Source organism: Ptychodera flava, chromosome 22, assembly GCF_041260155.1.
Source record: "Ptychodera flava strain L36383 chromosome 22, AS_Pfla_20210202, whole genome shotgun sequence".
Classification (NCBI taxonomy): Eukaryota; Metazoa; Hemichordata; class Enteropneusta; family Ptychoderidae; genus Ptychodera; species Ptychodera flava.
In genome coordinates, this window is record NC_091949.1 from 5,074,328 (window position 1) to 5,218,506 (window position 144,179).

Consider the following 144,179-nt stretch of genomic DNA (forward strand, 5'->3'; position numbering starts at 1 on the left):
CGTGAGCTAAAAAAGGCAACGTTAGATTAAAGCGTTTCTACTGAAAAAATATAATACAATGATGTGCCTATATAAACTACATTGCTTACGATTTGAATTCAAGAATCGTCACGGTGCTACAGTTTGACATGTCAGAAACCAGATATGAACTGAATATGCTCACGTGTTTTACAACAGGTTCATTAATAGTAGTGCGCTTCTCAGAACAAATGAGATATATGTTATCACTATATGTAGCAGGTTTTTTTAAAACTTCGCACAGTACTCTCAGAGTTTAATCACTAATTACAAAACTTTATTTAATATGCAAATGAGCTGTCAATTAACTTGACACTGCTCAATGCTTTATGAGACAATTAGATATCCATCAGATCAACATTTGTTGCACGTTTTATCTAATTTAATGCTGTAATTTTAGAGTAATGTCACTTATTACAAAGTTCATTAAATATGCAAATAAACCCTACATTAACTTGACACTGTTCAATGATTCATAGCACAATTAAATATTTATCAAATCAATATCTGTAGCACGTTTCACAAAATTTTAGTGCCGAAATTTCAGAGTTATATAACTAATTACAAAGTTTATTAAATATGCAAATGAACCCTTAATTAACTTTATATTACTAAATGCTTTACAACACAGTTAGATATCTGTCGTATCAGTATGTGCAGCAGTTTTCATCACATTTGATGCAGTTATTTCGGAGTTATATGACTAATTATAAGACTTCATGGAATATGCAAATGAGCTAATTATTAACTTGACACTGCTCAATGCTTCTCAGTACAATTGGATATTTATCAGATCAACATCTGTAGCAAGTTTCATCAAATTTAATGCTTTAATTTTGGAGTAATATCACTAATTACAAAGTTCATTAAATATGCAAATGAACCCTTAATTAACTTCACACAACTAAATGCTCTACACCACAATTAGATATCTGTCGGATCAGTATCTTCAGCAGATTTCATCATATTTGGTGCAGTTATTTTGGAGTTATATCACTAATTACAAAACTTCATAAAATATGCAAATGACCTATTTGTTAACTTGACACTGCCAAATGCTTCTCAGTACAATTAGATATTTATCAAAACAATATCTGTACCCAATTTCACTGACTTGGGTGCCGTAATTTCAGAGTTATGTACCTAATTACAAAGTTCATTAAATATGCAAATGAACCCTTAATTAATTTCACACTACTAAATGCTTTACACTACAGTTAGATATCAGTCGGATCAGTATCTGCAGCAGATTTCATCACATTTGGTGAAGTTATATCGGAGTTATATGACTAATTACAAACCTTCATAAATATGCAAATGAGCTATTTATTAACTTGACACTGCCTAATGCTTCGAAGTATAATCAGATATATATCAGATCAATATTTGTTGCAAGTATCATCAAGTTTGGTGCAGGAATTTCAGAGTTATCTTACTGATAACAAAAGTTCATTAAATATGCAAATGAGAAGATAATTAACATGACACTCACAGTATCATCATAATGTTCTTAGATTGTCATCTGTGAAAAGTTTCATGAAATTTTGTGCAGTATTTCTTGATACATGTCTACACTGTCATTACCGTCTCCATAGGGAAACCATTGTATGGAAAAAAACGATATTGCATAACTTCATTAATATGCAAGCCACACTAATCAAAATCTAATCAGTTCTTGCAAGTAGCACATGGTACCTGTGTACCAAATCTGAGTTGAATCCGTTCAGGCGTTTTTGAGTTATCGTGTAAACAGACAGACAGACACACACACACACACTAACACACACACACACACACACGGACAGACAGACAGACAGACATCGCTATGACAATAGCCCACGTGTTTACACACGTGAGCTAAAAAAGAGAAGCCGATGCAATCATGAAGGCAGATAACATGCAAATCTGAAGAGAAGAAACGGTAACGGATACTTTGCTGTAAAAGCAAAATGGGTAGTTTTATTAGACGGGTTCAAATATTACACTCAAATAAAAGCGATACCATAGATTATGTGACAAAATGTAAAGCGTTACGCGCGGTGTACTACGGGAGTGTCTGACGTCATGATAACTCCTTCTAAGCCTTGAATAATACTTGTGACATGTATCACGTGATCAAGAGACATCAATTGTGAATGTCGGAGATTTTGAAGTGTAAAGAATTGTAGTAAATAAAATAGGAATTATAGAAAAAAATAATTTCAATTTTCATTCAAACTACTCGATTTTTTTAGATAAATACTTGTACGTTATTTTTCTTCTTTGTCTCTAAGATTCTACAAGATTTCAAACGAAAGTCAACAATCCAGACTCGATGTCGGAGAAGTACCAGCGGCACTTCAATGTTGTTTGTCGTTGCCATGACAACTGAAAAGTGGCTGAAAGATTCACATACTCAACCAAGAAACATTCTTCAAATCGCGGGCGTAAAGTAGAGATTCTCCACGCACAAAACGAAAGTCTCTGAAAAGTCAATGCTAATTGGTTGAATCTTCGCGAAGTGTAGGCACAGAAAGTGCGCCACCGTAAACGGAAAGTTTACACTTCTTAACTAAGGTGAGGTTGTGGACGATGATTTTTTTACAGAAGTTTCGTACAAGTACAAAGGAAACTTCTTCTGAGAGAAAATTTACGAAAACGTACCTGGAAAACAAAAACTACTTGTTACCTGTCGGTTACAAGAAAGTTCTTGTCTAGTTTACAAGTTACCTATAGTTTTATAAATATGGTTTTTAAAATAAATATATGAAAAAATTCAACTAATATTTTGAGTACGAAATTATTGCACGACTGTATCTACTGTGTTTCCATCAGAGAATCAACTATATTGCTTCGGTCGATTTCGGTAAAATTCGATAATGCGTCGTTAGTTCGTGGCTACAGTAAGTTTTGCCTACATTTTCATACCTATGTTCAACACGTTGCCATGAACAGCAAAGATTGTCTATAATCAGTTTTATCATTACAAGATTTTCGCTCATAAAGTTTCTTTTACTTTACGACTATGAAATCTTCCATTTTTTTCTTTTCTTGGCAGTATTTTCACTCAAACTGTATGTACATGATTCAAAAAGGAAACTGATATCTGAGAACAAGTGCTAACCAAATTCGGCTCTCAGACGCAAGCACTGAAATCTTTGGTTGTGTTCTTACAAAATTTACTAAATAGCACTGCGCATGCTTAGAAATCAAAACGTCAGACAGTTCTCTCGAAGCTGTCTTCGACTGCTTGAAAACATGTCTTTTGTCTCTCTCGGTTTCGTTCATATTTTATTGATTGATGGCCACTAAATTGGCGATATCCGACAACTTGATCGTTCCATCACAGAGATTCTTCTCTTGCTTTTGCTCCTGTGAAGGTCATTTTAGACTTTTACAGGTCTTCGCTTTCCATCATCGCTGGTGCGATTGGATTTGGAGCATTTAATACTGGCTTGACCGCATGATATTCGTGAGACGATGTAGAATTTTCAGTGCTCCCTGGCGTCCATGCTCTCGGCTTAGGATTATAGTCTATGAACGGCGATGGAGAAGTACGTGGCTGCCTTGGCAACCCTAGCGATGGTAACGAATCTGTCAGACTGGAGCTATCGGATGGAGCAGGCGAACCTTGGGAGCGATCTCCGCCTGCTGCGGTGACCGGTGCCCAACCACGCGGCTTTCTATTGTAATTTTGGTCAAATGGTTTGACGTCGGCGAGCGGTGTTATCTTGAAGGGACTTACAGTCTCGTTGCTATGGGGACTTGCGTTATAAGATGGTCTAAATTTGGGTGCTGCAGAATGCGGAGTTATGGCAGGCGATGCAACTGGAGCTTGTGGCATTCCTGGCGATGATGGCTTGGGTTTAGGTGCTGGCGGTGGTGGCTGCACTTTTGGTATCATGTGCTTCGGTATATTGACTTGGACTTTCGTTGGCCCAGTTTCGATGTGATCAAAAGCCTTATCCACAGATCCTTGAGGTGACTCCATGGCAGCTTCCCATGGTGTTTTGTGCTTGGCTAGCTGCGGTCGCTGATCGGAAGGTTTATCTTCTAACTTGGCTATACTCTTCAAAGTTATTTTGATACCTCCCTTAGGTGCAGCACTGTCGGTTTCTTCTTCGCCTCTGGCAGGTTCGGGAGCCTTCCCTTTGCCGGTATCGTCAAGCACATACTTTTGTACACGCTTTTGTCTCTTAGCGAACATCTGTTGCGCTCGACCGCCTCTCGATTTCAGATCCTGGGCCAGCAAACCGCAGAGGTCTGGTGTTACCGCCTTATGCTCGCATTTCGTGGGATCTCTCAAATTTATGTTAAAGTTCGTAGGTTCTATGGTTATGGTGCGCGGAGCCTTCGGTGTGACAGGTGCGGCAGAGGGCGATATATTTGGTATTCGGAACTGGAAGAGTGGTTTCGAGGGATCGAAATCTTCATCGCTGTCATACAGTGGCGGTGGTGGTGGCGCTTGTGGCGTCATAGGATTGAACGGTGTACCAGGAGTGGTTGGTTGGTACAGATCTGGCATAGACTCGGTGTCGTATTCGTCGACTGGCTTCTGGCCGAACCCTTCCACTGTATATTTGGCAGCCTTCTTCCTCCTCTTGGCGAACATGCGCGCACCCCTGGCCTGCTTGTTTATCGGAAACATCAGCAAGTCCGCGATCTGTTTGCATATCTTCTTCTGATCGTCTACCGTGATGTCGACGTCGGGTTCGCTGCTGTATCCGTGGAACGAGTACGGTCTCTGCATTTTAACTGCAAAGGCAATATGACATAAACACATGGTCAGATATTTGAAGTCTTAAAAGTACTGTAAACACAACGCTTATTTGCTTGTGGCTGTGGGCAATACTCGTGTACCTATCAATTAGTGCCAAGAATCAGGGATAGAAAATAGAGATAACATTAAAAGCAAATGCTGTGAACAAACTAGACCGTGTAAGGGTACGATAACTTGGTAGTTTTTGGCGCTTTCCGGTTACGTTGTGAAAAATATTGAAAAAGTTCTATGAATGATTATTTTGATTCAAGCACTTACTTTTGTCTTTTGCTTTCTTCTTGGTTTCAATAGCTGAGTCTGACTTTTGTCCTGGTGCAAGACCAGCAAGGATAAGGCTTGGATCATCAAGAATGCTTGGATTCTTCTTCGCGTCGATCTCATCATTAGGCGGTTCCTCCTGTGTGTCGTTTGCAGTTATCGGAGAGTATGGAGTGATGGGCGTCTGGCTGAGCCCGCTGTCGAGAGAACCAATTCCAGGCGAGATGGTGAACTCCACTTCGACTGGCTGATGCTTAGGTGTGCTGCTGCCCCCACCCGGCTGCCAAACACCGGGTTTAGCAGCGGTGCTTGTTGTCTTCGAGACGACGAATTGGGGCACTGGCGCCTTGCTTTTCGGCGTCTCATGTGTTGTGGTGACAGTTTCTTTGATGGTCACGGCGGACTTGTGTACCTCCGGTTGAGGTTTCTGTTGCTGTTGGAGTGATGGTGGCGTCCATACGCCTGGTTTGGTTGTTACAGTCGTCTGAGGAGCTGGCGAGAATTTTGGTACTTTAATATCAAATTCTATCGTACCCCTTTCGTCCCCTGTAACATGATAAGAAATAAAAAATATTACGAGAGGAAAGTTTATTTATCTATTGTATGGTTTCTATACTTGGCGCAATGTTAGGTTGTTAACTGTGTCAATCGGCTGATCCAACAAATGTTCACTGACAATATGTTTGAAAGGGAAATAATTCTATTAAGCATTGCATACATAGAGGCAACAGACAATGACGTGTCTACGTTCTAGTTAAGATCCTGGAGACTACATTAAAGATGTCTTCGCATGAGATTTAATAGCAAATTTCAATGTATACATACGTAACTTGAATCTTTGCGGGCATTCTTTACACGGGCGCAAGTGGGACACATGAGAACGGAAGAGCCCCCCTGTCGCCTTTGATACTGCAGTTCGGAGATACGCATTATTGGAAGAGTTCGTCACTAGGGATCCCAATTTTTCGTTTACCGTCGTTGAGTCCCTATCGTCTATATCATGCCAATATTTTATGGAATGGGGACATTTATATGCAATTAAGGCAGTTGTACAGTTGAAACAATGTTCTCCATCAAACAACGTTTTTAAAAATATTCTCATATTGGGCTGGGGCCTAAGCGCAGCATTATTTTGCAAGTCATTCTGGTGTCAAATGTCAACCAAAATAAGTATCTATAGTTGTATGTAATGCCTTTACCATTGATCACAATATTGTCAGATTCGGTCATTGTTCGAGTTTCCTGTTTGGTCTGCGTGGACAGCTCGTCTCCACGGCTCTCTGTCACCGTTTCGGTGACTGTCTTTTTGGTGTGTCCACCAACAGATTTCACTTGGATTTCGGTTCTCTTCCTCACACGCTGGGAATCAGTTACCACGCCTGGGAACAAACATTATTATAACATGCATCACATGCAAGCACAGACATTCATCTTTCCAACCACATTCGCGTTCTTGTTCGGATTCGGGTCCGTGTTCGCATAGCCACGTTAATATTTCAAGGATCACGATTTCAAGAATTTCCGGACATGCAAGTCACACGCTAAAGTAGCGTGGAAACCTGTCATGCAATATAGTCTGATTGATGTGAAATCATTTACAAGAAAGTAAGAAATAACCAATGTATCTGCCATGCTGATCAAAATCTTGCAAAAAAACTATTGTATAATATCACCTATAAACCGCTGTAATATATTCATCAACAACGTCATGTTAAACATGATATTGATAAGATCTTGTTCCTTTGAACATGCACCATGCAATATTTAATAATTAAATAATGATCTGTTTCATATGTTTGAAACCAGAGTTTCAGGGTGCGAGCAGGGTAAACGAGACATTTAGTTTTCAACTGAATTAGTTGGATGATCACGTTAACGTTGAGGACGAGAAGTTGACCCTCTAAGTCTGAATAACAGCAGTTGTAGCAGCCACCCCCATCCCCAATGAAAGGCTATCATGAACATGAGGGATTATCCATATCAATGGAAAGGGAACGTGTAAAGTAGGTGGCAATATCCACGACCTCGCCCTAGATTTGAGATAAAGGCTTACCTGGATCCTGTGACTTGATTACGGTTGTCGTTGTCGTTGTTGTTTTCGATGTTGATGATCCTTGTGGAACTGGCGTACCATTGACTGCGCCTGGTTTATTGTTGTTTGGTTCTCCTCTGTAATGCATAAGGTAAACAAGAAACGTTATCGTCAGTACTATGGTATAAATGTATAATGCGCCCTCTATCGATAAAACCGTATACACACAATTGTATACTGTGTTTCTTTTAAACCTCTTTAAAGGGAAGCAGTCGTAGGAACTGCGCCTGTGCGAGTTTCTTGTTTACAAACTATGTATTTCGTGCACGATATCTAGATGCACCCCATCATCATAGCTGCAACATTTAAATTAAACGATGCAGATTATGACAGACATGTTTTAACTTTCATCAATCACCATCGTACCTTGTGTAGAGTGTTTACATTGGTCATAAGGGTCCCATACGACCCTGAGCGCAGTTCCGACGACTGTATCCCTTTAAGGTAGAAGGGGACAGATATTCGGACTCTAAAACTTTTACAATAGTTTCTGATAGAAAAGCTATTGGTGTAAGAAAACTTTTCATCGGCTTAGCTTTTCGAAATTCGAAAATTTTATTTTTCCCAATTGAGTTAACACAGGGATGGCGGCGATTTTGAATTTTAAAGATCGGTAAATCTTGGGTTATTTGTTTCTCTAGTATACCAAAATTTGCAAGTTGACCCCGACTTTTATTCTTGACTTTGAAAGAGAATGGTTGAAAGAATTCTTCAGGAAAGTTTGAGCAAAAGTTTAAGTCTTTCACTTTCGAGGCGCTGTTGGTTACTTTTTAAATGTAAAATCATTGTACTATTTAATCACCACTTCAAGATAGGGTGTAAGAAATATTTAACCTGATCGTGTCTACTCCACGTCGTGTTTTGGACTCTATGTTGTGGCTGCCATTTTGAAATCAGTAATCTTTCCATCGGCATAATTGGAATTCTGGAGGATTTAAGACAGTTATTATCCTTGACCTGATCAAAGGCTCTAATAATTAGTTGATGTGGCATTCTATGCAGCTGAGACTGCAGCTAAGACTAAATAAAACGTGTGAAAATTTCTCATTGAAGTTGAAAAAACTAACTTTTAGTGATATTTTTATTATTTCTATTCTGTAAAACACGTATATCTTCTTCTGCCTTGAGTGTGTTGAAATATAATCAGACAACTCCATTTTGTGACGAACGTAAAATTGAAACGGGTCAGGAGAGAATGCAAGAAAAGCCACGAAGCCCAATATATCGATAGCATCTCAAAGCGAAAGCTCTAAATGCCATCAGGTTGAAGTTCAAGTCGATGACATACAGATAAATTATATACAGTGGGGTGTCATTTCCCGTGAGATTCCCAGCAGATTTCATAAAAACCCAACAAAATCAAAGGCTAAACAGACAGATCGGAACAACAGAAATTGTACAACTTGGCGCGGGTAAGAGAAGACGATCATAACTGTAGAATTATGTTTATGACAAGAAATTTTGTTGATGGGTCTATATGATTCGATTCGTTAATATAACACGACAGATTTTACCGAGGCACTTTATGAGACAAACGATGCTGTCAGCCTTTACTGAATGACCTGTATCCAGGGCCCCTCGTGCCCTGCAGTTCAGCCATGGAAAGATTAAACGAAAGACTTGAGGATGACGATTGATGGCGCTGTTTCAACGAGAACGTACGACTGAAACAATTTAAAGAACGTGGATTCGTCGCATTCCTGCGAGGAGCCCTTGCGTTGATGGTCAGTATATATTACACTGAAAATAATTTCGCGAATATGGACCTAACCCTCTGTAGGATTTCGGAATACTGTACTGCGACCTCTATGAAAGATTATTAAAAATAGGAGCTCATTAATTGATATTTTCGAACTATTAATCCAATTTGCAGATTTAAAAACATTACAACCAAACTGGCGACGGTCCCTCGGTCCTTGCTACAAGAAAGTATTCAATTACTTGCGGTCAGGATTGTCGCTAGTATTTCAGATTCAATAACATATTTGGTGAAAAATCACCCAGAATAACAACAACAACCAAATTTACAATACCTTTCAAAATCATCAGACATTGTTCAAAACTTGTTGACGAACAAATATCGCTATCCAGTGAATTATCACAAATTTGAAGACTATCGGCAGAAAACAGCAGCGCAAATGGAAACACTCTATCACTGCCTGGTTCCGACGACGATTTCTGAACTTTTGTGACGGCAAGAAACATTTCATGGTCATCCAGTACAGTTGTCGTCGTCTTTCAACTGTTTATTAATTACCAACACAGACAAGTCAGTTTGATTTGATAAACAAGGATATTTTTGCGGGTTGGCGGGGCCTCTGACCAGCTGTTTCAAGTACAACCTACCGCTACTGTCAAACATATTGTGTATGTTTGTGTTGACGTCATCCGCCATGTTTATATCGTAGTTGACTCTGCCTTCTGGAAATTGTGTGAGCATTGTAGTTGAAAATATTGCTGAAGATTTCAGTACTCGGCAATTATCAGCGCCTTCAGTATGAAGATGAATATTATTTGATCTTATATTTTTCTCAAAAATCTTTACATTTACACAACTAGCTGAAGAGCATGTGGTCGAAAAATTCCCGTTAACGGTCCTCCTTGAAGGACTTTGCGATCATAGTATTTTCACTGCACCGTACAGATGGCAGTCTAATGTGAAATAGTAAATTGTATCTTGTAATGACGTGGTCTCTTTGTGATCTGTAAAAGCCATTGCCCTCGTAATACGTGTATGTAATATATTTTACAGCGAAGGCTGGAACTGTAACCTAATACGAATATTTTGGCAGGTGTTTTAGTACAGCGACTTAGGAACCAATATGCGAGGTCACTTCAAGGTTTCAGCCGAGAACACGTGTAAGATTGGTATTGAGTCATAGTCAAGAATTTAGAACAGTCACACTAGAGGAAATATTATTGATTTGAAATGAAAAGTAATACTTTTTCTGCGGCAAATAGTTTGGATAGTTGTTATTAATACCCCAAGCTAACAGAATGAGTTGAAAGTTTTGCTAAAAGAGTGACCCGCGCGCCCTGCCGATGTCACACTTCTCTTGATGGGGAGCAACTTTTGGCCTGGGCGCACGAAGTCACAAATTCCGTCGGCGCGATAAGAAAACTTTGACTTGAGAGGATGATTATGGCAAGGCTGGCGGAGATAATGCTCCTCCAAATAATGGATTCGATTCATATTAAACTAGACAGTGAATCGAGTTCAAAATTCTGAATTTATTGTATATGCGAGAAAGCAAATCTGCAATAGTCCAAAGTTGAAAGTATGTCCACCTAAGAAAAACACACTAGATACGGTCAATGAGTTTGTGTTCGGCGGAGGGTGCTAATAATCCCCACCTATGGAATTTATATAGCTGAAAGCGCTGGCGATATTTTCTACCAGATAAAAATATCTCAAACAGCAGATAGCTTGAACTGTCTCGAGTTTCACTAGGAGGCCTACAAGGGAAATTTCTTCTTTGAAAATATTGTACCAACACACAACCTGCTTTATTGACATATCTCGTGGTGATACAGAGAAATACGTTTAAATAATCTGCATTTGTAAACTCGATCTAATATTGTTCAATTTATCTCGTGGGGTATAGCACAACAAGAACACGAGTGTGAATAACGTGCTATGGCTATCCCATAGATGCTAAGTTTTGTCGCCCCTGTTAGCTAATTCAAGCCTGGGGACGGCACCAGTAAATGCCGCCGTGCACTTAAGAAATAAAGACATGTTTTTATTTTTATCCCCAGAAGGAATAGGAGGAAATGTGCTCGCCAATGAGTCAATTAAAATCAAGGAGCGAGGAAATGTGAACGTGAGGTCAAACGGATCTGAAAATTGTTTGTAATTAACCCCCGTCAAAAAGTAGCAAAATACACGAGACTTTGGAAAAGTCACGCTATGTATGTAGCTTGAAAACCATTTACGGTTGAAATGGAAGAAATTCAACTTAGATATATTAAACTAAACTTAGATATTACAGCTAGTGAATAACTATTCCACTCATTTGTACTAGTAGAAGATGATCTTTAAAGTATACAGTGTGTCCTGGGTAAACTGTAGTGCTAACACGATAATGATGGAATTATTGTCTTCTCCATATAAGTGCAACACTGGTTTGATTTGACATGACCAGAGTTCAAAACAGACGTCGAAAATACACGGAGATATGGTAGACTTATTAGCGACTTCAAGCGTTTGTGTTGATAAGTGCCTTTGAAACAAAATGGCGAGCCAAATACCAGGGAATTATGTAATTCGACGGAGTTAAAAGTGTGGGAGGTGCAATTTTAGGAAGGTTAATACCTAGCACTTAATAATTTGCAAAATATTTTATTTCAAGTAACAGTATAATAAACAGTATATGGACTGAAACGGATAGCTATGTTTACAAAGGTCAACAGTTACAAGATACATTGTACGTAGGTGTAAGTAAGAATTTCTACGACACATCACTAGTATATGTCAGAACTTTCAAGTAAAATACCAGGATTACAATTTATGCATTGTCATAAAAGGCAATGCATATTTATTGAACTTGTTTTACGTTGCAGAATAGGACTACAGGAAACAGTAAGTGATAGCATATTATATTATTTTCGCACATCTTACCTGACAATTTCCAAATCGAGGCTCTCAGTAGCATTGTCGATATAAGTCATCGCTTGGTCACGCGTTATGTCCTTACATGTACGTCCATTGATTAGCGTAATCTCATCACCTTCCTGTAGTTTGGCCAGATGAGCCTTGCTTCTTCGACGAATCTACCATGAGAGCAAAATGACGAGAAAAATCGTGATCATGATTGGTCGAAATCAGCCGGGTGTTCACAAAACAATTCGCAAATAACCTACCAAGGCCGACTTGTTCTCAGCGCAGACACTGACTCTCGTGTTAAAAACTTATAAATACGTAATTACGGATACTAATCTTTGTGTATGATAGTTTTCTGCATTTAGTACAAGTCCCCTTTATGAATTGTGAATCCATTACCTAATGCATTTTCTTGAGAAAAAGTATTGGATGACTCAATACGGTCATACAGGATTGCACCTTTGCGTCATGAGCTATACCAGCTGATAGCATAATTTTGTTTAAAAGATCAAGTTAATCACGAATAAATTTTTGATAGCATATATATCTGCAATCCATATGAAGTGTCATGGCAACATAATTGTAAATAAGTCCAAGCAAACGAAAAATGTGCAATGGTCTGAAAAAGCAAACAGTGTTGTGAGGAATGAGAAAATAGACGACATAAGTGACAGGGGTTATTTATAGCGCCCTCTACGAATCTATTTAGAAGAACTGTCACGGCACTTTCTTCACTGCGCCCACATCATGCACATGGTGGCTTCTTATACTCAAATAATATGATAATAGCGACCCTTGTCAAACGTTACTAGTGTTACAAAACGCCTTAGATAATATGAGGAGTTGAAGGGTCTGTAACAAATTACTGTAAAACGTTGGAGATCGCGTTGCCATAGAAATAAACTCATAGATACTCAGGAAAGCTGAAGGGAACATTACCGCATCGCTGTTGAGCCGTTTTAAACATTGTGCAAAGTAGTAAGCATTTTTATATACTCCAGGGACAGCATGAGGTTCTTGCAGCGGTTGTTAGTCTATTAAAACCGGCCATGAGGGTGCTTTCGTACACGACGTTTTGGTAAAAAAGTACAGAGGCCTCAACCACAACAACTACTGTACGTGACGTCACGCTGTGTTGACCGTAAATCTGATATGACATGAGGTCACCAAAACCGACAGATGGAATAAATCAGTGAAATATTTACGCAAAACCAAACCACTGAATTTCCCGCTATTGAGCTGCATCGCGTCTGTGTTCATCGACTGTCCAAACGTGCTGCAATCTAAGCAATTTCCGTAACTTTTCCAATTTTCCAGAGCGTAATCAGTACAACATGGCTCCGGCGTTGTGGTCAAGAGGTCGATATGGACACGTTCGCCACATCCTGCCTGTTGTGGTTACCCCGGTGACAACTATCACATTTTGTATGTTTTGTCAGGGGCCCTTAAGCCCCTGACCCCTGACCTCGGCATTTACCACACATCCCTAACAGAACGTCCCGATCAAGCATGAATGCAAACAGCGGAGAAATGATAAGTTTTATGGTAATGGTTGTTTTGCAGCGTTTCTAAGTAACGCCGAAGAGATTCGTTCATCAGTTATGACCTTTGACCCCAGTCTTGCTTACAAGATTAATCCGCCTCAAATGAAATCTATAGTGCGCAAGAACTTAACATTCTTTAAATGTCAGATTTGGCCAAAAATACAGAATTGTTTCTATTTCTGGTCATCACCCGCATCACTTGGAGACCCGCTCATCATTTTCCCTACTGTGTTCATGCAAATCCTCACTATAGGGTTCCCACACCAACAGCCATTATCAACCTTTAGCCAACAAGCAATTAACAGACTCTACGGGTGGAGTACCTCCCCTTCACACAAACAACATAATAAAGTGAAAATATAGTATTTTGCTTAATCTCATAAACATCACCGTATCACTTTTGTTTTTTAAGTCGTTGTAACAATTTTCTTAAGCTTTAATCATAGGACATCTCAAAACCAATCAAATTTATCACAATCACAACATTGACGACGTTTGTGATGTTGTTATCGTTGTTGTTGACGACGATGACGATAATGATGATGATTATTATGATGACCTTCGTGCATCATCATGATCGTTACCATCACTCTCTTGCTCAATCTCCCTCGCTTATCATCATCATCATCATCATCATCATCATCATCATCATCATCATCATCGTCATCATCACCATCATCATGACCACCGCCATCATGACTACCGCCATCATAATATCACCAACGCCATCATTAACATCACCAGCTACTTCATAAATATCAGCATCTAAATCTCTGGCCGCCTTCACTTGACTGTAATGCGTCATTCCGGCCTGTCTATAGCGACGTGACGCGCAGCAAGACCACTTACTCTGATTCACAGCATGCGCACAATGTCTCTACCAGCATGACTGCCAAAGTAATGGAAACAATGAAATACTCGTGTGTCACCGAAGGTTTATTTTACCCTTGTCTATTCTGACCTGCAACGGCCAAGATCAGGACAAAACCAGCCCCGGTGTAACGAGATACCACATCGGTCGCTTTAGACCACCACGTTCATCAACTTTGTATGCGTTTTGATGATGACAGACACTGACACAAACACGAGGCAAGGTCATAGTTCATGTACTTCAGAGTCCATGAGTGAATTCAATTCCATTCGCTGACATGGATAAAATTTCAGCAGGTAATGGTTTGATCCTCGCTAAACATAAGTTCTATGTACATCTGTGTATAACTGATAACCATCGTCTGGTTAGAGGCAAACACTTCTGGCAAAGGTTAACACTTGAAGAGGCCCTCCCTGTCATCCTATCGCTCAACAGTTTTAGATTTCTAAACCATGCAATGAGAAGAGAGGTAAAAGTTCAGTAGGCAGCGAAGTATCAAGCATAAAATGAACAACAAATGAGGATAGAAGATATGATGATAGAAAGGTTTGCCGTTAAGTACACATATTAGTAAAATACTTGACTAATGATGAAGTTATGTATATCTTACAGTATCAATCAGCTTTATTATCTACCCATGACTCATCTCTCTCTCTCTCTCTCTCTCTCTCTCTCTCTCTCTCTCTCTCTCTAAGCCTGTTTTCTCTTTGGTGGTCTTCCCGTCTGCCATAGGAAGAGGATATACCTCCGTATTTCTTAAATTTCCTAGCAGGACTCCAAAATCTTAGAGTTACATGAGAATCTGTATCCATTTGGTAAAACAGATAAGCGACGCACTGAGTAAAAACCATCTTCTATCCATCGTTGCTACGATTTGTATGATCAAATAATTACATATGTACCCGTAACTGCAATGTATTATGTACCATTCAATGAGATTTACAGCCTCGATGTGTTTTGGGTTGGATCAGAAATGAGATATGAGTCAGGTGTCAACAATGTCGAGACTTAATTAAATTTGATACTGCGTGATTTTTTATGAGAGTTGCATTATGAAACGTATCGGGGCAGTGAGAAGATGATGGCTTACGTACCGAGTGTCAAAAGACAAATAAACATATATATGACGGATCTGGATAATATTTCTGATTGATAAAAATCACCGATAATTCAATGCAGCGACGCAGTTTTGATATTACGAATACATACCGAAAGACGAACACTACTGAGATATTGGTGTAATTAACTTAATCAGAGAGATGGTGAAAGTAAGAAGACATTTTGGCATAAATCCTAGAGGGTTCAGGATTAACACTTAAATGGGAAAAGGATGATAATGGTAGTGATGGCGACGGTGTTAGCAACGGCGACGATGATGCTAGTGAAGATAATTATAGCGATAATGACGACGACGACGACTATAATGATGATAATCATGATTACTATCATCATTATCATTGTAACCACTGCCCCTCCCATCATCATCAACATCATCATCATCATCATCATCATCATCATCATCATTACCACATAAGCTATGAAGAGCATGACAGAGATTTGACAATAATGTTAGCTGAGCCATTATTTTTATTCTCTCTTTAAGATGTCTTGAATGCAACGCGACTTTGTGCTCATTCTATGGGGTATAAATCTTATCTAATGCTCATTTCAAGTTTGCTATTTTTAGATCGAATGCATTATTGACCACCCTCACAGAACCGGAACGGGAAACTGGGAGTATGCATCAATATATTATAAGATATCGTGTTCACCGCAATTCTTCTCCGATCTGTTGTTCGTGACAATTTGGACTAAATCACTATCAAATGTCCGGGTCGTACAACTGGTTTAATCTGGCGTACATCATTGAAATACAACAGTGTACTGTGCCTCCAAAATGCAAAGGTCTTTAGAAGAGATTCATTCGCACGTAGAATCCTTGAAGTGCGCTTTTTACGATGGCGGAAAATGGAGTTGACCAGAACAAAAGTTATCGATATTTGTCATTACTATTACTGCAAATTACTGCAAATGAAAATACTATTTGATTACTAAACGTTAATCAGCATATTCCACATGGTTCCACTCACGCCGTATCAAAAGTGGAGAAGCGGTGTAGGGATCGGGTTTTTATTTTCTGAAATTCTATCTCGTATTTTACGGTAATATATCGAGCCTCTCTGACCAATATTGTAATACAAAGTACTGGTCTGGACAAACAAAGTCGACGATAACATTTCACATATACGCACGATTTTGAGAGTAGAGCAAGAAATTGTTTCCATGGAAACGAGACAAAAATAGCGGAAAAGGAATCAAATGTGAGGGCTGATGGAGCTTTCATCCAATGTGTCGTTCTATAAGTGGGTTTCTGGCGCACTTCGTATTCCAGCTTTTGTCATGGACACCAAAGACAAACAAGTAGAACATAATACATGTAAACAGACAACACGATATTGTTTTGAAACTGCATAAGGCTCGGATATCAGATCAGGTACAGTTATCTGATACCCTGGGGCAGGAAAACAGTCTAGCATATGTAAATGGTCGGTGATATTTCAAGTGTGTGTCTGAACGTTTCACCCACGAATAAAGATAAATCTAGATCAATAATTTACAGTTTGGTACGGACATTGCAGTAATATATTTGCATCGTAGCGACTGAGCAGATGCCCTTATAAACCGTCAGCTTGAAAGTGTATGAGGGTAAGTTTACTGGCCCATTAAAATGATGGATGTCTGTATATTAAGTCAACGATGATATGAGACAGATAGAGTTTAAGTAATTTATTCTGAAATGTTCGCCTACGTATTTCTTTCTGTGGGCCTTCAATCACGCGTACCCCTCTCTCTATTCGAAGACATTTATTCAGTCATCTCATAGAGAAGATGTACACAAGTTTGTTAAACTCGACGAAACTGTAAGAAACACCTTATGTGGCATACTAGTATATGCATGTTTGTTTATTGGCTGACTTTCTCTACACTATTGCGACGCAGTGATCATGTACCGAATTCATTATGTTCCGCTTTAGAATATTTCGCGTTGACGCACCTTGATTAATAACTGCAACTACCAGGATTTCCAAACGACAGGTATTTGAAGACAATTTCAAGCTTTCTAGAAAATATGACGTTCACTTGTTTTGACAACCATGATCGCAGCTGGTGGTACCATGGGGAAAGATTCGTGTGCATTATGCTCGAAAAGGGAAGAGCAGGAAATATTACCATTCATGAGAAAAATAAAATATCTAGCTTGCATATGATATCTTGATCTTCATGACTTTTTTCACGTACCTGTTCCGCGATTATGATGTTTTGTTACTGATCTCTCTTGAACTCTAATGCCTGTGTTGCGTGTTTTGACGAACTTTGAAGGCAAGATTTATCGACAATACTTAGTTTTCAGTACACAACAAGTAAACTAAAATCAATATTTAGGTTGTCAGTGGATATGCCCGCCTAGAACAGGGTCATGATGATCCCTTTGGTGGCTTGTGAACCTTAGCGGGGCAGCTTGAAATACCCTACTTGGGCAATTGTAAACAGATTAAGTGTGAATTCATATATGCTAGGCAAGCAAGCCGGGTCAGTAAGACGGCCATAGCAAAGACGGTAGGAAGGCACTGAGGGGTTGGAATTCAAAGAAAGACTGGCCAATGACAAACAGAGGATCTTTTAGTTGTTCAAATGTATAAAGCTTCCGGTCTGACATCCAGCATGTCAAATTTAAACATCATGGACATGGTGAAGATTCAGTGTCCTACAATGCGCCAAGAGGAAGCAATTTTGCCGATTTACCTCACATGGTGCTCAAAATATGTCCTTTATACATGTTCACTTATATGCAAAACAGATTAAAGTTTGCTACAACAGTTCAATTCATCCTAATTTTTATTGACATATTTGTGTTTTGTACAGCGCAAATTTGGGCTAAATACAACGATGCCAACCTGTTCAGGCGGTGTGACGTCATTTCTCGTCATCGTCTAGAATGTCACAAGATTTGAACAGTCACGTCGGACATAAATTCCTCGCGTTTATGAGAATGCATGCAGTCATCTTGCCTGAACTGTTTCAAATGCATTTAAAGTGTGAAACTTTACGTCTGTTATTTACATTCATTTGAACTGAAAAAATAGTGTCGTTCAAGCGAACTGCATATTTTAACTTAATGTGGTGCAAGATTTTACCATTCATGGATGAGCGTGTAGGTAGAACAGACCTTGTAAATACAACAAATTGGTCACCCGCTGGAATTAAGCAGAAATATGTGATTTTCTCTCAGACCAACAAAGCGCCCCATACAATTTGCTCGCATGATACAGATCTAGATCCTAGGCACCAAAAATGACTTCTTTTGTGCACACGCATAAAAGAGTCATGTGCATGGGTATGTATCTTTTATTCAAAATAACCTACGCCTAAGCCATAAAAAAGTTGGTCGGGTTTATTGCTGAAGCAAATTTTCACCCTCCGAAGGGCACGACTTTTCAGAAGGGTGGTTTGTAAGTTCAATAGTTTCAGATCAACGCTTTGAGCGACAGAAAATTTAAGTCACTCTGCGCGACCCGTTTTCGTTGGCTAACTCGCATGATTTTGAACGATGTTTGAATGAGGTTGCACCTTTCACAACAAGCCTTCTCAATCACACTCTGGTTACTGAAATGTAAATATCCTTAACATCTATGTTTACGGACACATATACATCGTTTGTGCGACCATACAATTTTCGTAATATTGGAACGCTATCATCAACAATAAATGTCCCGCTGCCTTCTGTCAGTCCTTGACCCGAATAAACAGATACTTAAAAACTTTTCGCGCATTCTCAATGTAAACACTTAAATATTAAAGTACCGGTATATTCTTTAACAGACAAAGGAAGCAGGATTAGTTTGACCTTTTGGTGACCTTTCCGAGTCGCCATGTCAAAGTCGATTCATTGAAGCATACGTGTGTTTAGATGTTGTCCATGACGGACATGGGAAATTCCATATGTATGTATACATAAGTTGTGAGCAGATTGGTCACTCTAATGCCAGTCGATGTTAGATTTGAAATTTGTCTGGAGGAACACACTTTGATGTCGTAGTCATTAGCTGGCTATCGAGATAACACGATTAACTGTGTCTGGCCCGCGGAGAAAGAAAGTGACTCCAGGGATTTGATCATTCTTAAGGTGTCTGGTTTTATGCTCATTCACAGAGCATTAACACAAAATAAACAGCCCACTCCAAAGACATGATGAAGAAGTTTGAATAAACACTCTTTATACCGTCTTAACTTTACGATTTGACACGTGGGTGCTGATTTTTGCACCGTGGTCTATTTTTGTTACGATGTTACATAAGTGTGAAACACCTTTCATTCTTCTGAAATGCATCATCTGACAGCAGACGACACCCCTAAAGTTGGTCAAGAAGCGCCATTTTGAATTCTGTAAAGAGCGGCAGGCGAATTCCATAGGCATGGTAGACACTGCTGGCCATCTTTCTGTGTAACTCTGCCTTAGAACCAGGATCTTCTTACTCATGAATAATACCGTCAATGACACTGTACCTTCTCTAATGTGTGGCCAGGTCAGGTAATTGGTTGTTGGCATGGAGTTGTTGGTAAATAGTTGATGATGTAGGGGCATGAGATGGGATATGGACCCAAAGAACCCAAAAGATGATTAAATACATCAATCAAAAAAAATTCTAAGCTACAGTATAAACTGCCTAAAGATAGTTCAATGTGGAAAAAAGTTAAACAATTCAGAAATAAGAATTAACAGTCCAAAATAGTTATGACGCACTTCCTTACTGACCTGAGTGCATGTGAAATACACAACCTGGCATCTGTAAATTAAATGTATACCAAGTGATCATTTCCAGTCACTTTTAACTGTTTTTAATGGATTTTCCAAAGAGTCCTGTGGAAATGATGAAAAACGCCTATCTGGTCTTGTGTTTGTATAATCTCATGGCTGATAATTGTCATAGTATTGAAAAAAAATTGAAAGTGAAGAAATTACTGTTTTTAATAGGCATATTTTCCTTGAAATACATGACCGTGTAAACAATATATGCTAAAAGTGTTTAAGAGTAAATTTCTTTTCAAAAAATAATTTAATTTGTGACCAAAGGATTTTTACTCTTTGAGTTTACAATTCAAACATTGCAATTTGTTCAATCATCTTGTGCAGTGCAAAATTTATAAAATGACTGAAAAACAAAAAAAATTGGCAGAATTACAGTCTTTGTGATGTAAAATTATGGGTTGACATCACGATAACTGTTAATCTGTTTGAAGTCCTAATATACTATAATTTATAAAAGAAAAATTCATGCAGAAACGGTAAAATATATTGTCAGCAATGTAGTGTTAATTTTGACTTTACATAAAAATATGCCTTTGCTAGATACCAAATATATAGGGCGAAATATCAGCCATGTTCAGCAAAATCCACACAACAGCATTGATCCTTTTCTAATTTGATTTGATTTGCTTATGTTATCCTTGTATGACAGTCAGTACAATATGGAACTTGAACACAACACAGTGAATAAGTATGCTGTAAATGAAATGGTGTGGCTGCATCCACATGCAGCAATAGGAGTGCCTTTGTCTCTCACCCCTCATTTCCAACCTGTCCCATCCCTGAAAAAATAGTTTGGTCTTATATTTATAATGTTATAATTTCTGTATTTGTTAAAATGTGCGCATCTCAAAAACTTTGATCATAAACATTTTCATTGTTTTTATAGCTGACCATAACCTGTTTATTTTGAATATTTGCGCATTTTTCCTCAGTATTTGACATTTTCTGAATACCTTCTTATTCAGTTTGTCATTTTCTAAAAGTTTAAATGCTCCATTGTGTGGTCAAGCTTTCCACAAGCATCAAATGTGGTACTTCATATAGGAGGGTCTGCCTCTAGAGGGCGGGCATCATGAACACTCCTGTGTTTGTTGGTTAATTCCTCCACGTAAACTTCTGATTGTACTGTAAACATTGAACATGGCCGACGTCCGATTTTCCTGTCTAAAACTTTCACTCATTTTCGTTCATATGACTCTGAAACTCCAGGAAACGATTGGGAAGAAAGGGTTATCTTGAAATGTTGAGGTACTCGCCGATATTTTGCAAAATTAAATGAGAAAAAATGCAAGGAAAATGCCGACAGGCTTACACAATGACAGTTTTCAGACTCGGAGGCATATGATCATCTCTGCAGATTATGCAACAGGCCCAGATCACGTGAGGCCATGAGGGGATATCCACGCAACTCAGTACCAAACACTAGCGCTCACAGAGTTAGCAAACACAAAGTGAGTACCCCTAACGTCAGCTCAGTAGTCTGTAGGCCTAATAGATTGTAGTCAACTAAGAAACCTTGGAGAAAGGCTTAACACTGTGGCTATGCCGCTAAGTCCCTTTTGATTTTTGTCATAGCTCAAAATCGTTCTCCCACACCTCAACCTGAGCCATGAACACCCCCACCAGTTTATGATATGACCCATCACAATGGCATGACGTCAACGGATCTTGACAGACGGAAGTCTTGACAGACGGAAGTTCTTGACAGCAGCATATTGGTTTTCAACTCTAATACCTTCTCTGTCTATAAATAGACACGAGAAGGTAATAATTAATCACGATATGATAATTGTATAATAGAAGACAATAATTCCGAAGTCATAGCAAGATGCATTTTTGTTATCAATAATTCTGAAACAAAAGTACGAAAAGGTCGTTCTGTCAGGCCACATGAGAACGAAACCTAACAGCTGCAAAGACAGGGATTTAATGAATGGCAGTGCCCTAACGTAAATACACAAGCTGCTCGCTGCCCCCAGGCTTGTGATAAGAAAATAAACCGTGACATCATCCGTGACATCAAGCTCGAGATCAAAACTTATCAATCTTTTTGGTTCTTTCCTGTACAATAGTAACCGTATAGCGTTTATTGGCACTTGCGGAGGGATATCAGTTTTGCATGTATTCCACAGAAAGCGGAAACTGTCTCTTCTAAGAGTGATGAAGATGAACTTTTGACATTGCGTAGCGATGTTTACAGTGTTTAAGACACGCAGATGATCAGACTAAGGTGAGAAAGATGGAGGCCAAATTCCTTCAGAATTGATGGTTGAAAACAAGATAATCAAAAACAAACGGAGAACAATCTGCTGTATGCATAGCGCATCTCACTACATCAAGGCAAAATGATAAAGCAATGGATGCCAAAAGAATTTTACTGATTTAGGAAAGCCTTCAAATTTGAAATTTCAACCAGAAACTGAAGAGTCATGCAAATGTCACAGTCATTTTCGAAAAGGAAATCATCGATATATGATACTCGTTGTACGTTAAAATAACAGGAAAATAAAACTGATTTATGATCCGAAAGTTTGTTTTCGTTTGCGAATCAGAAAGAAAATTGTGTGTTCCTCCCGAGGAAAAGCTTAGACTTCGATTTTCACGATGCAAAAATGGTCGAATTCAAAAAAATATATAGCTATTTCAAGTGATGTGATGTGATGTGATGTGATGTCAGGTGTCTCGACAAGACTGAGCGTATCCTGGTAAATTATGTTGAACTTAAAATGAATCAAAGTGTAAGTCATAACAGGAAGCGGTCAGATTTAAAAAACAAACAACGTCACTGATCCAAGACAGACCATTAAACTGTTTACGTGAACGTGATGAATATTTCCAGGTCTTCCTTATATGCTTCAATTCCTTCCCTCTAGACGTCGAAAGAAATTTAAGTTGCCGGTTAATACCTTTTTTGCATTTCATTCCGGCAAAACGTTACATAATCACGAAAATTACTCGTCCTAATTATATGTATATAGGCTAGAAGCGTGAGCTAGAATCAGGTGGCGACATTTTTTGTAATGTGTGGAAAATTTTGAAAGAAACTTGTCTGTTTTGACCAACACACTACGATCTTCCCATCATTTAGCACACCATCGGCTTCGTTGCTATAGAAACCAAGGACCATGGCTATCTCATAAAAGGTTAAATTTCTGTTCTTGAAAGTCAAGTACTATTCTTGAGTGAAGGAATGTGTTGGAGTGTTAGTCGGCGATACATGGGCACTAATAATCACCATCGTTTGCATATTGAATAAATATAACCTCAGGTCGGAATTAGTCGGTTCTGTGACACATTCTTCATTGCCAAAACCAACAACAAAGCCAGAAACTGTAGGTGCAATCACAGTCCTGGACATTGGTTCAATATATCGTTTTGCGATGAGCGATACCATCGGTATCGATTGCACAGAGTTTAGTTGTCCTAGTAACGAAATAACCAATAAATGTGACACAAGCAAAATTGCGCGCAAAGCAATACTCAAGTATTTAAGATGACGCAACGAAACAGAAGAACGATGACGCTATGCCGAAAATCGGTTAAAGATCGACGTAAATGGTCATTTTTTGTGCCCACTCTTCTAATTCGAACATCTGCGATCGGAATGTAATTACGCGAATCCTTCAACATACCACATTTGTCCTTGGATCGACCAGATAACGCAGGAAATATATTTTCCTCGATGAAGGTTGCTGGGTCGGATTCGATGACTGTAAAACCCTCCATGGACACAGTAATTCGGACATCGTCCCGTATGGATAATTACTCCGAAGATGCTATCCGAAGGACGCGTCATTCTAGACTTGCTCACATTCCCGGCTTGATCACTGCATAGTGTTGAACTCTACTGACCTGACTTACTGGAGCCCGGTTCAGCGAGCTGGCGTCGCGCACTAGGTGTGTTGTGAAAGCCAAGTAAACAATGAACTGATAACTTTTGGGTTTTTTGGAAACTTTGGAAAACTCTGTAGCCATTAGCTCCCCGTCGAAATCTGTACTGTGACGACAGTTGCTTATGTAATTTATACCATGATAAGTTTTGTTTCCTTTTCATAAAATGCCTTTAAAATTCCAAAAGGATAGGTCCAGTGACATACAACACCTCAATCAATATCACTTCACGAAATGCATGAAATCTCATGTCTACAGAAGTTCCTCGAGGTTCAAGTTAATCGCATTACAATTATTACTATGAAATCGTTATTTTTGGGATATTGCCTATTTTAACACAAACAATGTTAGCGTTGGTAATATACTTTAGCCTCACGAAAACACATGACATTTGTCTCTATGTACACTGACGTTTGAGAGGCAGCAAAACTGGTGTAAATAGGGAGTATTGTCATCATGATCGCGGCGTGCCTGGACTGGTAGCGTTGATACCACATGGTACTGATATAGGGGACAGATTATAATTAAGTGCATGCACACTGCAATTTTAGTAACCCCTCTTAAGGATTACATCTTATCCAAGAGACTAGGGAAATAGAGGAATTTCCGATCTAATGTCAACAACTGTATCATCACTGACAATAGTGCTATATTTGTTTCTTTTTGTTCATTTCCTCAGCTGACTGCTGCACGTGTTCTTATGAGTTTTGACAAATTACTGGTTTCTGCAAAGTCGTTATCTCAAGGGATGAACAAATTTTAGAAATCTTTCCATGTCACTGTAAACAAGTGTCTGATATACTGCAAAACAGGAAGTTGCGTCGGTGATTGAACGTACACATGGAAATCTTGGTGAAAATTAACATTTGGCCATAGCTGCAACTTATGCTGATATTTCATCATATTATTTTGTTCTATTTAACTAATAACATTTTTTTATCCTTAAAAGAACGTTTAAATATACAGTATTATTATGTTGTGTTCAATATACGTACAATGTCATTATTGATGAGCGAATTAAACCAGGGTTAACTTCAGTTCTCAATGATAATACAATTGTCATTTCTCAAATACAGGGCGTTGGCGGTTGGAATTTCAACTTGACGTTGGGAGTGGACCAATCACCTGTATTTAACAGGCAAACAAAATTTTATAAAATAAATAAATATTACTTCTGACGGAGCTTTAAGGCTAACTTATATATGTCGAACAATCGAAGTACACAGCAAAGCTGACTTGACCTCACAAGTCGACGAATAGTCTTACTAATCAAAGGCATGTCGACGAATGGAGTTATTTTGTGTTTCTTGAATCTTGATAATATGTCCAGAGACCCCGAAGAGCCGGGTCACTGGACAAAGCAAACGAAATAAAACCGGAAGTACTTACTCAGCCATAACACAGTGACTGTAATAAAATACAATGTAGTTACACAGTTTGTATTACCGAGTCAGGCATGTCGGCAGATCAAACGGTGAAACAGACTTGCATTGTGCAAGTTTAAATTAACTGTTCACTGTACGTGACCCGGGTTATCCTTTGCATCTGTATGGCGATAAAGGTTCCTGCGTATTCCTGTTGACTCAGGTGACTTTAAAAATGCCTCGAGTTGAATCGTTTGCTCACCTACAAGCGTTAAAACACCCTGACAATGTTCCTTTTGAGTGAAGCCCCGTAACACGAGGCTGAAAGCATGCGTAAACCAAACAAAAACCTCCGAACATTGAAATAAGAACAGAAAGGTTGTAAGTGAAATAAGAGATGTTGTGCCTGAGACCTCATGAAGCCCCGCTGATATTCAAAATGCCTTTCGGGGCGTGCGTGCTAACTGAGAACGGTATGGTACGGCGGTTAAATATTTATTGATGAAAAGCCTTCTCAAATGAAGGATACATCACTTCAAATACTGACTATAAAGTAACATTTTGTAAACACACCCAAGATGTACTGTAACTAATTCAATCCCGTATACCCACCCATATTCGCCAGATACACCAAAAGCAAACTTGGTAAACTAGAGCGTATTGGAACCCCTCTCAGAGTTTTACTTGAAGAATTTATTTGTTGCCGAAGAAAAGTCTACTGTGACTGCCCCATTTTCCTAAGAAGGCTATTTTATGCATGGTTCAAACGGTGTTCAATAGGAAAAACGGTACATTGTTCTTTTGTGTTCCAATGAACCATAGGCCCGGGCTAGCCCGTCCAGTCCCAACTAACAAAGACAACAATTATCGTCCTTACATCCATTAACAATGGGGTGTCTCGTCAAGCAAAGATAACCAGACAATTAAGACACTTTGAAATCACAGTGACTGTTGTTCATTAGTGAGGAATATTCAGTCGGACAGAGGAAGAAACGATTTTGTCTTGAGGAGATGAGTTTGTCCGCTGACGTTGTTGGTGGTAATCTATTTCAGGTCTATCACGGGATGTAAGTATATTACACAGCATATACAGCCTGTAAGCTTGCCTAGAAGTTTACATTGTTTGTTAACAATACCAGTAGTTTCATCATCACAAATAACACTAGGAGGACATCACTAAGTTTAGAAATGTTCTCTCGACACCATAAAAAAGATCGCTGTCAGAATCACTAAAGGTCTCTTTTAATAATTAATTTGAATAGTTGAAAGTTAAGTGACGGGTTTACCTATAAATGTGGACTGATAAATGAGAAAAATCATTAGCCCACAGCAATAACGTTACAAACACAGTTTCTGTTCGTGTAGCAGTCACTTCGTCAACAAGATGCGCCATAAAACTTTATCTATGGTGATCATAATTTCATCTGATATCCTTTTGGAGACAAGAATAATGACATAAGAATGTATACTAATGTTATCAAATTGTTTCTTGTATGATGTTTCTCATTTGACACTATGACTCAATCGCAGATATGAAGTGCGAATAACTGGCGTTGGTATTTAGAATATTTGGTCACGTGACGTGATTGGATTTGATGTTTTGTCACTGAACCGTAAAGGAGGACTGGACGTGGATAACGGACCGGCTCGGGTGTTACGTCAGGTCAAAGAGCGCCGTGGTGCGTACATGAACTTGACGAATGAGCGAAAGCTGTCACAAATTGTTGAAATGAAAGGCCAGGCGTCTTGTGTCTATTATTTGACCTTTGTACCGTCGAATGCAAAGTGTGTTTACACGCAGATTTCGAATTAGTTAAATGTTTCTATAATGAGCACTGTAAGTCGACGAACGGACGCGGTGTCACGATTTTGCGAGTTCACACAAAAGATCTGGCTATTTTTGACATTGTCAATCATGGCGTGTAGGGCAAGAAAGCTTTGAAGATATATCTTTTACATGATAATTTATATCTTATCATATAATTGAATATTAGTAGGACTCAGAAAAAGGAATTGAGCTGGTCTATAACTATTCAGATAAAAGCCTAGCTTATCACTATTGTCAAAATATTCAGGAGGTCAATACGATACGCGACCCTCAAGGCAATGTCTTCTTAAAGTTTAAGAACTTTAAGACCACTGTGAGGACAATTTTGGAGAGTCACATATATTTTCTTGATGCAAAGGACAGCACAGGGGCATTGAATTAGAAATGCATGAATAATTATGGGTGGCAACAACACTTAAATGCCCATGTCCCTTGTTGATAAGACCATCGAAACGCATCGCCATGACAACGGGGAATACGGAATGACATTGCATAACAAGTTGCCCGGCACCCGTCTCGGACAAATTGGTTGAGAGACATAGCATTTCTGTTTGCCGAGTTACATTCATTCCGGTTATATGGTCATGAAGTTTCTGTTATTGTGTTGAATTTGGATAAGATCAAACACACTTCATCTTATCGGTATTAATACCGCCTTATCAAACTTTATTTACACACTTACAGATACACAACTTCTTTCTTGTCAATAGTGCACAGCTCAATCATAGGCAGTAATTTTTTCCTCCATTTTAATCAACCGGTGAAAAAGTTACTGGTCAATTACACAAAACGGCTTCAGCGAAGCCTCTGCCTTGTCTGTTTGTCTGCCTTGTCTGTTTCGGGTACAGCTTCTACACAAGTGTTAATTACATGTTAATTACACTTACCGTCTGAAACACGAGTTAATGACCGTTAAATTACTACCCCAGATTAATTATCTCTTGTGATCTTAATTTAATTAAAAAGGTGACGTTGGCACGCTTCATGACAATTTGGTATAGCATGTGTCGCTGCACACCTTCTCAAATATGATATCAAGATAAGAGTTGAAATAACCGGCGCTGAAGGGCTACCAGCTAGGGAACCAACACTCGAACGATTTAGGGATTATATCGGAGCGGCTACTGCCAAATATAAACTTGTAGGTGTGTGACGTTGAATACCTGACGACAATGGACGCCAAACAAAGTTTTCAAAGTAATGCGAGCGAAACAAACAAAAAGAAAACCGCAAAAGCAGCACGAGTGAAGCATGAAGTTAACCCCCATTATGTAAACGCTTCAGTCAAGCATACAAAATCCACACTCTGATTTTTCAACGCGGGCACAGTACATTGATTCCACGGTGGCTTGTGGATACGCACACGGCAATAGCCCCTGTAACATTTTCTATGCTGCCACAGGTGCATTCGCCGTGTACCTATCCATAAGCTACTGTGATTGATTGGAGATTGATTCCGTGGGGAGGAGAACGCTGACCGCTATCATGGTAAATTCAATACTATCGAACAAAAGCATGCCCATTTAGACTCGCAAATTCTTAACATTAAACATTATCCCATCATATCGCACCAACGAAGAGCAGAAGAAATAAACCAATTCTAGTCTCTTTTACGCATTTTCTCGGTATACTTTATGATCCCTTCCTCCGGTAGTGCTGGCGAAAGGCACTTGATTTCTTTCTATCGATATCTGGAACAACTTTTTGAGGTTATCTGAGATGGAGACAGAGGCTGGCAAGGATGTCTCCATCTTCAAGAATCATGATGTACGTCACAGATCAACTTACACTGCCTTTAAATTTCATGTCGAGTCGTGTTGTATCCTACAAGTCAGCGAGGAGGCAAAATGACCTGATCTTGTGGCTGAGCAGACGACACGGAATAATTGTCAGTGGCCATAGTATTAGCCTCTTTTGTTGTTGTATTTCATAGAGGCTATTGTCAATTGACGTGTGAATGTACGCAAACTCCACAAAATTTATGGCAAGGAGCTGCTGCTTTCTTGTGTCCTGTTCAAGTGTGATCTTGGTAAACACGGGAGTAACTCAAGCGTACATTAATAAAACTCACCCTAGAAATGGTTACGGGTTGGTCCGTGCCGGCTCCCCCTTGTAATCGGAACCCCCAGGGGGCTCCCCCAGTCAGGTGGACGCGAAGTACCTGTCCTTTTACCATTCTGTCTCACGAGGTCAGGCAGCGTGGGGCTCAGAGGCTCCAAAATGGAGTCTTCATTCCAACGGGGACATATCACTCCACTATCCCAAGTATGGTTCAGGCATACACAGCCACCGCTCAAGAATGCCAGCCAGTTCCTTACCACAACATATGCGCAGTGTCCGTGATCGTCTGTAAACTATTAACTCCGCCTACACAACCGGACCTGTCGAACTTCCGAAGGGAGAGAGCGCGAGTGAAGGATACTGTTGGAGTTGTGGAACGTGCAGACAAGAACACTGTCGTGGCAATGTTCTTGCTTGAAAATGAATGCACGCTACTCAAAGTTGGTTTGGAATTTGGCGGGACGCCAAACAAAAATGTTACCAGTGTAAACAACATTTTATTGTTTGCTCTGGACGCCCCCTCCAACCTGCACGTATATGGAACATTCCGTCGTATTTACGGTACCTCGATATCAGAATGCATCCTTGAAGATAACAGGGTAACACTTCAGATGTACACCGGGTCGCAGTTATTTAATACAGACAGAGACAATCTCCAAATCCACTGCCAATATCACAAACTCCATCACGCCCTATAGTGGAATTCTGACTTTTGTAGAAACTTGTCGTTGTTTTTTATTTAAAAATCAAAATAAACAGTAACATAAATCATAATTTGTGAGTGTAATATATTGAAGACATCAACTGACCCTGTAGTGGGATAGTGGGAAATTCTTTCAACTGCATAGGCATGCCAGGAATGTTATGCCAAGTACTCAGCGCAAGAGGGCGCTATTTAAAGTCGCTGCTTGGCCATTGGTCAGACCCCAGGTCAAGGCTCAACACCGTTTTGCTGAGTAATGAGGCATGCATGTTACTGACTTTGTATAGGGTTGAAAATACAAGGGCAAGGTTTGATGTTTCTTCTATAAATGAATTGCCAAACAGATAACAATGTCAGGATTGACGGAGTCTTATCCTGATTTGACTCCAGTCACAGTCTGAAATCTGTCATAAATTCAGTTTTCTTTGCATCGATCTCAGCCATTCACATGCTTCGTAAGAAAAATATCACAACTTTGAACTTATATTGATATTTTACTTGTACTTGTGCAATTTAATGTATAGTTTCATCATCAACCTCTGCCAAGAAAACATTGTTTTTATGAATTCTACTTTGGTTTTTGCACACAGTGCTGAAAACGATTTATGGCTGTCACACGCTGTGCCCAGAATAGACTCATAAGTGTGGCGTGAAGTGTTGTAAACGGTACACTCCTTCAAGAGGTATCTTTTGGATACCGTTGTAGAAATGAACTCTAAAAATTTTGAATACGGTATGCTTCATACTTGTAGCATTCTAAAGCTGAAATATAATTTATCCGTCACCTGGTCACAAAAATGAGATTGTATATATGAGAGTTAGGTGGTGGTGTATGAAGGCCCAGCCATTTAAAGGAGGGAGAGCGTGATTTTATTCACTAAGGGACTGGTCAGTTTCTTCAGCCTGGGGGGGCGGTGGATTCATGGGGGGGGGGTCACCCTGTTTTTGACTTTGGTGATAGGGGGTCACCATGTTTTTGAAATGCCCAATGGGGGGGGGGGGGGCAGTGTGTTTTTGAATTTCGACACAGGCTCATCATTGCCTAAAATGCTAGTGTCAGCCACAAATTTCATCATTCAGTTGTATTTTTCGGCGCGCCCTTCGGGCGCGTAACTTTAATGATTAGTCATAATTTTCAGCACGCCCAATTTTAACATATCAAGCATACATACATTAGAGATATCTGTATGTTCAATATTTTTCAGCGTGCTCTTCAAGCTCATTACTTTAATATATCAGACATTTTTCAGCATGCCCTTCAGGTGCATGACTTTAATATACAAGGCATATATATATCAGAGATATCAGGATGTTTCATATTTTTCGGCGCGCCCTTCGGGCGCCATAGTTTAATAAATCAGAGATATCTTGATGTTTGCTAAGTGAAAGTGTACCATTATGAAATCTGCATTTCATATGAAAAGGATGACAAATTCCCGATACTTTTCTGTTCTCTCTACGAGAATTCAGTATGAGAAAGCAACATGCACAAATATTTCACAATATAGATTTGATACAGTGACTTATTTTAGAGATAGAAAAATGACAAGATATTTTTCCTTCTCATTGATGCAATTATTTTCCTTTGTTTCACAGGTTTTCTTTAGAAAGATGCTTTTTTATGAACAAAATAACAGTTAAAAAAGGCAGTTTTTGTCATTATTAGCTGTGCTTTTATGGTTTCAATGTTACAAGAAAAGGTCCTCTCAGACACTGTACACATCAGATTGGCTAAAAAGCTCTCTATGGCTCCTCAGTAGATTTAATTGGATGGTTGGCAAGTCTTAACACCCATCAAAGTTTTTGATTCACTGCTTTTTCCTCTTTGATATTAATGATTGACATCCATTTCTGTACAACAGTTCAGGACATCTGGTTAAGCATAGAAAGTGTGAAATACATTCACAGCTCATTCAAAATACAGCTAATTCAAAATGTACTGTATTCAAACTTTAAGATTGACACTTTGAAATTCCTATCTTACAACTGACATGTCAACAATTTCATTAAAACATAGAATGACTATTTAAAATATAAATATATGTAAAATGTAAAATATAATATATATATATATATATATATATATATATATATATATATATATATATATATAATATAGTAGATGAATAAAATTGCACACGTCTACTGATCTGCTTGTATATTTTCTGTTTATTCTGTTGGTAATTTTGATACAACGTTTCGTCCTAAAAGTAGGACTTCATCAGGTTGAAGATGTCTACAAGGGAGAATACAGACAAATACAGAACAGAGTAAGGATAGTGTTGATCCTATTTATATAATATAATAGGATCAACACTATCCTTACTCTGTTCTGTATTTGTCTGTATTCTCCCTTGTAGACATCTTCAACCTGATGAAGTCCTACTTTTAGACGAAACGTTGTATTAAAATTACCAACAGAATAAACAGAAAATATACAAGCAGATCAGTAGACGTGTGCAATTTTATTCATCTACTATTACCAAACACGCTACGAACAACACTGGGAGCTATCTGTACATCTCAAGTATACATATATATATATATATATATATATATATATATATATATATATATATATATATATATAAAATTTATGTCCATCTTTTGTTTTACCTATGTCGCGCCGGGGGGGGGGTCACCCTGTTTTAGAAATTTGGAATAGGGGGTCACCCTGTTTTCAAAATTTGAAATGGGGGGGGGGGGTCAGCCACTTTTTGACGTCGGCAAAAATAATCCACCGGCCCCCCAGGCCGAAGAAACTGACCAGTTCCTAATCCTGAATGGAAATAGCAGTAACTTTTGGTAAGTTTTGACAATATTTCCAATTTTTTTCCTATAAAATTCGCTTTTACCTATTTTCTTTGTACAGTATGTTGAAATATAAGCCTTACAATAATAGGGTATTTCTTTACAGTATGGGATGTTGTTAATTGTTAACAAATGATTTCAAGTCCGGACATATACCAAGTCGTCAATCATAATAAACATTATACATATACAGGCTGTTTTGACAAGTAGAATACTTTGTGTTCCAAAATGATTTTGGAATACAAAAAAAAAAACTCTTTAAAAACAGAACAGAAGTATTGGAAAGTACAAAAGTTACAGTTAATTGAGCCTGATTTAAATTTGGCAGGAATATGTATACTTGAATTTCGGGTTGTGGTGTTCTAGGATAGTGATCCTCGGGGCATACATGTATGATAAGTTTGACATTGAATTCATGATTTTGAAGATGGTGTCAGAAGCATGGCATATTTAATCGTTCGGTTGACGAACACATTGTTTGAAAATCATACAATCTTCTTCCATTCGAATGACATCGCGATACCGTTTATCCTACATGTCAGAGCTTTCTAGAGTATGAAACGATATTTATTATCATGCTAAATCATTTGAGATAATTTATGTTATTAAAGTAATATAAATGTAGATTTTTCTTATAGAACGTATAAGCCCGGCTAGCTCAGTCGGTAGAGCATGAGACTCTTAATCTCAGTTTAACAACAGTTTTTGATGGTATCTTGTGCATATCGTACGACAAATTTGTTCTACCTCATCACGTGGCATTTTAATTTGAACCATTTTACAATTTTACCCCGATTTATATCTTCAGTCGATTTTCTGGTGATCCAGATGATTTCAGTAATTGCTTAAAACACCACTCTCATTGGTATATTGTTATGTTTATTGTCTATTTCTGAAAAACACACTTCACGTGTGTCTTAATACATAACAGGCAAAGTTCAGGCAAAGACAAAAAGGTGAAAATCTATGTAAGCAGCGTTTAAACTTTCAAAACTTTTCAATGTATATCATCATGTAATCCTAACGCTATACAATACATCAGGGGAGATATTTGGCATTTTGAGTTAAAATGCGAGATGAGATGTAAATCTGCTTCCAGTCGTTGAGCTTCAGAATGCTTTATTAATTGCTCTGATCGATCTGGATATGAAATATTTTGTACAATTAACAGATGTTCAGTTAACCATGTCGTATCATGACTTTGAATTATACTGGTATAGCTCAGAGTTTTTCATTTTTTTGGTCCGCCTTTGTAGATTGAAGTTCGTTGTGAATCTAGACTATTCTACTGCACCCGCCAGCTTCCAGACAAATGGCATCTTGACTGAGGCTTTCAAGTGTGAATACTTTATGGTAAAAATAAGGCGTGGCAGCCTCGAGCTGTTTATTGAGTAAATTATATGATGCAAATTCGTCTCCGAACATGGCAATACATGAGCGGCCATTCTGTTTCATAACTTCCTATACATGTATTTCTATTGCATACCACAGCGGTCATCGCATCGCTGTCTATCAAACCACAAAACGACTGTGATTTGAATTCAGTAAATTTTGATTGGATTCGAACTCACAACGTACGGCATACAGTCACCTTAGTAGCGAAGAAATCACAGTCAAGGAAGGTCTGTCGACCAGACCACAGCCCCTCGACCAGTACTCCACCCTAGTTATAATGTAGTCTTGAATTGTGTGAACCCTACACACTTCCGTAATATTCAGGCAGAGGTGATAATCGGTAGTTCCTGGTGTAAAAGATAGTTTATGTTTCTCTGATAAGCCAACGACTAAGCAAGTGTTTAACCATCCCGCCCAGTGTTTGCAAACAACCGACGTCACTACGACGTTGCCTATTGTGCGCCCACGGCGCTGGACTTTCCTCTTTAAACACGAAAATCCGACGTTCGAGCAGCCTTGTACAAATATGCACTTTTTTATGTAAACTCAGTTACCATTCAGCAGATGACTGAACTAGTTGGTTGCACACGCCATCGCTTTTGAACTGACTTCAAATTAGGGACGGGGTGCTAGCTTTTAGACGCCACGTAAAAAAACACAACAAAACAAAACACAAAAGGGAACCCTAATTCAATTCTCGTATCTTTGAATTAATACTGGCCAACTTCTCTCGATTGTAGTGATTCAGAGATGGTCTCTGCACTCATTGTCTGATGTGGCACGTAAAATACTCGTGAATAAAACTCTGTTTTTTTGTGTCTTTCCCTACATCTCAGGGGTCTCACCTTAGGTCTTCAGAGATCTACCTAGTGTGTTTCATATTCTACCAGATACGAAGCTAAAAACGTATATTGACGTGGAACGTATTTAGTGAACAGTTCAAGTGGTGTATCTATGTAACCCATAGTCGGTGAAAAAATCTTTATTGTGTTAGAATAACATAACATGATATGTAATTCCTTTGTATTTTCTACTTTTCTGTAGCTAGAAGTTTAGAAATTATAACTGATTCAACAAAGTATGCTTCTTCAGTAATTAAGGATTGTGCATTTGCGAGGCTTCCCCGGGAGAATGAAAACAATTGATTGTTAGTGCAGTTATATTAATTTTGATAAACGGTTTGTAATGGAGATGTATTTTACAATTGATCGGTCAAATTTTGAAGTTCAGCGGTAAAGTTAGATAAGGTTGACATCTCAAATTGTTTAAGAGGACGTACAATGAAGCTGGGACTTTTCAGTATGAACTTGCTTACCTAATAGGATGCTTATCTTGAAAAATGCCATCCGGCTCGAGCCCCACGTTAAACAAGTTAGGGCATATTTTTAATGAAAAAAAGCAACAGACTTTACCATCAGTTCTCTCGGGGTTTCAAATTTCTAAAGAGCAGTGAAGAGATTGAATAAGAAATAGTAAAAAAATAAACATATATAATGCATAAGCCAGAAGCAAGACTTCATCTATGAAATATTTCGAGAGCAACGGTCACAAAACCCAAATGTTCATAGAAGAGACATTTTAAACAACTCAAGTTCTATCTGGCTTGTAGGTAACATGTTGTAATAAGAGGTACATGACACATCCCGATATCTTTAAGCTAAAATTTTAGACGCTGTTGCGGCATCCTTGTGCCCTGTTATCAATTAACTTTAGATCTTTAACTCGCTATACCTACTGTTTAACACAAGCGTCGTCATAGATACACGAAGACCCTAATCTGTTTGTAGGTTCTATGTTTACAGTTTGAAGTAGAAAATATCTGTGAACCATGTCGACACATACTGGGTGGGATGTATTTCAAAATTAGAGGCGCCTTACACTCCGCTCTCAATCTCATTGTACTTGAACTCTGAAAGCTGGATATGCATTTATCCAGGCTTCCTTATCCTTTGCGTCTGCCATCAGTGCGTAGAGGAAGACTTTGAATAGCAATGTGATAACACCTTGCAAAGTTTTCTGTCGTTTTGCATCATAGACAAAGAGAAGAAATGCTCTGACCAGTTTATGTCTGCGTTACCCCGTCATAGAAATATCGAAATTCGACTTTTTCCTCCATGGTGTGTGTTTGAAAAACACCCTGAAAAATGTAAACCTTTACAAGGGAGACTGAGACCAACCTTCACCAGGTGCGCTATCATCCGAAAGTAAAGTGCCCCCCTCCAAATGTCCAGTCAACAGAAAATGCCGAGCGTATTCTGTTGCATCACACAGAGAAAAACAAGTTTCCTTGTCTGTGGTTGCATCATCTTGTCTCTCTTCCTACGGAACTAATTCGCTCTCTTCGGCATTTCCAGCGTATCGCCATTCCAGAAATCTACTTTGAACACAAAAGTATTCGTCCCTCTGGCGACTACAATTGTCAACCATGAGAAACAAATTTGCAAGAACGATTTCTTGTGCCGTAGTACACCTGCACGTTTCAAGTTTCCCTCGGGCGGTCAGTTCTTTCCGCAATGATAAACGAATGGCTGTGTTTTCGCTTTGGAGTATTATTATATAAACGTGTTTCTGCTTCAGTTTCTGGGATTAAACACGTTCTCTGTTACACAGCACAATGAACGTATACACTTTGTTTTATTGAAATACGCATTTTAAAACCGTAATGTTGTACGTGTGTACTTATCTAATTCACGCACAATGTGTGCGTCTTTATTTTTCCTGAAGTTTTGTTGGTTGAAACAATGTCCTTTGTCTAGGATCTCATCAGGAATTTACAAGTGGGATCATTAGCTCGCTAGCTTGAGGCTGGCTAAGTTTGTAATTCGTTAATACATAACAAAGGAGAATTAAGTGCATACGATTACTCAATCGCTTTGATTTGTAGTAAAAGCTAGACTGCAGTTTCCTTGGTGAACGCCGCCAACAGACCATGAGTACTGTGCTTTCGTTTTTTGCCCAAAATGCACTTGTCCTGCTGGTACTTTTTTGCTCGTTTGGACACAGCCAGTCAAAATTTGTAGAGATCTCTCCAAGTTGTCGTTTACTGTGTCAGCTTCGAAGTAAGGTTATAATGTCTCGGAAGGAACGGAGTTTAAGACAGTAGTAACCTTAATTTATATTTAGAAGTCAGCAGCGAGGTCTTTAAAAACGGTTTCTTGGCCCCATGGCGTGTGGCTGTTTTTTTCTCTCGTATCAGCGGGCGACAAAATGACCTTTGGGCAATTGTTGTCACCATTATTCTTTTTCTCAGCAAGGAATTACAAACAAAACACGAGCAGAGAGGGAATATGATCCTGTCCTTTTACAGAGAGTTAATCGGGAATACAAATTAAAATCGTGTGTTAGGGGGACTGTAGCGGCAATGAGCCAGTGTAGAGTTTTGCTGTTGAAGAGAGGGGTCACAAATAATCTCCAGAGGGCGGAATTAAGTTGCAGCGCAAGGGTAATAGCTATGAACAGCTTTCACTTCCCCGCCAAATTTAGCTTTGTTCAAAATACTTGTAACACATGTAAAACCACCCTTTGTGCCGTTTCCTCCACACTGCCTCTTGGTAAAGCCCACAGACTAGTAGCAAACCACAACTGATTTTTGAACCATTGTTTATTCATAATTGCTATGTAGTACAATGAAAATATGTATCAGAAAAAGGAAACTGAAGTCGAAATGGGAGAAAAATGAAATGGAAAAAATGTGAAATACATAGAGAAGTGAATACACAAATATTTAGAATACTGAAAGTTCAAAAACATCATAAGAACAAAGCGACAGAATCCCGACGACGTGAGATATTTGACGTGCAGCTTCATTGACCGGTATCGCTGATATAATTCAAATGAAATGTTAGAACTGGGAAATGTTAGCTATACTTTGTAAAGTGTACACCAGAAATGAGCAAACTTGGTCTGTTAAAAGTACTCCGTTGGGATTAAATTATATTTCCCATTTTAATGTTTCATACATCCTCTGACGCAGTACTCCACCATACTTTTGCAGACTTTGTCACTCATGTGAATTTTTTCAAAACATCTTGAACTTTGGATATAAAAACGCAAAATTTCCGTCTACAAGAGGTAAATAACACACTTAATTGTCTCATTATACATTCGGAGCTTAGTATTTCTGCTTTACTGTACACGGGAACGGTAAATATTGCACCTTTTTGCGTAGATGTATGTTCTCTGGCCTGTAAAGTCTCGCCACGTCTATATCCTATCTTTAGGAAAAAATACCCAAAGCTTTTCTACTTTTCCGTATCTAGCTTTTCGCAAAAATTGTCAAGTTTTAATGAAGCAATATAAGTTCAGTTACAATCACTTTTTGAACTATATTTGTTAAATGACATTTATTTTTTTGAACAAAATTGATATGACATGTGGAAATATAATAAGTAATAATAATAAGTATAATAAATAATAAGTGTACATCTTCTCATGATCAATATATTATCGAATGTATTTGATATGTTTACGATATCGAGTTATGATCGGTGGGTCTAGGCTAAAATGTCCACTCACACACTTCCTAGAATTATAATGGAGGTTTTTATGCGGTATCTGTACTAAACGAGTTATTGAAGTGACAGTAATATTAAATCGTCATTTACATAATGTGACGTAAAACGTACAGCCTCTTCGACAGTCATCACTAGGCGACCTGGGCACACTACTTCACAACATTGATGTCATTTCCGCCACACAACATCAACCACCGCAGACATAGAAAAATTTATGTTTGGTTGTGTCGATGCTCTATATTTTGATGAATTAAAACATGAAATTCAAATCCGTATTGTTCAGTGTTGTGCTATTGTAATGATTGTAACAAATGCCACCAGCCCAATATCTTGCGTGCTGGCTTCCCAAGTTGAATGCGACAAAGATACTGAAAACACAGCCACAAATGGTTACATTGATGTTATCCCTTGCCTTGACCAAATGTCTGACCATTTTGACACAGGGCCAGCACGGTCCATCCTGTTCGTATTCAACGAGAGCGTAGAACTTTTCCCACAGGTAGTGGACGTTCATCGCGCCGGCTGAAACCAGCGGGAAGAAAAGAAGAATGACGATTTCAATCCACATGACGACGTCGATAATCCTTGCTTCTGTACTCTCGTAGCGGTCGAGGAACTTAATGGCGCGGCTGTACAGAAAATAATCCCAGTACACCAAGCTGAAAATTTTGAACGCCACGATAGAAATTTGGAAGGCCATCCACATGAAGAAGAAGCAGTCAAGGCGATAGAACTCTAGGTAACTTTCCATGACTCTCCGCCGGTTTACGGAATCGTCGTGGTGGTGTTGTTTCAGAAAGATCGACGTGTGCTTGAGATCGTTTTGCAGGGCCATGCGGAGCACGTACGCGATGTGCCAAAACGCCATGAAAAGAAACACTCCAACCAATTCACAGAAGTAAGCGAAGATTCCCAATGGCATAACTTCCTTGCAATTCTGCAGGTGGTAGAGGTGAAACGATGAGATGGAGATTACGTACAGCAGGACAATGGCGAGATTAATGTAGCCCGGGATGACATACCTGCTGACGTCGACACGGTTCAGAAGTCCAAGGACGTTGGTGTCGGTCATGGTGTGTATGCCACGGGAGCTGGTTGGAGGACATGGTATGAGCGTAGCCACCAGACGGTACACAGCGACAGCAACGAACGGCCCGAAGAAAGTTGTGTACGATACGGTATAGAGAAGTAGATTCTCGCTACCCCAGCGAGTTGTAACGTGCTGTAACAAGTTCACACTTAACATCGTGGTGACAATCGTCAGCATAGCCACGTGACAGAAACGTCTTCGACGTGAAGGTATATTTTCATCTACAACAGTGAAAGACAGTGTTTTTTATTAAAATATGTTACAACATTATAGCAGATTAACCCCTTGATATATGAAAAATGTACAGTGAAAATTTAAGGCTAGGGCATCTACTGCTAGCTAGTCTGTTTAATTTGATCCATATAAACTAATGAAATGTGAACTATTAATGAATTATATTACCATGCCCTGTCCATTGCGTTTTTAATTGGTCGAGCTGCACCACGTGACTGCCCACAAATGCACAGTAATGGTTTGTTTTCATGCCCGTGAATATGAATAATATCGTAAACATAGTAACTTTACGGCTAAAACGAAAATTGTGATTTGTACAAAGATCATAATCAACCACAAAATAAAATGGAGCATATGTGGGCCAAGTTTAGACGCTTTTTTCAAACAAATTTCAGGAGTTGCAAAATTTTTGCAGCGCACGCACTGCTCACTGACAGGTTCTGGGCCCTATTGTCGTTCGCAAGGGAAATTTTCGTAAAATCGACGTTTTTTCGGGGTTCGACAATTCGTTGACCATTAGACCAAAATAATTAAATTCTTTGTTTTGCGTCCCCACCCGCCTAGGTTTTTAAGGTTTTCGTGAAAAACACACACAGTGTATTTGAATAGGAAATTTTAGGACATTACCGCTTAGCTTTTCCGAACTAAAAATTTTGTTACAATTTTTTATTTGTTGCAATCAAATTACATCGTGTCAATTTTCTTATGTGTGTTTTTCAGCCGCTTAGACGCGTACCTTTTCCCATTTAGAGTAGACGCAAAAAAAGAATTTAATTACTTTGGCCTTAACGTTTATTTATGGGCGCGGGCGAGAGGCAAGCCAAATTAACGGGCGAGGCTAATTTTGGCTTTCCTCTCGCCCTTGCCCATAAATAAACATTAATGGTCAGCGCGTCGCCCGCTATTTCTATAGTAACTTATTCTGCTTAAAAATGTTGTCTCATAACAAATTACAGCCTATGTAAATTTGCCCAGTCACATCTCGTTCACCGGTAAAATATCAGTGGCCAATGACTCGGAATGAACCAGAATCAGACAATGCCCTTTCTGTGCGCTCATTTGCAGAGGCGCAATAACCTTGAATCTACTGAGTCTGGGGTTACACAAAATTCATATTCGGTCAATTCACCAGTTGGCTGATTGACAAACTTTTGCGAGGGATTAACATAGGAAACAGAAAAAGATGCGAGGTATTTGTTAAATAACACAATATATTTATGACAAGGAATAGAAGGTTGATATTTACGAGTTGAATATTTTAATCAGTAATCTAAGTAATGAAACAGATACATCCGCCATGTATTTTGTAATGTTTTTTAGTAAGACATAATAATAAGCTGATGTCTTGAAAATTGTCCGTTATTGAAGATTGAACTCCTTGATATGAACTCACGCTGCAGTAAATCGTCAAGTGACATAAATGCTGCATGAAAGAAGCTTCGTAGTCTTTGAATCAATATGATTTTTCTTCGTATGGTATGGAAATTGTTCTGTTTAAATATCACTTGCCTTAATCGCCTTAGTCCCGTTTGACTACGACTATTATGATATTTAACAAACCAAAGCTTGTGGGGCAAGTTATCTTGCATAAATAGAAAGAAATTTCTTGAACACTTACTAAGTCGTGTCGGATGTGGATTCAGACTTTCGCAAACGACACACACAGATGAGCTGCTGTTTATCGAACCATAGCTGCTTCTCCTACTGCTCAATTTAATTCCCTCGTTTTGGCTGGACGTTGCGTCATTTCGGCTGCTGTTGTTTTCCCGCTCTCCTAGACCGTCGCCATCTTCATCAATCGCGTCCGAGGCTGTCGTTCGCTTTGCACAGCGGATGCACTTTCGGTTTGCATTGTGTGGAATAAAACCGAGCAATATGAGACTAGCCTTTGTGATGATCGGCCATGACCTGTGACCTCTAACAGATCTGCCACGACTTTCAACATCAGGAATTAAGAAATCTGTGGGGTCGTCAGACATTGTGTTGCTCTGGAAGAGAAACAAGTTTAAATTTCAATGAAATAAAACGAAAATCATTTTGGATCGAGAGTTGCTGATGTGAAGGTCCGAAAACAAAATCCAGAAAGCAGAGAAAGTGAAAGTGAAAGTAAAGGTGAGGGCAGCTTATCCCGAAAGTGAAAATATTGACAGTGGAAATGAATTTTTGTTGAACGCGAAAGATCGGGGCGGTTTTTGGAAAGACTGTTTAATAGCGCTTTTTTTGCTAATAAAATATTTGAAGAAATTTTCGTGCATTTAGAGCTCTCTCCCGTGTTCTGTTTAAGTTACTGTTAATGCTTAGAATTCGAAATACCAAGTGTGCCTTTTATGTCATTCGGGGTTTGCTCATTGACATCTTACTGGGTCATACAAAGTTAAAAGTTCTATTGAAAAGAAAAACGACCTCTAAGATGTTACAGGTATGTACACGTACACTTTAAATTTACGCTAAACGTATCCGTATCAGATTATTTGTTTTTAGGTTTTTCTTAATTTAATAAAGGTTTGACTGTGACGACTAAGCAAAATCTTGATCGATGAAGCCATTAAAATCGCGAAAAGATCGGGCGGTTTTTGGAAAGACTGTTTAATAGCGCTTTTTTTGCTAATAAAATATTTGAAGAAATTTTCGTGCATTTAGAGCTCTCTCCCGTGTTCTGTTTAAGTTACTGTTAATGCTTAGAATTCGAAATACCAAGTGTGCCTTTTATGTCTTTCGGGGTTTGCTCATTGACATCTTACTGGGTCATACAAAGTTAAAAGTTCTATTGAAAAGAAAAACGACCTCTAAGATGTTACAGGTATGTACACGTACACTTTAAATGTACTCTAAACGTACCCGTATCAGATTATTTGTTTTTAAGTTTTTCGTAATTTAATAAAGGTTTGACTGTGACGACTAAGCAAAATCTTGATCGATGAAACCATTAAAAGATGAGCTGGTGAATTGATACAAGCTATCGCCACGTAACTTCACAGGCAGCATTCTCTGTTTTCCTTAAAGTGACTCCAGGTTTATGGTGTCGATCGCGTCTATCAAGACAGCAAGTTTACTGTAAACACTGCAGTTAAATGGACACTTGTTGCCTTTGATATGTGTAAATGCAAAATATAGATGAATGTGAAAAATGTACGCAATGTCGAGAAGCTATTGCAGAGTAGTGATGATTTAAAACACACCGTTCTAATGGGAACATTAGTACTATGTGTTTGTGACGATTTTCAACGCATGTCATCTACTTCCTATGAAAGTAGTTCAAAACACTCCCGTGTACCGGCCACGAATAATGATTAGGCGTAAACGCTTAAAGTTAGGATTAGGCGTAGGACTAAAATCAGACTGTCAGTGGTAGATATGAGAGTAAAATACGGTCTACTTACCGTAACGCTGGCTGCTGATTATCGATAATAACACAATCGATATGAACTGGTAGGTTATATGTGAGACTGGGTATTTACCGGGGGGAAACCCCGTCTCGCAATAATAATTAATGAAAATTGCTAGCTTCATTGAACCCTTAAATGCGACCGTTTGTAATTTTTATTTCGCCGAATTTGTTTCGAGAGCCAAATTCGGGTGAGTGCCGGGGGACACGCACATCGGGTATTTGATGGAATAACATCAGCGCCGGACACTATCGTCCAACGGAGACAGAGAAATCGGAATCCATAGAATATGTTATAAGCCAATTAAGATAAGCCATGTTACTTCTACGAGTTTCTAAAGAAAGCATGTAAAGTTTTGTCCCAGAAAATAACATTGTTTTGATAATTTGTCCGGTCGATAGAATTTGGCTTGGGGCAGAGGCGATTAAAAGCACTGCGTGAAATTGAGAGGTCTTGCGAGAGTATGGAAAAATCTCATAATAGAGGATAAAATTGATATCAGGTATGCACTGCATAAACCTCTCCTTATAGTACGCTATAACGTAAGGTAAGGTACTCAATATTATCGATTTTGTCCGATATTATAAAACAGCTCGTCGACAAGCTGTCACTGCATATCTCACCCTTCTTATTTTAGACTATACCTTAAAAGTAAGACGATACTGTCCGACAATTCCTGTGATGCTGATATCGCAATATCCTTACATTTTGACTTTACAGCAAACTAATGCTTGCGTATTAACAAATAAATCATATTTCTGACATGACTGTTTTAATACGAATCGTTATCAACTTTGCTCAATGTTTGCATCGCTAAACCCTGTTAGCCCTATGGTTATTTTCTAATGAGCCGTCAAGGCATTCTTATGTTTCCCATCTACGAATGTAAATAAAACGTTCAAAAACCTGGTACTATTGTCATATGAGCTTTTGTTCAAGAGACTAGGGTAAGTGACTCCATCGAAGAGGAGCAATGAATGTTTCTCCAACAAGGTCAAGAATTCCATCCTCGCACGCGTCTCTGGAGTTCTCCTATTGATATTTTGGATTGTACGAAGCACCATTGCAACTTGATCCTAATATCGTCAATTCAAGCTGTGTCTGACACATAAAACCAATTACACTAGAAATAGACCACTGGCTCGGAAACTCAGCGGTAGTAATGAGTTGGCTTTATGTACACTCGTGCTTACACGGTAAAGATTACAGCATTCTGTTGTAAATACTCTTCTATGAAGCTGTGGGTCAGTTCTGTCTGTAAAATAAGATTTCTCATTCTCCATCTAAAGGCGTGCCAAGGTGTGCTATGTACATCTTGTCAAAGCGACTGGCAAGTGTGTAGTTTGTTATCTTATTGCTTACTACTGTTACCTATCGGACTAGAAAAATAATCGCAATCATACCAATCAATAATCCCATAACACTAGGTCAAAGTTCGCAATACAATAGTTATAAACACAGACACAAAACAGCACAGAACAGAAAGTGAATCACCAGTGCACATGAGACAGTCAAATTCATGAAAGAAAGATATATGGACCTCTGGCCAAAAGACCAAGAAGTGATGTTAGGTGTTATTCAGTTGTCAACAATAATGTTTGCATGTTATAGACTATGCATTGTATTGGTAACGCCGGTGCTTGCTCTTTCAGCAAGAAAGTGTCTTTGTTTATAGAACGACGGTGCATGAAACTATTGTCACTTTAAAGTGCTCGTAAGTGCAATGACTCATCTCAATTTTTTTTTGTAAAATAGGCGATAAGTATTGGCCTCGAAGGACTTAGTTTTATGTTAGCAAAGTATAATTCATGCACTTTGAACGGCTACTCTATGTCATAGTTTCCAAGCAATTCCCAACTTCTTGAAAATGTTACTGCCAATGAATCAAGCAGTTTTCCTGGTGGACGGAGAGAGCTAGCAAATCGCTGAGTTTCATCTGCATTTGAGGCTCCTTCACGCAGACAGTGGTAGGGTAGTCAACGTGATGACCAAATCATTACAACTATTGTCATCCAAATAGCACAAACGCACTACTAGCCAGTACAGAAATGAGATCAATGTTGACCAATGCTTTTGTTACACGGTGACACAAATGTCTACATGTGGCTACACTGTAAATGTCGTCTGTGGCGATTTATATAGATGTATATTTTTGAAGTCTATATATCGAGTTACCAGCCGCGAGATCGCTTAAATAGTAGCCACATGCAGACTTTTAAGACACATTGTATCTAAACTTGATCACAGTCCATTTCATCACTGCCCTGATCAGTTGTTTTTTTGCGCCACTTGGTTGTAAAGGGTAGTACTAGTAAAGGAGACACAAATTGACACATTGAATGCGTCACTGTCCTCGCATTGTAGGACACGGAAGACACTATGAAACGTTTTTTTTCGGTTTTGTTATATATCATCGGTGAGTCACCAAGTATTCTTCATGTCAAAGACACTAAGACTTAGGGAGAATGAAAGCATATCCTAAACCAGCTATGAACTGAAAATGCTCACGTGTTTCTGTATACATTGCAGTTGTCTGTAAATTTAAAATTTTGCCACATGTTTGCAACTTCAAATTCACTAAAAGTGTTTTGATGAAGATCATAAACAATATCACAACAGATTAATCCTAAATTCCAAATATGTAATTAGCTGGAATAAAAATACGAAATTTCTTTGACTGTTGTCATTGTATTGTCACCACTGTATAAAGCAAATGTAATTGCTTTTGGTCAAGCCCTTCAAGATATATATGTCAAACTGTGAAAGCTCATTAGATATACAAATTATTAATTAGCTGACATGAAAATACAAAATACATAATTGTCTCATCAATGGGCCGATGAGGGTATGTTATTCTGTCCTTTCGTAGTGAGTTGACGGGGAAGACAAAATGTGTTGGGGGACGTTCAATGGCAAAGAGCCAGTGCAGAGTTTTCCTGGTGCAGCTAGTTGGGGGGGGGGGGGGGGTGTCAGAAAGACACTTCAGAGTGCGCCAAAGTTAGTTTTGTTCAAAATACTGTAACACATACAGCATTTTGGTTTGTGTAAAACCACCCCTGCAGTTTACTGCCTCCGGGTAAAGCTTAAATACATGCATCTTTGGACCCATCATGCATTAGCTTCCGATCATGGGCTTCTGAAATCACAAACTCATAGCAAACGACACACTAGTTTTCAAACCGTGGTTTATACGATGTTGCTATCTACAAAGTTTGTACAATAAATGTATTAGAAAAGGAAACCCATAGTGAAAATAAATGCATGGGAGAAATACGAAAGGGAAAAAAATGTTAAATACAAGAAATGAATATAGAAATATTCACAATACCGAAAGTTCAAAAACATGAGGACAATGGGACCGAATCCCGATGACGGGAGATATTTGAAGTACACTTACGTCGACCGGTATCGCTGATATAATTCAAGTGAAATGTTAGAACTAGGAAATGTTACCTATACTTTGTAAAGTGTACACCAGAAATGAGCAAACTTGGTATTTTTGAAGTGCTCCGTGTGGACTATATCTTATTTCCCATTTTAATGTTTCATACATCCTCTTACGCAGTACACCACCATACTTTTGCCGACTTTGTCGAACGTGAATTTCTTCTACATCTTGAAACATTTTGAATTTAGAATATAATGACGCAAATATCCTTCGACAATTGGTAAACAGCACAGTAAATTGTCTCATCTATATTTAGGACTTAGAATTTCTTCTTTGCTGTACACTAAATGTGGCACGCCTATGTGTAGATGTATTGTCTTTGGCCTGTAACGTCTCGCCACCTCTACACCCTATCTTTAGGAAAAATAACCCAAAGTTTTCTACCTTTCTGTATCCTTTTCGAAACATTGTTAACTTTTAACTGAAGGAATATAACTTCAATTAAAACCACTTTTTGAACTGTGTTTGTCAAATAGCGATTTCTTCTATGAACAAAATTAATATGACATGTGAAAATATAATGGTTAATAATAATAAGTGAACGATTTCTTATGATCAATATATTATCGAATGTATTTGATATGTTCACGATATCGAGTTATGATCGGTGGGTCTGGGCCTGAATGTCCACTCATATACTTCCTGGGTTATAATGGAGGTTTTTATGCGGTATTTGTACTGTAGGAGGAATTGAAGTGACAGTAATATTCATTCGTCATTGACATAATGTGACGTAAAACTAATAGTCTATTGGACAATTACCATTGGCGACCTGGGTAAAAGGCTGTAGACATTGATGTCATTTCCGCCTCACATCAGTCACTGTGTTTGGTTTTGTCGATGCCCTAGATTTTGGTGATTTAAAACACGAAATTGAAAGCTGTACTGTTGAATGTCGTGCTGTTGTAGGGATTAAAACAAATGCCACCAGCCCAGTATCTTGCGTGCTGGCTTCCTAATTTGAATGCGACAAAGATACTGAAGACACAGCCACAAATGGTTATATTGATGTTATCCCTTGCCTTGAACAAATATCTGACCATTTTGACACAGGGCCAGCACGGTCCATCCTGTTCGTATTCAACGAGAGCGTAGAACTTTTCCCACAGGTAGTGGACGTTCATCGCGCCAGCAGAAACCAGCGGGAAGGAAAGAATGACGATTTCAATCCACATGACGACGTCGATAATCCTTGCTTCTGTACTCTCGTAGCGGTCGAGGAACTTAATGGCGCGGCTGTACAGAAAATAATCCCAGTACACCAAGCTGAAAATTTTGAACGCCACGATAGAAATTTGGAAGGCCATCCACATGAAGAAGAAGCAGTCAAGGCGATAGAACTCTAGGTAACTTTCCATGACTCTCCGCCGGTTTACGGAATCGTCGTGGTGGTGTTGTTTCAGAAAGATCGACGTGTGCTTGAGATCGTTTTGCAGGGCCATGCGGAGCACGTACGCGATGTGCCAAAACGCCATGAAAAGAAACACTCCAACCAATTCACAGAAGTAAGCGAAGATTCCCAATGGAATAACTTCCTTGCAGTTCTGCAGGTGGTACAGATGAAACGATGAGATGGAAATTACGTACAGCAGGATAATGGCGAGATTAATGTAGCCCGGGATGACATACCTGCTGACGTCGACACGGTTCAGAAGTCCAAGGACGTTGGTGTCGGTCATGGTGTGTATACCACGGGAGCCGGTTGGAGGACATGGTATGAGCGTAGCCACCAGACGGTACACGGCGACAGCAACGAACGGCCCGAAGAAAGTTGTGTAGGATACGATGTACAGAAGCAAGTTCTTGCTACCCCAGCGAGTTGCAACGTGCTGTAACAAGTTCACACTTAGCATCGTGGTGACAATCGTCAGCATAGCCACGTGACAGAAACGTCTTCGACGTGAAGGTATAGTTTCATCTACAACAATGAAAGACAGTGCTTTTTATTAAAATATGTAACATTTATTGACTATAATTACAGATGAGCTGGAAACTGTACAGTGAAAATTTAAGGCTCGGGCATCTACTGCTAGCTAGACTGTTTATTTTGATCCTGATGAACTAATAAAGATAAACTATTAATGAATGAACTTATTTTACTTAAAATGTGTTCTCATAAGAAATTAGAAACTATGTAAACTTTGTCAAGTCACATCTCGGTGACGTGGATGAAATATCTGGCCGACGAATGAACCAGAGACGGACAGCGCCCTCTTTGTACGCTGAATTACAGGGGCGATTATTAGGAAACTACTGAGTTTCGGTTACACAGAATGAATATTCGGTCAATTGTACTGCACTATTTAGTTGATTGATAACCCCTTGCGGAGGACTAATATAGGAAACAGAATAAGAGGCGAAGTTTTATATAAATAGCAATATATATTTATGACCGGGAAACGAAGGTTGGTATTTACGAGTGGAAATTTTAATTAGTTATATAATTAATTGAACAGATACTTCTGAATGTTTTTTGAGTATGACAGAAATTATAAGTAAATTGCCAAGTCACTTAAAAGTTGCACGAAAGAGGCTTCGTAGTCTTTGAATGAGCGTATATCGTATTTGTCGAACCAATATGATCGGTATTGGTAGGGTATTCACACTGTGCGAACCGTAATCCCGTTTGACCCTGATTTGCATAGTTTACAAGTAAAAGCTTGTTGGGCACGTTTTCCTACATAAATAGAAATAAATTTCTTGAACACTCACTATTTTTTTTCGGATGTGGATTCAGACTTTCGCAGACGACACACACATGTGAGCCGTTGTTTATCGAACCATATATCCTTCTCCTACTGCTCGATTTACCGTCCTCGTTTTGGTGGAAAGTAGCATCATTTCGGCTGCTTTGGCTTTCCCGCTCCCCTACATCGTCGCCATTTTCATCAGTCGCGTCCGAGGCTGTCGTTCCCTTTGCACAGCGGATGCACTTTCGGTTTGCATTGTGTGGAATAAAACCGAGCAATATGAGACTAGCCTTTGTGATGAACGACCATGACCTGTGACCTCTGACAGTCCCCTCACCCCTTTCAACATCAGGAATTAAGAAGTCCGTGGGGTCGTCAGACATTGTGTCGCTGTGGAAGAGAAACAAGAGTACATTTCAATGAAATAAAACGAATATCATTTTGGATCGAGAGTTGCTGATGTAAAGGAATGAAAACAAAACGAAAGTGAAAAATACTGGCAGTGGAAGTGAAATTTCTATTGAACGTGAAAGATCGGGCGGTTCTTGGTAAGGGTTTAAATGGCGCTTTATTTGATATTAAAATATTGGAAGAAATCTTCGTGCATGTAGAGCTCTCTCCCGTGTTCTGATTAAGTTACTTTTAATACTTAAAATTCAAAATAGAAGTGTGCCGCTTATCTATTTCGGGGTTTCGTCATTGACATCTTACTGAATCGTACGAAGTGAAAAGTTCTATTGTAAAAATAAACCGATCTCTGAGATGTTACAGGTACGTTCACGTACACTTTAATGTACGCTAAATGCATCAGCATCAGATTTTGACCATGACGACTAAGTAAAATCTTGATCGATGAAACCATTGATAGATGAGTTGGTGAATTGATGCAAGCTATCGTCAAGTAACCTCACAGGCACTATTCTCTGTTTGCCTTATAGTGACTCCAGTCGATAGCGCCTATAAAGACAGCAAGTTTACTGTAAACAATGTATTTTGTTGCGAAGTTGTCTTTGTTATGTGTTACAGGCAAAAGATAAGATAAATCCCCATGCCCGTATATGCAACATCTGAAGAGAAGTGATGCTTTGAAACACATCGTTCTCATGGGAATCCAGACCTACCCTGATCATGATACTATCTTGACGTTGAAGCTGTGTGAATGTTCAATTACATTATGCTATTTACCACAGTCAAGGGTTAACCCACCAAAATTTTAGGGCAACATTTTACAAATTTTTATGACTTTTTTCAAACATCTTTGCATAATTTTGGGCCAAATAGACATCAAATTTTATTGCTACTGTTTATTATCAAAAGTTTGGCGAAAATCTGAAAAAAACGCAATCGGGGCATATTTTATGAGTGACAAAAATTGACTTTGGCGTCAACCTCTTTTAGGTTGCCACCTTCACTGAGAGCATTTCTTAGTTGTTTCAGGTCCAACCAGAACAATTCTATTGCTTCTAAGTAAGAAATATCTTACCTCTTTTTGTTTACTAGAAACAGCGAAATAGCTGTTCATTCAGTTATGCACTCGTCCGGATAATGACTGACTATTGTACATTTTTTTTTTAATTCGTTCTCTCATCAACCATTGCAAATTAAATTATAGCATGCAGTATTAATAGTGTCTGCAATATCTAACTGAACTAACTCATAAAAATACTATGATATTAATCAGACGACTGTCGTTAATAATCAATATACTGTCTGAATTAATACAGACAATTTTAAATTTCAAAATCGGATAATTTAGGAAATTTGTTTCCACAATCCCAAACTTTGCAACTTACTTTTATTGTCAATTTGAAAGAGAAACGTAAAATTAAAGTTTCGTTTGGGAACGTTTTAAAAATAATTACAACTTTCTGTTCGGATACGTGTTCTTCTTATCATACATAACCTATCAACCAATTTTGACTTTAATAGCCAGTGTTGGAAGGGAGCCAAGTGGCCCTTGGCATTGGTTTCAGAGTCTCCATTCTCCATCAACCCACACAATGACAATACATCAATTTGAGTGCAAGCAGACGACAGGTCATAAATTGTGCATGAAACACTCTCTAAGTATAACTTTTGACGTCTTTCAATAATTTTGTTCTGTTTTAGGATACCGTTTGTTGTTCTTCCCCAAAACTCATCGAAACACCTGGCATTCAACAATAGACCCGTTTTTAGGGTCTATGTTTCAACTTGGCACAACGGTCTGTATGTATGGGAAGTCATTTAATAACTGAGTTTGAGTCTGGACTGGTATCCGTTTTCCTGCGACAACATTGCATAGATGTCGTGTTTGCAAGGCTAATAGTGATATACTTGTATTGCAACATACTCAGAGAAGGAGAATGATGAATGTACCCTTTCCGACGGAGAAAGATTCATGTCAATACAGCAATTGTGCTTTTCAATGAAACAATGCGCTGTGGCGTACAAAATGAGAACCGAAAGTTCAAAACAGCTCGGCGTTTAGTCCTCATGAAATCATGTTAGGCTCGGTGTTAACAATTGAAACTCTCAGTAAAAATGTGTTCACTGTTTACGCGCATTTAGCGCCGTTCTCTGTCGACGCAATTCGCGCTACGCAAAGAAGCATTTATAACGAGTGATCGACTTCATAGGTACATCAACTGAGTAAATGGTATAATGGCTTCAAATTGCTCTACCGCGAACTATATGAAATTTGAACCGATGCCCTTTTTTATATGTTTTTAACGATTTCAACGCAACGCCACCTACTTCCCAAGAAAATTGTTGAAAACACTCCCAAGTACCAGCCACGAATGACGATTAGGCGTTAAAATGTTTAAAGTAACAGATTAGGACTAAAATCAGACTGTCAGTGGTAGATATGAGTGAGATGCGGTCTACTTACCGTAACGATAACTGCTGATTGTCAACAATAACGCAATCGAATGGGCTGGTTGGTTATATGTGAGAAGGGGAATTTCCTGCGGGAAACCCCGTCATGCAGTATTATGTATACATAAGTAGGAGCACGCCCACGGAAAGGGACTAGACAAGTCAAAGGATTGGGAGAGGCGTAGAGCTAAAAGGCTGTTTATTCAACAAAATTTCCCGAGAAATATCTGTAAAAGTGAAAAAAAGGTTCTCACAACTTATGGAGAAAATATTTGCCACAGTCCCTGACAGTACACTAACTGTCTTGGAGAGTACACTAATTCTTCTTTTAAGAATGTTAAATACTTGAACTTCTTCAGGGCTAAGCAATGCACATTATTGTAGAACCACTTTTCATATTGCAGATGTTATTGTGTCGATATATATTAAGGGGCTGAATTATTGGTCAAACTTTAATAAGGATTTATAATTTACCTCTGATATAGGAGCTAGATTGGCATTATATCTTTTATCAGATAATTGTGCCAAAGTTGTCTTTTATGTTTGAGGGTACCAGAAGCATTGACCAATGTACTTTATTGCAAAGAATATTAAAGATTTTATCGTATATAACAACAAAATCCCCATTCTTATAAGATAATCAAACTTATTAGTCAGTCAATATTAGAAGGTATTAGAAGGCAAAAATGTGATAGAGGAGCAACATGCTATTTTATCGGATAATAGACGATAAAATTGATAATATCGTCTAACTTCTTAGTAGAGTCTAACATCAGCAGAACAGCATATCGGGTATGCACTGCATCGACCTCTCCCTATAGTAGGCTATAACGTGGAAGGTACACAATATGATGGATTTCATCCGATACTTAAAAACAGATCGTCGACTAGCTATTACTGCCTTGCCTCACCCTTCTTATTTTAGACTATACCTTAAAAGTTAGACGATACTGTCCGACAGTGCGTGTGATGCTGATATCGCAATATCCTTACATTTTGACTTTACAGCAAACTAATGCTTGCGTATTAACAAATAAATCATATTTCTGATACGACTGTTTTAATACGAATCGCTATCAACTTTGCTCAATGTTTGCAACGCTAAACCCTGTTAGACCTATGGTTACTTTTTGATGCGCAGTCAAGGCATTTCTGTGTTACCTATCTACGAAGTTAAATACAACTTTCAAGAACTTGGTTCTATTGCCGGACCGTATGAGCATTTATTCGAGAGAATGGGCAATTAGCTCCATCTAAGACGAGCAATTCACGCTTCCCCAACAAGGTTAATAATTCCATCCTCGCACGCGTCTCTGGATTTCTCCTATTAACATTTTGAATTGTAGCTGTTGTCTTCTTTGTCACAATTGTTGATCATGGCTTTATTTCTGAAGTCCATGATTTTTTCGAAGCACAATTACAACTTTATCGTAATATTGTCGTTTCTGCTTGTGTCTAACCCATTAAACCAATTACATTAGAAATAGACCACTGTACCGGTAGTAATGAGTTGTATTGGTTTTATGTACATTCGGTGCTTACACGGTACATATTACAGCATTCTGTTGTAAATACTCCTCTATGAAGCTGTGGGTCAGTTTGTCTGCAAAATAAGACTTCCCATTCTCCATCTAAACGCGTGCCAAGGTGCCCTATGTACATCTTGTCAAAGCGACTGGTAAGTGTGTAGTTTGCAATCTTATTGTTTACTACTGATTGCCTAGAATTCAGTCGTCAACAATAATATTTGCACGTTTTAGACTACGTATTCTTTCAATATATTAATATGAGAGGTACAAAAAAGTGTATTTGTTTAAAGAAACGACGATGAATGTAAGTATTTTCACTGTAAAGTGCTCAGAAGCGGAATGACTCATCGCAAAGGTTGATGTTCAAAATAGACAATAAGTATTGGCCTCGAAGGACTTAGTTTTATGTTAGCAAATTATAATTTATGCACTTTGAATGGCTTTTCTATGTCATAGTTTCCAAACGATTGCCAACTTCTTTGAAATGTTACTGCCAATGAATCTGGCAGTTTTCCTGGTGGACGGAGAGATGTAGCAAATCGCTGTTAGGCTCCTTTACGCAGTCAATGGTAGGGGTAGTCAACGTGACGACCAAATCATTACAAATAGTGTCATCCAAATAGTACAAACGCACTACTAGCCAGTACGAAAATGATGCTGATGTTAACCAATGCTTTAGTTACACTTTAGTATAAATGTCTTCATATGGCTACAGTGTAAATGTTGTCTGTGGCAAGTCAGTTAAGACGTATATTTTTGCAGTCTATGTCTCAAGTTACCAGCCGCGATATTGCTTTATTTTAACATGCAGACATTTATGACACATTGTATCTAAACTTGATCACAGTCCATTTCATCACTGCCCTGATCAGTTGGTTTTTTTGCGCCACTTGGTTGTAAAGGGTAGTACTAGTAAAGGAGACACAAATTGACATATGAATGCATCACTGTCTTACCATTGTAGGACACGGAAGACACTATTTCTCGGTTTTGTCATTAATAATCGGTGAATCATTAAGCATTCTTCTTTTAAAAGATAATAAGACTGCGGGAGAATGATAACATATTCAAAACCACAGATGATCTGGCAATGCTCACGTGTTTTGGTATATATTGCAGTTGTGTGTAAATTTAAACTTGTGCCACATGTTTGGAACTTCACTAAAAGTATTATGATGAATATCATGGCCAATATTCACCACAGATTAATTCAGAATTTCAAATATGTAATTAGCTTAAATAAAATTACTAAATTTCTTAGACTGTTGTCATTGTATCACCACTTCACGTAGCAAATGTCATTGTTTTTGATCAATTCCTTCAAGCTATGTATGCCAAACTGTGAAAGCTCATTAGATATGCAAATTAAAAATTAGCTGACATGATAATGCAAAATATCTTTGACTAATACAACATTATTGTCACATCAATATACACAGCAAGTTTCAAAAAAATTTTTAGAGTCCTTCCAGTCTTATATCCCTATGGGGAAAGTTAGTTAAATATGCAAATTAGTAACTTGCTGATGTAAAAAGGCTAAAAATTTTAATTAATATTTTACAATAGTATTTTCAATGTACATAGAAAGTGTCATCGACTTTTATCAAGTTAATCAAGATATATATCCCTACTTTGGAACTTCATTAAATATGAAATAAAAGTGCTTAATGACTTTTAATAATGTTAAATCATAATATCTCCAATATAAATACCAATTTTCTTCAATTTTGATCCAGCCAATTCAGATATATATCCGTAATTAGGAACGTTAATCAAATATGTAAATTAGCAATTAACTTTCATGCCACCCCTTAGTGTACGGGGAAATTATGTTCTTTTTCTAAGCAAGCAAATAAAAAGCAATGTTGGCCGCTGAGGGAGTTTGATTCTGTCCTTTCGTAGAGAGTTGATGGGGCAGACAACTTAAAATCATGTGCTTTGGGACAGTCAATGGCAAAGAGCCAGTGCAGAGTTTTGCTGCACCTAGAAGGGGGGTCGGAAAGAAAATCCAGTGGGCGGGAGGGGGATTTTCAAGTTTGAGCGTAAGGGTACCAGTTAAAAACTGCTTTCACTTCCCCAGCCAAATTTAGTTTTGTTCAAAATACTGTAACATACTATATTTTGTGTAAAATCACCCCTGCAGTTGACTGCTTCTGAGTAAAGCTTAAATGCATCTTTGGACCCATCATGCATTAGTTTCCGATCATGGTGTGTCTTATGAAACTACAAACTAATAGCAAACCACAAACTAAGTCTTCAAACCATTTTCATAAACTATTTCTAATACAAAGTTTGTACAATGAAAATATCAGAAAAGAAAACCCAAAGTGGGAATAAATGGAAATATTTACAATACTGAAAGTTCAAACACATCATGAGGACAAAGAGACAGAGTCCCGAAGACGGAGATATTTGACGTACACCTACGTTGACTCGTATCGCTGATATAATTGTTGCTATATAGAAAGTTTGTACAATGGAAAAATCAGAAAAGGAAAACCGAAGTGGGAATATATGGAAAGGGAAAAACTGTTAAATACAAGAAAAAGTGAATACACAAATATTTACAAAACTGAAAGTTCAAAAACATCATGAATCAAAGATAAAGAGTCCCGATGACGGTAGATATTTGACGTACACCTACATATATAATAATGTATATAATAATGTTTATTCCCTAAACAAGTGAAGATCAAATGTAAATTTACAGTGATTCGATTACACAAAAGGAGGGGAAAGGAGTGCGGAAAATAGTTGACCAGCAACTAATCGAGTCCGCCTCCAGCCTCATTAACATAATTCGACAAAAAATGTGGGCAAGCTGTTCCTCGGAAACACACGTAATTACACTACAGAAAACAACACAGAAAAGAAAAATATATAAAGAATCAGAAATATATCACAGTGATACATTGCTTGAGACAAGAGATTGGAGATGTTCTCTATATTCACGTTTAAAACGATTTCTACTTGTTTATGTTCCGTATGAGATCAGGTATGCTGTTCCAAGTTTTTGTTGCTGTATACTGTATACTGTATACTGGCCTACTCTGTGTTTAGCTTTGGGTATTTCCAGATCATTTCGTTCCCTTTATCTTGTACTATATGCATGTGAAATTGGAGTAAAGAAGTCATGAAAAGTACATGGAAGTCTGGCGTGAAGATTATCATGAACAAAGAGTGCAAGCTGTAACTTATGCTGTTTGTAAATATCAAGTATAGCTAGTTTTTTTTTTAAAAAATGGTGCTGTGTGTTCTGTCCTATTACTAAAGGTCATGGTGAGAATCATCTTTTTTGACAAATATTTCATTAAGATATGTTTGACTGGTAGTTCCCCACACCTCAAGACAATAAGTAAGCTGGGGAGAACAAAGGCGTTATACAACAGTACTAAGATCGATTGTGGCATTATGTGACGTAATTCGTAAAATACACCAGTTAATTTGCTAATTTTCACACACACCTCATCAATGTGTTGTTTTCAAGAGATTACTGTCGATAATTACTCGAACAAAAGAAGCACATTCCACTTTGTAAATGTCATTGTTCTTCAATTGAAGTGAACCGTGACACTCAATATATTTTTACAACTTTTCATGAACATTGACCGGTATCGCTGATATAATTCAAGTGAAATTTTAGAACTCGGAAATGTTACCTATACATTGTAAAGTGTACACTCTAAATGATCAAACTTAGTATTTTTGAAGTGCTCCGTTTGGATAATTTTTTTTCCCATTTTAATGTTTCATACATCCTTTGATGCAGTATTCCATCATACTTTTGCAGACTTTGTCGAACTTGAATTTCTCACACATCTTGAAACATTTTGAATTTAGGACACAATGACGTAAATATCCGTCTACAAGTGGTAAACAGTACAGTAAATTGTCTAATTTATATTCAGGACTTAGCGTTTCGTCTTTACTGTACACAAGAGTGGTAATATGACATAAAACTGGTCCAATAATCATTTCCATTCAAGGTAATACATTACCAGGTCTATGGGACATTTGTGATTTACAAATTTAAGTAGGACCATCCTGAACCACTGATAGTTAGTGGTGGTACCAGGTGTCCGGAATGGGTAAGCGTACCCTGTTAGCATGCTACACCCGTCAGGATTGGTCCCAAAATTGTCTACATATTGTATGAAAAGATACAGGAATGTAGCACAAATGTAGCACACCTATGTGTATGGTGTATGTTCTCTGGCCTGTAACGTCTCGCCACCTCTACACCTATATTTAGAAAAAAAGCCCAAATTTTTTCCGTATCTAGCTTTTCGCAACACTATTAAGTGTTAACCACAGAGTAATATCATAGACAGAGTGGCAACAGCTATTGTTTAAGGCGTGAAGCGGTTACGTAAGCAATCCATGTTTGCCTCGCCCCACGAAGCTCTTGGCTCTCTTTTCCGAAGAGTGCCGCCCATGCACCCTTCGGTAATTTTCGGATTTTCACCAATTGTTAAGCGAAAGTATGTTCGACAAAGCTTGTGTTGTTGTTGTCGTGTGGTGCTGATCGGAATTGATGTGCTGGCGAAAACGGGAGTGTTTTGAGCTTCAGGAAAGTGGGTTTTACCGTTTTAAAAATTCCTCTCATATTTTTATGAATATATAATGAGTGTGTTTGAACCAAATTTGAAAGTCTTTTATCGATACTGTCTGGTTTTACTCAATGGTTACGGTCAGTTATACCGTCTTTTACACGTGCGCCAAGAAAGGACATGTTTATGAAACTGCTGGCGTGTTATGTTTTGATTGGCGTGAGGCAGTGTTTCTGGCCTGAGAGCTCACAAAGTAACTATGGTTGCTACGCGACTGGCAGTACGATGCCATCTCGTCGTATGTTTCGCATAATCTCGTGTAATTATCAACCACAAACCAAGCCTCCAAAAAGTTTAACACCTTTTAAGCTCATTTTAATATGAAAAGCCAATAGTCTACCGAGACGACCATGGAACAAAAGGCATGCAAGTGTTGCCACTCTGTCCATGATATTACTCTGTGGTGTTAACTGAAGGAATATAGGTTCAGCTTCAATAACTTTTTGAACTATAATTGTCAAAGGGCAATTGTTTTATGAACAAAATTGATATGACATGTTAAAATAAAATGGTATAAGAGTACACCTTCTCATGATCAATACATTATCGAATGTATTTGATATGTTCACGATATCGAGTTATGATCGTTGGCCCTAGGCTAAAACGTCCACTCTTATACTTTCTAGGGTTATAATTGAGGTTTTTATGCTGTATTTCCTCTAAACGAGAAATTTTAGTGACAGTAATATTCAATCGTCATTTACATAATGTGACGTAAATGTATAGTATATTGGAAAATTACCATTGGGCGACCTGGGTAAACAGTTGTAAACATTGATGTAATTTCCGCCGCACAACATCAACCACCGCAGATATAGAAAAAGTTATGTTTGGTTGTGTCGATCCCTAGATTTTTGTGATTTAAAACACGAAATTCAAAGCTGTACTGTTGAATGTCGTGCTGTTGTAAGGATTAAAACAAATGCCACCAGCCCAGTATCTTGCGTGCTGGCTTCCTAAGTTGAATGCGACAAAGATACTGAAGACACAGCCACAAATGGTTATATTGATGTTATCCCTTGCCTTGAACAAATATCTGACCATTTTGACACAGGGCCAGCACGGTCCATCCTGTTCGTATTCAACGAGAGCGTAGAACTTTTCCCACAGGTAGTTGACGTTCAGCGCGCCGGCAGAAACCAGCGGGAAGAAAAGAATGACGATTTCAATCCACATGACGACGTCGATAATCCTTGCTTCTGTACTCTCGTAGCGGTCGAGGAACTTAATGGCGCGGCTGTACAGAAAATAATCCCAGTACACCAAGCTGAAAATTTTGAACGCCACGATAGAAATTTGGAAGGCCATCCACATGAAGAAGAAGCAGTCAAGACGATAGAACTCTAGGTAACTTTCCATGACTCTCCGCCGGTTTACGGAATCGTCGTGGTGGTGTTGTTTCAGAAAGATCGACGTGTGCTTGAGATCGTTTTGCAGGGCCATGCGGAGCACGTAAGCGATGTGCCAAAACGCCATGAAAAGAAACACTCCAACCAATTCGCAGAAGTAAGCGAAGATTCCAAGTGGCATAACTTCATTGCAGTTATGCAGGTGGTAGAGGTGAAACGATGAGATGGAGATTACGTACAGCAGGACAATGGCGAGATTAATGTAGCCTGGGATGACATACCTGCTGACGTCGACACGGTTCAGAAGTCCAAGGACGTTAGTGTCGGTCATGGTGTGTATGCCACGGGAGCCGGTAGGAGGACATGGTATGAGCGTAGCCACCAGACGGTACACGGCGACAGCAACGAACGGCCCGAAGAAAGTTGTGTAGGATACGATGTACAGAAGCAAGTTCTCGCTACCCCAGCGAGTTGCAACGTGCTGTAACAAGTTCATACTTAGCATCGTGGTGACAATCGTCAGCATAGCCACGTGACAGAAACGCCTTCGACGTGAAGGTATAGTTTCATCTACAACAATGAAAGACAGTGCTTTTTATTAAAAGATGTAACATTTATTGACTATAATTACGTATGACCTGGAAACTGTACAGTGAAAATTTAAGGCTCGGGCATCTACTGCTAGCTAGTCTGTTTATTTTGATCCATATGAACTAAGCAAGATTAACTCTTGATGAAGTAACTTATTTTGAATAAAAATGTGTTCTTATAAGAAATTACAGCCAATGTAAAGTTTGCCAAGTCACATCTCGGTAACCTGGACGAAATATCTGGCCAACGAATGAACCAGAAACTGACAGCGCCCTCTTTGTACGCTGAATTACAGGAGCGATGATTGGGAATCTACTGAGTTTCGGTTACACAGAATTAATATTCGGTCAGTTGTACTGCATCATTCAGCTGATTGATAAACTTTTGCAAAGGACTAACATAGGAAAGAGAATAAGATGCGAAGTTTTGATAAAAAGCCATTTATATTTACGACCGGTAAACGAAAGTTGGTATTTACGAGTGGAAATTTTAATTAGTAATATAATTAATTGAACAGAGACTTCTGCCATGTATTTTGTAATTTGTCTGAATATTTCGAGTATGACAGAAAATTTAAGCTGATGTCTTGAAAATCGACGTTATTTAATTCCCTGAGTAAATCATGCAGTAAATCGTCAAGTGACTTAAAAGCTGCACGAAAGAGGCTTCGTAGCCTTTGAATGTGCGTATTTTGTGTTTGTCGAACCAATATGATCGGTGTTTGTAGGGCATTGACATTGTGCGGTTTAAATATCACTGACCTAGCCGCAGTCCCGTTTGACCCTGATTAGCATAGTTTACAAGTAAAAGCTTGTGGGGCAAGTTTTCTTGCATAAATAGAAATTTCTTGAACACTCACAATTTTTTTTCGGATGTGGATTCAGACTTTCGCAGACGACACACGCTGGTGAGCTGCTATTTATCGAACCATAGCTCCTTCTCCTACTGCTCGAATTACCGCCCTCGTTTTGATGGGTAGTAGCGTCAATTCGGCTGCTGTGGCTTTCCCGCTCCCCTACATCGTCGCCATCTTCATCAGTCGCTTCCGAGGCTGTCGTTCGCTTTGCACAGCGGATGCACTTTCGGTTTGCATTGTGTGGAATAAAACCGAGCAATATGAGACTAGCCTTTGTGATGAACGGCCATGACCTGTAACCTCTGACAGTCCTCTCACCCCTTTCAATATCAGGAATAAAGAAATCCGTGGGGTCGTCAGACATTGTGTCACTCTGGAAGAGAAACAAGTTTGCTGATGCGAAGGAATGAAAACAAAACGAAAGTGAAAAATACTGGCAGTGGAAGTGAAATTTCTATTGAACGTGAAAGATCGGGCGGTTATTGCAAAGAGTTTAAATAGCGATTTATTTGCTATTGAAATATTTGAAGAAATCTTCGTGCTTGTAGAGCTCTCTTCCTGTGTTCTGTTTCAGCTAAGGTCGGTTAATGCTTGAAATTCAAAATAGAAGTGTGCCGCTTATCTATTTCGGGGTTTGGTCATTGACATCTTACTTGGTCGTACGAAGTTAAAAGTTTTATTGTAAAAGAAAAATGATCGCTGAGATGTTACAGTTATGGTCACGCACACTTTAATGTACGCTAAATGCATCAGCATCAGATTCTTTGTTAAAACTTTTAAATTTTTTCGTAATTTAATAAAGTTTTGACTATGACGACTGAGCAACAATTATGTTGCTATCTACAACAGTCAAGGGTTAACCCACCAAAATTTTAGGGCAACATTTTCCAAATTTTTATAATTTTTTTCAAACATCTTTGCATAATTTTGGACCAAATGGACATCAAATTTTATTGCTACGGTTTTATTATCAAAAGTTTGGCGAAAATCTGAAAAAAAACGGGACGGGGCATATTTTATGAGTGACAAGTATTGACTTTGGCGTCAACCTATTTTAGGTTGCGAGTGTAACCAGGTGAAAGTTTGCATTACCTGTTTAGAGAATTCAAAGCCGTTCATATAGACACACTGTCGTTTAACTTATGTGTTGTGTTTTATAGTAATGTTCGCGTGTAAGACAGCTCTCCAAGGTTGAGCCAGTATCACACATTGCCTTTCATATGTGGTTATCCGCCAATATTGAAGTAGTGCATTTTTTACGCGACCTGTTTATCATCTAAGCTACGTAATCTGATTTTCATTCTTGGTAGAGTCATTATTAGATTTAAATGTACTTTTTTGAGTGATTACTGTTACATTTAATATGAAACTTTATCGTTTGCTACGCTTATTTACACTAGTGTATTAATACACAAGTAAGTGAAAAGGAGAAGCGTGGAGGCTTGAGCAAATTTGGCCGTAGTGAGGTTTAGCTCCCAAACAAATGGATCGCCGAGTCAAAAAATATTCCAGATTACAGCATGATAGTAAAATTATATTAGAGTAACATTCCAAGATTGTGTGGGATCGACCACAGAGAGACTGAACACAGATCACGGCTGTTTCGCTCGATTTTATCCAAGGAGGTAGGAAAAGCATGTACACTGTCTACGGCGCCCATAGTCGCTGTGTTTGCCATGTGATCAGTTGAGCGATTCACGAACACTCATATTGAGAGACAGTCTGCGGTTGTCAAACACAGAGACATTGATGAGCAGTTCATGATCATGTAAGGCGATCCATGTTAAAGCTAGAGTGTCAGGACGGAGGCTCCACAATTTGACCTTTTTCTAAGCAAGTAACTTTGAGCGTATTTGACACTTGTGAGTGAAAACGCTCAGTACATTTCACGGGGAAGTCGCTAGCCGTGGAAGTGGCCATACAGAGTTTTTTTGTGTTGTACGGACTCGATGCATTCCAAAACAATGAAGCAAAAGGTGTTGTAGGTTGTGAACCACAGTACGATAGAACTGTCGGATGCTCTGCTGCTGCATATGGATAACTACTTTATGTCAAAGAAGTTTCCAGTGGAGAATGTACAAGGCTGTCCTGCGTGTATCAGTAACCTTTGACTGGCTGATTGAATAACGGACACTAATCAGCTGGAACAGAACATTAAGTGCCTACACTTGCTGATCGGACAGTAAAACTTTATCAGCACTGGTCATCATACAAAGTACTGTGTAGTAACGGGTTAGCTTTTCTAAGTTAAGTTGTTTTGCACTCGAGTTCGAGCATTTGTATTGTCCTTAGACAAACTTCATGACTGTCGTTTTCAATACAAGAGTTCAACAGAATATCTCAGTGTGTGTTGTGAGTGATTTCCATCTACGCTTACCCAAGTGACGTCTATTATCAAAATTAACTGTGTCAATCTGATCCAACCGGCCCCGTTCTCTGTAGATAATTTTTTGCTGAGCATTTACCTTACTCAAACCATGTATGAAACAAAATGCTTACACGACCTTCACTGAGAGCATTCCTTAGTTGTTTCAGGTCCAACCAGAACAATTCTATTGCTTCTAAATAAGAAATATCTTACCTCTTTTTTGTTTACTCGAAACTGCGTAATAGCTGTTCATTCAGTTATGCACTCGTTCGGATAATGACTGACTATTGGACAATTTTTTTTCAAACTCGTTCTTTCATCAAGCATTGCAAATTAAATTCTATCATGCAGTATTAATTGTGTCTGCAATATCTAACTGAACTAACTCATAAGAATACTATGATATTAATCAGACGATTGTCGTTAATAATCAATATACTGTCTAAATTAATACAGACAATTTTAAATTTCAAAATTGGATAATTTAGGAAATTTGTTTCACAATCCCAAACTTTGCAACTTACTTTTATTCTCAATTTGAAAGAGAAACGTAAAATTAAAGGTTTCGTTTGGGAACGTTTTAAAAAAAATTAAAACTTTCTGTTCGGAGACGTGTTCTTCTTATCATACATAACTTATCAACCAGTTTTGACTTCAAGGGCCAGTGTTGGAAGGGAGCCAAATGGCCCTCGGCATTGGTTTCAATAATTTTATTCTGTTTGAGGATACCGTTTGTTGTTCTTCACCACAACTCATCGAAACACCTGGCATTCAACCATAGACCCGTCTTTAGGGTCTATGTTTCAACTGGGCACAACGGTCTGTATGTACGGGAAGTCATTTAATAACTGAGTTTGAGTCTGGACTGGTATCCGTTTTTCAGCGACAACATTGCATAGATGTTGTGTTTGCAAGGCTAATAGTGATATACTTGTATTGCAACATACTCAGAGAAGGAGAATGATGAATGTACCCTTTCCGACGGAGGAAGATTCATGTCAATATAGCAATTGTGCTTTTCAATTGAACAATGCGCTGTGGCGTACAATGAGAAACGAAAGTTCAAAACAGTTCAGCGTTTTAGTCTTCATGAAATCATGCTAGGCTCTTTGTTAACGATCAGTGACTCTCAGTAATAAATGTGTTGACTGTTTACGCGCATTTAGCGCCGTTCTCTGTCGACGCAATTCGCGCTACGCGTAAAAGCATTTATAACGACTAGGTACATCAACTGAGTAAATGGTATAATGGCTTCAAATTCTCTACTGCGAACTGTGTGAACTTGGAACCGATGCCCTGTTTTGTGTTTGTCACGATTTCAACACGACGCCATCTACTTCCCATGAAAATTGTTAAAAACACTCCCAAGTACGAATGACGATTAGGCGTTAAAAAAGTAAGTAACAGATTAGGACTAAAATCAGACTGTCAGTGGTAGATAAGAGTGAGATGCGGTCTACTTACCGTAACGATAACTGCTGATTGTCAACAATAACGCAATCGAGTGGACTTGTTGGTTATATATGAGAAGGGGAATTTCCCGCGGGAAACCCCGTCATAGAGTATTATGTACACATAAGTTGGAGCACGCCCTCTAAAAAGGGACTAGGCAAGTCGAAGGATTGGGAGAGGCGTAGAGATAAAAAGCTGTTTATTCAACAAGATTTCCCGAGAAACCTCTGTCAAAGTGAAAGAAGGTTCTCATAAATTATGGAGAAAATATTTGCCACCAATCCCTGACAGTACTCTAACTGTCTCAGAGAGTACCCTTATTCTTTTTTGAAAAATGTTAAATTCTTGAACTTCTTCAGGACTAAACAATACACATTATTGTAGAACCACTTTTCATATTGCAGATGTGTCGACATACATTAAGGGGCTGAATTTGGGCACGACATTGGTCAAACAAAAAGGGATTTAGAATTTGCCTCTTATATAGGAGCGAGATTGACATTATATCTATTATCGAATAATTGTGCCAAATTTGTCTTTTATGTTTGAGCGTACCAGAAGCATTTGACCGATGTGCGTCAACGAAGAAAATATTAAAAATTATATATATATATATATATATATATATATATATTATATATATATATATATATATATAATTTTAATATTTTATATTTTATATATATATATATATATATATATATATATATATATATATATATATATATATATATATATATATATATATATATATATATATATATATACAACGCCAAAATCCCCATTCTTATACGTGAGTCAAACTATCTATCACTGCCTTGCCCCACCCTTCTTATTTTAGACTATACCTTAAAAGTAAGACGATACTGTTCGACTATGCCTATGATGCTGATGTCGCAATATCCTTACATTTTGACTTTACAGCAAACTAATGCTTGCGTATTAACAAATAAATCATATTTCTGACACGGCTGTTTTGATACAAATGGCTATCAACTTTGCTCAATGCTTACAACGCTAAACCCTGTTAGCCCGATGGTTACTTCTAAATGCGTGGTCAAGGTATTCTTGTGTTATCTATCTACGAAGTTAAATAAAACTTTCCAGAACTTGGTTCTGTTGCTGGACCGCATGAGCATTTTATTTGAGAGAATAGGTAATTTGCTCCATCTAAGAGGAGCAATTCACGCTTCCCCAACAAGGTTAATAATTCCATCCTCACACGCGTCTCTGGATTTCTCCTTTTAACATTTTGAATTGTAGCTGTTGTCTTCTTCGTCACAATTGTTGAACATGGCTTTATTTCTGAAATTCATAATTTTCCGAATCCTCTGTGAATTTACATTTTTTTGCGAAGCACAATTACAACTTAATCATAATATTGTCATTTCCAGTTGTGTCTGACTCATTAAACCAATTACACTAGAAATAGACCACTGGCCCGGAAACTCAGCGGTAGTAATGAGTTGGTTTTTATGTACATTCGGTGCTTACACGGTAAAAATTACAGCATTCTGTTGTAAATACTCCGCTGTGGGTCAGTTCTGTCTGTAAAATACGATTTCTCATTCTCCACCTAAACGCGTGCCAAGGTGCGCTATGTACATCTTGTCAAAGCGACTAGTAAGTGTGTAGTTTGCAATCTTATTGTTTACTACAGATTGCCTAGAATTCAGTTGTCAACAATAATATTTGCACGTTTTGCACTAAGTATTCTTTCAGTATATTAGTAGGAGAGGGACAAGAAAGTGTATTTGTTTAAAGAAACGACGGTGCATGAAAGTATTGTCACTTTAAAGTGCTCGGAAGTGGAATGACTCATCCCAAGGGTTTATGTTCAAAATAGACAATAAGTACATGCCTCGAAGGACTTAGTTCTATGTTAGCAAAGTATAATTCATGCACTTTGAATGGCTACTTTATGTCATAGTTTCTAAGCATTTGCCGACTTCTTTGAAATGTTACTGCTAATGAATTAAGCAGTTTTCCTGTAGGACGGAGAGATGTAGCAAAACGCTGAGTTTCATCTGCATTAAGGCTCCTTTGAAGAGAGAGTTCAAGAGTACGTGAAACTACTCAGAAGCAAACGGATGGGCCCGCAACGTCAGCCCGGGGGATTCAGCCGGCCGCTGGCCCGGTGGCCGCCCGCGACATCCCGATCCGCAAGGACGAGCGTGGGCGTCGTGTCCGGCCGGTGACCGGCGCACTTCTCCCGGGTGGAGCGCTCGCGACCGATCTCGTGTTAGGGGCCAGAAACGTGATGACCAAATCATTACAACTATTGTCATCCAAATAGTACAAACGCACTACTAGCCAAGTTTCGTCAATTTTGATCAGACATGCAGATATATATCCGTAATTAGAAAAATTCATCAAATATGCAAATTAGCAATTAACTTTCATGCCACCCCTTATTGTACGGGGAAATTGTATTCATTTGCTAAGCAAGCAAATAAAAAACAATATGGGCCGATGAGGGAGTTAGATTCTGTCCTTTCGTAGAGAGCTGATGGGGAAGACAACTTAAAATCATGTGCTGGGGACACTCAATGGCAAAGAGCCAGTGCAGAGTTTTGCTGGTGCAGCTAGAAAGGGGGAGAGGGTCAGAAAGAAAATCTAGAGGGCGTGAGGGGATTTTCAAGTTTGAGCGTAGGGTACTAGCTGGGAACTGCTTTCAGTTCTCCCGCCAAATTTAATTTTGTTCAAAATACTGCAACACACTATATCTTTTATGTAAAAACACCCCTGCAGTTGACTGCCTCTGAGTAAAGCTTAAATGCATCTTTGGACCCATCATGCATTAGTTTCCGATATCGATCATGGTGGGTCTTCTGAAATCACAAACTAATAGCAAACAACAAACTAGTTTTCAAATCATGGTTTATACACTCCTTCCATATACAAAGTTTTACGATGAAAATATCAGAAAAGGAAACCCGAAGTGGGAATAAATGGAAAGAAAAATTGTTAAATACAAGGAAAAGTAATTACACAAATATTTACAATACTGAAAGTTCACAAACGTCAAGAGGATAAAAAGACAAGATTCCCGATTGCTTGAGATATTTGACATAAACATACATTGACCGGTATCGCAGATATAATTCAAGTGAAATTTTAGAACTGGGAAATGTTACCTACATCTTGTAAAGTGTATACCAGAAATGAACATGTCGGTCACCGTGTTTGGTAGTGTGAATACCCGAGATTTTGGTGATTTAAAACACGAAATTGAAAGCTGTACTGTTGAATGTCGTGCTGTTGTAAGGATTAAAACAAATGCCACCAGCCCAGTATCTTGCGCGCTGGCTTCCTAAGTTGAATGCGACAAAGATACTGAAGACACAGCCACAAATGGTTATATTGATGTTATCCCTTGCCTTGAACAAATATCTGACCATTTTGACACAGGGCCAGCACGGTCCATCCTGCTCGTATTCAACGAGAGCGTAGAACTTTTCCCACAGGTAGTGGACGTTCATCGCGCCGGCAGAAACCAGCGGGAAGAAAAGAAGAATGACGATTTCAATCCACATGACGACGTCGATAATCCTTGCTTCTGTACTCTCGTAGCGGTCGAGGAACTTAATGGCGCGGCTGTACAGAAAATAATCCCAGTACACCAAACTGAAAATTTTGAACGCCACGTTGGACATCTGGAAGGCCATCCACATGAAGAAGAAGCAGTCAAGACGATAGAACTCTAGGTAACTTTCCATGACCCTCCGCCGGTTTACGGAATCGTCGTGGTGGTGTTGTTTCAAAAAGATCGACGTGTGCTTGAGGTCGTCTTGCAGGGCCATGCGGAGCACGTACGCGATGTGCCAAAACGCCATGAAAAGAAACACTCCGACCAATTCGCAGAAGTAAGCGAAGATTCCCAATGGCATAACTTCATTGCAGTTCTGCAGGTGGTAGAGGTGAAACGAAGAGACGGAGATTACGTACAGCAGGACAACTGCGAGATTAATGTAGCCCGGGATGACATACCTGTTGACGTCGACACGGTTCAGAAGTCCAAGGACGTTAGTGTCGGTCATGGTGTGTATGCCACGGGAGCCGGTTGGATGACATGGTATGAGCGTAGCCACCAGACGGTACACGGCGACAGCAACGAACGGCCCGAAGAAAGTTGTGTAGGATACGGTATAGAGCAGCAAGTTCTCGTTACCCCAGCGAGTTGCAATGCGTTGTAACAAGTTCACACTTAGCATCGTGGTGAAAATCGTCAGCATAGCCACGTGACAGAAACGTCTTCGACGTGAAGGTATAGTTTCATCTACAACAATGAAAGACAGGGCTTTTTATTAAGATATGTAACATTTATTGACTATAACTACATATTAACCGCTCGATATGAACGCTGGACAGTGAAACTTTAAGGCTCGGGCATCTACTGCTAACTAGTCTGTTTATTTTGATCCTGACGAACTAATAAAGATGAACTGTTAATGAAGTAACTTATTTTGCGTAAAAATTTTTTCTCATAAGAAATCATTGAAATTACAGCCTATGTAAACCAAAGGGGAAAGAAATCAGTCCCCTAGGGTGGGGAGGGAGAGTTTTTTGTGTAACGGTTTACCTTATTTGATTTTATTAATTTTGACTGTGATATTTCAAATAAAGAGTTCGACTCAACGTCGTATGACTGCTTTATATAATAACCAGATATGAACTGAATATGCTCACGTGTTTTACAACAGTTTCGTCAATAGTAGTACGCTTCACAGAACAATAAGATATATGTTATCACTATATGTAGCAGGTTTTTTTTAAAACTTCGCACAGTACTCTCAGAGTTTAATAACTAATTACAAAACTTTATTTAATATGCGAATGAGCTGTTAATTAACTTGACACTGCTCAATGCTTTATGTGACAATTAGATGTCCATCAGATCAACATTTGTAGCACGTTTTATTTAATTTAATGCTGTAATTTTAGAGTAATATCACTTATTACAAAGTTCATTAAATACGCAAATAAACCCTACATTAACTTGACACTGTTCAATGATTCATAGCACAATTAAATATTTATCAAGTCAATATCTGTAGCACGTTTCACCAAATTTTAGTGCCGAAATTTCAGAGTTATATACCTAATTACAAAGTTTATTAAATATGCAAATGAACCCTTTATTAACTTTATACTACTAAATGCTTTACAACACAGTTAGATATCTATCGTATCAGTATTTGCAGCAGTGTTCATCACATTTGATGCAGTTATTTCGGAGTTATATGACTAATTATAAGACTTCATGGAATATGCAAATGAGCTAATTATTAACTTGACACTGCTCAATGCTTCTCAGTACAATTGGATATTTATCAGATCAACATCTGTAGCAAGTTTCATCAAATTTAATGCTTCAATTTGGAGTAAAATCACTAATTACAAAGTTCATTAAATATGCAAATGAACCCTTAATTAACTTCACACAACTAAATGCTCTACACCACAATTAGATATCTGTCGGATGACTCGGATCAGTATCTGCAGCAGGTTTCAGCACATTTGGTGCAGTTATTTTGGAGTTATACCACTAATTACTAAACTTCATAAAATATGCAAATGACCTATTTGTAAACTTGACACTGCCAAATGCTTCTCAGTACAATTAGATATTTATCAAACAATATCTGTACCCAATTTCACTGACTTGGGTGCTATAATTTCAGAGTTATATACCTTATTACAAAGTTCATTAAATATGCAAATGAACCCTTAATTAATTTAACACTACTAAATGCTTTACACTACAGTTAGATATCAGTCGGATCAGTATCTGCAGCAGATTTCATCACATTTGATGAAGTTATATCGGAGTTATATGACTAATTACAAACCTTCATAAAATATGCAAATAAGCTATTTATTAACTTGACACTGCCTAATGCTTCAAAGTATAATTAGATATATAAAATCAATATTTGTTGCAAGTATCATCAAGTTTGGTGCAGGAATTTCAGAGTTATCTCAATAATAACAAAAGTTCATTAAATATGCAAATGAGAAGATAATTGACATGACACTCACAGTATCATCATAATGTTCTTAGATTGTCATCTGTGAAAAGTTTCATGAAATTTTGTGCAGTATTTCTTGATATATGTCTACACTGTCATTACCGTCTCCATAGGAAACCATTGTATGGAAAAATTCGATATTGCATAACTTCATTTATATGCAAGCCACACTAACCAAAATCTAATCAGTTCTTGCAAGTACCACATGGTACCTGTGTACCAAATCTGACTTGAATCCGTTCAGGCGTTTTTGAGTTATCGTGTAAACAGACAGACAGACAGACAGACACACACACACACACACACACACACACACACACTAACACACACACACACACACACACGGACAGACAGACAGACATCGCTATGACAATAGCCCACGTGTTTACACACGTGAGCTAATAATAATATTGGGTTCTTATATAGCGCACATATCCACAATATTACATGTGATCAAGGCGCTTTTTTACAATTATTATTACCCCTTATATATTACCGACAAGTCCTTATCTCCTCTCCAACTTGTGTATACACCACTGTAATTGCTCAGAAAACATTGCCAACTTGCTAATCAGCTGTCCGTACCAGCGGATTAATTGATTAAGTCAACACCACAGCTGTCACACACGGAGTTCCTTATTTTATTTAACCGTGGTTTCGGTTACACAGAATTCATATTTGGTAAATTGTACTGCACCATTTAACTGATTGATAAACTTTTCCGGAGGACTAACATAGGAAACAGAATAAGATGCGAAGTTTTCATAAACAGTATTATATATTTATGACCGGGAAACGAAGGCTGGTATTTACGAGTGGAAAAATTTAATTAATAAAACAAATACTTTCGCCATGTATTTTAATTTATCTGAATGTTTTTGAGTATGACAGAAAAAATAAGCTGATGTCTTGAAAATCGTCGTTATTGAAGATTGAACTCCTTGACATGAACTCATGCAGTAAATCGTCAAGTGACGTCAAAGCTGCAAAAAAGAGGCTTCTTTGAATTGTGCGTATTTCGCATTTGTCGAACCAATATGATCGGTGTTCGTAGAGTATGAATATTGTACGGTTTAAATATCACTGACCTAGCCGTAGTCCCGTTTGACCCTGATTAGCATAGTTTACAAGTAAAAGCTTGTGGGGCAAGTTTTCTTGCATAAATAGAAAGAAATTTCTTGAACACTCACTATTTTTTTTCGGATGTGGATTCAGACTTTCGCAGACGACACACACAGGTGAGCTGTTATTTATCGAACCATAGCTCCTTCTTTTACTGGTCGATTTACCGCCCTCGTTTTGGTGAGAATTAGCGTCATTTCGGCTACTGTGGCTTTCCCGCTCCCCTAGACCGTCGCCATCTTCGTCAGTCGCGTCCGAGGCTGTCGTTCGCTTTGCACAGCGGATGCACTTTCGGTTTGCATTGTGTGGAATAAAGCCCAGCAATATGAGACTAGCCTTTGTGATGAACGGCCATGACCTGTGACCTCTGACAGTCCTCTCACCCCTTTCAATATCAGGAATAAAGAAATCCTTGGGGTCTTCAGACATTGTATCGCTCTGGAAGAGAAACAAGTTTAAATTTCAATGAAATAAAACGAATATCATTTTGGATCGAGAGTTGCTGATGCAAAGGAACGAAAACAAAACGAAAGTGAAAAATACTGACAGTGGAAGTGAAATTTCTGTTGTACGCGAAAGATCGGGCGGTTCTTGGAAAGAAAGTCTAAATACAAACAACGTTTTATTTGCTCTGGAAATATTTGGATAAACCTTCGTGCATGTAGAGCTCTCTCCCAATGTTCAGTTAAAAAATAAATCATTTCATTTAGTCACATATTTTTTCATTTTGTCTTTACTGTTCAAAGTTTTGCTTTTGTAGTACTTCATGGTGAGAATGTGAAAATTTAGAAAATCAAACATGGTGAACCTATCTTTTTTCTTTAATATTTGATTATTCTCATATGCCAGAATTCAAAAATCCCCGATAACTTTTAAAATCTCCTGGTCTTCCATGTGTTGCTCTCTGGCCTGATCTTGTGTACAATTATGTTTCACTGTCATGAGCGTCATTTGACCCAAACTCTTCTTCAACTACCATGTACATCAGAGTCAGAGCTATTTCTATCACTACCTAGGTATGCAGTGACAGTGACACTGCAGTAGCAGGGAGGTACCTACTAGTGACACTGCCTGCTGGGAGTAGCTGTATAAACTTTGATAATGTTGACAATATTTTTGTTCAGTTTATACAACTGTGTTCTTTTGTTACTCCCTGCAGCATGTTAACACGATTGGAACTAATTTGGGATAATTGGATGGTGAAATAATGTCTGTTTAATCTGCAAATGTGAGTTCATCTGCTTTTCTTATTGACGTATACACTTGTTTTTATGAGTAATTTGTAATATTGCAACATTCAGGTATAGGGCACCTAACATGTTTTAGAAATTTGAAAAATATGAAGATCCAATTATAGCAAATTAGTTCCAATCGTGTTTGTTGAACTGTCCAGTATTCAGCTTGCTACCACAGCCTGTGTGTGTACCATGCATTTGTATCACTGACTGACTGTCAGTCTGGACTTGAATTAAATTGTCACCTAATACCTATTTATATATACAGGCTTTGTCGACAAACTGAGTGTTGTGTGTTTGAGCATACTGTAGGGAAACAGAAAGAAACTGTAGTTGATATATTGCATAGAAATATTGCAAAAATCATCAACAGTTGCAGCCTCTGCCCTGATACTAGGCTCAGGTTTGTTTTTTTACGACAAATCATACATGCAAAGATTTTTTCAAGATAAAACTCCTGAAATGTTACAAATGGCTGTAGATTTTGTTAAAGTATTACAAACATTACAACAATTTGATGACATAAAAATGGTATTCATTTTTCATTGAATTACCTACAAAAACTTGGAATTGGAAAATGACAGAACGTAAAAGAGTACCAAAAAGTTTTCAAGTACCCCCTACAGACAGAGCAAACTTTTCAAGTCCCCCTTTACTACCTCAAAAATTTCCGAATCTACCCTAGCTGAATTCCTCCAGCTCCCCAATTGTGTTTTGTGAACGCAGCCTTAAGTTACAGTTGGTGCTTAATATTCAAAATACCAAGTTTGCCGCTTCTCTATTTTAGGCTTTGCTCATTGAAATCTTACTGGGTCATACAAAATTAAAAGTTCTATTGAAAAAGAAAAAGATGCCTAAGATGTTACAGGTATTAACAAGTAAACTTTAGTGTACACTTTAATGCATTAGTATCAGGTCATTTGTTTTATTGTTTTCGGAAATTAATAAAGTTTTGACAGTGGCGATTAAGCAAAATCTTGATCGATGAAACCATTGATAGATGAGTTGGTGAATTAATGCAAGCTATCTTCACCTAGCTTCATAGGCAGCGTTCTTTGTTTCCATGAAAGTGACAGGCTCCCGAGGCCGTAGGCTTCGGGAAACGGTCTGTTTTTTGGATGGCTCACAGTCCTTCGGGGTACAGACTTATGCTGTTGCCAGTCAATATGTGTATATTGATTTAGAAGAAAACAGACCAGCGTTTTAGTCCTCATGAAATCATGCTAGGCTCTTTGTTAACTATCAGTGACTCCCCCCAAAAATTGTTTACCGGATATTGGCATTTAGCGCCGTCCTCTGTCGCCGCAATTCGCGCTACGCGAAAAAGCATTTATAACGAGTGATCGACTTCATAGGTACATCAACGGAGTAAATGGTATAATGGCTTCAAATTGCGAACTGTGTGAACTTTGAACAAACGCCCTTTTTTATATGTTTGTAATGTTTTCAACTCGACGCAATCTACTTCCCATGAAAATTTTTCAAAACACCCCCAAAGTACCGGCGATGAATGACTATTAGGCGTTTAAAACGTTTAAAGTAAAAGATTAGGACTAAAATCAGACTGTCAGGGGTAGATATGAGTGAAATGCGGTCTACTTACCGTAACACTAGCTGCTGATTGTCAATAATAACGCAATCGAATGGGCTGGTTGGTTATATGTGAGAAGGGGAATTTCCTGCTGGAAAACCCGTCATACAATATTATGTTTGCATAAATAGAAACACACCCACTGAAAGGGACTGGATAAGTCAAAGGGTTAGGAGAGGCAGGGAGCTAGAAAGCTGTTTATTCAACAAAATTTCCCGAGAAACCACTGTCAAAGTGAAAAAATGTTCTCACAACTAATTAAGAAAACATCAGAATTTTATGGAAATAAAGAAAACATATAGTTGTCCAAAAGAGTACACTAATTCTTTGAAAATTGTTAAATTCTTGAACTTCTTCGGGGCTAAACAATACATATTATTGTAGAACCACTTTTCACATTGCAAATGTGTCGATATGTATTAAGGGGGCTACATTAGGCAGATCATTGGTCCAACATTAATAGGGATTTAGAGTTTGCCTCTAATATATAGGAGCGATATTGGCATGATATCTATTATTGGATAATTGCGCCAAATTTGTCTTTTATGTTTGCGCGTACAAGACGCATTTGACCAATGTTCTTTAACGCAGAAAATATTAAAGATTTTATCGTATATAACTACGAAATCCCCATTTTTATTAGTGAATCAAACTTATTAGTCAGAGCCCAATATTAGAAGGAAAAAAATTATGGTAGAGGATCCACATGCTATTTTATCGGATAATAGAGGATCAAATTGATAATATCGTCTAACCTCTAAGTAGAGTTTAACATCAGCTAAACAGCATATCGGGTATGCACTGCATCACCCTCTCCTATATAACTTGGAAGGTACACAATATTATCGATTTTATCCCATATTATAAAACAGCTCGTCGACCATCTATCACTGCCTTGCCTCACCCTTCTTATTTTAGACTATACCTTAAAAGTTAGACGATACTGTCCGACAATGCCTATGATGCTGATATTGCAATATCCTTACATTTTGACTTAATAGCAAACTAATTTTTACGTATGAACAAATAAATCACATTTCTGACACGACTGTTTTAATACGAATCGCTATAAACTTTGCTCAATGTTTGCAACGCTAAACTCTGTTAAACCCTTTTAATACTCGGTCAAGGCATTCTTGTGTTTGCTATCTAAGAAGTTAAATACAACTCTCAAGAACTTTGTACTATTGCTGGACCGTATGAGCTTTTGTTCAAGAGAATAAGTAATTTGCTCCAACTAAGAGGAGCAATTCATGCTTCCCTAACAAGGTCAATAACTCCATCCTAGCACGCGTCTCTGGATTTCTCCTATAAATATTTTGAATTGTAGCTGTTGACTTCTTCGGCACAATTGTCGACCATAGCTTCAATTATGAAGTCCATGATTTTTCCGAATCTTCTATGAAATTACATTGTTTCCGAGGCACAATTACAACTTAACCCTTACATTGTAGTTTCCAGTTGTGTCTGACTCATAAAACCTATTACACTAGAAATAGACCACTGTACCGGAAACTGAGGGGAAGTAATGAGTTGGTTTTGTGTACAATCGGTGCTTACACAGTAGAGATCAAAGCGTTCTGTTGTAAATACCGCTCTATCAAACTGTAGGTAAGTTGAACCGTAATTCACCTAATATTTTAAGTTCTTACAGTAAAGTGCAATTTCTCATTCTCCATCTAAACGCGTGCCAAGGTGCCCTGTGTTCATCTTGTGAAAGTGACTGGTAAGTGTGTAGTTTGCAATCTTATTGTTTTCTACTGATTGCCTATCGCACTAGAATTCAGTTGTCAACAATGCGGAGCTAGAAACGTTTCTGGCTCCATGTCAACAATAATAGTTGCGCCAGTGCTTTCTCTTTCAGCATACTAATAGGAGAGGGACAAGAAAGTGTATTTGTTTATAGAACGACGGTGCTATGAAATTACTGTCATACCTTAAGGTGTATACTCTTGCAGTGTATATATCGTTTTCTCAGCCGCGAGATCGCTTAAATAGTAGCCACATGCAGACTTGTAAGACACATTGTACCTAAAATTGATCATAGTCCATTTCATTGCTGCCCTGATTATTGCTTTTATGCGCCACTTGGTTGTAAAGGGTTTTGCAAGTAAAGGAGACATAAACTGACACATTGAATGAGTCACTCTCCTGTCATTGTAGGACACGGAAGACGCTTTGAAAAGTTTTTCTCGGTTTTGTTATTTATCATCGGTGAGTCATCAAGTATTCTTCATGTCCAAGACACTAAGACTTAGGGAGACTGAAAGATAACATATCCAGATTTATCTTTCTTTCTTAAAATTTCAGACAATCTAGATCGATTAAAATGAAAGTCAAGACTGACCTTCATGTTTTCGATTTTCTATAATCAGCTGTTTGTCATCAAGATCGTCCATCAAGAATTCAATACACCTCTGTTGTTGCCTTTGTCATTACTTCGGCTCTGTCCCATATAGATTTATCATTATGAGAAAAAATATTATCACGATAGAAAAACAAGGCTTTGAGTAGCGATAAGTTCACATTTTGCAATGGGACACGATGTATTTCTACGTACCTGAAGCTTTCATCTATATTTACATCATTATTACGCTAGCAGGTAACTGACCGAAATAGTTCAACAAAGACCTATTCCCTTGGTACTCTATAAAACGTAAAATGTATTTCCTAAGGCCATCGAAAGTGCAGCAAGAGTACGGCCATCAATCCAATACATGCAGTATTTCCCATGTCAAAACAAGCGAACCCATACATTGTAAAGCATATACATCACGAGGTACCTACCGCCCTCCCTCCCTCCCTCCCTGCCTGCCTGCTTGCCTACCCGTGTACCTACCTACCTCATATTACCTACCTATCTACCCACCTACCTACATACTCAACAACCCGTCTATCTACCTACCAACCTGTCTGCCCGCTTACCTACCTACCTACTTACCTACTTACCTACCTATCCATCTACTTAGCAAAAGATGTGAAATCTGTCATCCATTATGACCTCTTTGCTCTATCAAAACTTATTTGATTCATTATTCTCTTGTTAGGCTTGTTTTATAACTGTTCGAAGTTAAATACATTATTAATTTTTAGGTCTCTCAGTTGACAGATATGATTTAAGATTAACCTGCTGTCTTTAAGTTTGGATCTTCCTTGAGTTGAAATATAACGGCTCTAAGATATTGCTAAACAGCTTCTACCATAGGCGCATTTACCAACTCCGATATCAAGTGCTCGAAAAATTCTACACTCTACTGTGTCTTGTTGAGGATAGATTATACTCCTGTACAATAGTTGCACTGTTTCTATACGTAGGCACCCTAGTCACCATCGCCGCCAGCACCTATTCGCCGCACGGAAAGTAATAATCACGTAGCATCTTTGTTCAGGAAGCCTTGGAAAGCATACCGTGGGAGAACATTGTAAGACGAGAGTGAAAAAATAACATTTTCTCGCAAATTGCGAGATTTTCTTTTCCTTCTCAACGCTGTTGGTTAGGACATTCCCTTCATTGATTGTCAATATTTCCCCCATGGCGAAAACCATATATGTCATTCGGATTCTCTTGTCTAGCGAACAAAATACCAAGACAACAACCAAATAAACAATCGCCATCTAACAGTACAGTTTGTTTATGTACCTTCGCTCGTTACATTTTTTGAACTTTGACCTGACCAGATCACATAGTGCGGAATAATAGTACGGAAGAAAACTACAAACATATTTGATACCAATTGAACAGAGGCATTTAATATCTAGGCGAGCCTCCATACTTCAATAAATCTCCTCCTTTCACGGAGGATTACCAATTTTTTACCTGACCTCGTCCGCTGTAAATTAATAATATACATGCAATAAGTACTCTACTCTGCTAGTTACTAGGTGATACAAATAAAGATTATTCGATGTAAACTTTGATTTTTCTAGAGAGATGTTCCTAGGGTATGTTAGACTAGCTTTCCATCCGTATGTCATTCCAGCCGTTGAATTTTACAGTCTCTACAATGTACAAGCCTCTTCACTATAATCATAAATCTAAATCCTTATCGACACAGTTTGTAATGATAGCTTGAACCATGTAATAACAAGGGTGTGTTTGACCCCGAGGTTTGACTAAAGACATAGGTTGTCCTCACTGTACACGTACACCAATTAGTAACTTGTTTAACACTAATTCGCCTGGAATCATGGCAAGGACGATTGTCACAATTCATGAAATGTTGACAATCAGGTCAATTGACCAATCCATGCTTTCGCGCAGAGAACTATAATGCGAGCGTATGAACGCCGCTTTTTCAAATGGTAAAAATAGCAGAAGTTCGCTGTAATCAATTTACAGAGGTCTTGTTCCGCTTGACAAAGTTCAACCACCTAGAAAACGACTTCATGCACCTTTTCATTCAAATTCTTATTCCTTCTCTTTCTCTTTGTTGATGAATATTGCAGCACAGTGTGTTTGCCTCCATAGAGAATACCAGCGGTGAAACCTTATTGGTTTCCTCTTTGTATTCCTTGAAATGTCATGTTTATGTTCTTCTCAACAACTGCTAAACGCTGTTTGTGCTGTAACGTGACCCAATAAATGACCTTTATGTGACCCGTTATTTGGTGACTGTATAACGTTGCAGGCTTGTATCACAATTCTTTCAATAACAAAAATCGCAGGAAATAGTGTTTATCACAATCTTACATTTGTTTCTAAATATAGTATTGCTTGCCAGGAATATTCTCGATCCCTATGGACGACACATTGTTCACAACAAATGTCACTGTGTTGTTGACAATAATAAGAATTACTCATAAATATTCACTTACTTGCAAGTGTAGGACTTCCTCCTGAAACTTCTCCCACACTTATGACGTCACCAAGATAAGAGTGGTTTTTATCTTGCCAGTTCATTATCATATCTGAAGAATAGAACACAAAGAGCGACACACACGGTTTGAAGTATCGTGTCACTGTGACCACATTCGCAGTTTGAATCACAAAATATACATAGATATTCACTTATTCCTCCTCATCGCTTAGCATGCAGCACAAAGCACATGTTATGAGAATAACTCTGTGCATGTCTGAAGCAAATGCATTTAAAAAAGAGGTTTGTAGAAGGAGGCTACTATATGTATGTGTCTGTGTATGTATGTATGTATGTATGTATGTATGTATGTATGTATGTATGTATGTATGTATGTATGTACACTCCGACTTGAGTGTTTCTTTATGTATTTATCTTCTTTCTATCGTTTCACACTCAGCGGTCCTTGAACTTAAAAAAATCAGTCGACATTTAGAGACATTGTTTCTTTAGCCTTGCTCAGGTGCCACATAACGATAAACCAAATCGTTGCTAAGTGCAATATGAGCACGTCTCTTTAAAAGATCTTGATGTAACCTTTGTCGCCAAAGATCATAAAATCACGGGTAAAGTATACGCCGGGTTACGTTGTAAATACTGGTACTATAAAAGTATAATCTTCCCATGAGTACATTTACAACATTATAAATAAAATAATGGAACGCGGAAGAGTCTGCAAAATTCAATTATTATATATGTTGATCAGGTGATCACGCTCTTTACAATCATAAGCCAATCAAAATCGTCCTTACGTCTTGCATTAGCGTGGTCTGATACTCAGTGTTGGCTGATAGAAGCAGGCTACAAGCCTCATCAGCAGCTCAGTGAACACTCAATAAGCCTGTCATGTTCTTAGTGTATACTTTGTGTGTACTCCAAACGTTATCTCTGATACTAGTGGGTGATAGGTGAGTGCCACTTGTTTGTAGACTAACTCTAAGTTTATACTTCTAAAATAATATCCAACTAAGTAGCATTCAACTTGGCAATATAACATTTATGCGTGAAATATCATTGTTTACAACCAAAGTCTAACCCGACGAGAATTTCTTTGTCAACAATAACATTGCGTATTCTGAACAGCAAAATGTGTTGTCGAGGCATATGGAGATGCAAATAGAAATGTGGTTGTTTTCTCTTTAAAGTGTGTAGGAAGATGTTTTAGAAGTTTGTGTTTTCTGAAAGCCTGAATTCGATAACTTTCATGGTATCGTGGTGACAGCAATCACTTTTAGTGCCTCTCATTAAAGACACTTGCTGTACAAACAAGGAAGTAATGTTTTCGATTTTCCAAAATAGATCATCATGTCGACGATGGAACCTATGATTCCGCTACTCGAACTCGGTGAGAAGCCGGAGAAGAAGAAGAAATGGCGCGTATTGATCCGCCTCAGTCTGGCTCTGCTGGGGTTTCAGTCACACACACCATACAACAGATGCGTCACGCACTCGACAAGGGATAAGGGGAAGTGGTCCAATCGAACAACAGCGAGGAAGAGCGTCAAAACGACAGATAAAAACTGCAACATTAACGTGTCGAGTCAACGATATGGTTCAATGTCGCTTGAAGAATGTCTCGTCTGTGAAAGTCTGAACCCGTATATTGACAGAAGAGGTAAGGGAAATGCATTTATTGTGTTATAAAGGAATATCACCAAAGAAACGTGTGTGTGCCAAGGCAAAACATTAATAATTTCTCCTTGTATTTCTTGCTGTCAAACGATGACAGATTCACTATATTTTGCAGCACTATTGCCAATTTTGTGATCCGGTCAAAACAGAAATGTAAATTCAAGTCTCATGTCGTAATATTGACATTTGATACAGGTGACTTTGTTCAACTCATATAAAAGTACGGCACAACAAAAGTAACAGTTTTAGTCAGACCGAAAAGTCAAGAATTAAGAGTCGATGTCTCGTGTAAGATCACAGTCATACACACACGACTCCTTAAAATGCTTTCAGGAAATAGGGCAATGTCATTTGGGAGAAATGTGATATTAATTCTGATAGCCAACTTGATGAGTGATCGTTAAAAATCAAAAACTTCGTAATTGGAAGCCTTTAAAGTTGGATAGGTCGGGTTTCCCGAAAACATGCATATTTATTTGTTATTTTGCCTCAATGAAGAAGCTGTTCACATTCCGAGAATTTTCACAAATAGTTTTTAATATGATTGAATGAGAATGGCAAGTACAATTCCTTTTTACCATGCACATATGTCGTCGGTGATTCCAGCTGAAGTTTTTGTTGCAAACCTGAGCATTTCGGGTTATTTTGCTCTTTTATGATTTCATGCTTTTATGGTGAACTGATGGACGTTCAATGTAAGGGCATAAAACACATCAAGCAGCGTACAAATTTAGAAGAAACACTCAACTTGGCTTAGCTCTGTAACCTCCATAAATGTAATAATCTCCACAAATGTAATATCAACCACAATTGTAATAAAATCAATCACAAATGTAATAAAACAGTCAACCATTAATGTAACAACCCACAACCACAAACATAATGAACAAATAAACCATAGATGTAGTAAAACTCAACCATAAATGTAATAAACTTAAACTTGCATATGTGATAATTTGTTTATCAATGCCCTGAGTAAATAATAACTTTAATGAGACTAGTGTAATGTTATTGCATACTTTCCTGAAACTAGGTGTCCTTTCCGAAACACAGAATAGAATACTTTGGGAACACTATCAGACAACGGCGAGGTACTGATCAAACCGTTAGATAATGGAAGTGGAACAGCAGTTCTAGACACTGATAATTACATAATAAGGAAGCGTCAAAATAACTCGTCAACCAGTGATATCACACAGTTTATGACGATGACTCAGAACAAATAACAGAGAAATATACAACCTTATAACAGAAACTTACGACACAAAATATGTTGCGAGAACATATATCTATATTTCAATCAAGTAAAAACAATACGATCACTGCCTTGAACACAGTAGAACAAAATTAGACATCCTAACATCCCCAGTGAAGGAACAAACTTCAAGTTGGACAAGATAGGAATACAGACAATCTATCGATTATCATCCACTGAAGACGAATTTGAGGCGACTGATTAAGAAAGTACGGCAAATTTTCGAAAAATTAAAGGATCGTAGTGTTATACAGTCTACTCCACTCTGGAGTAGAGGCTGCACTGAAGTTCAGATTACAGTAGTGTCTCGCCATGACCAATCAGTTCTGTACACAAAAAAGGGAAACGTAAAATACACTCTCAAATACACAAAACACACTAAACGCAAACAATTAAGATATGAATAATGTATGGAGTTGCTTTCCTTATTACATAGATAAATATTTAAGGGCTAATTCCTCAATTGCAACGACAAAATAGATTTATTACATTTATGGTTGACAAGTATTACATTTATGGGTGACTTTTTATTACATTTATGGTAATCATTTATTACAATTGTGGTTGGTGTTTTTATTACATTTATGGTAACCATTTATTACAATTGTGGTTGGTGTTTTTATTACATTTATGGTTGATTTTTGTTACATTTATGGGTGATATTACATTTATGGGTGCATTTTATTTATGGTTGATGTTACATTTATGGAGATTGTTACATTTATGGAGGTAATAAGCTCCACTGTTTCCCGAGGTAACTGTCTTTTGAGAGGGGCTGGACTTTAAACATAACATTGTATTTCCTTTAATGACCCCGTTTCCGACATGTGATGCTAGGGAAATGGCGCTTTTACACACAATGGGGGACTATGAACACGTACTCTGCTCGCTTAATCGAAACATCAGCTTTTTAAGCCTGTTATCGCTCAGCAATCCAGGGTCCTACACAAACCTACAGCGTTACAGCGTAGTAACCAGGCGTAAATTTGTCAAGCTTATAACATATATAGGAAAAACCCTGACATTAAAATAAATTATCATTATCGACTAGATTTATCAAGAAGTCACATGACATTAGATGGAGGGTATCGTCGGAACTGCGTGTGTGAGACTTTTTTGTTTACAAACAATGTATTTCATGAATGATATCTAGATGCATCACGTCAACATAACTGCAACATATAAAGTTTACGATATTCATTGTTAACAAACATGTTCATGAATCACCAACGTACCCTTGATACAGTGTTCACATCGATTGCAGAGGTCCCAGGCAACCTTTGAGTAGAGTTTTGACAACACCCTCCCTTTAAATGCGTAATGGAGATTGAAAGATGTTGGAATCGATATTCCTTGAATCGCTATGATCAAAATTTCCATGGTCAGATTTGCAACAGTGTGTATATATGTGGGAAGAGTGACCCGCCTAATATTAATAATATGAATAATTAAGAACCGAAAGACACTACAAATTTGCCTTTGTCGACAGAAACTACGTCACTTACCTAAACGACAAAACAGTTAGGTGATTATCTGTGTGAAATAAAAAAAATCATATCACATGGTTCGTTTATAAGGAAGAGATGAGAGATAAAATATCGAATGGATTTCAACACAGGACAAACATACTCATGGCTAGAAACTTCCCTATGAGATTGTCGACAAGCAAATACACATAATCGTATTACTGTATTCTCAATGAAAATTTTGATATGTTAGATGCTCTGAATATTGAAACACTTTGAAAGTTGAGACTACGGTTATCTACATGTTCCAATTTAACGAGGCAATAAATGTATGCTCGTGATTCACACTTAAAGGGTTTTTATCGGCGTCAAACGTGATTTTTTTCGCTGTGATTAAATCAGATGTAGATATGTACTTGGTGTTCGTTTGTTTCATGTATTTAATCCAGTCCTCTTTTCGAGGCGTCGACAAACCTAAAACGAATACCAATGACACACAAAGAGAAAGAACACCAGATAATTTCGTAAATTATTTTAATAAGATTGTTTTCGGAAATGCGTTTAGTTGCTTCATCGACTTTGAAAATGCCTTTCGTTCGTTCAAAATCATTTTAATCAGGATGTCATGACCAGCGATGAAAAGGTTTGTTGCTGACTAAACGATGACAACCCCCCTCATGTAATGAGCAAAAAAATAAGGAGTTGTGTCATGCCGTGCCAATTCAACACACTCATCGAAATGCCAGATACATCTAATCATTCCTTTTATCTCTTTTTTGTTTTCATAGATGCAGAATCTCCAAAGCGATGCCAGACTTATGCCTCTACATTATGGTTGCTGGCGTTGACTGCCCTATTCGGAATAAACCTCGCCTATCACATGGTCAGATATTTCGCCAGAATGGACTTCTCTTTATACATTCTGTCCTATTCAGTACACTTCGGCACAGTTTTCGTAATCGCGTTGTTCAGACTGATAGCTCATCTAATTCCCTACTGCCCTAGCGGCACACGCTGTATCTACGCGATGACGAGTACGCAGGTGTTGGGTATGCTGAATCGTAAGGCTACCCCTTGTGCTTGGTTTTACGTGATCCTGTACACGCTTTGGCCCTTGGTGAATATCGTTGTGGCGGGTGCTTACGAGATTTATCCCACCTTTGTGGATTTTGAATGTGTGTCTATCGACTACTGGGGCGTTGTATCGTTCGCCTGTGAGGTTATCGGCACACTCATATTTGGCAGCTTTTGGTTAATAATCCTTCTCCTACGTAAGGCACTTCAGTCAGATCTAAGACGCGTTACTTATTTTTTAAGAGAAAACGCCTCTAAAGTTGAGGTCAGTCGAAAAAGGGTCTATGAAAGTTACCTCGAGTTCACCAGGTTAGATAACTTGATGTCGGCGTGGATGACATTCCTAGTGGCAATTACCGCGTTTAAGTTTTCGTGTCATGTTTACTGGAATTATTTCGTTCTTAACAACGACGAAGTGACTGTTCGTGCCACGCTGATAAACACTTTAATCTGGCTTCAAATCGGCATGTTCGTGGTGCTGCCGCTCTTGGCCGTCGACGGCTTGAACATCAGCCACATTTGGTTGAAGTTCATGGCCAAGGCTGAGAGTGAACAGTCGGAAAGAGAGGGCTGGTCCTCGTTGAAAATGATCAAACATCTTAAACCAATTGGAAACAACGTCATACTAACCATCATGTTTTCGGCGATGACTGTCTTTATATCTCTCAGACTCCAAAATCAGAACGGTGATTATTGGGTCATGAGTTCAATTTGCCAAGCAAACTCTACAAATACATCTATTATCTTTCACTAACGATGACAAAGATTTCGACCGTAGATCAGGACTTACACTCAACATCGTTTTACCTATGAGCTCTGTCTGTTTTACCACAGCGTTTTTTTCAAAGGCTGGGCGTATAAATGTTACAAGGCTACCTAAGTACTGTACAAGGGTACTTAATATATCGCGTGACCCAACCCTGCCAACTGCGTGATCTACATCTTGGTCGACCGACGTATGATTTGGTGGCAACGCGAATCGGTCACGTCATCCTAACACCTGCGCGAGCTCTAAATAGTTAGCATGTCTGCTTCAGATAACATCATACCGCCGGTGTGATCTCGTCTAAACCAGACATGTTTAAGTTTCAAAGTAGATGTGCTAACGCCTCCGTTCATAGAAATTTGTCCTTGTAAACAAGTTTCAGCTAAAGGAGAAGGTATTGTTCATCAAAGCATGTAAAGTGTTTTCATTGTTTTAGTACAAATTAAAATGCTTCATTTTCTTTGAACATGTTAACGATAATATCACTCTTGACTTATCAGAACATCAAGTTATCAATAACGCTATGGAACTTTGCTCTAGTTTAGATCCTTTGTTGTATTTTTGCTGAACTTTTGTCTTGTTTATTTAACAAAGTTACATCGGAATTCATGTATCAAACTTTCAGACACTTCCTACATTCTAATGTTTTTGTTGAAGACCAGATCTGGTATTGATTTTAAATAATGACGTTTTCTATTGTACTTTTATGTAGCATATTGGCAAGGCTAATACCTTAGCTTGTCTAAAAACATACTATGTGATAAAAGGACATGTAAGAAAGACTTAATAGAATAAATTATGAAGTATAATCAAAAGTTATCTTCAGGGTACTTCAATACACAGCTTTCCAAAGGACAAAATACAAGGATACCATAATTTAGCCTTACGTTTTGAAAAGTTCAGTATGCACACCTTTTCTCACAGAATTGTAAGTGACTTTAAAAGAAGGAAGCTGATATATTTTGACGGTGTTTTATGTCTATTTTATTCCTACCAACTGCAAATGACTAGTAAAGTCGATGACACACTGTTCAGCAACTTTGCTTTGCACAAATGTCATGTTGAAAATGCAACTACTCACGAAACTATTGACCAGTTCTAAATATACGGAGGGATTGCAGAGGTAGATATTCACAGTTAAAGTATTTTACTGTCTATTAGCTTTGTTGACAACCCTGTTAAGTATTTATTTTCAATAATGACATAAATATCGTATCTGTATTGTATGTAGCGTGTTGGCAAGGCTAACTTGCCAATTAATTCACCCAATTAAGTAATTGTGAAAATAATTTTGCGGCGACATTCGTGTTGCTTTTAGTAATAGTCTAAGAATTCTACTCTGGCTGGTTTTTATCTTAGACTGAATAGAAGTACGAACACTTTTGTCTGCTCAGCTTTGTCTGATCATGTTATTAAAGGGGCTAGATGATGGAAATGTTTTATGACAGATTGTCTTTAAGATTTTACTCGTATTTATAGATATTCTGTATTGTTTTGTCTAAATTTGTTGCATGTATGTTGTTTTTTATTGTCTATATCATTGTCTGTTGTTATATCGAGTTTGTAGATGACTATGAGCTGGTTCTCGAAATAAAAGTTATTAATGAGAGAGTACGATCATTTTCATCGTCGAAGTTTTGGTTTTTCCCCCAACTGATAACAAATTCATTTTAATGGGAGCAGGATATTTACACGAACTAGTGACTTCTTGTAGCCAGCGCGGTATTGTTGAGAGGCATTTAATACAATGTCAAACTTATCTGCGAGTTGATGGTAAACACGAATATTTAGTCAGGAATTGGGAGAGATGAAGTATATGTACTCATTTTATGGACCTGGGGTTTGGTGGAACGGCCAACATTAAGTTGAACACGTTACAGTAGAACACATTACATCAGAACACAACGCGGGTGGTACTTCGTCGTAATAATATTTGATGGACGTACAAAGTTGTTCTCGATGCCGGCTTGATTTTCTCCTTGCGTGTTATAAGCTGTGGGCGAAACGTACGCTTGAAAAACTTCACATTTGTTTTAAAAACATTATTATTTAGAAAAATAAAAACAACAGCTCTTCTTGCTAAACGACGTTTTCTACTACACTAACGGACCTCACTTTAAGAGTTGATCTGTTATTTGTAGTGCATTAGAGGAGCAAAGAAATAAACCAAACGCCTCGATATAAACTTCTAAGGAAAAGTTACAATGGCCTTAAGCTTAGTTGGGCCAGCAAAATCCGGGGGAGGGGTCATCCAAAATGAGAAAACAGCATTGGGGTCATGCTCTTTTCAAACAGCACAGAAGGGATCACTTGCCTTTCAAAATGTTTCACGCTGTTAAAAAGCCTTGTTTCAGTGCAATAAAATAGTCTCGGAAATAAAGGGTGATTCTCCACGTGTTTTCATTCTCTAAAGTCTGGACAATATAAATGGCTGGAATACAAGTACATGTGTTTTCTGTGTTATCAACTGCTTGTCTTGGTAAGTCAATAAAGGTTAAATTGTCTTGCAGCTTTTACCAGCAAAGTGTGAATGGCAGGGAATTTTTGCACGATGGAGCTGTAATTAGGTACAGGCCATGAGGCATGGCCCCAACATATACATGTACCCTATATATGGATCCATATGTAAACGCAAAGCATGTCATGCATGAAGCAACTTGAGTTATTTTTTTCATTTTAGTATTCCAAAATAAGCATTAATGCACATTATATTACCATGCCCTGCCTGTCGCATTCTGAATGGTCGAGCTGAACCACGAGACCGTGACCACAATACACAGTAACGGTTTGTTTACATGCCCGCGAATATGAATAATAAGATTAACAACTCAAAGTATTTTAACTTTACTGCTCAAACGTATATCATAATCAATCACAAAATAAAGTGGAGCACTTGTGGGCCCAGTTAAGATGCTTTTTTTCTGAAACTATCTCCGGATTTGCCATTTCTTTTACAGCGCGCGTGACAGTGGGTCGCGTATTGCTCAGTTCTGGGGCCAAGTTGTCGTTCGCTCCGGAATTTTTTTCAAATTTTGACGGTTTTCTTCGGTTCGTTGATAATATAATGGAAATAACAGACTCCGCTCTTACCGCTGTAGTTTATTTATGGGCGCGGATTCGAGGAAAGCCAAATTCACGGGCTCGGCAAGCCTTGCCAGTTAATTTTTGGCTTTCCTCTCGCCCTTGCCCATAAATAAACTTTAATGGTCAGCGCGTCGCCCGTTATTTCTACATTATACACTGACAAGTTGCATAGACGATAGCAAGCGTTTAAAGTGATGAATGAAGTAGACCAAGAAACATTGATTGTACAAAAAGCCGAAAACATGTAAATTACTGTAGCTTTAATCAATAAACAAAAATATTGAATCATCAATTTTTTTTAATTTCCTCCAGCAATGGCAAGTGTGTTTGTGTAGAGGAGGGGGTCATCAAATTTTTATCATCTTCTAACGACGGTCGCCAATTTTATTTTTGAGTGAGTAGAGGTGGCAGGTTCTGTTATTTTGACGGAGGCGCAAGAAGAATTTTCCGGCCCTTTACTGTTGCATCGTAACAGTCATAATTCAGTGCATTGTATGGACCAATTAAAACCCAACGAGGAAAACTGGTGAGCTTCGTAAACTTTCCGCAAAACCATGGCAGCTTTGAAAGTATTCTTACATTTTCTTAGGTTCTTTCCTCAACAACAGTCTGTATGCTGTATCTTTAGTAGTCTTTAAGGAAACCGATTTTGGTTCGTTGTGTCCTACAGCATTTCCAAATTCAGCATTTACATAGATCAATAATGATTTTCTTTAAATGATTACCGACTGATGGGTTCACATGTATAATGCCATATGTCCTCATTTTTGTCATGTACTTATCCCATGTATAAAAACTAAGCCTCCAGCTAACACATATGTTCCAACAAGGAAAATATTCTGTATCTGCAGCCAACAAAGCAGTACTTTGAATAAAAAGTTGTGACCTCAGTCTTAGACAATGACTGGAAGTCTGTATTTTACTTAAATTATGCAAGATTTTCTCAACATTGTTGAGCCAACAACGTCTGCGATATTCAATGGGGACTCCCCAGGTATCAAGGAACAAAAAGACACGTTGACAAGATTCGCCACCGAAATAGCATGGTAGTCAACAGCACCCTGGACTATGAATCAAAGCATTGCTTATGGTTAGTTGCAAATAATACTCTGTTATGGTTCGACATTTAAAGATCAAGGTGAACGATAGGACCGAAAGGTAAAGCAGTCACCTGACCACAATCATGCAAACAATGTAAAAATAGCCTTCCGCTCTGTACGTTTGAACGTTGTAAAAACCCTTGGAACCCGGAAAAAACCGAAATATTTAATCATGTATACTTAATATTAATCAGAGGACATACTATATATATAAAAATCTTAATTGTAATCCAATCATTATCTTCCTACATCATCTTTTATAGTGGTCCATGACTAAATTGGTGCTTTTATATTCAGTCCGTAGCTCAGCACACAGTACACAGTGTTTACGTTTACTCTCGCGGTTTCTTCTTGCTTATATGGGCGGCAGGTAAGTGTCAAACATATGTAATGTAATTTTCACTTACTGTCATTATGACTCAAAACATGCGTTGTCATGCCGATCTTAACAGAGATAGTATTGTTGTGAAAGCTTTGCCGTTAAGTCATGAACAAGATAGTAGATGTTTTTGAAGTACATATTAATTATTTTATCTCCAAGGACTGTTGAACTGTTGTTGCATTGGACGATGTTTTTCACATTTATATCTCGTTCTTCTTCTGTTCCTAAATCACTTCGAAATAAGTATCATTGAACTTGGCAACATGTATGCTAGGATTGTCAATCATTCTTTTTTACAACTGAAGGCTAATTCAGTTGAGAAGTCCAATGTCAACCATGACATTGTATATTCTACACATCGCAATCTGTTGACAATATATTTTCATTTCAACACGCTTTAGGTAGTCTAACCTGAAATACCAAATTTTTTAAAAGACATTGTTTTTTGGAACAGTAACAGTGAAAACACCACCAACATTTGTAGCTTTTGTCCCTTAAAGAATTAGAAGATAAATTTTGAAAATTATTCTAGCTCATATTCTCAACAGATATGTAGGCCTATTGTCACGAATGTAAAATGTACGTAAATATGGTGACCGAAAAATAACGGTGACTAACATCATATGCATTACAAAACATTTCAGATTTCCAACAAAGATAGTTCATTATGTCAGAGCTGGAACCTATGATTGCGATACTCGAACTCGAGGAACAGCCGGAGAAGAAGAAGACGAAATGGTGCGTATTGATCCGACTAAGTCTAGCTCTCCTGGGGTTTTCCATACACACACCGTACAATAGGTGCGTGACGCACTCGACAATGGACAAGGAGAAGTGGCCAAAACGAACGACTGATAACAACTGCAACATAACCGAGCCACGATGCCGTTTAATATCGCTCGAGGAATGTCTCGTCTGTGAAAGTCTGAACCCGTACGTTACAAAGGAAGGTAAGAGAAATGCATATTGTGCTATGGAAAAATATCATTAAACAATCATGTCCGATATTAAAAATAATTACTTTTGACCATATTTTCTGCCAAATAAATGACACATTCACCATACTTTGCATAAAGATCACCAGTTTCTAATCGTCATCTAGTCTCACTGCAAAAGTTATGATTCATTCCGTGATATTGGCATTTTATATCAGCGGACTTGCAAAAGCCAATCCTTGTGACATGATGCAAGTGAAAATTAAATTTAACACCGAAGTCAAAAAGATATGTAGAACGTCGATGTCTCGTGCAATATTAACATCATATAGTTGATAGACGACAATATTTCACAATACTGTGCATTAATGAAAGATCAACAAAGATAATGGGGTATATATACTTCAGGGTAGGTCAAGCCGGTATGTGTGTTACCTTTATTTATGATGGGGTGAGACCCTTACAATACACACAATCTGTTTAAAATTGCGTAAAATGAAGATTTGAGAGTTTTACAAAGCCTAGGTTTGGTTATCGAAACACTCACTTTTTTATTTTGTCTTGGTGAATATTGCGCACCGTATAGAGTGACATTAGGAAATACATGTTTATAGCTCTTCATAGTTTGCACATGCGTCCTGGCTTCTAAGAGCTTTTGGCAGTTCTTAGAATTTTGCGGTATACGTCGATTGGGTACACTATTATCCTAAGGTCGGCCTGTACGAGGCCTACGCGAGAGTCCAGAAAATAGTGCCGACTCTTACATTAAGTTATGTCATCTAGTTAGCGCACATCTATTTAATTTATAAGACTATTTAATCAAACAAGTTCAAATTATACGCCTGGTAGGAAGAAACCCTACCATTTTCAAACAGCCGACCCTATAACATTTATCTCCGTCGTCACAATTGCTTGTCCATTATGACCTGACCTTTTACTTTGGTAAACCTGAATGCGTAGAACGAAGACCGACAAGATAGCGGGACAGCCAACGTTCACCCGCCAGATTTTACCCCATTCCATGTATATCAGCAGTCGATCAAAGTCTCCACTTACAAAAATGAGAAGTTCCCCTGAATAAATTGCTTATTTTGACTGAACTGCTGCGGAAATACCAATCTCCATATATATCTTGGAAGGGTAGAGTACCTAATATTATTAAAATTATTATCAGAAAACAGCAACCCTCGGAAAAGTCTCTGTTGACAGCAATTATGTCACTCAAGTTATTACGTAATGCAAAACAAAACATATCACATGCTAAGCTAATCAGGAAGAGAAGTAAAATAAAATATCACCTGATGGGTTTCGTCACGAGGTAAACACACAGTCATCTGTAAAGTTTCACTTCTGAGATTATCAACAATCAAATACATAATCTTATTACTAACTCAACTCAATGAAATATATACTTTTTATATGAAGTAAATATTAAGATACCATTAAATTAGACGTAAAAAACTATGGTCAAAACTAATGGGGCGTATAACATACACTGTCCGGTGTCATTAAAATAATCATATGCTCTTCATTGCAGTCTGAATAAAGGATAATGTAACTGTGTCCTAAAGTGTGCCACCAAGCACTGTGATAGGTGTGACACTGATTATTACACTTAACAATGACCGGATAACAAAAAAACTTCGGGATTCTGTCATTTTACGTTTTGAGCTATGCTTAATATCCAGTTATCGTTGTTTTATCTCTGTGTTCTGTCTCCACAGGCGCAGAATCTCCGTTGCCATACCAAAGATACGCCAGTAGGTTCTGGCTAGTGGTGTCATCTATCCTATTCGGAATAAACCTTGCCTATCACGTGATCAGATATTTCGCCAGAATGGACTTCTCTTTATTCGTTTTAGCCTATTCAGTACACTTCAGCGCAGTTTTCGTAATCGCGTTGTTCAGACTGATAGCTCATCTAATTCCCTACTGCCCTAGCGGCACACGCTGTATCTACGCGATGACGAGTACGCAGGTGTTGGGTATGCTGAATCGTAAGGCTACCCCTTGTGCTTGGTTTTACGTGATCCTGTACACGCTTTGGCCCTTGGTCAATATCATTGTGGCGGGTGCTTACGAGATTTATCCCGCCTTTGTGAATTTTGAGTGTGTGTCTATAGACTACTGGGGCATTTTATCATTCGTGTGTGAGTTAATCGGCACATACGTATTCAGTAGCTTTTGGTTGATTGTCCTTCTTCTACGTAAGGCACTTCAGTCAGATCTAAAACACGTGACTTATTTTTTAAGGGAAAATGCCGCCTCCATCGAGGTCAGTCGAAAAAGAGTCTATGAAAGTTACCTTGAGTTCACCAGGTTGGATAACTTGATGTCGGCGTGGATGACATTCCAAGTGGCAATTACCGCGTTTAAGTTTTCGTGTCATGTTTACTGGAATTATTTCATTCTGAACGACGACGAAGTGACTGTTCGTGCCACGCTTATAAACACTTTAATCTGGCTTCAAATCGGCATGTACGTGGTGCTGCCGCTCTTGGCCGTCGACGGCTTGAACATTAGCCACATCTGGTTGAAGTTCATGGCCAAGGCGGAGAGCGAGCAGTCGGAAAGCCCTGGCTGGTCTTCTTTGAAAATGATAAAACGTCTAAAACCAGTTGGAAGCAACGTCATACTTACCATCGTGTTTTCGGCGCTGACTGTCTTTATATCGCTTAGACTCCAAAATCAGAATGGTGATTATTGGGTGATGAGTTCAATTTGCCAAGCAAATGCAACTGTAGTTCACCCATAATCCTTGAATAGCGATGAAAATGACGGTGGCACTAAATGGTCAGTTCTCTCACCCGTCATCGTTGTGTATATAATGCTCCTGGATATTTGCAAGTTTCCTGTCGACGAGGCGTTTGAATCCCCAAAACCAACCGTCGGACAATTGAAGTGGCATCGGGGTGGAGATAACGCAACCAATTTAAGAGTACGGTCACATATAGCGTGGTCACATCGACATTGTTTACTTTGAATCGAGCGTCACATGATTTGTAAATGTTATAGTGTGTAGAAAACCAAGAGGAAAGTTTGATCACGTCATTCAAACACCTACGCAGACTTTCTCGTTGACCTGTCTCTTCTACAATAAGGTCTCAGCACAGGTCTCAATTCCGATAATCTTCACAATGATTGAATAAAGGAGAAGAGATTGGTTACTGAGGTAGTACAGTGTTGATTAAAGATCAAGTAAAGTTAGATTTCTATCAACATCGTAACAACAATATCACGCTTGATGAACGAGTCAGTAAATTTAATGGCAGTTGGATGTGACCTTTGTTGATTTCTGCTTTGATTTGAACCTCTCAATCAACAGCAAATTTCATTGTATTTTCAAGAATTTTGATCTGTTTGTAAATATTTTAAGCACCTACTAGACGGTATGTCGTTTAAACATCTTTGTTGTACGGATACATCTATAGTCGACAAAACATAGTTATGTTGAACTTTATTTCATATTAGATTTTATATTAGATTTTATAGTTGAGCTCTAACTAAATTGAAACCCGACAGAGAGGAGTGAGAATTGTCCCTATTTAGTCCAGACACTGTCAAGTTTTGCGAAGAATGTCATATTTGAGTCTCATCATACCTGCACGTTGATTATGTAATTAAACTAATCGTTTCGTTAACTTTGTACATCAATTTCCCACTGAAAGAGATTTCAAAAATATATCTTGATGAATTTTTAATCTATCATACAATGACAAAACTCTATTAATCAATCTGCAAATACTCTTTAAGTTTCAGCCCTGTATCTTTTTTATTTCATTATTTTCCAATGTTGATGCCACATTTTTACCTTGAACTGTGTTTTAATCTGTACAATTTTTGTAATTTCACACGATACTTTGCGATTCAATGTAAGTCGACTTCTAAGTGTGATAAACAAGTCAAGTTATGTATCAGGAGATTGGTTATGTAAGTGGTATGATTTCAATAACTTAGCGGATTTTTTGTGTTGCATGTAAACTGTATATGTTAGGTCATCCATCAAGATCTCATAACTAAATTTCATTAACTTTTAAAGATAGTGTACTGTATTGCCCTCACGTAAATGATAACATGATAATTTCGCAAAGTCCAGTAAAAGATTGATAAAGAGTGAAATACAATCCTTTCCGAGGTGGCTATTGATGATTATTTTGCTTCATTACAAAGTTACAAATGTTTGATAATTATCTGTTATAAGACTGATGTATTATCATGTATAGAGCAAGAAAACTACAGGCAGATTTCAGTATCTGTGATAGTCCCTAAGAAATTTCCTCTGTTACATGACCTGTTAAACTAACAAGATATCAGGGGTGTATGAACAGGTCTGTATCGGGCCTCGTATTATAGAAATGTATACAGTGGTAATTTTTGAGTGTATCCAGTGCTGTGACCATATGACTTAAATACTGGTGTACAAACAGTGGTGTGTTACAGGTTGTTAAAATTTTTCAGATTTCCGGAGTGTATATTTTCAGAAAAATTGACTAATTTTTGATGACAGAAATGAATATAGGCACAATTGTGAGTGCATTAAAATAATATTTAACCTGTTACAGGTCTGTATTCAAATTGCTGTGTACAGTCCTGTAAATGCAGTGAAGAGACAGGCAGAAATTTCAGGCCCTGTCACATCACTGTGTCTACAGCACTGTATACAGCCATCTCATCACAGACCTGTACATTAGCTCCTGTCACAGCAATAGATGTCGTTGGTGACACAGACCTGTACCACAGGGTTGTGTTAGGGTCTATACTGGGCCTGTCACGGGGCAAATGTTTTTTGTTGTGTATAAACTATTGTGCAAATATTTTAAATAATCTAGTCTTTGCTGTGGTATGATGGCTTTGGTAAATGATGTCTACTGGCGTATCTAGATATTTTGATTCTTACATCAAAGACAATTTATCTTTCGAATATTGATTTCATTAAATTACCGTTGTAGGGTAAACTGACAATCCTTCATTTCATGTACTTTATGTTTGTTGGTAGAGATAGTAAACTGATTTCATGTCGAATAGAAGCTTTAGTGTAAATCGTAGATTAATTACAATATATAAAAATCAAAAATAATAGAATGGAAGGTTTACATAAACAAAAGAAGAAGTAAAAAACTTATTGCTACAATAAAGAGACATTCACCATGTTTTTTTAAATGCATTTGTGTGTTTGCCTTTAAAAACTCATCCTTGCAAACACACTGAATTGAGTATAAAATTTATACATATTTGGGCGGCAGACCAATTTATGCTCAGAGGGAAGGTGACACTCAATCCTTGTGGTAATTAAACATTGTGAAAAGTTTGAAAAAGTTTTGTGAATTCTGAAGAGAACTCTCTCTTCATTTTTAGTTTATCATGTTCAGAAAAATAAAAAATTTTGACTGGTTTCCCTAAGTTATTGGATAGTTTGCAAAGTGGTGGAAATATATATAAATGATCCTTTGATAAATGAATCATCTTTCAAATAAATAGAACTAAAACTTGTACAACTGGTGTCATGTACACAGCATAGAGTATCATACAAAACCGACTACCCACCTTTCTTTGGCTGTTTTAAAGGCTCATTGAGGTGTACGTCAATGAGGACTGCACTGTGAAATGTTTGTTTGTGTTTTGTTGGCTGCTAGCTCATACTTGGAACACTTTAGTCCATCAAGCTAAAGACTGATAGATTTGAAATGCTTTCAATTTGAACTTGTCACTTAAGGTAGTATGCGCCTCGAAAGTGAAAGACTTAAACTTTGGCTCAAACTTTCCTTGAGGAATCTTTCAACCATCCTCTTTCAAAACCAAGAATAAAAATCGGGGGTCACCGTACAAAATTGTGGTGCAAGAGAAACAAATAACGTGTGTTAACTCTATGGGAAAAAATAAAATTTTCGATTTTCGAAAAACTAAGACCATAAAAACTTTTCTTTCGTCGAGAGCTTCAAAATGAGACCCCACAAGTGGTAGATCAGAAGAAAATTGATAAAATTTGAAGGCCCGAATTTCTGTCCCCGAGGTGCGTTCTACCCTATAATAGCAATAAAGCACACCCAGTGAAGATATACTCGGTTTTGACCGCGCTATTACTAGTGCATACATGTAATGGACTGGTCAAAATCTCATGGTATAACGTCGCTTAGTGTGTTTTGTCGCTTAATTAACAAACACTCTTTACAATATTGTTGAGACATTCTTTCAAATTAGTTTTCCAATCAGTATTGAATTTTGGACTCGCTATTATTGTAAATGAAATGTAAAATTTTAGATATTGGTGTTGCAGAGATGTTGCGTTATTTCAAGATGGTCAAGGAGGTGACTGTAACATGCCTACGTAATTACAAAACAGATAAGGTGCTTTATTTCGCAGCTGAATAACACAGTATAGACGTCATGGTTTCGACAGGAAGAGGTTTCCCCTTTTAGTACCCTATTGTAAACTCTAATTCATCCCTTTGTCATTACTGTAATTAATTGCCCTCCTTAAACATCGGGGTTTCTCGAGGTTCCATAGTTTAAAGTTCATCTCACCAAGTCTGCGCTGCCAAGAACGAGATACAGTATCGACAAACTCCCTTGCAGCCCATGGGTCGCTATACAAGTTGTTTTCTCTGCCCTACATAACGTAAATTATGATTGTATAACATGTGAGTTATTCTTGTTAATGAAACTAGAATTGCATGTACGCAGGAATCGTGCCAATATGCAATTGTGAGCAACCCAAGGCCAAGACGACATAACGCATTTGAAATTTAGCTTGAAACTTCTTATAGTATCATATATAGTCATTTGCAAACATATGACAGTCTTGTGGGTCACAGGTGGAAATATTTTGCTAAATGAAATCTCAGGTTTTACGATGAAGAAACAACAGAGCGTAACATGATTTGTTGTTACTTTGATGTCTAGAAAACAAAGAGGAAACAAGTACTTATGATCACAGTATTCCCACACCTATACGCACGCTTTCTTGTTGACGTATCTCTTCTAATAAATGGTCTCAGCACAGGTCTCATTTCCGATAAGTACCTCACAATTCTGGAATAAAGGGGAAGCTATTGGTCACTGGGATAGTAGAGTGCTGCTTCAAGGTCAAGGAAAGATAGATTTCTTTCAAATTGACATTGTAACAACACTAGCACCCTTAGTCAACAGGAATGTAAAGTCAATGTAAGTTTAATATGTCCTCTGTTGAATTCTGTTTTGACTTGAAGCTCAATAAACAGCAACTAATATGTATTTTCAAGAATTTTGATCTCTTTTTAAAGACTTCCTTTTTAAGCTCCAAGCTAGATGTTAGAGTTTAGGTTTATTGTTTACTACCCGTTATCTCTTTTAAACTTTTCCAATGCATTTTGATGATTTTTTGATCTATTATCGTTGACTAAATTTTGTGAATCAATCTGCAGATATTCTACACCCTTCAGTCCTGTACTCTTTTTTGTATTCATTATTTTCTAATGTTGAAGCCACATTTTTCCACATTTTTCACCTTAAATAAAGTTTTAATATTTACACTCTCCCGCTATTTTACATGAAATCTTGAGATTCAATGTAAGTCGACTTGCAAACCATGAGAAACAAATCAAGTTATGTATTTAGAGTTCGGTCATCTTAGTGGTATGATTTCAAAAACCAAGTCGATTTTCGCGCTGCCAACAAACTGTAAATGTTTGGCCGTTCATTCTGAAACGCGAGGAACAGTAAACACTACTGTAAAACAAGATGTCATGAGGTCTCATGTACTTTGTTAGTGGGACTCTTTAACTAATCAACTAGTTCATTAATTACAATTAACACGCACTCTTTACAATATTCACTAGGCATCGATCATTAAAATTAGTTCTCCAATCAGTTTCGGGCTTTAGACTCGCTATTATTGCTTGCTTGTAAATTCGAGATATTGGTGTTGCAGAGATGTTGAGTTATTTTAAGATGGTCAAGAAGCTGGCTGTACCATCGCCTACGATTTTGCAAAACTAAAAAGTGCTTTATTTCCGAATAACACAGTATAGATGACATGGTTGCGACTGGAAGGGGTTCCCCCTTTTTGTACCCTACTGTAAACTCTCATTCAGCCTTTGTCAGTACTGTTGATCGATTGGACTGTTCAAATAAACATAGAGTTTTCTCTAGAGCCTATGGTTTAAAGTCCATCAGATCAAGTCTGTACGCCCACGGAACGTGTTTAAGTATCCGTGAACACCAGCTCAAGGTTCGCTATGCAGCTTGAATTCACTGCCCTAGGCTAGTATGCCCTAAACTGTAGAGCCTTGCCGTCCAAAAGAAAAACGTCATAGAAACCAGACTATGCAAAGTCGCTGAACCTGGTATAATACCAAGCTTAAATTGTTTATAGACTGATAATATCACTCTGTTTAGCCAACAAGGGTATTTTAGAATATCCTAGGTGCATATGGGATAGGCTATCTAAGACATTCAAAACACCGTATAAGACTTTGTTGACGAACACTAAGTTCAAATTGCTGCCGTTAGTTAGAGCACGCTACTGAAACGATCCTACTGGTTTTGTTGTACTGATATACTTAAACCTATGATGCTTCTTAATCTGTGGTTTAGGTTACAACGTTTCGTAACGTAAACACTGGGTGAAAATGAGTTTACGAGTGAGTTAGCGTGTACTGTCGTAAGTGCTGAAGTATTAGCAAATCACATAAAATGCACAGCAAGGTATTAATACTGTATAACCAGTATTGAGGTTGTATAACGCGTGAGTGATTCTTGTGAATGAAACTAGAATTGAATGTAAGTAGGGATCGTGCAAATATACGATAGTGATACACCTATGACCCAGAGGATGCGACTCTGCAAGCAGCGAATTTGAAATGTATCATGAACCTTGTAGTCATTTGCATACATGTTGCAGCCTTGTGAGTCACAGGTGAAAATGGTTTCCTAAATATCATCTTAGGTGGTACGACAACAAAGGCCCAACAATATGGAAGTTAACGCAGCTGTGTTGTAAACGCTCGCCAAGGGATGTAAATCTATAGCTCTTACATTATGCCTATAATCAAAGCGAACAGAAGTGGAACCAACACAACAGTTATGAATTTAATGAATAGGTCCATTCTAAGGGTATATCGTCTGTTGATCTCACTTCCTTTCGACCATAAACATTGTATTCATCACGTATGAGCCTGGCTAAGTGAAAAATGAACCTTTTGTGAAGTACTAGTAATGGTTTTGTGGAAAAGAGAAACTTTGGTGGCGCTGTACTGATCAATTTTATGCTTGTTGTTTGTGACGTGCATGTGCTTCAGTTAAAAGTAATATTGTTAACTAATCGTAGGAGTGATCACATTAAATTTGTACCGTTCTTAATGACATATGTGAGTGATAACGATTAATAATCAATGACTCCTCAATTTGAACGTGGGGTTTATCAGTTCAAATCATTAAAGCATGCGTTTCAGAAACGTTATTGTATACAATAAGATGTAATCGCCATTCATCAACAGTTCGTGTTCTCTCTTAATTTAGAGATGTATTTTGGAGCATTGCGCATGCGCAGATTCATATTTGCATAAGCGCCCCGTTCAACACGAAAATGGATTTTTCTCAGGGCATGCGTCCCGCACCGGGTGCTTTCGGGTCTTGTGTAAAGGCAATGGAGAGACATATAGTCAGGTGGCTTAACAAAAATATCGTTACACGGATGACAAAAGTGCCAAATTTGCTACAGATGTTTGCATATATGTGTAGATCAATGTTAGCTATTGCTCCAAAAATTTGGGCCACCGGAAAGGCTCGATGACGTCATAAATTCAAAATGGCCGCCATTATAACGCTTAAACATGGTAAAATACGTCTAATTCAGGCAGTTTTCAATATTTTTTGAATAAACCGACACAAACATCCCAAATTACAAATACAACATAAAATTGATGCAAATCAATTATTATGATGACGTCATAAAGCCAAAATGGCAGACCGAATTCAAAATATCCCCCATATTATCGTCTAATAATGTTCAAATACTGTTAATTAAGCGTGTTTCCAGCATTTTATAACCTGTACTGAAATTAACACCCAAAATTACAGACAAACATATAATTGATACAAATTCATCATTGTGATGACGTCATAAACCAAATGGCGACCGAAAATTAAAAATGACCGATTATGAAGTTCACTGTGCTTAGTACAATAGCCAATTTACATGACAAAATAATAGTTTTAAAGGTAATGTACAATTTGTCTTGATAATCCATAAACTCAAAATAAATCATAAATGTACAAAAACTTAGCCAATAAGCTCAACACAAATTACAAACTGTTATGAAATTATTTATTTTATACAATGACCTCTATCTGAAAAAGTGAACCAATATAAAGGAAATAAAGGCATCTTACCCATCGGTTTCTACCTTTGAAAGTGTTACTAGTGAGTGGATCAATAGTGATGTTGTCACAAGATGGTCAAACACTCTGTGGCAAAATTTCAAACTGGCCGAAAAGGTGCGGGAAGGGACAGAGTATTGATAAAGAGAAAGACCAGCATACGCAAATGATATTTGAATTGGTCAAATGACCTATAATATCAAATAAATAATATTACAAAAACTACTTGAGTACAAAAATTAACTGCACACGAAAAAAAACTAAAGCGTTATATGACTCAGCGATGACAGGGGTGTACTCACAACTCCAGAACATCAAGGGCAACAGTCTGTTCGTCTTGGAATATCACAATATCGGCGAGTACCTTAGCAAAGGGAGACTTGCTTGTAGACTGCTGAGCGCTGCATGCACATTCCAGTGGCTGGCGTGTTTCAATACTTGTAACATCAATGTCCGTTTTATGTGCAGAAAACTGGCTGGTCCCAATACAGCGTTCTCTTCCAGTTGTTACTTGGCTAGGCTGAGCGGCAGGGTGACTGTTCAGCTGGAGTAGATAGGAGTGCCCCTAATCCACGAACACTGTCTTTTAAAGGTGAAAGGGGAGTAGTGTCAAGAGATGATTTTTTTGTGTCGCCAATTTCTGTATTGATTAAAATATTGATTTTGCTAAGCTTGTAAGTGAGCCGGAGGTCAATTTGTTTTAATGTATTAATGACAGGTGTTGTACTCAGCAAGGATTGTGTTGTACTCAGAGATAATTTATGCCGATGACAGGTGGTTGTACTCCATCGACATTTGCATTTTAGGATGTGTACACTTTGGTTATCAATTATTCGCCTGTGATGAGTGTGCACATGTTGTCAGAGGTATAAAAGACAGTGTTCGTGGATTTAGGGGCACTCCTATCTACTCCAGCTGAACAGTCACCCTGCCGCTCAGCCTAGCCAAGTAACAACTGGAAGAGAACGCTGTATTGGGACCAGCCAGTTTTCTGCACATAAAACGGACATTGATGTTACAAGTATTGAAACACGCCAGCCACTGGAATGTGCATGCAGCGCTCAGCAGTCTACAAGCAAGTCTCCCTTTGCTAAGGTACTCGCCGATATTGCTGATATTCCAAGACGAACAGACTGTTGCCCTTTGAATAGTTCTGAGTTGTGAGTACACCCCTGTCATCGCTGAGTCATATAACGCTTTAGTTTTTTTTTCGTGTGCAGTTAATTTTTGTACTCAAGTAGTTTTTGTAATATTATTTATTTGATATTATAGGTCATTTGACCAATTCAAATATCATTTGCGTATGCTGGTCTTTCTCTTTATCAATACTCTGTCCCTTCCCGCACCTTTTCGGCCAGTTTGAAATTTTGCCACAGAGTGTTTGACCATCTTGTGACAACTGGGGGCTTGTCCGGGGTGAAAAGGTGATTTCTCTAAATTGTCCCACTTGTCTGCATATACCAGTAGGAGTATTGAGTCCCTGAGAAAGACTTGTACTAGGATTGGCATTGGTTCAAGCAGTTAACATGGATTTGGAAAAGCTTATTGCTCTTGGTACTCAGTTAGGTTATGAAGGCCAGGATTTAAATGATTTTGTAAAAGCAGAACGAGAAAGTGAAAGGGAAAAGGCAAAGGTAGAGCGTGAAGAACGGCAAAAAGAACGTGAGTTCAAACAGCATGAGCGTGAGCAACAACTTAAGGAACAACAAATTCTATACCAAAAAGAAAAAGACGAACAACAATTGGAAATGCAAAAGCAGAGGGAGGAGCGCGAATATAGTTTGCAAATGGAAAGATTAAAATTAGGTGTCGTCTCTAAACAGGAAGTGAGTGAAAGCACAGATCTTTCTACTGCTGATAGTTCTTCTAGGGTGAAAGCTAGCGCGCCCAAGCTGCCTGCATTTGATGAGTCTAGGGATGACATGGATGCGTACTTGTTCCGTTTTGAGAAATTCGCTACTAGCCAAAACTGGCCAAGAGCCACATGGGCCACAAGTTTAAGTGCTTTATTGAGTGGAAAAGCCCTGACAGTTTATTCCAGTATGGCAGCCACTGAGACCATGGATTTTGATAAATTAAAAGAGGCACTATTGAAACGTTACCAACTGAATGAGGAAGGCTTTAGGGTTAAATTTCGCACCAGCAAACAGGAAAAGTCTGAAACTGTTAAAGCCTTTGTAGCACGACTAGACCATTATTTTGATAGATGGGTATCTATGGCTAAAGTTGACAATGATTATGGGAAATTGAAAGATTTACTGCTGCGAGAACAGTTTTTGAGTGGATGTGATAGAGATTTATCCTTGTTTTTGCGTGAAAGAATTATGGTTGATGTTAATGAGATGGCTGAATATGCTGATCGTTTCACTGAGGCCAGGGAACAGGTGGGCTACAAGGATCAGTTCCGTAGTAATAAAAACAAGTTCAAAGGTCAGGTATCTAGTCACTCTAACGGCAATAATGCTAAATATATGGACAGTCAAAGTAAATCAGGCGCTAAATATAAAGGCCCAATCATATGCTATAACTGTGGTAAACCAGGTCATACTAGTGCTAAATGTTGGAGTAAGGTAGGAGTCGATAAGGTGAAAAGTACTCGTTTAGTAGCCACAACGGTGCAGAAAAAGCAAAATGAAGCTGTTAGCGAAGTTCAAGTTGCAACTTGTACTCAAATTGGTGAACCATGTATGGAACAACACTGTTGTCTTAGTAGTTTACAGGACAGAAGTGCGGTCGAATTAAAATGTGGGCATGCTTTACCTGTAATTTCGATGACCAGCTTGTCTGAAAACCAACCATCAGTAAGTAAAATGCCTGTTGTTGATGGTATTGTCAATGGACAAAAAGTAAAAGTCCTTAGAGATAGCGGATGTAATGGCGTAGTTATTAGAAAGGGGCTGGTCGACCCTTCCCAAATGACAGGTGAAATTCGTACTTATATAATGATAGAAAGGACTTGTAGGAGAGCACCCATAGCTAAATTATTTGTAAATACTCCCTTTTATGTAGGTGAAGTGGAAGCTATGTGTATGGAGACTCCTGTATATGATCTAGTGTTAGGTAATTTAGATCAGGTCCGAGCGCCAACTGATCCTGACTTGAACTGGTTTGCACCTCCAGTTAGTGTTGACTCATTGTCTAAAAATGACCCTGTAGTTGGAAGTCAGGAGAACGATTCTGAGGTAAAAAGTGTGGTACCAGAGAATGGTGGGTATTCAAATGTAATTGTGCAAGCAGTACAGACTAGGGCTCAAAAGGTGGCTGAAAAGAAGCCAATGAAAAAACTAATTGTCCCAGAGATTAGGCAGGGAGCTTGTAAGGAGCCAGTTACTGCTGAAGTACTGAAGGAAGCCCAGCAAGGGGACCCAACTTTGAAGCGTGCCAGAGAATTGGCGGGTTCGGGTAAACAGGTAAACACGGGTAGGGCTAATTTAGCTAGTTTCCTTATGAAGAAGGGTCTGTTGTACAGGGAGTATACATCTCCAAAAATTGACCATGGCCAGGTGTTTACACAATTAGTGGTACCTCAGAAATTTCGTAACGATGTTTTGGCATTAGCTCATGATTCAATTCTTGGTGGGCACTTGGGAGCAAAGAAAACCTATGATAAAATTGCGACTCAATTTTATTGGCCAGGTATATATGGCAATGTTGTTCGTTTCTGTCGCTCTTGTGACATTTGTCAACGCACTATACCAAAAGGTAGGATTACTAAAGTACCACTTGGTAGTATGCCGTTAATTGATGTTCCGTTTCAGAGAGTTGCAGTAGATTTAGTTGGTCCAATTGATCCGGCAACTGACCGTGGTAATCGGCATATTCTTACTCTGATAGATTATGCCACTCGTTATCCAGAAGCTGTTCCACTTAAACGCATTTCTACTGAAGTGGTAGCTGAAGCTTTGGTTGACATCTACAGTAGAGTAGGTATACCCAAAGAAATATTGTCGGATTTAGGGACTCAATTTATATCTGATGTTATGAAGGAGGTGAATAGGTTATTGTCTATTAGACAGTTGACGACAACGCCTTATCACCCAGCTTGTAATGGCTTGTGTGAAAAATTTAATGCAGTTTTGAAAAGCATGCTGCGCAAATTGTCCTCTGAAAAACCTAAAGACTGGGATAGATATGTAAACGCTTTGTTATTTGCATACCGAGAGGCTCCGCAAGAAAGTACGGGATTTTCCCCATTTGAATTACTGTATGGACGTACTGTTAGAGGGCCCATGGCAATTTTGTCTGAATTATGGACCAAGGAAATTGAAACCCCTGAAGTCAAAAGTACATATCAGTATGTTTTAGACTTGCGTGAACGACTGGAAGAAACATGCAAACTAGCTCAAACTGAACTTGCCAAGTCGCAGGTGCGATACAAAAACTACTATGATCGCAGGGCCAAGCCAAGGAAGTTCAAAGTTGGTGATCTAGTATTGATCTTACTGCCTACAAATTACAACAAGTTACTGATGCAATGGCAGGGTCCATATCATATTACGGAGGTAGTCGGAGATCTAGATTATCGAATTGATGTGCGGGGAAAAACTAAAATATATCACGCAAATTTATTGAAAAGATATCAAGAGAGAAGACCTCATGATAGTGCAGGTGAAATTGACCAAGGTTACCAAGAAGGATTAGATGTGATGCATTGTGTTGCTAGTGCTGTCATAGATAGTGACGAACCCGATGACACCACATCTTGGTTGAAATCTGAGCTTGTTGAAACCTTGCCAACTCATTCAACAGAGTCTGTTGCAGATGTTCATATATCCCCTGATTTGGATGAGACCCAACAGAACGAAATGAAATGTCTGATCACCGAATTTGCAGATGTGTTGACAGATCTTCCAGGTCATTGTAATATTGGTGAGCATGATATTAAGTTGACAAGTGCTGAGCCTGTCCGATCAAAACCGTACCCTCTGCCGTTTGCAAAGACAGAGGAGGTCAAAAGTGAGGTCATCAAAATGTTGAACATGGGGGTCATTGAACCATCTGACTCGCCGTATGCATCTCCTATTGTGATCGTCAAAAAGAAAGATAATACAAATCGTTTTTGCATTGATTTTAGAAAGCTGAACCGAATTACTGTGTTCGATGCTGAACCCCGGACAAGCCCCCAGTTGTCACAAGATGGTCAAACACTCTGTGGCAAAATTTCAAACTGGCCGAAAAGGTGCGGGAAGGGACAGAGTATTGATAAAGAGAAAGACCAGCATACGCAAATGATATTTGAATTGGTCAAATGACCTATAATATCAAATAAATAATATTACAAAAACTACTTGAGTACAAAAATTAACTGCACACGAAAAAAAACTAAAGCGTTATATGACTCAGCGATGACAGGGGTGTACTCACAACTCAGAACTATTCAAAGGGCAACAGTCTGTTCGTCTTGGAATATCAGCAATATCGGCGAGTACCTTAGCAAAGGGAGACTTGCTTGTAGACTGCTGAGCGCTGCATGCACATTCCAGTGGCTGGCGTGTTTCAATACTTGTAACATCAATGTCCGGTTTATGTGCAGAAAACTGGCTGGTCCCAATACAGCGTTCTCTTCCAGTTGTTACTTGGCTAGGCTGAGCGGCAGGGTGACTGTTCAGCTGGAGTAGATAGGAGTGCCCCTAAATCCACGAACACTGTCTTTTATACCTCTGACAACATGTGCACACTCATCACAGGCGAATAATTGATAACCAAAGTGTACACATCCTAAAATGCAAATGTCGATGGAGTACAACCACCTGTCATCGGCATAAATTATCTCTGAGTACAACACAATCCTCGCTGAGTACAACCACCTGTCATTAATACATTAAAACAAATTGACCTCCGGCTCACTTACAAGCTTAGCAAAATCAATATTTTAATCAATACAGAAATTGGCGACACAAAAAAATCATCTCTTGACAGATGTGATTTCATGATAATGAAAAACATGGCGAGAAACCGGTGAATAAATCATGCCTTGACCCTGGTCATGTGACCTGGGCCCCTGAAAAAAGATTTTACGTTTGTGATTTTGGTCTTTTGCTTCCTTTGTTTCAGAAGCCTTTTTCGTTTGAATTTTCTTAGATTTTATGTCTCGATGTGTGGTGACATAGTTTTGTGCTACATAGTTCTCTTTTAGAGGATGTGCCGGCCAGAAAAAGACCATTTGGTCAGGGTTTTATGAACAAAGAGAAGACTATTTTTTGCTTTTTGAATCTAGCTTAGCTTAATATTTTGCAGCTTTCGTGAATTTTATGAAAAGGGTCTTTGCCTTTCGTTGTTCACTTACCAGACTGGTTAGGAATTCAAAGATGAAGGAAACTGCAAAAACGTGACCAGACGAGTTTTGCTGTTTGGAAACCCAAAACATAAAAACATAAAAAAACACCAGGAAGAACATAAGCAGAAATGGAAGGTTAAACAAAGATAAGAACTCAGAAAGATTCTCAGATTCATCAACAATCTTGCAAATCAAACCTTAATCAAAGCATTGAGTAAGGCTTGTAATTTATTCCCACTCCGGAGTGCCTCTACAGAAAAATTGTCGTATGAGATATCAACAAATTTATTCGCTTCATGAGATTGTACGATATCATGAGAAACAATCAATCAATCAATCAGACATCTGTTCTAAGATAAGTCCATGTTCGACACTACTAACCGCGGAAAACCCAAAATTGCAAAACTGTCTCGAAGCAACTTAGATCGATAGAGGAAATTCCATTCACAACCCACATCAGAAAGAACATGACTCTGGCAGAAAAGACTGTCCTGAACAATCTGTCTACAAACAAACAAATCTCAATGAAACCCATCAATAAAGGATGAGGCATAGCAATTGTGAATAAGATAAATGACATTAAAGAAAGTTATAGACAGCTGCGAAATGTTCACTATTACACTTGGCGACATTGACTATACAGTGGATATTGCATACGAAATCATTTATCTGCGACAAGAAGATCATTGACGAGGTGATTTACAGTTTCCCCATACCCAAAGTAGAATAATTTGTACACCACGATGGTATTTCCTGCCAAAAATACACAGAAACAAAGCAGAAGAAACAATCATCACCCAACGTCTCAATAGAAATGGCTACTCGAGCCCAATAAAACAAATGTCGGAATTTCTAGACCTTGTCATAAAACCAATCGTCCAAAACGGCATATATATGCCAGGGACACAAAAAACTTTATTCTCTAGTTAGAACCAATTAAAAAAACATGCAAACTCTATTCTGGTAACATTAGTCGTGATATCAATGTAGAAAAACATGCCAAAAATGAAGCCATGAATGACTCTGAAACAGTACCTGCCAACTGATATGATACAAAAAACCCACCATCAATATATTTTAATTCAACTGAGAAAAATACAAACGAATCTATGGATGCAGTATGGGCTCACCAGAAATAGCTGATATCTCATACCATGAAACGGAGAAAGTTAAAGTAAATCCCAAATCCGGTCAAATATTCGTAGGGAAATTTAAAAGGTGACATGTTCATGGTTTACACAGGAATCGAACATCAACTTCTAACATTCAGAACATTTGTCGAGGAGTGCAACACCCTGTACTGTACGTTCAACTTGGGAATTCATAATTGAACATTCTATCAACAAAATCTCATACCTTGACACAATCGGGAGAGATGGCTCGATTTTAAAACCCACACAAAACCATCTGACGATATTTATCTGCCTTTGACTTTCAAATGCTTCACTGAAGGTGAATTACTCAGATATGTACATGCAACAACAATATGGACTTCATAAAAAGGTCAATTTCTCAACGCAAAATCTTCAACAAAGAGATTACAAAAAGAAAGACATAGCTTGTATAAAAAAGAACGTAACAAAACGTCAGCCATCCTTCATTAACAAAAGTAAGAGTAATGATGTAACAAAGTACTTGTCAGCACAACCTCATCAAAACCAGCCTAATCAAACAATGTGATAAGATCTTGGAAAATTATGAAGGACGATTAAACGCTGGTCATGGTTTTCCAGAAAATCTATAATAACGTACAAAAGGAAGAAAAACATACAATATATCCTCCTTCAAGCAAAATTCAAACACAAGGAGAGTACAAATGAACGGTCTGAGCAACAATTCACGCAAAAATCTGGCCAAAACATAAAGATTTTAGCATCTCTCTTTGATGAACAATGGCTACCATTAAACTGAGCATGTGGGAATACAAAACCATTCAAGTGACTGAAGAAGGACCCCACTTTGGCCCGAAACGCCACTAGGAGGAATAACCAACATAAAACCTTATTTCCGGGACAAGGTCACATTACGAGGGTCACAGCACAATCGACTCACTGGTTTCTCACCATTTTCCCTTATCACCAAACCACATTGATCTACTTACTATACCGTATCACAAGCAAAGGTAGAATCAGTGTGTGAAGTTGCCTTCATTTCCTTTATATCGAATCGATTTTTCAAACACAAACCACATTTAATAATCAATAATCTCATAAGAGTTTGTTACTTGTGTTGAACTTATTGGCTAAGTTTTGATACAGTTATCTTTTATTTTAAGTTTATGGAATATTAATACAAATTGTACATTACTTTTATGCTATCATTTTGTCACATAAATGGACTATTGTACCAAGCATAGTAAACTTCATAATCGTCCATTTGTAACTTTTGGTTGCCATTTTGGTTTTATGACGTCATCTTAATGATTAATTTGCATCAATTATCTGTTTTGTCTGTAATTTGGGGTGTTAATTTTAGTTCAGGTGATAAAATGCTGAAACAGGCTTCATTATCTGTGTTTTTAACATTTTTAGACAATATGACGGCGGACATTTTGAATTTGGTCGACCATTTTGGCTTTATGACGTCATAATAATAATTAAGTTGCGTCAATTCAATGTTTTATTTATAATTGAGAATGTTTGAGTCAGTTTATTTACAAGAATAGTGAAAACTGGCTGAATAAACTGTATTTTACCATTTTTAAGCAATATAATGGCGGCCATTTTGAATTTATGACGTCATCGAGCCTTTCCGGTGGTCCAAATTTTTGGAGCAATAGCTAATTTTGATCTACACACATATGTGAACCTCTGTAGCAAATTTGGCACTTTTGTCATCCGTGTAACGATCTTGCTGTTTTTTGTTGCTAAGCCACCTAACTAATATTCGGGTCAAGCTTGGAAGCAGAAACAGTTTGGACTTTCAGTTAACGTCATAGCTACCAGCGAGGGTGGAAAGCTCGGATTTCCGGTAGATTTTATGCAATACTTTCAGCGGTCCTCTCAGGGTTTCCGCCATGTTGTTTCTGTCAGAATATCCATGATTTCATTCAGCTATATTCAAGTCCATCGTACAGTGTCTTTTTGGCCGATTTTTTCATCTCACGTGAACAACACTGTCGATGAACAATTGGTGGACACAAAGGCCAACATTTATGGCCGTTGCGCCATGGGGGACATCGGGGACACTCGACATTTCCTTACATGCATCGCGGCCTACTTCTATTTTTGGAAATTCCGACGTTTAGCTTTTAGTCCGTGGGCTGGAGGGGCCCACCGTGCACCCCCCCCCCACATCCGTACTACTTGGGTATTTTTTTGTTCTTTAGGACCTGCTGAACAAGAAAAAAGATGTATACATTGGATATTTTGGGATGCACTACCTATCTGGGTTGGTTTTTGATTTGCATGTACCGCAAAAATGGCGAAAAATGGGTAGGGGTAGGGGATACTATATCCTCCCCTACATTGAGTAAACTAGCATGAAATAGCACAAACTGTACATTTTTGGAAAGCTGAGATTCTGCTCTTTATGAGAAACACCAATTTTAGCAAAATTGATTTGTGTACGTAGAATAGGACGACTTTAAAATGAATTTTTTGACAATTTTGAAATTTTTTACCCAAAATACCATGTGACAATTGTGATTTACTTGTTATTAAGCAAAATTTTGACAGCTTTTGTGTTTGAATTATTTATTCCCACATATTAAACAAGAAAAAAGTGTTAACATTAGATATTTAACTAAACACTACTTCTCTTAAGTCAATTTTGAATTGCGTGTATCTGTATGGGGTGTGCAAAGCTAGGGGTAGGGGTACAACATTCTTTCCTTGATGAAGTAAACTGGCTTGAAATGCCATATACCTTATAGTTTTAGAAAGCTTAGATACTGGTCTTTCTAAAATGCATAAATTTTTAGTGAAAGAATATGACGTCATAGAATCGGATAACTTTAAATCGATTTTTTCTGGTAAATCAGTATTTTTAACCGGAAGAAAATACGATAACTATTGTTTCCTCCTTATGAAGCAAATCAAACACATTATGGATGTTATTTACTAATTGCAATGTGCTGAAGAAGAAAATAAATGTCAAAATTGGGTATTTACCATGCATTATTGTCTCTAGTCACTAAAATAGCAAGTTTTGCTACATTAGTATATCGTGAATGGGCATTTTATTGTTATGCAATGAACTAATGCACAGCCTTAAAAAGAAGACTCGAAAACGTGCACACATAGTCATATTGCCATTTTCTCCTTCAAGTAAATAGATTATTGACGACTGTCTATTGTTATAATTTAATTTTTAAATATTTTTCTATAAAATAATTTTGTTAAGGCGTATTTTGAAAATTGTCTATGCCTCCTTGTCTTACTTTATATACAGCACGCATTACTAACAATCTATTAGGCCGAGGCTAGAGGGGGCGTCTACGTGCACCTCCCCCCTCACCCCACAGGATAACAAACCTGTAATTTTCAGAAGCCTTGGGATCCCTAGAATAAGAAATGGGATTTTAACAGACAAAATATAGGGACTCAATAGCTGTTACAGTCATGTTTTGAAGGGTACCACAAAATCACGATTTTGAGACCCACGTGGATTTTTGTCAAACCTGTCTTCTTGTACGTGATCTGCTGAGCTTACTGTTTAACATGACCTAGGTTATGGGGTATCATTAGAAAGGTGATTGATTCTTCTTGAAAATGGTATATAGCAATATGCAATATCTTCTATAGTTTTCATGAAATAGGGCCATAATTTACCCCATACCCCAAAGTTTTATGTCACAAATTACTGTCAAAACTAATCTAAATTCCACCAATTATTTACCCATACATAATACAAAAGGCAATACTGTGTATTAACTTTGTGTTATTTGCTACAAATAGAAGTAGAAACTTGGAATAAACTTTTAACAGAAAAATATTGGGATCCTGTAGCTGTAACAGTCATATTTTGAAGGGTACCGAAAAACACAGTATTACTGACTCGCATTCGTTAAACCTGTCTTCTCGTAAGTCTTCTGCTGAGCTTATTTTGAACATAACGAGGCCAATGGGATACCATTAGAAATTTAATTTACTCTTCTTAAAATGATATGTTGCAATATGCAATATCTTCTATAGTTTTCATGAAATAAGATCAAAACTTACCCCATACTCAAACGTTTTATGTCGCAAATTACTATCAAAACTAATCTCAAATTCTACCAATTATTTTCCTAGACACATTACAAAAGGCAATTCTTTGTATAAAATATATTTTATTTGGTACAGGGACATGTCAAAAATATGAGTTAGACTTTTAAGAGACAAAATATTGGTATTGAATGACTGTTACTGGCATGTTTTGAAGGGTACCGTGAAGTCAGAGTATTACCGACTCGCAAATGTTTTTGTTAAATGTGTGTTCTTGTAAGTTTTCTGCTGAGCTTACTTTTAACCATAGCTTAGATTATGGGCTGCCATGGAAAGACAATTTATTTGGCTTAAAATGACATATTGTAATATACAATATCTTGTATAGTGTTTATTAAATAGGACCAAATCTTACCCCATACCCCAAAGTTTTATGTCACAAATTACTGTCAAAACTAATCCTAAATTCTACCAATTATCTACCTAGACATTATACAAAGGGCAATGCTTTATATCAAATTTGTTTTGTTTGATACATGTAAATGTTAAAAACGTGAAATAAACTTTTAACAGAAAAATATCCAGATGCTGTAGCTGTAACAGTCATATTTTGAATGGTACTGCAAAATCACAGTACTGCCAACTCGCATACATTTTTGTTAAACCTGTCTTCTTGTAAGTCTTCTACTGAGCTTACTTTTTAACATAATGTAGCAAGTTGGGCATCATCAGAAAGGTAATTTACCCTTATTTAAAATAATATATTGCAATAGCAATATCTTTTATAGTTTTCATGAAATAGAACCACAACTTACCCCATACCCCAAAATTTTATATTCCAAATTACCGTCAAAACTAATCTCAAATTCTGACAACTATTGACCGGGACATAATATAAAGGGCAATGATTTGTATTAAATTTAGTATATTTGCTTTAGGTTTATGTTAGAAACTTGAAACGAACTTTTAACAGAAAAAATATTGTGATGCTGTAGCTGTAACAGTCATATTTTGAAGGGTACCACAAACTCACAGTATTGCCAACTCGCATACGTTTGGTTAAACCTGTCTTATTATAAGTCATCTGCTGAGCCTATTTTTTAACATAACCCGGTTATTGGGGTATCGTTAGAAAGGTAATTTTTTCTTCTTTGATATGACATATTGTAATATACAATATCTTCTTAAATATTCATGCAATAAGACCAAACCTTACCCCACACCCCTAAGTTTATATTGCAAATTACTATCACTACTAATCTCAAATTCTACCAAACTTTTACCTAGACATACTACAAAAGGCAATGATTTGCATGAAATCTGTTTTATTTGCTACAGAGACATGTTACAAATATTAAATAGACTTTTAACAGACAAAATATTGGGATGAATGTTTGTTGCTGTCATGTTTTGAAGGGTACTGTAAAGTCTCAGTCTTGCCCACTCGTATATGTTTTTGTTAAATGTGTCATCTTGTAAGTCATCTGCTGAGCTTACTTTTTACTCTAACCTATCTTATAGGCTATCATTGGAAAGAAAATTTATTTTGCCTTAAAGTGACATATTGTAATATGAAATATCTTTAATGGTTTTCATGAAATAGGACCAGACTTACCCCGTATCCCAAATTCACAAACTGCATCAGTAGTAAGTTTTCGAACAGATGTAGTTTGCAAATAAAACTAAGGGCTGGGGTAAGTTTTTTGCCATTTCATTACAACTTCAGATGATAAAAATGCACTTTATCGTATGCTAAAATAATAGTGATAAAATCTTTGTAATGATACCCTACAATCTGCGTTACGGATAAATAAAGGTTGGCAGATAAATTTCATGGAAACTTGTTTAATAAAATTTCACGGGTTTCAGCACATATATCCTGCTATCCTTCAAACTATGATGCTAATAGCTATTAAATCACAATAATTATCCTGTTAATGGTATCATTCTTGTTGGAAATGTCTCTGTAACAAATAAAAAAGGTTTCATACAAAGTTTGTCTTTTTTATAGAATTTATCGAAATTAAATGCTAGTTTTGACAGTAATATACAACATAAAACTTGGGGTATGGGGTAAGGTTTGGTCCTATTTAATAAAAACTATAGAAGATATTGTATATTACAATATGTCATTTTTAAGCCAAATAATTGTCTTTCCAATGGCAGCCCATAATCTAGGCTATGATAAAAAATAAGCTCAGCAGAAAACTTACAAGAACACACATTTAACAAAAACATATGCGAGTCGGTAATACTCTGACTTCACGGTACCCTTCAAAACATGCCAGTAACAGTCATTCAATACCAATATTTTGTCTCTTAAAAGTCTAACTCATATTTTTGACATGTCCCTGTACCAAATAAAATATATTTTATACAAAGAATTGCCTTTTGTAATGTGTCTAGGAAAATAATTGGTAGAATTTGAGATTAGTTTTGATAGTAATTTGCGACATAAAACGTTTGAGTATGGGTAAGTTTTGATCTTATTTCATGAAAACTATATTTACTTGAAGGAGAAAATGGCAATATGACTATGTGTGCACGTTTTCGAGTCTTCTTTTAAGGCTGTGCATTAGTTCATTGCATAACAATAAAATGCCCATTCACGATATACTAATGTAGCAAAATTTGCTATTTTAGTGACTAGAGACAATAATGCATGGTAAATACCCAATTTTGACATTTATTTTCTTCTTCAGCACATTGCAATTAGTAAATAACATCCATAAATGTGTTTGATTTGCTTCATAAGGAGGAAACAATAGTTATCGTATTTTCTTCCGGTTAAAAATACTGATTTACCAGAAAAAATCGATTTAAAGTTATCCAATTCTATGACGTCATATTTTTTCACTAAAAATTTATGCATTTTAGAAAGACCAGTATCTAAGCTTTCTAAAACTATAAGTATATGGCATTTCGAGCCAGTTTACTTCATCAAGGAAAGAATGTTGTACCCCTACCCCTAGCTTTTGCACACCCCATACAGATACACGCAATTCAAAATTGACTCAAGAGAAGTAGTGTTTAGTTAAATATCTAATGTTAACACTTTTTTTATTGTTAATATGTGGGAATAAATAATTCAAACACAAAAAGCTGTCAAAATTTTGCTTAATAACAAGTAAATCACAATTGTCACATGGTATTTTGGGTAAAAAATTTCAAAATTGTCAAAAAAATTCATTTTAAAGTCGTCCTATTCTACGTACACAAATTAATTTTGCTAAAGTTGGTGTTTCTCATAAAGAGCAGAATCTCAGCTTTCCAAAAATGTATAGTTTGTGCTATTTCATGCTAGTTTACTCAATGTAGGGGAGGATATAGTACCCCCTACCCCTACCCATTTTTCGCCATTTTTTGCGGTACATGCAAATCAAAAACCAGCCCAGATAGGTAGTGCATCCCAAAATATCCAATGTTAACATCTTTTTTCTTGTTCAGCAGGTCCTAAAGAACAAAAAAATACCCAAGTAGTAGGGATGTGGGGGGGGGGTGCACGGTGGGCCCCTCCAGCCCACGGACTATTTGTATACGTACCAAGAATTTAACGATCTTATGCATGGCGACTTATAGAACAGCCCGTGAAGGAATTCTTTTAGTGAAAAAAATACAGCCTTCAATTGTCCACAGTTACATCCCAGTGTTCAGCTGCGTCAAGTGGTAGCCCTGCGTACAATGGTGTGTGTTCCCGGCGCTATAGCCTACAGCCTCCCATCCGTTGTACGCAGGGACGGCTACGTCAAGTGGCAGTATACGAATTGAATCACGGTGTGGAGGGACCGTGATTGAATCAAGTCAGTGGGTACGTACCGCACTTTAGATGGGTTCAAACTTAAACTGAGTTCGATATTAAGTGATAAGAGGGGAAATACACCATTATAAATATTTAGGATTTTGATCCCTTTTTAAAATAAATGTTGCATGTATCAGATATCGTAGAGTACAATAACAAATTGTGTTCTAGAGAGTCAAAGAATTTTGATGTTAGGGTTGCCAAGCATTTATAATAAGTTTTTGTTTTTGAGATGATATATGTATGGGGTCACATGGGTAAGTAACCTGGCCCTGTGATTAGTCAATTTGGTGATGCGTCTTAGAGGTCTGCAGTTTGGGTATTTCTAGAAGAGATACCTTGAATTTGGTCAGTATTAATTGACTTGTCATTCCAGTAATTCTGTATTGCTTTTCATGACTGAGGATCTGAATTAAAAAAGACACTAAAAAGACACTACTAAGTCAAATTGCAGTATGTATCTTTATTATATTTCACAACACCATGAACATGTATAACAATATAAGTATTATAATTTTCAAATAAATACTCTTGCAGTAAATAAATGTTTCTCTGTCTTGTTTTTGTAGTACTTTATAGAGCTGCATGGAGAGTCCTGTTGAGTAACTAACTATGAGTGATATGCTGCTGACATGTGTCTTTTATATTAACCTAAGAACAAATGCTTTCATTGCACTGTGCAAAAAATATAATGATAAAAAAATAAGAACAAAACCGAAAGAAAACCCTCAAACTAGGGTTTTGGAGGACATAGTTTTCCCCAAAACAAGAGCAAAATCAAAACAACCTGAAAATCAGCCTATAAGCTTGACTAGACAAACGTTATAATGCACATGAAGCAAATTTTATTTAGGCAAATTTTATCATCCTGGTGTCGTACGTCTGACTAAAATTCCTCTTCAATTGGTTTCCTTCCATTAGTCCGGATCCTCCCAACCTCTTTATGGCGAGACTCCTTTGGCGTTGTTGGCGTGTAGCAAAAGACTGAGGGGAAGGGAAATTAAATATAGTTTTAGAAACCTACGTCAGTTATGGAAGCCTAGCCCCCGAGGGTCATTGCGGAAGCTTAGGTTTTTGACGATCACCTTTGACGTACCTCTGCAGACTTGAGTGCGGTCGTCCATCGGAGCATCAACGTACGTTCACCGTGGCGATGGCGGAAGAAGTTTCTACCTCCATGCAGCATCATATTTATAATTATAAGCCATACACAGCCCCATGGCAATATATTCGAAATGATCAACAACGACAGGCAGGGAGGGACAAACAGTCGACGGTACAATGGCGAAGTTTAACACCAAAAGAAATACAACTGCCGTGCATGCAAACATGAAATACAAGTCCGGGCAGCGGGCTCTGCGTCGCAGGGTACCGGCGTTATGTGGCCTCAACGCCGGTAACACACACAGCCCTGCCACAGGCCTTGCATCGTGCTCTCAGGAAAGTTAAAAATGAAGCGCTGGTTCCACAAATTTATCATGGGATCACTGTAAAGAGGTATATTTACTGTTGATTGCTGATCTATTGTAACTGTGGACCTGATTTGGCAAGTTTACCGTATACAGCAGAAGCTTCCGAAGGAGTTCACACGGTGTAGACAGTCAGGCAGAAAACTTAGGGCGATCCGCGCGATCGGAGCTAGCTCTGACCTCTGACATTTAGGTACGATCAACTTCCTGCTCTACGCACGCGCAACAAAGGGTCAACGGGTCAAAACTATACTGCGAGTGCGCTTATACATCTCTAAATTAAGAGAGAACACGAACTGATCAACCGCATTTAAGTATCCCATCAGCTTTGGAAGTATATTGCAAATATAGAAATCAAAGCTTGAGTTAAGAAGGTTTGATAATTATGCTTAGACTTATATGTGCACGTGATCTATCTTCTTTGGAAGGTGAAGGGGTTGGACCTTGAAAATGGTGGGAAATTTTAAATGACGTTTAAAACGTTTGAATTTACATGTGACTTTCAACACTTATCACAGTGTTATACACTTTTGCAATCTTTAATGTGTCTTATTCAAAGATAACTCTTGGTTTATTTTGAGATCGGTTTATTTTACATTTGTAGCTATTGGGGCTTTAAAAGAAGGCAGTTGATATACTTTGACGGCATGCAGTTGTAGTTTGTTCTTACCAAATGCGAAGGACTAGTATAGTCGATGACACACTGTTCAGCAACTTTGCTTTGCACAAATGTCGTGTTGAAAATGCTACTCACGAAATTATTGACCAGTTCAGTTCGAGGGATTGCAGGGGTAGATATTTACTGTAAAGGATATTGTTATTGTCTATATTGTGTATTGTCTTTGTTGACAACCCGTTCTAGTATTTATTTTCAATAATGACGTTGTATGTCGTACCAGTATTGTATGTAGCGTGTTGGAAAAAGCTAACAAACCAATTAATTCACCCAAATAAGTACTTTTGAAAAGTATTGTAGCGACATTCGTCCTGCCTATAATTATAGTTACAAAATTCGTTTGAATATTAATCAACAATCGAGCATTAGTGTAACATTTGTACGTAATCAGATTTTGGCATTTGACAGTAAACAACGTGCAGCTCGAGCTGTTTTTTATTTTAAATTAAATATAAGTACGAACACTTTAGTCTGCTCAGCTTTGTTTGATTATGTTGTTAACCCCTTCTATGACCTCGAACTAGGCTGATGGTTAACGTTTGAGGCGTATTTCTGCATTGACGATTTTTTGAATCAAGGATGGATTACCTTTCGAGATATTCACCATTCAGATTTCCTTCACTTCTGTAATGATAATATTAAGAATAATTTGATATTTCATTTTTTTGTTTGTAGACGGATTTCGTGGATTGATTTCATTCTGAAAAAGCCAATACAAATGGAAAGGAATGCGATTAGATAGAATTACATTACCGTGCTGTTAAGTTGCGTTTGAAGGCCTCCGGCAAATATACAAATAAAAAGATCGAGCACAAGCACAACTGTATTATTGACAGAAAAAAACCCACATGCTTTTGGCATCTCGCGATCAGTGCAAAGTGGGTGTGGAGATCGTCTACGTACTTTGAGCTAAGGTAAAAGGGTCGCATGTTCCTCTTACCCGACCTACCCTAATGTTTACCAACAAATCGTAAAATTTCCGGTAATGGTGGAAGTGAATAAAATAAAAATACAACGAAAAGTGCAATGTGCAGTAGGGTCACAAACCTTCCGTTCCATTATTCCACATAATATAAGTGCAACAGTCCAACTCCAACACAAACGAACCTGTGTAGTTGCATAGAAATCCTTACAGACGTGTGAAAAAACACAATCAATAATGCCCCACAAAGCTTGAAAATATTATGAGCTGTAAACCGTCTCTGATCTTTCCGAGTCCATTAAACTTCACGTAAAGCAGCTTGGTCAAACATGTTAATTTTTACGTACTAAAATGCTAAATCATTGGAATTTACCATGAAAAAAACGACCTTGAACCACCTTGATAGAGTGGACAGAAAACTGTTAACTTTTTTGGACATCCCAGGTATGAAGGAACAAAATTATGTTGATAAGATTCTTCACGGAAATCACACGATAGTCAAAATCATGGCAAGTGACCACGGACTATGAATCAAAGTATTGCTTATATGGTTAGTCACAACTGATGCTCTCGTATGATTCGACATTTAGAGATCAAGGCAGTGAACGAAAGGACCGAATGTAAAGCGGTCGCCGGACCACAATCACGTGGTAGCATACAGTGTATAAAATAGTCTCCTACTGTGTACAACATTGTAAAGACCTTTAAACCCGGAAGAAACTGAACTATTTGCAATCATGTAAACTTAATGTTAATCAGATGACATAAATCTCAATAATAAGCCAATCATAATCTTACTACATCATCCATTATAGTGATCTCAGGCCAAATGGGGGCTTTTATAAGCAGTCTGTGTCATCGTATTGCAGCTCAGCGAACGCACCTACACAATGTTTACGTTCACTCCCGCGGTTTCCTCTCGTTTATGTGGGCGGTAGGTAGGTGTCAAACATATGCAGTGCAATTTCCACTTAGTGTCACTGTGACTCTAAACGTGCGTATGTAATGCTGATCTTCACAGGGATATTATTGCTGTGAAGTATTTGCCGTTAAGTCACTAACAAGATAGAAGATGTTCTTGAAGTACATATGAAACTCATTTGAAACTCCCAGGGCTGTTGTATTGATTGTTGATTTGATGATATGTTAGAAATTATGCTGTTTGTTTTATATCAATTCTAGTTCTATTCCGAAATCGCGTCGAATAAGTAGCATTGAACTTGGCAACAGAGCCTTATGTTATTATTGTTTACAACTAAGAGCTCGTTCGTGCTAGAAGTTCTTTTTAATGTCAACCATGACATTGCATATTCTATACATCGCAGTCTGTGGGCAATATTAGTACTTTGCATTTCAGCACACTTGAAGTAGTCAAACCGGAAATACCAAATTTTTAAATGAAAATGTTTTGCAGAACACTAACTGTGAAATCGGTTTTCTCTAATATTCTCAACAGTGTTTACAACACCTCAATTTAGGCAAAATGTCTAGTTCGTCTATTGCCGATGGGTCAACGTAAACCACTGTAAATATGATGGCATACAGATAACGGTGACAAAGCTTATATACATCACGAAACACGTAACTAAATTTTCAAATTTTCAAAATAGATAAATCATCATGTCAGCGCTAGAACCTATGATTCCAATACTCGAACTAGAGGAACAGCCGGAGAGGAAGACGACGAAATGGCGCGTATTGATCCGCCTCAGTCTAGCTCTCCTGGGGTTTTCCGTACACGCACAGTACAACAGGTGCGTCACGCACTCGACAATTGACAAGGAGAAGTGGTCCAAACGAACGACTGATGAAAACTGCAACATTAACGGGCAAAGTTCACGTCATGGTTTAATATCGCTCGAGGAATGTCCCGTTTGTGAAAGTCTGAACCCGCATGTCAACAGAGAAGGTAAGAGAAGTGCATGTATTTTGCTATGAAAGAATATGATTACACAGTTACGTCAGTTATTTAAAACTAAATTTAACACCATTGGAATTAATTTGAGAGTGTTGGATCTTTATATTTTTCGAATTTCTCGAAAGCGTTTGGTGTCCTATAGCTGAATATTGCAATATTACAAATTACTCATAAAAACAAGTGCATTGCTTAAAGAGAAAAGTAGATGAGCTACATACGCAGATTAAACCGATATTAGTTCACTATCCAATATTCCAAAATAAGTTTTAATCGTGTAAGTGTTCATATATTTTGCCAAATAATGACACATTTACCATATTTAGCATCAAGCTCACCAGTTTCTGATCGATATCAATTCTCACTGCAAAAGTAGTGATTCATGCCGTGATAAACATTTTATATCATTAGTCCGTCCTTGTGGCATGATGAAAGTGAAACCTTACAACAACAACAACAACAACAACAACAACAACAACAACAACAACAACAACAACAAGAACAACAACAACAACAACAACAATAATAATAATAATAATAATAATAATAATAATAATTTTTTTTTTTGAGTGATTTCCATCAATGAAATATCAAACCGGTTTCAAAAAATGTAAAGATCATAAAAATACAATGATCATAAGAGTATAGTAAAATGTATTTATAAAAAGACACTAGACAATACTACATGCTAAAAAATTAAAATACGAATAGAGAAGAACGACGAACCAGCGACTTAGTCACAGTGCTTTCTTATGAGGTATGTTTTAAGAGATTTTTTAAAAGAAGCAACAGATAGTGACAACCTAATTTCTTTTGGTAAGACATTCCATCAGTTGGAGCTGCATTCAAGAAGGGACGATAAACACGATTTGAACTAATTTGGGATAATTGGATGTTGATAACGAGCGACCCAAATCTCAGTCTCAGACTCAAATTGGCCTAGACTTTCTGAAAATGTTCCTCTTTGGGAGGCGAAGGCCAGGATTTTAATCACAATGACAACGTTGCTGACATACAAATAAAGAATTGGCGGTGTTACACTCGATTGGCAGCAGTTCCTTCAAGTGTAGCAAATGTCAATTGCTCATGCTAATGTCCTCAGGCCAGCCTGTGCGAGGCCGACGCGAGAGTCCAGAAATACATTGCTGCACTTCAACATTAACTTACGTATACGTCGTCTAGTTAGTACACATCTATGTCCAAGACTATATACGCAAACCAGTTCAAATTTGATATACGCCTGGTAGGAGTAACCCTACCAACTTCAAACAGCCGACCCTATGGAAATTTTTATCTTCTTCTTCTTCTCCATAGCTTGTCCATTATGCCCTAACATTATACTTTGGTTAACCTGAACGTGACATAAGAAAAAAGACCAAGAAGATAGTGAGACCACTGTCAACGCTCACCCGCCCGATGTTGCCCCATGAGCAGGCGATCAAAGTCTATAATTACAAAAAAGAGAAGTTTCCCGGCTAAATGAATCGCTTATTTTGCCTGAACTGTCGCGGAAATACCAATCTCTATATATATCTTGGTGGGGTAGAGTACCTAATATTGAATAAATTCAAAATCACTCGGAGAAGTATCTGTTGGCAGTAATTATGCCACGTAGGTTATTACCTAAACATATCACATGCTAAGCTAAGAAGTAAGAGAAGAGAAATAAAATGTCACCTGATGGGTTTCGTCACCAGGTAAACACACAGTTAGTCATCCGTAAAGTTTCACTTCTGAGATTTTCAACAAACATATTAATCTTTTTCCTAACTCAGTGAAACAAAATTTGTATGTACGCTCGTATTTAAAAAACTTATAGTCTTTGCATTCTCATGAGAATTGATATACGCTCTTCACTGCAATGTCAATTAAGGCTGATGTCCTCGAATCATATGTGTTGCAGTCTTTGAGTGTCTAAGAGGCGTCAACAAATCTAAAACGAATACAAAAGTCACACGAAGAGAAAGAAAACCAGCTTATTTATGCGCAACGCGATTTGAACATATTTGGGATAATGGGATGGTTAAATAATGCCGATTTCATCTACACATGTAATCTCACCTGCTTTTCTTTTTACGTCACACACTTGTTTTTATGAGTAATTTGCAATATTGCAACATTTAGCTTTACGGCACCTAACACTTTTGAGAAATTTGAAAAATATGAAAATCCAATTATCCCAAATTAGTTCATATCGTGTTGCGCATTATTTTAAATACATCGTTTTCGGCGATGCCTCTGTGGTTTCACCGATTTAAAAATAACAGACTTTTATCACAAGCTGGACGTGGAACAATTTTAGCCAGGTTATAATTGTTGGAATTTTTTACTTAAATTTCTTTCGAAATCATTCTTAAGTGTTCTAAAAAGAAGTGTGATGGGTGTGTCACGGAGTATGTTAATGGCCCTATAGCGAATAAATAAGATGTTTTGTTGATTAGATGTTAGCTGAACACTGTACTGTGCTTTATATCAAATAGTAGTTTTTCTCTCTGATCTGTCTCTGTAGGTGCAGACCCTCCGTTGATCTACCAAAGATACGCCAGTAGGTTATGGTTAGTTTTGTCGACCACCCTTTTCGGAATAAACCTTGCCTATCACGTGACCCGATATTTCGCCAGAATGGACTTCTCCTTATACATTCTGTCCTATTCAGTACACTTCGGCACAGTTTTCGTAATCGCGTTGTTCAGACTGATAGCTCATCTAATTCCCTACTGCCCTAGCGGCACACGCTGTATCTACGCGATGACGAGTACGCAGGTGTTGGGTATGCTGAATCGTAAGGCTAGCCCTTGTGCTTGGTTCTACGTGATCCTGTACACGCTTTGGCCCTTGGTCAATATCATTGTGGCAGGTGCTTACGAAATTTATCCCACCTTTGTGGATTTTGAGTGTGTGTCGATAGACTACTGGGGCGTTGTATCGTTTGTCTGTGAGACCATAGGCATGTTCGTATTTGGCAGCTTTTGGTTGATTGTCCTTCTTCTACGTAAGGCGCTTCAGTCAGATCTGATACGCGTTACTAAATTCTTAAGGGAAAATGCCTCTGACATCGAGGTCAGTCGAAAAAGGGTCTATGAAAGTTACCTTGAGTTCACTAGGTTAGATAACTTGATGTCGGTGTGGATGACATTCCAAGTGGCAATTACCGCGTTTAAGTTTTCGTGTCATGTTTACTGGAATTATTTCATTCTGAACGACGACGAAGTGACTGTCCGCGCCACGCTGATAAACACTTTAATCTGGCTTCAAATCGGCATGTTCGTGGTGCTGCCGCTCTTGGCCGTCGGCGGCTTGAACATCAGCTACATCTGGTTGAAGTTCATGGCCAAGGCGGAGAGCGAGCAGTCCGAAAGCCCTAGTTGGTCTTCTTTGAAAATGATCAAACGTCTAAAACCAGCAGGAAACAACGTCATACTTACGATCGTGTTTTCGGCGCTGACTGTCTTTATATCCCTGAGACTCCAAAATCAGAATGGTGATTATTGGGTCATGAGTTCAATTTGCCAAACAAATGCAACTATTGTTCATCCATAATCCTTGAAAAAAGATGCTGGCACTTAATGGTCAGTATTTACACCCGACATCGTTGTGTATATAATGCTTCTGGATGATATTTGTAACACGGCTGTTGGTTGTCGATGGCGAGGCCTCTGAATGTCAAAAGTCAACCGTCATACAATTCAAGTGGCATCGAGATGGAGATACCGCAACCAATTTAAGTACGGTCACATATAGCGTGGTCCCACCGACATTGTGTACTTTGAATAGAGCGTCACATGATTCGTTTGTGTTATAGTATGTAGAAAACCAAGAGGAAAGTTTGATCACGTCATTCCACCTAAGCACGCTTTCTTGTTGACGTGTCTCTTCTAGTAAAGGTCTCAGTAACAAATCTAAATTCCGATAAACAAATCCTCACAGTCTGGAATAAAGGAGAAGCTATCGGTCACTGAGGCAGTAGAGTGCTGGTCAAGTAAAGTTAGATTTCTATCAACATCGTAACACTATCACGCTTGGTGAACAAGTCCGTAAAGTCAATTGCAGTTGGATATGACTGCTGTTGAATTCTGCATGATTTGAGTTGAAGCCCAATCAAAAGCACATTTCAATGTATTTTCAAGAAAATGATCTGTTTCTAAATGTTTTGTTTTTAAGCTCCTTGATGTTACGGTGTAGATGTACTTTTCAATAACCACTATCTCTTTTAAGCATCTATATTGTACGAATACATCTACAGTCGACATAAGTATAATTATGTCCAAGTTGAGCGTTATTTTTTTATTTTATAGTCGAGCTGTAACCGTTAATTACCGAGTAATTACATGGAAACCCAACAAAGAGGGTTGAGAATTGTCCCTATTTATTCCAGGCACAGTCAAGGTTTGCGAATACTGTCATATTTGAGTTTCATCATACTTGCACGTCGATTTTGTAATTGAACTAAATGGTGTCGCATGGACATTCAATTGAGAGACGATCTATCTTGGTGAATTTCCAATCATTATGCAATGACAAAACTTTATGAATCAATCTGCAGATACTCTTTAAGTTCAGCCCTGTATGTTTTTGTATTTCATTATTTTCCAATAATGAAACCTCATTATTGATCTTAAATTGTGTTTTAATCTGAACATATTTCGTTATTTTACATGACATCTTGCGATTCAATGTAAGGCGACTTGTAAACTGTGATGAAGAAGTCAAGCTATGTATTCAGAGATCGGTTATCTAAGAAGCATGATTTCAATAAATTAGCCGAGTTTTGTGCTGCCATAAACTGTAAATCATAGGTCGTTCATTTTGAAACGCGAGAAACTAAACATTAATGTCAAACAGGGGGTCATAACTTTAACTTCATGAACTGCATGTACGTAATTGACAACATGCAAATTTCGCAAAATCCAGTAAAAGGTTGATTAAGAGTGAAATACAAATCATTTCCGAGGTCACGGTGACCCTTGATGATTGTTTTCTTTATTTCAACGTAACCAAAGTTTGATATTTACATGCTATAACACTGATATATTATCATGTATAAGTTTTGATAAACTATTGTAACTATGCAGATATTTTTAAACAGTCTATTCTTTGCTGTCGTAAGATGGATTTTGCAAATGATGCATGCTGACGTATCCAGATATATTGATTCTTACTTTCAAAGACAGGTTATCTTTCGACTTATTCATAATGTTTTCATTTACCATTTTACGCCAATCTTACAATGTTTGATACATCTACTGTATCTTTGTTGGTGCCTTGCATAAATGAAAGAAGAAGTAATTAATTTATTGCTACAATAAAGAAATATTCACCATCAGAGTTTGAATGCATTAGTCTGTTTGTCTTGAAAAACACGATTATTTTCTTTTTTTCCCTGAGATGTGTTGAACTGTCATCCTTGTAAACACAGTGAATTGAGTATAAATGATTGAGCGGCAAACTAATTTATCCTCACAGGGAAAGTGACATTCAGCCCTTGCGGTAATTAAACATGGCGAAAAATCGGAAAAAGTTTACTGAACTCTACAGAGACACCCTCTCTTCATTTTTAGTATTAGAAGCATCAAAGAGAAAAAACGAAATCTTTTTAGTCAAACCAGTATCATTTGTTTCATCAATTCATTGAACTGATACAATAACGGTGACTTGTGAAATTTGTCTGAAAGACGAAACTGTGCACACGAGGGAAATGAAATTCATCCAATACTTCTTAATCACACAATAACCGAACCAAGAGTCTTTACTTTATCAATACCGTGATGTCGCAACATTTTTTATTTCCGCAGGAAGATTTTAGCATGTAGGTCTAACCATATCTTTAATTTATTTACAATTCAAGATTGAGCTCAGTTCTGATATTTCCTCATTAAAGTTTATGATCTCGTTCACACTGATACCAGCCAACTGCCTTGCCTGTCGTTCACTACATTTTACTCCTCCATTATTTAACCAACATATCAACGTTTTTCTTTAACATGAGCGGCCCATGTATGATTCCTCGCACATCCGTTAAATGGTATTTGGAATGCTTTAGCCAGTAAATGAGGCCCTGGTTATCCTTGTACGCCATGCCAGTGCCAAATATGCTTGTCAGCTGAAGACAAAACAACTTTAATTTGAGAACAATACACAAAATTACTTTTGACAAGTGCATTTGGCAAGGGTTCAAATCAGTTCAGCCATCAAAGATGACATTTGGTGCTACATGCATACGGAGTGTTTTGACAAGAACAACAGAAGACATTTCCATGTGATTTTGAACAACAAAACTCGTTTCGGAGAAGAACTGAAACAATGACAAAAGCATCAAAAGTTGTGGCTAATAAAGCTTTAGATTATTTACGTAGGTAGGTATGTAATTTATTACTTTTCTTAATGTATGTAAACTACAAACATCAGATATTATACAAACGAAAGGAAATCCCCGTTTAATACCGATTTGTCACTCACCCCACTTTTGTTAGTTTTGGTGGTTAAGCAAAGTTGTTGAATATATGGCCAACTTTCCTCGTGGAGGTAACCCTCTTGTTTGAGCAAAGCCCCCCCCCCCCCATTGTGCTATTCCGATAACATGGTTTTCAAAAAAAGGGTAGGTAGGTCGGTAGGATTTTATTCCAAAAAGATTTTATTTTCAAATATGTATTTTAGGGGTTCAGGGCGATCAAACACTGGCTACAACATTTCCTGAAAAATGTATCATACATATAAAGGAAAAAACATTGAAGACATCCTCTTTCAAGCAAAAATCAAATCCCAAGTAACGAACGCATGATTTTAAGGGTTATTTCATTTTTTACATCCGTGTTTACGTAGCTCTAAAAAGTTAAGGGTTGGCAGGTAAAAAAAGGGTCTAGGTCGGGTTATCCGAACAGCACTTTTTTGTTCAGCCTAAGGATAATAATAATAAATGAATAAATAGAAACATGCCCCCTAGAACACTGTTGAATGAAGAATGGCTTAACTTATCCCTGTTTTCCTTTATTGCGAGGTGATTACAATGGTTTCTCTAGACCTGGATGCGCTTCTAACTGTAAGACTGTACTTGGTGAATGCAAATGATTTTTTACAATGATTTTTTCTAGAACTTGTTATACAGCCGTGACCTTTGATTGTCTTGCTTTTAATCGATCACTGAAGTATTGTTGCGGCACAAAGCGTTGACTCTCAAGCACCACACGTTAGATACAACACCATTGGTGACAAGTCGATTCTATTACAGAGTAAAGTTCAGTTATTAATAATAATAATGAGCAACACTCTCATAAAGAGCGTAATGACAAACTTAAATCTAGCTGCTGACGCTGAATATTTGGTTTCGGGAGAACAAGAAGAAAATAGTCACATTACAATACAAAAGTACTTGAAATTATGTAAATAGTCACGGGACAATACAGAAGTTCTCGAAAATATGTACAAACTGGACAGCTAATTATGCTTTGATTTAAAGGAATGATAGAATATAATGTAATCTTGGCGTCTGAAAGAAGGAAACTGTATTTTTCTATCAGTCTCGTTGATTCTGATAAAGTTATTATTTCGTGAAAAAAGAATGTTAAATGTTCTCGAGAATCTAAAACAAACAAAGAAAAAACTCCAAAAAATGTCTAACCATGACGAATGACGACATATAAAAAAAATTAGTATCGTATATTAATGTTGGTCTTGGCCGCAAATATGACAAATTTGTCGAATAGGTATTCTAAAGTAACACAACTGCCATCGAACGCACGCTTGGCGTACAAAAATAATGATGAGGAAATACCCAAATGTCCCAACCCTCAGATTTTATACAAAAGAGTGGAAGTGACGCAATCTCTCAAATATGCTATGATTAATGTTGTTTGTGAGATGAAATTGCATATAACAAATAACAGCTGATGTGAAGAAGATGTTTGCACACAATTTGAATTAGACTCTGAGACTTGATGTCTCACGTATTTGACAATTTGACGTAAATCACCAATTTCAAAACGAAAGGAGAGCGACTCGAGTGTTGTATGCTTGTTAAGTTGAATAAATGTGGATTGGTTTTCTTTGTTGAATAATTGCAAAGTTGTGGAAATATATGTAAATGGTTCATCAATAAAGGAATCATCTTTCAAATAAATAGAACTAAAACTTGTAGTGGTATCATGTAGACACCATCAATGGGAAATGTACTTCAATGGGAATTGCACAGTGAAATGTTTATTTATAACGGTTGCAAGCTAATACTAAGAATGCATTTGTTGATCAAGTCAAAGACTGGTATATTAATAATGCATTCAAATTGAGCTTGTCACTGTATTCGTTGTTACATCGGTGACGTGAAATACTTTTATTTTTTCATGATGGAATGTTAGTGGGATTCGTCAACAAAGTTAATAATGTGATTGACTAATTACAATTAACACACACTCTTTAAACTTTTGTTTAGGCATTCATCAAATTAGTTCTCCGATCGGTATCAAGCTTTGGGCTCACTATTATTGTAAATGAAATGTAAAATTTGAGATATTGGTGTTGCAGAGATGTTGAGTTATTTTAAGATAGTCAAGGAGGTGACTGTATAACATCGCCTACGAAAGGCGCTTTAATAAAATTCTTTGTTTGCCGTCCGCATTCTGGTAGCTTTTCACAGAAACTTAAGAAAACAAACACAATTTTAACATTGTTACAAATGAAAACATTCTTTCCCAAAAGAAACCAAATAAAAATGAGCTCATGTTAATATACTTGTGTTTTTTGTCCGTGTTTGTTTTATCCCTGGCTAGCTGGAAGGTTTTTCAAAAATCAAAGGTGGCAAACAAAGAATTTTCTTTGAATGACCTAGCTGAAAATAGTGCTATATAACACAGGATAGACGTCATGGTTTCGACAGGAAAGGGCTTTCCCCTTTTAGCACCCTATTTGAAACTCTCATTCACCCCTTCTGTCAGTCGATTGATGAGTCTCTTAAAAAGAGTTTTCTCGAGGGTCCATAGTTTAAAGTTCATCTAACCAAGTCAGATGCACAACATAGACCGTGATCAAGTATCGGAGAACTCCCCAACAGGTCATGGTTCGCTAGACAGCTTGTACTCTCTGCCCTACACTACAGAATTGTGTTTTAATGACGCGTAAGTCGTTCTTGTTAATGAAACTAGAATTGAATATAAGCAGGGATTGTGCAAATATACGATTGGCATACATTCATAGCCCCCTGAGAGATGGTCTCTTGAAGCAGGCATGTCGCAGGAACCTTATTATACAACCATAGTCATTTCCAACATGTGGTAGTTTGTGAGTCACGGTGAAAACATTTATTAAAATGTAATCTCATAGTTACGATGGAGCAACAAAAATGGTACAACGATATGGAAGTTGACGTAGCTGAGTTGTATACCATAGCCAAGGGATATTACAATATGCCGACATGTATGATCCTAGCGAGCAGAACTGAAAAAACACAACATAATGAATTTAATGAATAGGTTCATTCTAAGCTTATATCGTCAGTTTGTTAAATCAACAAGTCACTCTCAGTCTCTGGTTGTACATTGACTCCTTTTATTTCTAAAGCCGACGTTTCGAACCCACACGGGGGTTCTTCTTCAGGGCACTAAACAAATGAAAGAAAACATATTCAAAGCGTAAATACAAAGATAACAAAGCTATTTGTGAAAGCCGTACAGAAGTGGTAAAAATGAATACAGTATAGTGGTTGCTAAATTAATGGATACAATATGCAATATAATAGTTGCAAAAAATAAAGAAGATGAACTGATAAGGAAATACACTATTTACAGTGGTGAAACTTACATTGTAGGAGCGTAGAGCCGGTAGTGTGTGGCTCAAACTCTAGGTGGAACAGAGTGTGAAGGAGAGGGCTCCCTAGTAGCTAATACAATGGTGAAAATGGATATGGAGTTAGGGGGTCACCAGTCTAGACTGGTGACCCCCTAATACAACAAGCTTAAACGACTAGAACAAAGACGTATACATCTGGTAAGCCACATCAATACTTTATCCGAACACCTGTGCACCAACACCACACCGAAGGGACTCCGAATCAAACTAAATCCCAACATTCATGCCACCGATGGAAAATTTCACAGAAAATGGAACAATATTATTAACCGAACAGAAAAGACATGTATGAAACTGATCGTAACAGAACACAGAAAGACAATCAATTACATTGGCCGGACTATAAATAAGATCTATGAAGAAACCAGAGACAAATTAACTACAACTGAATCATGCTATTTGAGAACAAAGATCCGCGAATGGGTTGACAAAATCACTGCGTTCCGTAAGAAACAAAGGAAAGATCGCCATTTCGTCAAAAGAAAATCAACCAGCAACAAAAAGAAGAACACCCAAAAACCAAAAAACAAAGAACATAATGACATCACAGTCACAAATCTCTCGCAAAAAACCCTTACACCACCACAAATTTCAGTCCTATCAAGAGGTCTCTCATTTTGCCCCAAACCACACCACATCAACAAGATGGAACTACAAACCGATATCCAAGAATTCAAACGAAGGTGTCGCCTCCAATTTATGTTCAGAGACACCGAATCAGATGATACTGAGAATTATGACACCAACGTAGGACCGTTCAAAAAGGAAAAGTCTGGATATAACCCACCAAGAAGCAACCAGCCAGCTTTAGAAGCATTTCTAGAAAACATCGAAGATGACATCCTTGACACAAACAATTGGAGACGCACATATGACAACATTCCCAAAGACGAGAGAAGCGCCATCACAGAACTACAAAACGACAACGAATTACCATCAAGCCAGCAGATAAGGGGAGCGGCGTAGTTGTCATGGACACTAACTGGTACATAAACAAATGCGAGGAACAATTGAATGACTCTACATACTACACCCCTCTCAAATATGACCCTACCACTGAATATCTAAAAGAACTAGAGAAACTGGTAAGAAAATGGAAACTAAAAGTGGATAACACATGAAACTGCCATTCACCTTATTCCCAAAGAACCCACCCCAGGTTACTTCTACGGCCTTCCCAAGATCCATAAACAAGACACGCCACTTAGACCAATTGTCCCACAATGCAATTCTCTAACTACATCTCTAGCAAAATTTGTTGACCATCATCTCCAACCAAAAGTTAAATCTCTCCCCTCCTATCTCAAAGACACCAAACATCATCTGCAAGACCTTGATCAAATCAAGTTAACAAACGACTCCCTCATTGTCACTATGGATGTAGTTTCCCTATACACAAATATCCCACACGAATATGGTATCACATCTGTTAAACAAGCCCTAGATAATTACGCACATAATTCCACGCACCCTGATCTTATAATAGACATGTTAAAATTCATTCTCACCAGAAACTACTTTAAATGCAATGACAAATACTATCTCCAAACACATGGCACCGCAATGGGGAGTAAAGTTGCTCCATCATATGCCAACATCACCATGGGTAGACTGGAAGGTGACATTCTAGCCAACTATAACCCTAAACCAGCCCACTGGAAACGTTTCATAGACGACATCCGTTTTATTTGGTCACACGGGCTGGAAAAGCTCATTGAATTTCACCAGTACAGTAACGCGGCCCATCCCACCCTGAAGTTTACAATAGAGCATAGCTCATCCCAATTACCATTTCTGGACACACTTATGATCTTGCAAGGTAACAAAATTGAAACCACTATATACAAAAAACCCACAGATAAACATATGTATCTTCTAACCACCTCCTGCCATCCACACCATATCTTTCGTTCAATCCCCTGGAGCCAGGCCCTAAGATACAGGAGAATTTGTTCCACAGATCATCTTTGTGATTCGGAAGTCATAAACCTGAAAAAACACCTCCTCAACAGAAATTACAAAACCCCTCTAATCAACACCGCCATTAAAGAAGCCAAAAACATAAAACGCCCAGATCTCATCACATGTTCCAAGCCTACAAAAACCGGCCCAAATCGCATACCATTCATCACCACTTACAACCCAGCGCTACCAAAATATCGAACATCATCAGAAAACATTGGCCCATCATTCAGTCAAACAAAATAACAAAGAAGCCTTCCCAACTGTTCCCGTTGTAGCCTATCGCCAACCGCCTAATCTCAGAAAAACACTTGTGAGATCAAAATTGCACACCACTATTAACACCCCAACCCCAGGAAAATGCCAGCCATGCACACAATGCAATCAATGCAAATTTATGTTAATTCAGGACCATGATGTCATCATCAACCACACCACTGGTAACTCATACAAATAACCGGCCAATTATCATGCAGCACCCGGAATGTCATCTACACAATACAATGCTCCAAATGTCACCTTCTTATGTTGGAGAAACAAAACGCGAACTCCGGAAAGAATCTATGAACACCTGTACAGCATACGTTCAAATAACCCACCCTAATCGCCAACATTTCAATAGCCCGGATCACAGCATCAATCATTTCACTTTCATCGGTATTTGCAAAGTTTACTCGAAACAAGATAAAATAAGAAAATCACTCGAACTGAAAATCATATCCAAACTTAATACCCTCCACCCTTATGGTATCAACAAAAAAGACTGGTGACCCCCTAACTCCATATCCATTTTCACCATTGTATTAGCTACTAGGGAGCCCTCTCCTTCACACTCTGTTCCACCTAGAGTTTGAGCCACACACTACCGGCTCTACGCTCCTACAATGTAAGTTTCACCACTGTAAATAGTGTATTTCCTTATCAGTTCATCTTCTTTATTTTTTGCAACTATTATATTGCATATTGTATCCATTAATTTAGCAACCACTATACTGTATTCATTTTTACCACTTCTGTACGGCTTTCACAAATAGCTTTGTTATCTTTGTATTTACGCTTTGAATATGTTTTCTTTCATTGTTTAGTGCCCTGAAGAAGAACCCACGTGTGGGTTCGAAACGTCGGCTCTAGAAATAAAAGGAGTCAATGTACAACCAGAGACTGAGAGTGACTTGTTGATTTAACAAACTCGATTATGACCTATTCAAGTCCAAGTCTCCAGACCCGCTGGTGTTGCTATACCCTGGTTGGACTGATACTGGTATTCCAAGCAAAGGTTCATTCTAAGCTTATATCGTCAGTTTAACTTACTTGCTTTCGACCATATTATAAATATTGTATTCACGTATGAGCCTGGCTAAGTGATACAAAATGAAACTTTTGTGGTACTGGTTTTGTGGAAAAGAGAAACTTTGGTGGCGCTGTACTGATCTATTTTATGCCTTTATTTGTGACGTATGCGTTACTCAGTAAAGAGCAATGTTGCTCGCTAATCGTACGCGTGGATATTAAATTTACACTGTACTCGATTACAGGTATAGGTGACAATGATTAACAATCGATGAGTCCTCAATTTAAACGTACAGTTGGCCAGTTCAATTTTTCATGCATGCGTTTCAGAAGAGCGTTATTTATAAAATCAAATGCAATTCCTGTCATCAATCGTATTAAAGTACCCCGTCAGCATGGCAAATGTAGTACTCAAAGTTGAATTAAGGAGGTTTGATAATTATGGTAAAACATAAAGCTTATATGTGGACGTGATCTAATACACAAAGGGAATGGACGTTATCAAGATTATTACCTAATGATTGCATTTTATAAACAAAAACGTTTTCTTCAGATCAATACGTTCATTTTTAAATAACTCACCAATATCAATTACGGTTTTAGATTCACGGTCATGTTACAAATGAACCGCGATTACACTCGTAAAATGCATTGTCAGTACCTTCATCATGCCAGTTATAAGACTATTGATATTGTCCAATTATAACAACTTAACAACAATTCATATTGCTTATTTGAGTATATAAAGTGAGCATATCAGAACCATACCACATTCTCATCGGATATTGACTCTCCAAACTGCAGAAACAAACTCTTTGCTTTAATAGTAGAACCATACCATTACAGGCAAACTGCGCTTTCACCTGGAGTCTCCCAATACAACACGAGGAACAAGAACATAATGGAACCTATGCTTCATTTCAAATAGATCTTCTTTCTCTAGTATCTGAGTAAAGAGATGGTACCTGACCGTCAATGTGCATCTGTATAAGCGCGTTTACAATTAGCTTGGTTCTAGGACAGCTTTCACCCAGACAAATACCCCCTGGACAATCACCATCAGACATTCCCCCCGGCTAATTACCATCAACCATATACCACCGAGACATTTACCACCAGGATATTTACCCCCTAACACTATTTATAACGACAATAGTGCTTTGTCGAAAATGATGTCAAATGGAAAATGATGAAAAAAAGAAGTTCCCCATCAATCGCGTAGACTGCAAGTGTTACTATACATTCTAAATTTTACCAGCTTTTCAAACCCGGGACGCCTGAAATAAAGACCCCCACTCTAACCACTATGCCACGAGCTGTCGGACACGTGACCACGACTCAGAATGGCGGACAGCGGAAAAGTTGAGCTCCTGAAAGTAGTTGTATTTCTGACTAAATTGTCGGGGATTTTTGGACCATACTAATATTCTCAGAAGGAAACTCACTTTTGTCAACCATGGGCGTTGGAGAGGTAGCTTGAAGGAGTGCAATTGGTACTTTTACTCAACCGAAAAGTTGGCGACCTGTATCGGTGGAACAGTACACACCATACACGACGTGGTCAGCGTAAATGAAATCGGGTACAGGCTTGCTTGTTGTTTTATAGTAGTTTATTACACGCTTTGTGCTACACATGGACTACTTCAATGTACTCAACGCTGGCAAGACTTTCTTGAATATTATGAAAAACTAACTTCTGGAATCCTAAACGGTGGCGTTTTTCTTGACTGTTCATGTCAGCCATTCTATGCTGACGTGGAAGTATTTGCTGAACCTGGTGTTTCAGCTTTGACCTCGGCTTATGCAACTGGAACTACATTTCTTCCTCCTGTGTTTTCACGCTTTATTCTGTTATGTGGAACTGTCTCGAAACAAGCTGACTACCCGACTTCTGTAACGGGGACATTGAACTGAACCCGGGCCCGATGACACGTCAAACCACGTTATCTTCTAAAGGTGACCTAGAAGTTGTGAAACCTGATGAAAGCGGTGATGAGAAAGTTATGGAGATTTTAAAAAGTATCCAGTCTGACATAAAGGAAATAAAAAGAGATGTGAGTCAAGTTAACAGAAATATTGCACAATTGGAAAGCGATCAAGAACAACTAAAGCATCAAAACGAAGAGCTGAAAAAACGGGTCAAGAATTTGGAGTCTGAATGTACGAATTTACGATCGCAAGGGACGAGAAACAACGTTATTTTCTATGGGATTGAAGAAACAGAAAACGAAACCTGGTCAGACTGTGAAAAAGCGGTGCGTGACTTTATGCATGATAAATTAGGCATTTTAGAAGCCATAGATGAACATAAGATCGGAATAGAGCGGGCACATCGTCTGAACACACAACCGCGGCCAAACGAACCAAGACCGGTAATTACTAAATTCTTGTCATTTAAACATCGATCTACCGTGCTTGCTGAAGGAAGAAAGAAGCTGCGTAATACGGCCTTTCGTGTAAGTGAGGACTTCCCGCCAAATGTTCGCGAGACGAGACGCAAATTGATCCCCTTCATGACTAAAGAAAGAGAACAAGGGAAAAGGGCGTACCTCAGTTACGATAAACTCATTGTTGAAAGGAAGAAATTTAGATATGATGAGACAAAAAACGATATTGTTCCCTTCTAACGACGTGGCCAAGCCCATAAACAAAATAGAGATAAAGCCGAGTTTGATTTAAGTAATTTAAGTAATGTTTCTTTCTTAGCATGGAACGTAAGAGGTTTGAGACAGCATTTATCAAATTTCAATCTAAAGAATTTCCTGTCCACCTTTACTTTTGTTAGTTTATGTGAAACGTGGGCAAAATCGGAAGTTGAGTTCTCCTCTTTTCTGCCAACACATAAATGTTTTTCTTGTCATAATGAACGTGTAAGTAATTTTGGGAGATTTCCTGGAGGTATTTCACTGTATGTGTCACTAGAATTAGAGAATTTTGTCGAGAGAATTTTCTCGTCATGTAATGCGATTTTTGTTCGTATACGTAAAGAAGCATTTAATACAAATGCTATTAGGGACATTATTCTATGTTGTCTTTATTTACCACCGGAAGGATCACCTACTTACACAGTACAGGAAACAAATGGAATTTTGATGATAGAAAATTATTTGATTAATTTATTTACTAAATTCACAGATTTTGATTTAATTTTAATGGGAGACTTTAATGCCAGAACTGGTGACTTACTAGACTATATCACAGAGAATCCAGAAAGTAACTGCTTTCTTTCTATTAATTATGACATTGATGGTTTCTCTGTTGATAGAAACTCTCAAGACTGCACTGTTAATAATTTTGGTCGTTCGCTGATTGAATTGTGTCGAAGTTATGATATACACATGTTGAATGGTCGCTTTGCAGGAGACCAAGCTGGAAATTATACATGTTGTACAGCAAAGGGAGCCAGCATTGTTGATTACATAATAATTCAAAGTTCATTTTCCCTTATGTGAGCAACTTTGTTGTAGATTCCACTGACTATTCAGATCACTTTCCGATATTTTGTAACTTTTCTTTTCCCGCAAAGACTACAATTGTAGATGCTGATGACACATCTCTTCAGAAGTGGGTCAAATATAGATGGAAGCCAGAATTATCTGCCGATTTTTTGCTCAATTTACACAACGAATCTGCCGTTGGTTTTTTAGATTTCAACACAGCCATTCAAGAAGGCAACGTAGATACTGCCTTGGGTATTTTAAACAAAATACTTGACCAAGCTGCCAGTGATATGAGGTACACAGCTGGTATTACTAAGAATTTGAGAAATTTGAATAATACTGAGCCATGGTGGGATAATGAGTGTAATAAGTCCCGTAATGAAAAATTTCAGCTTTTGAAAGCATTTCGAAAATCGAGCAATGAAACCACACGACGTAAATATATTGAAGCTAGAAACTATCATAAGAAACTTTGCAAGTCAAAACTTCAAACATATCGACGGGATCAACAGTCTTTGCTTTTATCAAACCTCAACGATCCGTCAAAATTTTGGTCGGCGATCAAGAGGTTAAGAGGTAGTGGGACTAGATCTGTAAATAATAAAGTAACAGCTTCAGATTGGTACAACTATTTTCGCAATTTGTTAAATGTAAATGTACCTACGGGTGACTTTGAGTTTGATAATCATGTACAGAGCAATTTGATGGAACATGACAGGTATTGCGATCTGTGTGATAGAAATGAACCAGTTTTGTTAAATTCGTCCATTACGCAAACAGAAATTGAAAACACAATTAAGAAATTGAAAAATAACAAGTCACCAGGACCAGATGGTTTTGTGAACGAGATGTTCAAATATGGTGCCAATATTTTATCGAAATACCTGGTAAACTTGTTTAGTGCTATTTTAGTCTCTGGTAATTTTCCGAGCTCCTGGTGTAGAGGTATTATCTATCCCCTACACAAAAAGGGATCAGTGTATGAAGTAAACAATTACAGAGGGATATCCCTGCTGTCAGTGATTAGTAAAATATTTACAAAAATTTTAAATGACCGCCTTGTCAAGTGGGTAAATAATTTAAATATTATAACTGAAGCACAAGCTGGTTTTCGGAGAGGATATTGTACTATAGATCATGTATTTCTTTACAATCGATAGCACAAAAGTATCTTTCAAATCGAAAGGGGAGAATGTATTGTATTTTTGTTGATTTTTCTAAGGCTTTTGATTGTATTAGGCACGATTATTTATGGTATAGACTTATTTCATATGGTTTACATGGCAAAGTTTTGAGTGTTTTACGTTCTATGTACTCTAAGTAGAATCATGTGTTTTGTGTAGCAACGGCCTAACGGATTATTTTGAATGCAATATTGGTACAAGGCAAGGCTGCATGCTGAGCCCTTTGTTGTTTAGTTTATTTATAAATGAGTTGTACACATATATGAGTCAAAATGAAAGGGATGGTATATTTGTCAGTGAAGATTTGCCATGCTTAGGTTTACTTATGTACGCTGATGATGTTGTTGATAATGCAGATTTGCCGATTTCTTTACAACGCAAAATTAATCAATTAGAGCGTTTTTGTAAGCAGTGGTGCATGGAAGTAAATTTAAACAAGACAAAAATTTTGGTTTTTCGAAACGGCGGCATTTTAAAGAAATATGAAAAGTGGTTTTACATGGGTAAAGAAGTACAAAGTGTAAGGCATTATAATTACCTTGGTTTGTTAATTTCATCTAGTCTAAGTTGGACTCCAGCAAAACACGATCTGGCTAGCAAAGGTAGAAAAGCCTTAACACAAATTCAAATAGGTATTAAGAAAACTGGAGGTATGTCTTTACAAAATATAATGCATTTAAATTATTTGACAGCTGTGTAGTTCCTGTTATATGCCATGGTGCTGAGATATGGGGTTTTGAGTACTCTCCTGTTATTGAAGCTATTCATTTTAAGTTCTGTAGATTTTTACTTGGTCTTGGGAGTGGTGTGAATAATGAAGCCACTTTGGGTGAATGTGGGAGATTCCCATTAAGTTGTATATACATGAAAAAATGCATAGCTTACTGGCTTAAACTTATAGAAATGAGCGATTCTCGTTATCCGAAATCCTGTTACAAAATGTTGAAAAACTTAGATGAAGCAGGTAAAGTTAATTGGGTTACAAAAATAAAAGGTCTACTCATGAGATATGGTTTTGGTGAGGTATGGCTCGAACAGCAAGTGGGTAATCCCAGTTTGTTTTTATCTGTCTTTTCGCAAAGACTAAAAGATTGTTATAGGCAAGAGTGGTATGCTGTAGTTAGTGAATCTCCGCGTCTTAGATTTTATTCTTTGTTCAAGTCGCAACTTGAACCAGAGTGTTACCTACAGCATGTCCAAGTACTGAAATTTAAATTTTCTCTGTCAAAATTCCGCTGTTCAAACCATTGCCTTGCGATTGAAACAGGAAGACATGCACACACTGATCAAAGACTTAGAAATTGTTATTTTTGTGAAAAACGAAATGTTACAGTACAGGAGAATGAAATTCATTTCTTATTGTTTTGTCCGATGTATAGTGAACTTCGAGAAAAGTTTCTGCCTACCTATGTAAATGTCAATCCGACTATTGAAAAACTCATCTCTCTATTTTCATCAAAGAACTCTGTTATTTTATTCAAATTAGCCGTGTACATCCATAAAGCAATGTTGAGAAGAAATGAAGCCCTAAAAGCTGAGCAATAGCTGTTCCTGACCTGTAAATTAGACTTGAAGTAATGTTATTTTCTTTATCACGTGTCCGTGTATATTTCCTTTGAGTTTGTAAGTTTATGGAAAAGATGGGCGGTGGCCCTTGCTTTTTGAGAAACTAATAAACATTGATATGAGACTTGGAAACATTGATGCCACGAGCTGTCTGCGACTGTCAGTTGAAATGTTAATTTTGACTTGACATTGTATGTCTAACCATACATTATATAATAAATGAATACTATGAATGACATAACAATAACAAATATATTGTGTTAACGGACTAAAATAGTGTCTCTATACGTATCAGTTTATTGGCTTACCCTAAACCTAGCCTTAAATCTAACACTAGGCAACGAATAATATTTGTCTCTTTGCCCATTTCTTTTTGTCAAAACCGGTTGCGTATAAAGTTACACAATCTTCAGTTTCATGTTGTACGGGTAGAATGTGTGTTAGATGTTTCATAAAATATTTACTTGTTCCTTCATCACCAACATATAAAATACACTCCATAAGGCTGTTCGAATCATAGATAGTGTCTATGCTATGTCAAAACAAAGTTGTAACTATTTGAAAATAAAGATATGAATCAGACGTCCTTTAAAATTGATTTTTAAGAGAGGGGTACTTGTCCGGGTGGTAGCTGTCTTGTGTAGTAAGTGTCCGAGTAGTTAGTGTCCGGTGGTAAATAGCCGGGGGTGGGGAATGGTAGATGGTAAATGTTCTTGAACTAAATGTCCAAGGGGTAACTGTCCTGTTACAATTAGCTGTATATTAGATTTTTATCCTTTGAGAGTTTGTTTTTTATTCACTGATATCTTGATATCCGACGTTCATAGGAACACACACACACACACATACGTTCGTACGTAAATGTGTATGTATGTATGTATGTATGTATGTATGTATGTATGTATGTATGTATGCATGCATGTGTGTATGTGGATGTGTGTGTGTGTTTGTTGACAAAAGATGTTCTGTTTTAGAAGTGAATTACCTGCAATCACGTTCAGATATGCCACCTATAGACTCACTGCTTTCAACAAGTTTATTTAGTTTTGCAGGGTGCTTTGATTTTCTGAGGTTTGCTTTTAAGACGAAATAGACATAAAGCACAGTCTGCATTTGGTAGTCCGCGGGTAAAAAGTTTCCAGTGAGCTGAATATCCACCATGTTTAGGCTCAGTTACTCCAATATTTGTTTTTTAAACGCTGGATCACTCGCTGAATTTGCATTATTTTGAAGCCGCACCACTAATAGTCAACATTCAATGGAAATGGAGAGAGCGTGCGCACTTAAAGCTGAAAAAATAATATTTTTGAGAGCTATTCTTGTTACTTGGGAAGATTCTGCAAGGACCGATTAATCGTTCTAAGGTTGGGAAACATCGATTTCAAGGATTTCCATTCCCAAGCCCTGGGCGTTTTGGGTCAAGGGTCAAACTTAGATCGTATTAACTTATTCACTGCTTTAGGAAAGATGGGGAAAGGTGATTTGGTTACCGTAAAATTTCAAATTCAGGGATTTAAGTATATGCACTTGAATAATTTTCATGTAACCTTGACAGGTCACACGAACGTTCTTGGGCTGTACTTACTTTATTCCCACTGAAAAATGACATAGTGTGGTAATACTGCAAACAATTAATTTAGGACTAGGACATGTTCAAGGCCCAATAGCTGTATCTTTAAGTATTATTTTTGTGATTTTACTTCCAACCTAAACCACGTTCGTTGGAAAGTACTCATTGAGGGATATTTATACAAGTATAAGAAACTGTCCACTGGGACTGCTTTTGCAATTTTGAATAAGAAATAATAAATGTGTGCCAAAACGTAAAATGGCGCCCTAGTGCAAATAAAGCAAAAACACTCTACGTCGTGCATACATGGATTTGAATATTAACAGAAACAAAAGAGTAGTCCAATATTATGCAGTGCTAAATGTTTTCCACTGAGACATCATATGCTTTATTTCCTTTATAATATTACCAGTTTTTAAAATTGGCGGGAAATCAAAATAACGAATAAAGTTTAAATCTACTTGTCCTATCTTTCAGTAGTAAAAGACAACATCCTTTAAATTGTTAGAATTCAAAGAAAATTAGTAAAAATAGAAAGCCTTTTTCAGGTCAACAAATTCCTAGAGTTTCAGCCACAGGGGCTTTAATCTGATAGGGTAAACAAACGATGGCGTAGTCAAACATGACAATGACATTTTCGATTCATCTTATCTTTGAATGCTTAGCAATTGCAAAGGAGTTTCAGCGTGCACAGACAAGGTTACTGTAATTAGGCCCTAAAGTCAGGAACGTGCATGTACGCGGGAAATGTGGCTGCCGTTTGGCATTATATTTTCAATTTTGACGTTATTTTAGGAAATGTAACCTTATACGGGTTTGTATTCTGAAAGATTATGGAAGAGATCAAGAGTTCAACAAAACATGTCCTACACCCCCATTTATTCTGATAAATATTTGTTCAGCGGCAGGCATATAGAGACGTATAATTCGGGCACATTTACGCCGACGTTTGCTCATATTGTCATTAAAACAAACACATTTTACCGTTCTACTCTCGAAAGTCGAAGTCCAAATAACGAATGCACGCCCTGTCAAGACAACAATCTGTGTACATCATACAATGGTATGGTGAGCAAATGAAAACTAGTCAGCACTGAAAACCAGTTGCCGACAGTAATTAATAGTATATCACTTGACAATACACGCATTAAGGCTATTCACACAAGTTGAACCCTGAAAAACACTTAGCATGTTTTCGA

General features: G+C 37.8%; 9 protein-coding genes across 14 annotated transcripts; 4 read left to right on the plus strand and 5 right to left on the minus strand.

Annotated features, from left to right (window-relative positions):
* Positions 1-1,947: 1,947 nt before the first annotated feature.
* LOC139122510 (synaptopodin 2-like protein) lies at positions 1,948-29,595 on the minus strand. 4 transcript variants are annotated; one of them, XM_070687967.1, is made up of 6 exons: positions 29,169-29,595; positions 11,749-11,900; positions 7,089-7,204; positions 6,235-6,414; positions 5,036-5,581; positions 1,948-4,752 (listed from the first exon to the last, which is right to left on the minus strand). In XM_070687967.1, exons 1-6 carry the CDS (start codon positions 29,271-29,273, stop codon positions 3,392-3,394), a joined length of 2,460 nt encoding a protein of 819 aa, XP_070544068.1. In that variant the 5' UTR covers positions 29,274-29,595; the 3' UTR covers positions 1,948-3,391. The 4 variants fall into 4 exon arrangements, with proteins under 4 accessions (XP_070544068.1, XP_070544069.1, XP_070544070.1 ...); XM_070687968.1 differs by lacking the exon at positions 6,235-6,414 and having other exon boundaries at positions 29,169-29,584; XM_070687969.1 differs by lacking the exons at positions 11,749-11,900; positions 29,169-29,595 and adding an exon at positions 9,161-9,327.
* Positions 29,596-37,697: 8,102 nt separating this feature from the next.
* Positions 37,698-41,888, minus strand: LOC139123401 (uncharacterized). The gene is made up of 2 exons (XM_070689546.1): positions 41,524-41,888; positions 37,698-39,892 (listed from the first exon to the last, which is right to left on the minus strand). Exons 1-2 carry the CDS (start codon positions 41,882-41,884, stop codon positions 38,832-38,834), a joined length of 1,422 nt encoding a protein of 473 aa, XP_070545647.1. The 5' UTR covers positions 41,885-41,888; the 3' UTR covers positions 37,698-38,831.
* Positions 41,889-45,889: 4,001 nt separating this feature from the next.
* Positions 45,890-54,381, minus strand: LOC139122513 (uncharacterized). Its single transcript, XM_070687973.1, has 3 exons — positions 52,302-54,381; positions 49,452-49,819; positions 45,890-48,657 (listed from the first exon to the last, which is right to left on the minus strand). The coding sequence occupies exons 2-3, from the start codon at positions 49,810-49,812 to the stop codon at positions 47,600-47,602; spliced, it is 1,419 nt and encodes a 472-aa protein (XP_070544074.1). The 5' UTR covers positions 49,813-49,819; positions 52,302-54,381; the 3' UTR covers positions 45,890-47,599.
* Positions 54,382-58,881: 4,500 nt separating this feature from the next.
* On the minus strand, positions 58,882-65,066 carry LOC139122514 (uncharacterized). The gene is made up of 3 exons (XM_070687974.1): positions 65,056-65,066; positions 61,227-61,616; positions 58,882-60,346 (listed from the first exon to the last, which is right to left on the minus strand). Exons 2-3 carry the CDS (start codon positions 61,585-61,587, stop codon positions 59,289-59,291), a joined length of 1,419 nt encoding a protein of 472 aa, XP_070544075.1. The 5' UTR covers positions 61,588-61,616; positions 65,056-65,066; the 3' UTR covers positions 58,882-59,288.
* A 2,840-nt stretch (positions 65,067-67,906) lies between these two features.
* Positions 67,907-80,527, minus strand: LOC139122511 (uncharacterized). Of its 2 annotated transcripts, none has more exons than XM_070687972.1 (3): positions 79,839-80,527; positions 72,266-72,635; positions 67,907-69,322 (listed from the first exon to the last, which is right to left on the minus strand). In XM_070687972.1, the coding sequence occupies exons 2-3, from the start codon at positions 72,624-72,626 to the stop codon at positions 68,262-68,264; spliced, it is 1,422 nt and encodes a 473-aa protein (XP_070544073.1). In that variant the 5' UTR covers positions 72,627-72,635; positions 79,839-80,527; the 3' UTR covers positions 67,907-68,261. The 2 variants fall into 2 exon arrangements, with proteins under 2 accessions (XP_070544073.1, XP_070544072.1); XM_070687971.1 differs by lacking the exon at positions 79,839-80,527 and adding an exon at positions 75,036-75,096.
* Positions 76,589-87,692, plus strand: LOC139122515 (uncharacterized). Of its 2 annotated transcripts, none has more exons than XM_070687977.1 (3): positions 76,589-76,634; positions 81,179-81,494; positions 85,021-87,692. In XM_070687977.1, the coding sequence occupies exons 2-3, from the start codon at positions 81,185-81,187 to the stop codon at positions 86,058-86,060; spliced, it is 1,350 nt and encodes a 449-aa protein (XP_070544078.1). In that variant the 5' UTR covers positions 76,589-76,634; positions 81,179-81,184; the 3' UTR covers positions 86,061-87,692. The 2 variants fall into 2 exon arrangements, with proteins under 2 accessions (XP_070544078.1, XP_070544077.1); XM_070687976.1 differs by lacking the exon at positions 76,589-76,634 and adding an exon at positions 80,657-80,787.
* Positions 87,693-91,315: 3,623 nt separating this feature from the next.
* LOC139122516 (uncharacterized) lies at positions 91,316-96,727 on the plus strand. Its single transcript, XM_070687978.1, has 2 exons — positions 91,316-91,588; positions 93,298-96,727. Exons 1-2 carry the CDS (start codon positions 91,324-91,326, stop codon positions 94,326-94,328), a joined length of 1,296 nt encoding a protein of 431 aa, XP_070544079.1. The 5' UTR covers positions 91,316-91,323; the 3' UTR covers positions 94,329-96,727.
* Positions 96,728-103,455: 6,728 nt separating this feature from the next.
* Positions 103,456-107,181, plus strand: LOC139123326 (uncharacterized). Its single transcript, XM_070689481.1, has 2 exons — positions 103,456-105,339; positions 105,688-107,181. The coding sequence occupies exons 1-2, from the start codon at positions 103,456-103,458 to the stop codon at positions 107,179-107,181; spliced, it is 3,378 nt and encodes a 1,125-aa protein (XP_070545582.1).
* Positions 107,182-121,075: 13,894 nt separating this feature from the next.
* Positions 121,076-126,478, plus strand: LOC139122517 (uncharacterized). The gene is made up of 3 exons (XM_070687979.1): positions 121,076-121,157; positions 121,830-122,128; positions 124,644-126,478. The coding sequence occupies exons 2-3, from the start codon at positions 121,840-121,842 to the stop codon at positions 125,672-125,674; spliced, it is 1,320 nt and encodes a 439-aa protein (XP_070544080.1). The 5' UTR covers positions 121,076-121,157; positions 121,830-121,839; the 3' UTR covers positions 125,675-126,478.
* Positions 126,479-144,179: the final 17,701 nt, after the last annotated feature.

Excerpts from the sequence above, each read along its gene's own strand:
- LOC139122510 (XM_070687967.1), bottom strand. The coding sequence starts at position 29,273 with ATGGTAAAAGGACAGGTACTTCGCGTCCACCTGACTGGGGGAGCCCCC. Across the intron at positions 7,205-11,748 it reads CTCGATTTGGAAATTGTCAG|AGGAGAACCAAACAACAATA; the intron begins GTAAGATGTGCG and ends TATGCATTACAG. Across the intron at positions 4,753-5,035 it reads GAAGAAAGCAAAAGACAAAA|TTAAAATGCAGAGACCGTAC; the intron begins GTAAGTGCTTGA and ends TTGCCTTTGCAG.
- LOC139123401 (XM_070689546.1), bottom strand. The coding sequence starts at position 41,884 with ATGTCTGACGACCCCACAGATTTCTTAATTCCTGATGTTGAAAGTCGT. Across the intron at positions 39,893-41,523 it reads TCCACATCCGACACGACTTA|ATGAAAATATACCTTCACGT; the intron begins GTAAGTGTTCAA and ends TCACTGTTGTAG.
- LOC139122513 (XM_070687973.1), bottom strand. The coding sequence starts at position 49,812 with ATGTCTGACGACCCCACGGACTTCTTAATTCCTGATGTTGAAAGGGGT. Across the intron at positions 48,658-49,451 it reads TCCACATCCGAAAAAAAATA|ATGAAACTATACCTTCACGT; the intron begins GTGAGTGTTCAA and ends TCATTGTTGTAG.
- LOC139122514 (XM_070687974.1), bottom strand. The coding sequence starts at position 61,587 with ATGTCTGACGACCCCACGGATTTCTTTATTCCTGATATTGAAAGGGGT. Across the intron at positions 60,347-61,226 it reads TCCACATCCGAAAAAAAATT|ATGAAACTATACCTTCACGT; the intron begins GTGAGTGTTCAA and ends TCATTGTTGTAG.
- LOC139122511 (XM_070687972.1), bottom strand. The coding sequence starts at position 72,626 with ATGTCTGAAGACCCCAAGGATTTCTTTATTCCTGATATTGAAAGGGGT. Across the intron at positions 69,323-72,265 it reads TCCACATCCGAAAAAAAATA|ATGAAACTATACCTTCACGT; the intron begins GTGAGTGTTCAA and ends TCATTGTTGTAG.
- LOC139122515 (XM_070687977.1), top strand. The coding sequence starts at position 81,185 with ATGTCGACGATGGAACCTATGATTCCGCTACTCGAACTCGGTGAGAAG. Across the intron at positions 81,495-85,020 it reads CCCGTATATTGACAGAAGAG|ATGCAGAATCTCCAAAGCGA; the intron begins GTAAGGGAAATG and ends TTGTTTTCATAG.
- LOC139122516 (XM_070687978.1), top strand. The coding sequence starts at position 91,324 with ATGATTGCGATACTCGAACTCGAGGAACAGCCGGAGAAGAAGAAGACG. Across the intron at positions 91,589-93,297 it reads CCCGTACGTTACAAAGGAAG|GCGCAGAATCTCCGTTGCCA; the intron begins GTAAGAGAAATG and ends CTGTCTCCACAG.
- LOC139123326 (XM_070689481.1), top strand. The coding sequence starts at position 103,456 with ATGGATTTGGAAAAGCTTATTGCTCTTGGTACTCAGTTAGGTTATGAA. Across the intron at positions 105,340-105,687 it reads TGGCGGGTTCGGGTAAACAG|AGAGTTGCAGTAGATTTAGT; the intron begins GTAAACACGGGT and ends GTTCCGTTTCAG.
- LOC139122517 (XM_070687979.1), top strand. The coding sequence starts at position 121,840 with ATGTCAGCGCTAGAACCTATGATTCCAATACTCGAACTAGAGGAACAG. Across the intron at positions 122,129-124,643 it reads CCCGCATGTCAACAGAGAAG|GTGCAGACCCTCCGTTGATC; the intron begins GTAAGAGAAGTG and ends CTGTCTCTGTAG.